Source organism: Stegodyphus dumicola, chromosome 2 (genome assembly GCF_044657685.1).
Source record: "Stegodyphus dumicola isolate Sdum_Otavi_A_Nest chromosome 2, ASM4465768v1".
In the NCBI taxonomy this organism is placed as follows: Eukaryota; Metazoa; Arthropoda; class Arachnida; order Araneae; family Eresidae; genus Stegodyphus; species Stegodyphus dumicola.
This window is the reverse complement of record NC_140769.1, coordinates 255924800-256068978: the sequence shown is the minus strand read 5'-3', so window position 1 is coordinate 256068978 and position 144179 is coordinate 255924800. Positions and strand designations below refer to the sequence as shown.

Genomic DNA, 144179 nt, shown 5'->3' with positions numbered 1-144179 from the left:
AAAAATCGCTGACGAACAGAATATTCCAAGTAAAATGGGAATTAGAATATTTTTGCTGTGAAATAAAAGATAAAATAATCTGCTTGATATGTAATAATACTATTAATTTACCAAAGTTATATAATATTAAATGTCATTACGAAAAACACAAATCGAAATATAACAATTACGAAGGATTAATGAGAGAAGAAAAGTTGAAAGAGCTCAAGTTAGGAGTGAAAAAGCAAGAGTCCATGTTTAGTAAAGTATTGCAAGAAAGTGAAGCGGCGGTACATGCAAGCTACGTCTTGTCCAAGTTGATAGCTAAACATTCGAAGCCTTTTACTGACGGTGATTTCATCAAGGAATGCCTAATGAAAGCTGGAGAAATTGTTTGTCCTGGAAATGTGAAGGCTTTTCAATCAATTTCATTGTCTCGAAATACAGTTGCGGAAAGAGTTACTGATTGAGCCGCGAATTTAAGTGATCAGATCAAAGCAAAATCATCTAGTTTCGAAAGTTTCTCTATTGCCTGTGACGAGAGCACGGACATTAGTGCCAAGCTCAATTAGCAGTGTTTCTTCGTTCTTGTGACAAGAATTTTAACATTTTTGAGAAATTACTGGAAATACTGATCTCTGGTACTACCACAGGAGAAGATATATTTACTTGTGTTTTTGGACTTCTGCAGAAATACAATCTACCTTTGGCAAAATTAAATTCTGTAGCTACAGATGGCGCTCCATCAATGACCGGGAAAAACAAGGGCTTCGTAGCATTACTAAGAAGAAAACTTAGTGAAATTCACGGTTCAAACATTCATCATATGCATTATATTATACATCAAGAAGTTCTATGCACGAAAGTAATAAATATGGAGAATATTTTGTCATATATAAAAAAAGTTATAAATTTTATAAGATCTCGAGGTTTAAACCAGCGTCAATTCACTGCTTTCTTAAGTGAGTTAGATAGTAAATATTCTGGTTTGTCCTTCTATACCGAGGTACGTTGGTTATCTTGCTCCAAGATTCTCAAACAATTCTGGGATTTGAAAGAAGAAATATGGCAGTTTTTAAAAACGAAAAATCAAGACGTAAGTTTGTTTTACGATCCAATATGGATACAAGATTTATCTTTCTTGGTTGATATAACCAAACACTTAACCGATTTAAATTTATCGTTACAAGGAAAAGATCATATCATTAAGAACATGTTTGACATAATTAAAGCATTCAAATGTCAACTAGTTCTTTGGGAAAAACAACTTAAAAATGAAGATTTGACGTACTTCCCGACGTGCAGCATGAACAAATCAAGTTTAGATGATACTTGTTCGTATCAAAAATACGCAGAAAAAATTGCAAATTTAACAACTGAATTTGAAACGAGGTTTAATGATTTTTGTTCTGTCGAAGACAATTTTTTTTTTTGTTTTCTTCGATTTTCTCAATAAGTATTGATTCAGTACCCAGCCATATGCAAATGGAGGTGATCGAGATTCAATGCAACTCAAATTTGAAAGCAAAATTCATTGAAGTGGGCGGGCCTGAATTTTACAAATACTATTTACCAGCCAGGTTTGAAAATACTCGAAAATTCGCATATGAAATTATTTCCATGTTTGGTAGCACTTATCGGTGCGAGCAGTTATTTTCAGTCACGAAAGGTAATAAGTCTCCTATTAGAAACCGTATTAATGATGCTCACCTTGGGTCAGCGTTGAAAGTTATCACTGCAAACAAAATTTCTCCCGAAATAGGAAAGATAATAGCAGAGAAGAGATGTCAAGTATCAGGACGTACACATTAAATTTTTCTTGTTCTTTTCTATATAAATATATATATATATGTTTATTATTGTATTATTCGAAATAAATCTACGTTTCTATGAATATTGATTTTTTTTTTTTTTTTTTTTTTTTTTTTTTTTTTTTTTTTGCGGCCCGCCTAAAGTTAAACCTTGTTTGTTTGGCCCAAGTGTACCTATGAGTTTGACATCCCTGGTCTATGCTTTTAGAGGATTTTTGAAGCTCTGTGCATTTGCTCTGGCATCTTAAAATAGTGATGTTCAATATCAACGTATGTTTATGTTCTCAATACAGGTTTCTTTCAGAAAGCGACCTCTTAGAAGTCGTCAATAAATGAATCAGTACAGTTATTTTCTAATAGACCATAGAATAAATTTATTTTAACGTCAATTTAAAAATGGCTGCTTGTACTAAGAGCTAAGAGCAATAAGACTCTATAATTTTTCTTTCGCAACAATTAGCTGTCATGCCAGCTGAATTGTTTTCTGCATAATCTTTATTGTGTATAATTGAAATATTTAGCTATGCATTCAACAAATATACAACAAATGTAAGACAAATCATTAAAAAAATTAAAATTTGGAACATTAATAATAATTTTTCTGTTATACATAAAATATTATTAATGAATGATGAATTTATATCATATTATATATAAATCAAAATTTAAACTCCTATTCCTTTATAATAAATTGAAGAAAAGCTATAAAGTGAATTAATTTTTAAAAACAAAACTAAAATTAAAAAAAAAATTGTCATATACCTAGAATCTAAAAATAACGATTACTGAATTTTACGACTCATGTGTGTATTTAATTATGGCAAAGGACACTAAGGCTATCTGCCTAAGGAGGGGTGCCTTCGTTGAGGACTTTCTAAGGGAAACTGACTCGTATACACGTTACACATGGGGAAAACCACGAAAACACCCATGTAGCCAGCCCGTTCGCGGGATTCGAACCTCGGACCGAACTGTCATTGTTCCGCGGCTTTATCGCTGGGCCGCTGGTGGACCCTTTTACGACTCATGTAATAATAAATGCATATTTATATTGTAACAGAAATTTTGCTAGAAGTCTAGCATATGTATAGTTATTTGTGATCTTTTAAAACTGTCGTAACATGATGCATATTTATCATTATCGTGAACCGAAACTGTATGCTTTATATCCTTACAAATATACGAGATAGATTTTAATATTTATTTCTGCATATACTTACGTTTCCCAAAGACACGAAAGCAAGTCAAGCAGATTTTTGTTGTATTAAGCAGACTTAAGTTCTCTGTTAGCTAGTGTAACGTAATTTCGGATTCTATGAGCCTTTCAGAATTATTAGCAAAATAGTGGAAATGTCTTTACAAAGTGTTTTTATAAGCAAACAGCAGATGTACACTGAGCAGTGATCAACTGATATATTTCTTAAATGATTTGGTTTAGTTGATTATGACAAAACACACTGGGGCTATGTGCCTAAGAGGAAAAACGCCTTCGTAGAGCACTTTCTTAGGAATGCTGGCTCGTATGGTACGTGGTAAGCTAGCTTGTAAGCTGGTACGGGAAAAAAACCACGAAACGCCTATGAAGCCAGCCCGTTCGCCTGAGATCGAACTCAGGTCGGAACTACCAGTGTTCAGCGATTTTACCGCTCGACCGCTGGTGAGCCATTTCTTAAATGATATAAGTTATACTCATAGCATTATGAAATAACACTGATTGAAATATTTAGTACTTCACTATTATCTCTAATAAAGTAACATAAAAATTTCCTTACCTTTTATAGATTTCTAAATTTCTTTTAAGTTCTTTCTTAATTCGTACTTAACCTGTACATGTGCGAATGTTTTTATCGATCATATTGTTAAGTGTAAAAAGCAAGTTAACTTTTATAATATAGCATTCCTTGTCTCAACAAATAACAGTCTCAACAAGGAGTTTTTGGAAAGGGGAGGAATCGGGGAAAATTCATCCTTTCGTTATTAGCGGTTCTGATGAAGGGAATGGGGGAAGCGGCAAACGAAATAACGAATAACGGACAAATAACGAAAGCTAACCTTTAATGCGGTCTCCCAGTTTCTGTATTTGTATTTGGGAAAGTTTTATGGTCATTATGAAAAAGTGAAAATTTGATATGGATTCCGCATGACTTCCTTCTATGACTATTTAAATTATGCTTATTTTTGCTGCACCTCATTTAAACTTATTTCCTCGAATTATTCTAAGTCAATTAAGCGATACCCGAAGGCAAGTTACAAATGGCATCAAGCATTGCAAATTTTGAAACTAAATTTCCCGGTCAATCTTTGTCCTACGGGACTCAAACTTCTTGTATTTTTATTTTTTCATAACGAGTATAAAACTTTGCCAAATATAAATATAGAAACCAGAAGACGACGTTAAAAGTTCGATTTCATAAATTGTCCAAAATTAATTCTTTTTTAAATTTGACATTGACAAAATATGAATATTTTCGTCCTTTAAAATACTTCTGTATTTTTGTTGCACCGTATTTAAACTTGCTTCCTCAAGTTATTGACATTAAATTACATTAATTCCATTATCTATTGGAAAATAATTATAACAAATCATCTATTTACGACATCTTTAAGGGAACATAAACAAACATTGGTAGTGAACATCATCTTTTTAAGACCACCACATGTAAAATCCTCTAAAAGCATGAATGGTTTTTCATTTAAAGAGGACCCATTACTTTTGTAACATTAATCTTAATTATACATGTTTTTGATGTGTGTGCCAAAATTGTGATACCGTACTTCTGTTGCTTTAGAAATGTGTGAAATTAAAAAAATGGATACTACATAACAAAAAGGTTATTATATTCAGATACACACCTTTTGACCACGTCTGAAATTCATTATTCTGCTCAACATAATTTGTCTGCATAAAATATTAAATACTATTAAAAAATCTAAAGCTAAGTCGAAGTAGAAACAGTCATCTCTTCTAAACCATTTTAATTGAAGTAAACAGAATTAATTTACTTGAAGTAAACGTTCGCCTTATCGTAAAGTAAACACTTATTTTTCAAACAGCGGATGAAACGGGAAAGAGGGAATTGGTGGGGGAAGACAGCGAAGGAAATAATACTTTTTCGAGCTGGGGATGAAATGAGAAAGGACGAAACGAATTTTATTTTTATTTGTTTTTACATTTTTATTAAATTTTACTTATAAGTATTTTATATTTCAGTTGCTAATTATTATGTTACTTTAATTATTCATTATTTTAATCACTATTTTTTATTATTTTAATTACTAATTAATGTTATTATTGTAATATTTATTTCCTTTCTTTCTTTATTTTTTATTTTATTTTTTCCTATTTTCCTGACGGCCTTCCGCAGGCGCTTCTGACTTTAGAAACTAAGCCCTGACAGCAATAGAAAATTTAATAATGAATCATATCCAGTGCACCAAAAAATAATAGCCAAAATAAAGTGAATTATTTCTACCCCAAAAATACGACGCAAAACTCCCTATCGCAGCACTACTCAGTTCTCGCGGGGTAGAATAGCTCACGTGATTCAATGCGATGCGACGTTTCAAGGCCCTTTTTAGGGCCTTTTTAGACCGATAAAATAGGCTCAGGATACGGATACCGATCGATTTTACCGAAAGTAACGAGTAACGATACGATAGTAACGAGTACTGGTTCACCGAGTAACGAATACATACGGGTACACAATTTCTCGTTACTTCTACAGCACTAATCGGTGGGCGAAAAATCAAGCATAAACTTCGTATATTTTATACGAGTTCGAAAGGCCAGGAAGAAAAGATGGGACAAAATAAAATAAAAAATAAATGGCCCAAAAGTAATGGAGAAAAAAAAGTATATTAATAATTTAAAAAAAGGGGCTTATAAAAAGAAAAGGAAAGGAAGTAAGAGAGTTTTCTTAAGAAAAAAAAAAAAAAAAAAAAAAAAAAAAACCCACCGTTTGTGTCCATGAGTGTAGTCAAAAAGGGGAGGAAATTGTTATCATTTACAATAAATAGAGTCTTCCAGGTGTGTGTAATGAGTGTGTTTTGTGTAAAGCTGAATAGATGTGAAGGTGGGGCAAATTTAATTATAAAAATATAAATATTGGGTGTCCAGTCACGTAACAGTACAGTTTAAACATAACAGTAGTTTAGAAGCTAACTTTTGCTATGACAGGAAAACTAAAATTTAAATATTTTTAAATTAGTTTTATTTTTAACATGGGAAACAATATGTTAGGCTCTACCTTGAGACACAGTAACAAAAGACACATAAGATCAAAATACATATAATATCAGGCAAAATTATATAATAACTAATTAACTAAGTAATATCATCTATTGATTAACTAAGTAATATCATCTATTGCCGTTTCCGACATATTCATATATTATTCAGAAAACAGCATCAGACAAAATCATAATTCCAAACATTGCGAGAACATATCAGCAAAAATAAATAAGTAAATAATTTACAGAATTTATTTTTATTTTAATATTAATTCATTAAAAAAATAAGCATTTTATTTATTTATTAATTTAACCTTCATATTTTATTATATTTGTACTAGTTTATCAAGTTGAGGCACACTGTATTAATATATACTTTTAATGGTACTTACGTATTATCGCAAATGCGCGTAAGACCTTTACGGTTGCAAATATGCGTGTGCGCATGCCCAAAATACGTTTACGCATGCGCGTTTAATGTATAACGGACGGTATAAGCTAAGCTAAAATTATCTAATTCAGTTAATGTTGCAGATTGCGTTGTTCCTTAATCTTCGAATTGGATCCGGCTTATTATTTTTTGAAGACTGTTAGAACAATTTTATAAAAGTTAGCTTGAACTTTCGATTATGTCAAATAGAATTTCCGATATATATTTACTAATATGTAAAGGATCTACAAAGCGAAAGTATGTTTCGAAGTCCATTAAACAAAAAGTGAAATTGCTGCAAAAAATGGATAAAGGCATATCCTTTGTTTATCTAACCATTCCGAAATCTGTTTATCAATTTCACGCTGCTCTGCAGCGGGGGGACGCCGCGGCGAGCAATGAATTGGAAGTTGATCTGTCAGCACTATCCTTATCTTCAGGGCAGATGTTTTTATTTTATTTGGCTTATAATTCCTTACTAAATGTAGTATTTCATCTCAATGTACTCCATCTTTGATAATATTTTAAATCAAATTCCTCGTCATTATAATTCGCTTCCGAGAGCGAAGAAAGTAAAGTAAGCAAATAAATATTGAGCTTTTTTTTTTGTAAATTTTGATACCCTTTAGATCATAATTGTTCTTTATTTCATAAATTACGGTTTCATATTTTTAATTTTATAATTTCTGCATGCCATCTCACCAGATTTAAACTGATGATCTATAATCCGGAAAAATCGATAATCCGGAATCGCCGAAGTCCCGACGAGTCCGGATTAATGACTTTTGACTGTATCGGTAACATTTCCTAAAAATGGCGAAAAAAAAAAGAAAAATGATTGCCGAAGAGGAAACTGGGAACCTGGTCCAGGTGCTCAACTTTGCCTAGTAAGTATGATATTATTTAATTCCTCATTTAGAGTTTATATCTTCTCAAATGTTTATAGTGTTACGGATTTCGCATTTATTTAGCTACTTTTAGTAGAATTTGTAATTAAAATTGTTTCATATTCCCGTGGAATGCAGCACGAGACTTATTTGAAGAAAACGCTACGCCGGAAAAATTAAAATACAGGAGCACGGTCATTTAACATTTAATAAATAGATGTCTCATAACTGTACTCTTTTGCTATCCAGAAAAATCGGGAAAATACCAGAATGTTCTCTGCAGGATTAAAAAGCTTATAAAAGCCGGATTAAAACATCTCAATTCAGTTGTTTACTAAGCTTTTTTGTTGCTGATTGTAGCGAATTCCGGATGAGATCGGATTAGCTTTCTCTGTGTTTTTTTTCATTGGGTTCTGTTTACCGTTTTAGCAGTTTAAAATATAACCACTGTGAGATATTGCGATATTGTACGAATATCTCTGAGAAAATCTCACCATTTTGTTTTATTTCTTTGGATAAGAATAGATTTTTATTAATTTTTTATCGACTTGTGCATTTAATCCATTATGAACCCGTACGCACGCAACAATGTGCAAGTAAAGTGAAATTCTTGTGTACAATAACCTAGGTTATTCGCTGATTTCTTTCATAATAGCTATAATTAAATTGGTCTAAGGCAGCGGTTCTCAACCTTTTGACTAACGCGTATCATCTAAACAAAAATTGGAAACCTTTAGTACCACCACTACAAAGTACTATTACCACCACCACCATTCCTGAACAAAGCTCAGATCGCATAAATTTGCGAGTTTTAGAGAAAAATCTCAAGCAGGATGCTGGGGTTTTGATTTTTGAATTTAATAGTTGAAAATATCTTGCTCCTTTGCGTACCACCTATTTTTCTCTTGCGTACCATCGGTTGAGAACCCCTGGTCTAGGGTTAATGTACCCGTCGCGCAAACATCGCCAATGCGGATGTTTTGAGCGTGGAAAAGGAATTTCGCTTCTGAATTAATACGTAGATTTTGTTTTCCTGTGCTAATTGCGGAAATTTTAGTAATGTAATATGAAAATCATTAGTATATTGAAAGTTATTAAAAATAAATAATAATTAAGAAACGCAAGTTAAAATCTAAATGTTTGCCAATGATATATATAACATAATGATTTTGAATATCGTTGACATTACTTCTAAATTTTTTTTTGCTTATTTTATAATCACTATTGAAAAGTTAGACGAGTTGTTTATGCATGGTTACCACTACCGTTTCTTGGTTAAAATAATTTCCAGAATATTGATATTGAGGTTCGAAGTCAATAGAATAAACTGAATATTGTGGCACAAAATACTGTTGCGTGCATACGGGTTCGTAATAGATCGAATGCACAAGTCCGATAAAAGATTAATAAAATTAATTTTTATCACAACAAATGTAACAAAACGCTGGAATTATCGTCAGAGATATTTTTACAATATCACAATATCACGCAATATAATCAGTACTATATTCTAAACTACTAAGACGTTAAATAGAACACAATCCAGAGAAAGCTAATCTGATCTCATAGCGAATTCGCTACAGTCAACAACAACAGTTATTTAAACAACAACTAAACTGAGATGTTCTCTCTCTGGCTTTTATAGTTTTTTAAATCGGCCGCACAAGAGAGTTCTAGCAATTTCTGGAAAGCAAAAAGCGTAGAATTACGGTTACAGTTAACATTGTACTCAATGACATTTATTCAAATTAAATGTCAAGTACGGAGATAAACTGTTATTGAATGTTAAATGCACGTGCTCTTGTATTTTTACTTTTCCAGCGCAGGTTTCTCTTAAAATGCGTCACTTGCAAATTCGAGTATAAAAGAATCTGTAATGTCTGCCACATATGCTGTGTGATGATAGGCGGCACTTTCAAAGTGAGGTTTACGTTTAACTTTGCATTTATGTCAATTTTATCACCAGACGCAGTCTGGAGGGTAACATATGATGCCATCCAAATGAGTTCACCTTTAAACTTTTCAGATAAATCTTTCGATGATGGTAACCTTCGCTCCCGTATCGATCACCATATTACAAGGAACTCCATTGATATGTCCCATGATGAAGAGTCATTGTTGCCGTCACTTGCTGCATATATCTGAAGCGCTTTGAATTGAAACTTCTCGTTATCTTCCAAATTCCTCTCTGCGATATGGCCATTAATTTGTTTCTCTCGTCGTTGCTGGGAAATTGGTTTCTTTTCCGTGCTCTGGGCTGTTCTGCAGTTCTCCATACATGGCCTTCAACACTGCACTTCCAGAACTTTAGGATTGGTTTCTTTTCACTTCTATTCCGCCTCAAAGCACTGACTTGTCTTGTTAAATTATCTGTTTTATTTTCCGTGCGCTGGGGTGTTCTGGAATGCCGTCGTATGTGGCCTTCAGTACCACATTTTCAACACTTTAGAAGCAGTTTGTGGTCACTCCTACTCCGTATCAAACCACTGACTTGTCTGGATAAATCATCTAAACGAGCTATCACTTAATCCACTGGCTTGTGGACTTGTACAGCTCTGAATGGGTGGCGCTCTCTACGAGTTGCTTGCTGGTTTGCCTGGAATTTCATGGCGTACACTAGAGTACCTTTTAAATCCTTCACAACCGCCATTCTCAGAGCCCTGTATTTTGGGATCCCGGATGCCATCGATAAAATACTGCAGGAACAGGATTTCTCTTGTTTCTCTCGGATACTTCGAAAAGGGCAGATGAGACAGTATTTCAACATCCGTGGCGAGCTCTTGGAGTGTTTCGGTGAGCTTCTTTTGACAGGATTTTAATTGAAACCGGATGTAGTCTTTCAAACATTTCTTCCCGAAGCGCAACTCCAGTGCGCCGGACAGTGCTTCGAAGAGTAGCCTTTGTGTTTCGGGAAGAGTCTAAAGGATATCCGCTGCGTCTGTTCTCAAAGAAGCGGCGAGGTGACAAGCCTTTCCATCCATTCGCATCCGCCACTATAGAAAATTGTGTCATATCTACCTGCCAGAGGTCTTCCCATCATATGTGGATAACTTCAGGAAGGGACGAACAGGCATGGGTAAAAATTTAAAACCATCACTATTCCTCCCTGCTGTCGCTACGAATTTCTTCTTTGGCGACCGCAGAAACTCTGTTATCAGTTTGTTGTTCCATGGCATAAACTCTCTCTTCTATTTGTTCTTTTACAGAATAAACTTTCTTCTATTTGTTCTTTTGCCGAAGAAACTCTTTCTTCAGTGTGTCCAACTTTATTTTCAACCGCGTCAATTCTGCCTTCCATAGCCTCGAATTTGTTTTCTATTACACAGGTAATTTCACTTTCCATTTCCTCTTGACGTGCTTCAATTTTGCTTGAACAGCCTTCATTTCTGCTTTAACAGATACTTGAGCCGCCTTCATCTCTGCTTTAAGAGAACCTTGGCCAGCTTTCATCTTTTGTTTAAATGATTCTTGACCAGCTTTCATCTCTCATTGGTACTCTTGCGTTTCTCCTTTAAATGCAGCAAAGGCTGCCACCAACTGCCTTAACTGTTTAAACATCGCTTTAGCTATTGGCATTCAAATCATGCTTCTGACACCAAACGTGTTGCTTGCGTGCGGGTTCGTAATAGACTGAATGCACAAGTTTGATAAAAGATTAGTAAAATTTATTCTTATCACAACAAATGTAACAAAACGCTGGAATTATCCTCAGAGATATTCTTGCAATATCATAATATCACGTAATATTTTCAGTAGCTCTATTCTAAATTACTAAAACGTTAAATAGCAATCCAAAGCGCAGAGAATCCAAAGCGCAGAGAAAGCTAATCCGATCTCACCGTGAGCTGGCTACAGTCAACAACAACAGTTATCTAAACAACAACTGAGTTGAGATGTTCTCTCTCTGGCTTTTGTAGCTTTTTAAACCGGCCGCACGAGAGAGTTCGAGTAATTTCTGGAAAGCCAAAAGCATAGAAATACGGTTATAGTTAACATTGTATTCAATGACATTTATTCAAATTAAATATCAAGTACGGAGATAAACTCTTATTAAATGTTAAATGCTCTTGTATTTTTACTTCTTCGACGCAGCTTTCTCTTAAAATTCTTCACGCGCTGCATTGCACGAGGAAATAAAACAATTTCAATTACAATTCTACTGAAAACTAGCCAACTAAATACAAAATCCGTAACAATGTATATAATAATCTCTCAAAAATTGTAAGGAGTGTGCAAGTACTATATATTTTTAATCGCAGTATTATTAAATTTCTCAATAAAAATTTACAAATGAATACAGAACGTTCAGATAAGCACATTAAATTTGTGAAAACGCTGCATGTGTATTTTCGTAAAATAATTGGGGTGTTTCTAATGCATGCATAACTGTCAAATGCATCTGCTTGTTATGATGAATTTCAACTGTAGTCTAAGTCAAAATCCTTTCATGAATTCAATACTTCAAAAGAAATTAATCTCTTTAAATTAAATCCTCATTACACTGATAAACAGTTATTACTGATATGTGTTACAAGACCGATTTGTAAATACATGATAAATAACATTTTCTGAAGCGTTATTTTGTGTTGTTATCTCTAAATTAGAAGGCTTCCGAAGTACGTTCTGTTTTTAATGATTTTAATTGGATATGCAGATGTCATTGTAATTTTAAAAAATTGTGGTTTAAACTGGCCTTGATGTTTGATAAAATGAACGTTGGCACAGTGCTCCTAAATTAGGGTTATGCAAATATATCCTAGGGATAAATGAAAGAAACACAATTCAAAATGTTCAAAGACACAATTCAAAATGTCTCCCTTTATGTGCGAGTGTGTGTTGAAAAAATAAATTCTATCTCCTTCAAAGGCAACATCAAGAGAAATCTTCAAATATTATCTGATGAACAAATTATAGTGCAGGAAATATACATTTTGAATGATTTGAAAATTAAAAATTAAATATTTCAATTAGAGCAATAAACATTAATATAATTATAACAGAAATCATTTTAAATTTATTTATTGGCCCAGTATCTTCAAAAAGTTGGGTGAAGTCACCTCAGATTTTCTTATTTGTTGTAAGAGTATTAGGAATATTAAGTTTGATTGCAGTTTTTTGAATGTTCTAGCAGAAGCCTGCTAAATTTAATTTTTAGAGGATGTTCCAAAAGATGTTTTAAATTTTAGGAAAAAATAAATATTGGACAATTAAATTGGTCCCAAGCGAACGAGACGATGTTGCTGATAATGATGAACATGGTTTGTTTATTGTTTCAGTTTTTTATAATACTGGGCCCAATTTAATTACCCGCATATTTATTTATTGCGTATACTTACTTCCTGCCTTTGGCACAATTTTACTATGTGGTTTGTTTTATGCATTTTTATTAGTCCAAAGGGGCTTTGTTCCCTAAGGACTATAGTTTTCGTTTTGCGATTTTGCGTTGAATCACTATAAATGTCCGTTTCACTTTTCAAACTGTTGCCACCAAATGTTAGAGTCCTGCATTACATTTGAAGAAATTAAATAATGAAAAATCTGTATCAGTAGATGTATATTTCTCGCATTGTGATAAAACAACGGTACATAGAGCTATCGAATTTTGAATGACGTAATCCTCCTACGAATATGGGCATGTGGAAGACAAATTTGAAATTTGGAATTTGTTTTATTATCGATTTCGCGTTTTGTGAAACTTGAACGAATTTTTGAGTAACAAACTCAACGATTTAAAAGCGAGCAATGGTAACACTCTACGGAGAAAAACACCTTTTTGTCTCCAGCGCGCGGAACTGTGTATCGGAAATTCTAAAGATAGGCTCATTTTAAAATTATTTTGCGACATTGCTATTGAACTGAATTTTATGGTTTCGGCGCAAAGAACATGATATTTAATAAATAAATGTTAAAAAAAAAAAAAAAAAAAAAAAAAAAAAAAAAAAAAAAAAAACACCCCTTTGGACGTAATTTAAAATCTGAAACCTTTCAGTTTTTTTTTTTTTTTTTTAACTTTGTATACTTTTTTTTATTACTTTATGTCTTTACAGGATCATTTTGAGGAATTTCAGTGTCAGTCACTATACAAAGGCAGGACAAGCTGAACAAAGGATGCAAAGATAGAAAAAAGCTGATAGCTGAACGAGAATTCCAAAAATGTAAAGATGTACTCTTTCATTTACAATCAGCCATCACAAAGGAATTAATTGAAAGAGTAACTGATAGATGTACGAATGTGACCATGCCAGAATGCTGTAATATCAAGAAAGTGATTATTGATAATTTTTGATTACCAGCTGCAAAGGCATCTTAGTACTGACGAGTAACACTTAATTATTGGCTTGCCTAATTAAGCGCGCTAGGAAAGTGAAAGAAATACCTTATATGCTACCCTCTTAAAGGGCGATTGGGGTTTTTAGGGGACCCATTCACCAAAACCTGGGTGTGGAGATTTCTCATCCAACACCCTTTTTGTTCAGGCGCCACTGTAGAGACATTAGGTAAATTTTATTTTTGGGAGTAGGTGAGATGAAAAATTAGCAACGCCTTCGCCAGGAATCGAACCACGGACCTCTGGATACCGGCCCAGTGTGCAGACCACCACACCACGAAGGCACACCAAGAAGGTGGGAGAAATACCTTATAACCTTAAGCTTTTTATGAAAAGGGGGGAGAGATTCGAGCACACTGTGCTTCCATCCTCTTCAAATTTATAAAGGAAGTATCAGTTTTCTCATTTTATGATGTATAGAAAATTTTAAACAGTTAAATCGGTGTCTTTTTATCAATGAAACGTTAAAAACTCTTTAATTGGTGTTCCTTCTATTGCTCATTTTCTCGCAAATACATTTTTTATGCTAAACAACTGATGTGCAATATCATCAGGGGATTAAACTAACAAAAATGAAAATGCTATTTCATCATCTGATTAAGCTACTCTACAGCTTTTGTCGAAAGATAGCAAAGATGCAGTCATATTATAAAATGCTATTACATTGTCAGTTCTCGTTTTCGAAACTGTGAAAAATATTAAAATGAAGAGTTTTCCCCCAAGCAATCAATTCAAATATTTCAGTAATTAATGTTTTTGGTTACTAACATAGTTCCACATATTGTCTTCTTTATATAATAAATTTTTTCATTAATTTTTTTGTGTTGTGTGATAAAACTATCACTTGTGAAATAGTGTAAATATAAATATATCTAAAAGATATGTTTCTTCATTATTTTGCTGTCATAAAAACGTAAAAGAAAACCACTTCTGTGGTTGTGTATTTCTTAGTTCTTTCCCCTCCCCCCCACACAAAATGGACATATATACAAAGAAATGTTTTTCAAATGAGATTACAATTACAATTCTCTTTTCAGACTATTTTTCAAATTGTTATGTATAATAAGTAACAATTAGAAGAACTTGACGAGATGAAACTGCTGTTGCTGGGTAAAATCAAAAATAAGCTTTCTTTTATGCTTTGAAATGAATTGCATGTGGTTAAGTCTGAACACACATTCTTAAATTGTAAGAGGAATAGGGACAGGTTTTATCTAAATTATTTGTATAAAATATGCAAACTATAAATTATTTTGTAACATTACCCAGATTACACAAATTCATTCTCATACATTCAAGTTTATTAGTTTTTATGTAATAATTGTTTTTTAATTTAGGCAAAATTTTTTTTAATCAAGTATTACAAATACAATGCTAGACGAGGGTGACCTGATCAGAGAGGAAGGACTTTTTATTACGAGTTTCTATTTCGTATTTATATTACGTTTGGAGAAAAGCATCCAAAACTCAGAATGCTGTACTTTTTTCTTCCATATGTGTTATGAAATATTTCATACATTTAAAAGAAAGTGTTTCTTAAGAGTCTTGTATAATTATTTCCCTAAACGAAAGTGATTGTAAGCTTATTTTACCTCATACTTAGTTGACAACATGTTCTAAAATTATTTTTGAGTATGAATTTAGTGCTTTTATTGAAAGTTTTGTTAAAATATCATTAAGACAAACCTATTTGCACACTGTACACTCTATTTCCCCGTTTGACACTATCGAACGTTTTTATTCACATCTTACTTATTTTACTTTGCTAACTAAACGGAAACATCTAAAGCATATGTTATTTTGAATATGTTTTACAAAATATACGTGAAATTTTTATTTAAGTGGAAACGGCTATATGCCGTTTGAGAATTAATAAATTATCCCAAAAGTTTATATGCGTGGGATGTCACGCGTTTATAAAATCAATCTTTAAAACATTCAGCCAGCGTCTGCGAAAAACGCGCCAAAATTGGCGGCGCTTTCCCTTCCTCGCCAAGAGGGAAAAGTTGGTGATTCAGCCTAGTATATAGGAGTCTTAACTGAAAAGAATTTGAAATTAATGATAAAGAATCTAATTACCGTCTGCAGTTTTTCCTGCAGAGCTTGTGAGAATTTAATAAATCGCATTATATACAATAATAAATACAATATAAAAAATGATACACGCTTAACTCTGTTGACATTTAATACATATGAAGGTAAGCTATTAGGAAATAGTATTTAAAAATTCCTGTGGTAAACATTTTTAATTTTGAATGGTTCAAAAATGAGTACAAAATACCATTTTTACAAATTTGTTCTCGAAGCTGAAGATTAAGATACGTCTATTTTTATGAATTTTATTGATTAAAGAATAATTTCCTGAGCATTTTGCTTTTCAGTTAGCTTTTTAACCCACCATTATTCCTCAATAAAAGCATTTTAGTGTAATATTTCTGTTCCCCATTTCAACTATTTGAAATACGAAGTGAGTGTTTTGTAAATAATTATAATCAGACAAAGTGAGTCATAATCATATAGCGACATAATCTAGATAAATAAAATTATACATGTAATTCAGCGCCTCATTAAAAAAAATTTAGACTATCTTTTTATCAGACAAATGGTTCTTTTATTGTCTATATGTATTGTTACGAATTTGGTATTTAAAAAGCTAATGTTAGTTCAATTATAAATTAAATGGTTTTATTTCTCGCGCAGTGCAGCGCGTGACGAATATTAAAAGAAAGCTAAGCCGGAAAAATTAAAAATACTAGAGCGCGTGCGTTAAATAAATAAATATCTCTTTTTGATTTCGAGAAAGTACTGGAAAATTCTAGCGCGTGATTTTAAAAGCTTATAAAAGGAGGAAAACATCTCAGTTTGTAGTAGTTGCTTAGTTTGTTGTTGTTTAGAAAACTACTGTTGTTGATTGTAGCGAATTCGTGGATTAGCGTTCTTTAGCTGTTTTGAATTACGTTCTATTGGATATTTGAGTAGTTAAAAGATAACTACTGTGAGATATTGTAATACTGCATGATAATTTGAGAAAATTTAAGCATTTTTGTTGTGATAATAATAAATTTTTGTTCATTTTTCATCGGACTTGTGCATTCATTTCGTAACGAACCCGTACGCACGCAACAATTTTTGGTGTCAGAAGTGGGATTTGAATGCCAATAACAAGAGCGATGGAAGAACAATTCAGGCAAATGAAGACTGCATTTGCTGCTTTCCAAGAAAAGATGGAAGGAGCCGTCAACTCCGTTAAAGAAGAAATTAAAGGCGAGATGAAATTGGGCCAAGAATCCGTTAAGGAAGAAATGAAGGCCATTCAAACTGGTCAATTAACTTTTAAAGACGAAATAAAAGTTGTTAAGGAATCTGTTAAAGAAGAAATAAAAGCTGTTCAAGTCAAGATTGAAGAAAGTCAATGCGAAATGAAAAGAGAAATTGCCTGCATAATAGAAACCAAATTCGATGCTATGGAAGGCAGAATAGATGTGGTTGAGAATAAAGTGGGACAAATTGAGGAAAATGTTTCTTCTGTTAAAGAAGAAATAGAAGAAAGAGTTTGTTCCGTTCAGAAACAAATCGAACAACAAATTGATGACCGGGTTTGTGCGGTTGCCAAAGAACTGGAAACTTTAAAGAAATTCGTAGCGACGGCTGGGAGTAAGAGTGATGATTTTAAATTCTTACCGATGCCTCCTCGTCCATCTCTGAAGCTATCCACATATGATGGGAAGACATCCTGGCAAGTGTATAAGACCCAGTTTTCTATCGTGGCGGATGCGAATGGATGGGATTCCCAAGCTAAGGCCTGTCATCTCGCCGCTTCTCTGAGAGCAGACGCAGCGGATATCCTGCAGACGCTTCCCGAAAACAAAAGGTTAGATTTCGAAGCTCTGTCCGGCGCCTTGGAGTTGCGCTTTGGGGAGAAGTGTTTAAAAGACTACAGCAGGCTCCAATTAAAATCTCGTCAACAGAAGCTCACCGAAACGCTTCAGGAGCTCGCCACGGATGTTGAAAGGCTGTCACATCACGCCTTTTCGGAGTGCCCGACAGAAACAAGGGAAATCCTGTCCCTGCAATATTTCATCGATGGCATCCGGGACCCTGAAATACAGAAAGCACTGCGAATGGCGGATGTAAAAGATTTGAAAAGCGCTCTGTTGTACGCCATGAAGTTCGAGGCAGCCCAGGAAGCAACTAATAGAGATCGCTACCCAGTTAGAGCTGTGCGAGTCCATGAGCCAGTGGATCAACTGATGGCTCGTTTAGATGATTTAGCCAGACAAGTCGAAGCTTTGATACGAAGTAGGAGCGAGAAGAAAGTGGCTCCAAGGTGTTGGAGATGTGGTAGTGAAGGTCACCTAAGACGGAATTGCAGAACGCCCCAGGGTACGGAATATAAAGCAGATGATTTTACCAGACAAGTGAGTGGTTTGAGACGGAACAGAAGTGAAAAGAAACTAGTTCTAAAGTGCTGGAACTGCGGAGTTGAAGGCCACATACGAAGAAACTGCAAAACACCCCGAGGTACGGAAAATAAGACCATTTCCCAGCAACGACGCAGTAAACAAATCAGTGACCATATCGAGGAACGGAGGTTGCCAGATAATGAAAAACCTTGTTTTAAAGCGCTTAAAATTTATACAGTGAGTGGCAACAGTAACGGAATGTCCATTAATGGGAATATCGATGGAGTTCCTTGTGATATGATCATTGACACAGGAGCTAATGTTACCATCATTAGGAAAGACTTAGCTGAACAGTTTAAAGATAAACTTATTTGGACGCCATCCTGTGTTACCCTTCAGACTGCGTCTGGTGATAAGATCAACATAGCTGGTAAGTTAAACGTGAAAATCACATTTGGAAGTGCCCCCTACCATCACACGGCTTATGTGGCGGATATCACAGATCCATGCATACTCGGATTGGACTTTTTAAGGAAATACAATTTTTCCTTAGACTTCAAAAACAACAAACTGCTTTCAGCATCTGGTGACATGACTATCCATCCTCAGAAGAGATCCTCACTTGGAAATGCCGACGCCTTGTCCGAAAGACCCAGCTCGGGAAGCCGCCGAAATCATGCTAGGGTCGAAAAGAAACGCAAGACTACCAGCTATTCTCCATCTCAGAAGCTCTTCGGTCGAGACCTTCGTCTGCCTTGTGACCGCCTGTTTGGTCGCCCTACGGATGCGCCTTCATCGCCTGAGGAACACACCCAAGATGTCCAGGCCCGGTTTGAGGGGATGCACCGTTCTGCACGAAAGCGAGTCAACTTGGCGACGGAGCTAAATTACAGTCACCTTCGGATGATCCGTATACAGTGCTGAACAGACTAAATGACGTCATGGTTCGGATTAGTAAGTCTTCGAACTCTAAACCTAAAGTCGTTCATTACGACAGGTTAGCTCATTACTATGGCTATAGTACGTAATGTAAATAATTGTAAATAGTATCAGACCATGGTCCTTTTTGTTTATAAATGTGTATTTAGTATTTGATTTGCATTTAGTATTTGATTTGTATTTAGTATTTGTTTTGTATTTAGTATTTGATAGCATTTGATTTGTTTAAGTTAGTTATTGCATTTATTGTTTATATTGTTTGATATTGTAATGTAATGTTTATGCCTCAGTTGCATTTATGCCACAGTTGTAAGTTTAGCTTCCTGTCCAGGGATTGTACTGCCCGGGACGTGCAGTCCTTGGGAAGGGGGCAGTGTTACGAATTTGGTATTTAAAAAGCTAATGTTAGTTCAATTATAAATTAAATGGTTTTATTTCTCGCGCAGTGCAGCGCGTGACGAATATTAAAAGAAAGCTAAGCCGGAAAAATTAAAAATACTAGAGCGCGTGCGTTAAATAAATAAATATCTCTTTTTGATTTCGAGAAAGTACTGGAAAATTCTAGCGCGTGATTTTAAAAGCTTATAAAAGGAGGAAAACATCTCAGTTTGTAGTAGTTGCTTAGTTTGTTGTTGTTTAGAAAACTGCTCTTGTTAATTGTAGCGAATTCGCGGATTAGCGTTCTTTAGCTGTTTTGAATTACGTTCTATTGGATATTTGAGTAGTTAAAAGATAACTACTGTGAGATATTGTAATACTGCATGATAATTTGAGAAAATTTAAGCATTTTTGTTGTGATAATAATAAATTTTTGTTCATTTTTCATCGGACTTGTGCATTCATTTCGTAACGAACCCGTACGCACGCAACAGTATATATGGTGTGGTGTGGTGGTGTATTTAATTATGGCAAAGCACACTAGGGCTATCTGCCTAAGGGAGGGATGCCTTTCGTGGAGGACTTTCTAAGGGAAACTGGCTTGTATACACGTTACACATGGGGAAAATCACGAAAACGCCCATGCAGTCAGCCCGTTCGCGGGATTCGAACCTCGGAGCGAACTACCAGTGTTCAGCGACTTTACCGCTCAGCCGCTGGTGAGCCCCTATATGTATATATGAATAAGCTATCAAAAATAATATAGACGTAATAAAAATAGTTAAAATGTTTATTAAAAATTGATAGTTTTTTCAGTTTTCTATCGTAAATTTATTATTATAATGTTTTATAAATATATATGAAAAATTGATTATATACATGTAAGGTTACCACATATGAAGATCACATATTAAAGAGCACAAGTTAAGAATAAATAAGTACTGTTGCGTTTTTTTCTTCTGACACCAGTTGTTACGTTATTTTCTTCCTTTATGTTCGTACGGAGTTCGTGTGGATTTGGAGTGAATAATGACGACACTTGGATGAAATATCGAAACACACTTTATTTAGCCAAGACTGATCAGGACAGCTCCAAAGTAACGTTTTACAATCGTCGAAGATCTACTATACACTGGCTGGAACAATCAGTGATACAGCCTTCATACTGTCAAGCGATAACGGTGGTGACAGCTGAACTGCAAAGCTTCCGACTCTGCTCCGTCGTTCTCGGAACTTCACGTACTCTCGAGATTCTCCAGGCTACAACTCGCGATGCACTCGACGACACACAGAGCACGGCTCCCGATTCTTCGGTTCAGTCGTTCCTGGGGCTCAACACGCTCTCTCGACGATGCACTAACCGCGATACACTAAGAGACTCCTTCGGTGAACTCGAGGACCCACTCGGCACTTGCTGCCCGGCTGTCAACTCGATCGACTCCGCAGGGATTGACTCGCTAGACGAGACACCAACGCGATACTGACTATCTCGCACTCTATGCGAGGCATACACTCTCGACGAGGCACACACACTCTGACTGCGGACCAGCAGGGTTTATATAGCTTTCGGTTTGTGTTCGAGAACATTCTGGGCTAAACCGGTAAGAATTCGTTCCAGAAAGTTCTCCATCCGTCCATTACATATCGCCAATTTTGTCGCCAAATATCGCCAAACGGGCGATTTCTCGACAAATGTGGCAACCCTGCCTTTCCTTGCCATTTTATGGTAACCCTAAAACTGCTTTGTGAGGAAGCTATCTCACTACGGCTGTACATTTCGTAACAGTACTTTTATTAAGAAGTTAATGAGATGAATGAAATTATGATTAAATGCTGATATGAACATATATCTGATGATGGATGGAATTGACAGAAGATAAAGGTGACCCCACTGGATTAAGTCCACACATAGTTCCAGTTATACTGAAGTTCATAGTTGTTGCTTTTATCAGCAATCTCGGGGACAAACAAATGCTGGTGGATTTCCTATACCAGGACTGGAAAATTACAGTTACTCAAACATTAGTCGAAGATCCAGTCCTTCTAGGGTTTTCTTGGAGGATCTGCAAGTCGTCTGTTACTCGCCTCAAGTAACTCTTCCATTTCCTTCCACGTCTGGAACCTATCTAGGCGTTGTCTCGACTTTCGGCATGGACCTTGTAAGTCCTTATAAGGTCTATGACTTGCGGCAGATGACGTCACAACTTGTTGGGTCTTTGCAGAGTCAGCAGCCTTCAATGAGTATGCTCTCCACATACATTTTGCACGTCAAATTAAACTTAAAATTTGTTATATGTTATTTATAATAATGAATAAAATAAATTGAACCAATCTCTTAAAATTTTATTGAGCTCCATCCGTTGTGTTAAATGTCCTACAAAACTTTTATTACATACATTAATCATGCACGAGATGACACTCATCCTATTATGGAGAGTGCCTTTAATTTTTCTCTATGAATAAATTTCTTGCATTATTATATAACTGGAGAAATAATAGCTGAAACATCAGCTGCAACATTAGCATTACGTAGTTATGTTTATTTAGCTGGAACACTTACAATAGTAATTGTCAAATAAGAAGGAAATATGACCAGTATAACTTATATCTAGACAAAAACTGCAACCTTGTTTTAGCTTAGATTTTAAATAAAACTCTGCCACTTTTGAGGGTAATCAGACACATGTCGCTTTCTTCAGGAGGAAAAAAATCTGCAACTTTTTTTTCCTGTGATGGAATGGGAAAAGTGTCTGACTGCCCTTGAAAATGATAGAGAATTTTTTTTAATCGATGCCAAAATAAGCTTGTTGTTGGGCCTAATTTCAAATTAGTATCTGTGTTTAATGATTTATATTATATGTAGGTTAATGTTTGGTTTTCAGATTTAGATTTCTTATAACAGAAAAGTAAGGAAGAACAAAAAAAAAAAAAAAATTCTTACTTTTTAAAAGTTCTACAACTCCTAAAGAAGATGGAAAAAAGAGTTTGTAATCACTCTGGCTATTATAATTATAAAAGTAAACTTGTAAGAGGTCGTAAAATCACAAGGCACCTGCAAAATAGATGGGCACTGTCCATCAACTATTGAAGGAACAAAATATTATTAAGATTTTATATTTTCAAACACACGTGGGAACACAGAAAAGATTTACGAAAAGCAATTGCAGATAAATATCCTTATAAACGTTCTTGTGAAATTCAATATAAAATAAATAGGTTGGTGTTGGTGTGTGTGATTATGGCAAAGCCTCGAGGGCTATCTGCCTAAGAGGAGGGATGCCTTCGTGGAGGACTTTCTAAGGGAAACTGACTCGTATGCACGTTACACATGGGGAAAACCACGAAAACGCCCATGCAGCCAGCCCATTCACGGGATTCGAACTTCAGACCAAACTACTAGTGTTCAGCGACTTTATCGCTCGCTCGGCCGCTGGTGGGCCCTAAAATAAATAGGTATTTTATTTTTATGCAAATGCAATATTTTCAGGGAAGTTAAATGAAGGCATTCCACTACAACAAATATTAGAGGTAAAGGAATAGTACTTAAGACCTATAATGACCTCCCCCCCAAAAAAAAGATACGTCATGTTTTTAATTTTTACTCGATTGGTTATGATGTATAACTGTATTGATTTTTTACAGTATACGGCTATAATCAACAATATGATCTAACTCATGTTGTAAGTTTAAGGATATTACGTACCTTGTACATATATAAAGAATTTTAAAGAAATTTTTTGTGAAATTGTAGTAATTTTCGTATAATATGGGTATAACAGGAAATGCTTGAAAGAACAGATGCTCTGCTGGAAAAATAAAATTACAGGGAGTAAGTCTGTTTAACGCTGAGTAAATAGCTATTTCAGTAAATAGGCGATGCTTTTGGCAACTATTTTTTGTTGCCAAACTTGTTGAGAAATCACCAAAAGTCGCCAAACATGGCGAAATGTTGGACAAATGCCTGTATAAATAGCATTTTGGTACTGAAAATGAATAAGTCTAATTTATCATTATGTGTAACTGTAAACGTATCCGCCCTCCATTTGCCATCCAGTAATTTTGAGAAGTGGAAGATACTAGATATTTCTTGGCGGCCTGGGGAAAACTATATAAGACCGGAGTTTCATAATTATATAAACTGTATAAGACCATCAGTTTCTCAGTTGTTTAGTTCAATGTGAGTTCGGAGTGTTGAGATATCTCTACGTGGGTTTCGCTCTTCAGATGCGCTTTGCATTACGTTGTGTTTAACCCTCTTAATAGTTTAAAGTGTAACTACTGATTGTACTCTTTGATACTGTGAACAGCTGTCCGAGTATTTCTGTGAAAAATTCGAGGACTCTGAAATATTTATTGGAGAAAATAAACTTTATCCAGCTCTTATAAGCTGGATAAAGTTTATGGATTACTAGATAAAGTTTATGGACTTATAAAAGCTGGATAAAAGCTTTTATCCAGCTTTATCCAAACTTTTATTTTTTTTTTATCTATCATCGGTTCCGCGCATTCAATCCATTACGAACCCGTACGAACGCAACAATTTTTAGCGTCAGAAGTGAATTTGAATGCCGGTGACAAGAGCGATAGAGGAGGAACTAAGATAGATCTTGGCAGCTTTTGCTGCATTCAAAGACCAGACAGAAGCGGGCTAAGAATAGATGGAAGGCACCGTCAAAAATCCGTTCTAGAAAAGATTGAAGCGGATCAAAAAAGAAAACGAAAAGAGAAATTACCTGCATAATTGAAAACAAATTCGAGACTATGGAAAGCAAAATAAAAAAGGTTGAAAATAAAGTGGAAGAAACGACAACTTTACATACCCAGTCAGACGGCACTGTAGACAGGTTTAATCTAACCATCCCTTAATAATCTCTCGCTGGCGATTTCCCCAAATGAACAGGACTGGGACCAGAAGCAACCTTTCTTCTTACTAACCCTATCTCAGTGCTGTTCACGAGACTACGATTTTCTGTCACGATCATCATCTGCTTTCTGCTTTAACGTCTTCATTCAAAATTTTACATTTTAGCTGTGTTTGCGACTTTTGGCGATTTCTCACCAAGTTTGGCAACAAAAATAGTTGCCAAAACCATCGCCTATTTACTGAAATAGCCATTTACTCAGCGTTAAATAGACTTACCCCCCCGTAATCTTATTTTTCCAGCACAGCATCTTTTCTTTCCAGCATTTCATGTTATACCCATATTGCATGAATTGATTATGTTAGCGACATTCCAAATGTTCAAAATTGCATTTTGAAAATTTTGAAATTCCTTAAATAGAGAACTGTAAACTGTGTTACCAAATATCATTAATTTAATTGCCCATCTTTAAATATTAGCAGTTAATGTTTTACTACTTACATTTTTCGCTTTCTCTGTTAACATCCTTAATTATAAAAGACTTAATTAAAATAAAAGGCAAAATTTATTTTATGTTTTCCCTCTCTTATTTTTCATAAGCAGTTTTGTTCCTTATTTAATGTAAATATTATGTTTTATTATGCAATAAGCTAGCTATACAGAAGATACAATCTCAACTTCAGTATTCAAAACAGAGCATATGAATGAGCATATGAACACATGTATGCAGAACGAAACAAGCACAATACTTATTTGTATCTAAATAAGGTTATATGTATTTTCAAAAGCATTTTTCAGCAGCATTTATTAAGTGTCCCCTGCAAGATATAATTAGTCACACAGATACAAATGATCCATTTATAATTATATATTCCATTATTTTTATTAGTACTTAACAGATTCAGAAACCAATTTTAAAAATTATCTGTAGACTAAAATGGAGATACATACGCATATTTATGTTAATATTTATTTTCTTAGTTTAATTAGCGAGATGAAATTAATTACAAATTTATAGGTAATTGATATATTGATTATGCGATTGTTATGATTCATGCATTATTATGTGATTGCTCCTTGTTAGTATACAGAAAAGATGATGATTGTATAAATTAAGGACATGTACTGAAACACAATGAACAAAAAACTACCATATAAATGTTGTTACAAATTTTTGTATATATGCAAATAAATTTAAGGAAATCGTTTGCGAAACTGTAGAATGTTTTGTATGATGTAACATGAAAAGTCTGAAAAGAAATAAAGCTCAGCCACAAAAATAAGATTCCAGGCCAAGTCTATTTAACATTGAGGATGTCTTTGTCGCTAAACTGGCGAGATATCGCCAAGCGGCCGATGGTTTTGGCAACTACAATTTTGTCGCCATCATAAAAACGATATTAATCAAATTAATCATAAAAAGTCGCCAAAACTTGGCGATTATTGGGAGACATTTTGATTCAGTACCTGTATAACTGTAACTGATACTGCAAGGAAATAAATGTAATTAATTACCATGTAGAGTTTCTCACTTTGTAATTCTAAGTTAAGGTTGGAAGTGAAGAATCTTAAGAACTGATAAGCGAATAATCGCTCAAGTTCGGGTGACAAAAAACAACAAGATAGAAGGGTAACTAACCCTTTATTATTCCAATAAGATTTAACAAATCTCCGCCTGGGAGTGTACAAACAAAGCCGACACTCCGGCTTGAACTTAAGAGACTAAGAATTAAACTAAAACTAAGATTAACTAAAGAAATATAGCAGAAGCTGTCAAGATTCAAATCGAGTCGGCCCCTTAACTTATTTGAATACGAAGCTTAGCAAGGGCCTGAGTACGGCCGAGCGTAATAACAGCTTTGAGAGAGAGAGTGGCCAAAAAGGCAGACTCGCGTAAATCAGAAACTCTGATTCCCTCTCCCTCTGTAAGTAACTTCGTGGTTTAAATACCGCTCCTTCTCATTAAAGATTCAGCAAGATTCCAAAACTACGTTCTGGCCGGAAGTAGTAAGTTGAAGTTAAGAATTTGACAGGAAAGGAAAACTTAAAATTTAACTGTTAATAAAATTAACATAATCCTTACAACTATATGTAACTGTAATCGTGTCTGACCCTTATATCTAACTTATGTAACTGTATATGCATTCCAGCTACAAACTTTATGAAATTTCTTTGAATGTTTTCTTTAATGCATTGTGGCATTTCGGTCTCATGAAAATAAAAAGTAGCAAAATGAGCATTATTCCAATCTCTTCCATATGTGATCCTTCCATCTTCAGATATTTGGACTGCAGTATGGGTAAAATCAGCCACGTAATTAATGCTTTGTTGCGTATACAATAAATTTACGTAACGTGTTCATTAATACGATATTCAGATGTCATAATTTTTTATATGGACATGATTTGCTCCCATTTTAGAGTCGAAACTTATCAACGTTGCATCTGTCTGTCTTTGTAACAATTGAAATTTCTGTTAAATGTCTATTGTTCATTGATCAGGACATCAAGACTAAGTGACGTTTCTTTTTATTCTCAATCATCAACGTAGAGCTGATATAGGTAAAAAATAAACAGCTGTTAGTTTTTCGTAACGTGTACGTGGCGTGTGCGTATAGGAAGTAGGGAAAAATAGGCCTGTAGTTGAATATGTGGACTGATTTTTAATTTAAAGGTATTGCTCCCATAGATAGAATTTTATTGCTCTCATGTAGTCGAAATCTATCTAAAGTTACTGGGACATTCTACTGAAAATTCTGAAGCTTGCGGTAAAGCAAAGAATCCCCTTTAGAACCATTTCGAGAAGAAAATTTTCAGGTAGTTTAAAATGCGCGGTGTGAAGATTATCAGTATTGTAATAACATTTACTTTCGTGGTTTCTGTATCAAAGGCAAATTCAGGTAAGTACTCTGTTTATGCAATTCATAAAGATTTCTTCGTACAGAAAGTGTTTTTTATATAGATTTCGATATCAATAGTCCTTGCAAAGATATTTAATGACCGATTCCAAATCCCTCTTAACACGAACTTGCTTAAATAGCACTTAACAAGAACTTATTTTTTAAGGCGAATACTCGATTCACATGAACAAAATTTTTGCCCCGGCAACGATGTAAATCATCTTGAAAGTTTTATATAATAACGCGAACACCGGTTAGCAAGAATTACGAACGGTTTTTTAGTCCGTTGCTTGGTCGGAATGTTTCATTTAACACAAATTTTAAAGATATTTGCATTTTTTCCCTGTTGTTTCTCTGCTGGGGCTGCGTTTAGAAATGTTCTATCACATTTGATTGAAAACTTCAGAGAATACACTGTATGCTTTAAAAGCAATCTATGCTTTTAAGTGAGAATTTGTAACACTGTTCAACAATCGCTATCATCGTGTCCACAGACAGACAGACGCACCAGACAAACATAGATCCCCGACCCAGGTCCGACTTGCGAACCCATGCAGAGTTAGGATAATATTCTATGGTCCAGGGGACCTCGTCCTCGAGGGCGTAACCCCCGCAGTCCCCGCCCGGCTTTATACAAAGCATTGGGCAAAACAAATCGTAGATATGAAAAGAACTTAGTCATTTTGCGCCCGGGCACCATTCCATCGGCTAAACGTAAGTGCGCTCTGACCAATCTGTCAGTCCTCGTCACGAGAACTGAATGGGGTCAAACCCCCGGGGACTTGGTCGACGATCTCCAATCTAGCTCCACCACAACCGAAGGAACACACAGTACGGTCCCTGCCAAGCCTGAACCAACCTGAGTACAATACACGGGTTCTAGTCCTGTGAAGTTAAAATTATATACCGCTGTAGTTGAGACTTCATAGGTATCCTAACCAGTACTTCCCAGGAATTTTCCTGAGTCAACCCCCGGGGAGGGGAATCATCGTGTCAACAGTGAACTTCAGTTAGCGAATACAATTCTGTGTTCAGATGTGCTTTTTTATTCTTTAAAAGTCTAAAATAATACGACTAGTCGTCGCACTTAGAAGCGGTGTAACACCAGGGTGCCTGGGTCAAGGACCCTACCCCTTGTCGAACATGTAGGTTGTTTCGAATGCTGTCATGAGTAACTAATGTAAGATATAATATATATATATATATATATATATTGATAAATTATGATAATTTTTGAGTAATGAGATAATAAGATATTCTAGCGGAAATACAGTGTGCGACGAGTTCCAATAAAGACCTGAAAATGCCATCTGGGAGAGCTGAGAAAGGGGAAAAGAGCTGGCTTTAACCTGAGCCCTAAAGAGACATATAATACATACAATACAGATAGTGTGAGTCAACTGGTGCACTTAAATCATAGCATAAGTCATGAAGTACAGTACAGGTAAAGTAATTCAAATTAAACAATATGAGTACTAAGTATGGCCATAGGCCGTTTACAATTATTTGGGTCATTTACATCATAATCGTAGACCCTTATAACAGGGTTGTTGATACTTGCGAGGTTAGCATAAAAATTCCGAGCAAGCCGGCAATAAAATATTTCACTTCTTCAATGCCTAATTCATCATGAAGTTTTTTATTTCGAACGTACCAGGGCGAGTTGCTGATCTGTCTTAGGACACAATTTTGTGTTTGCTGTAAGTTTTTCCCATATGACTTGCATGAATATGTCCAAACCGGGCAGGTATAACATAGTATGGGACGCAATACAGTTTTATAAATAAGCAACTTGTTATGTATTGAAAGTACACTGTTTCGAGAAATTAAGGCGTGAAGTGTAGCTTCACTAACTCGAAACGTTTTAAGGATAGATGTTATGTGTGGATACCATGAGAGAGTCTTACTGAGGATCACCCCAAGATAAAGGACTTGCTTGGCCCATGGGATATCTTCTCTGTAAAGTTGCAGGTTTTTATTGAATTTGTTCTTCTTGGTAAAAAGGATTGCTTGAGTCTTATCAACATTAACATCTTCCATTTTGTCATTAAAACATCTTCCATTTTGTCAGCCAAGTCTCGAGTATGTTTATGTAGTCTTGTAGTCGTTGTATTGCTGGGCTAATGAATGCACTTTTTAAGAGGATCGCAGTGTCGTCTGCATACATTGCAAGTATTATGTTCTGTGTGGTGGTTCACGTAAATATTGAATAAAGTGGGTCCAAGCAGACTCCCCTGGGGACCCTGGGGAAATATTGCTCTCCAATACGACTAATATTAAATCGAGTAATTCTTAATTAAGATGATGCGAACCCTGGTGTTAGTTTTGAGGAGTTTGTTCGTGCAGGTGGCGATCTAATCGTGTATGCTCTGTAAAGATCTTTTGTTCTAACCAATTATTTTTATTTCAAAAACTCTCCTTTCCCTTCTGATTTCAGTTTCTTTCCAGAATGCAAATTTTAATGATGTATATGGAAATCTAAGTGAGTTTGGTAAGTGGCAGATTTTAAGTGTTCGCAGTGGGAGAGTTAGTTCTGCATTTATGCCGTGTGCTTGTAGTTCTGTAATTGAATAGTTGGTGTTAACCACTTACTTTAGATATTCTAGACTCAACTTTGCTGTATGCAGCCGATGAAGCGGTTTGGATTTAGTAGAAGCCAATCGTGTAGCTAAAATTTAATTCATTGCACTGTACGTACTATTTTGTGTCCAAATTACTTAGCCACAAGTGGTGTTTAAATTGTGAGCACCGAGTGTGTGCATTTTCTGTTCAGTTTAGCTAAAATCAAAAGGTTGTTATAGCCTTCGTCTGAAGTAATCTGTTCTTCTAAGACCTAGCAAGAATTAGCTACTTCCTTTTTCAATAGCGCTTACAGTTTACGCTTCCAAAGAACACACAAGAAGACTTTACATATCCAGTAAAATCAGTTGTCTCTCAGATGCAGGAAACGTCGGCACTGTTCTGTTATCGGGACCGGATTCAGAAATGTATGTATGGATGTGTGTGTTCATGTATGCATGTATATATGGACGTGCTATGTATATGTGTGTATGACACTCATATATACCCACATACATATATAAAGAAATTTAGAGCTAATTTTTCACAAAGATCAAAAATCGAAATTCATAATTAATAAGTTTCAAATGATCCTGTAAATACAATAAAGAATTTAAAAAATTCTAAAATGAAAACTTTTCAAACAAGCAATACCCCACATATACACACGTGCGTACATTCATACATTTTTGATTCCGATCCTGATAACAGAAGAGTACCGATATGCCATTAGAATAAAGTGAGAACAGTATCATACCGCCTACCCGCCAGGAAATGTTACGCGCCTTGAACGCTTCAGAACGTTTTCCTGTAACATCCGAACCTCCCGGGGGGTCGACGTAGAGAACTCTGCGAAGCTACTGGCTAGGATCTGTGCCTAGTAAGTCTCGGTCACGGGGGTATACAATTTATGTTGGTTCTGAAGGCCCTGGGAAAGGTCACTCATTTGCCGCCTCCGGGTCTGGCATGTCCTGAGCGGTACGGCTCTGGTGTAGCCGGGGGGTGACCCCCCGGTTTGCTGGGTAATGACCTTATGCGACGGGCTCACCCATGCGACTGGCAGGTAGCTGTTGATGACCAGTGCTGCCTGGTGAATTCCAGGTGGTACGCCGCTCCTCTGGAGGGGTAATAGTAGAGGTTGAACCTCTACGACGTGCTTCAAAGGGGAAGCGGACCTGTAGTGATATTGAGTTCACGGAACAGGGAATGCCCAAATCTTGTTGATGTAACATCCGAAATGACCACTAGTTTTAAGGAAGACATGAGTACAGTTAGCAGTGAAGTTACCAGGCATTTTCGTTCTCGTCTATGACAGCGAAATGTGCAGGAATTTTTCACCTGAAAAGAATCAGTGAGTACAATTTCTCAAGTAACAGTACAGTAATAAATGATGTAGTAACTGCAGCATTTGCTATGACTACTTACGAGGGCAATCACCCAAAAAAGATCTCCTAGATTCTTAGATATACAAAGAACCGTTTATTTTCTATAATTGCTACATCACTTTAAAGATTGCAGAATGCTTTATTTTTCAACATAATCGCCATTTCGGTCGATGCATTTTTGTAGACGTTGTGACAGTTTTACAATACCCATGTCATACCAGCTTGCCGCCATGCCCTTCAGGAAGCGTTGAGGAGCTTCAGGAGCATCCAGATGATCCTCCGATTTTTACGCATTTTATGAACTCAACAATCGCGAAACTCAACGAATACGAACTCAACAATCGCGAAAGTTGAGGGACTCGTCGGCAATTGACGGCCTCCCGCTCCTTTCTTCGTCATAAATTTCAGTACGACCGGCTGTAAACTCTCTACACCGCTTGCGAACGTTTTTGACATCCATGCACGACTGTCCATACACTTCTGTCAATAGGCGGTGAATTTCAACCGGTTTAACGCCTTTTGCGTTCAAAAATTGAATAACTGGGCGCACTTCGCACTTGGCGGTAACGTTTATCGGGAGCTCCATTTCGAATGGCCGCCAAGCCAAGACTGAGCATCCGAGCGAAGCGCCTGCGTGTTTATGTGGTAGCGGAGAAGGCACCACTCACAACAGTGTTGCCAACAACCGTATTAAAACTTTCTCTACGTCCCCAAAAAATAGGAGACCTTTTTTTGGGGGATTGCCCTCGTAGATAATATACTGTTGTAGTTACATATGTATAGTTCGACTGTCTCAAGCGCAACCCTGGTTGGCATTCTGCCAAAACACATAGAATCATCCAAAAGGGGCGGTATTATTTGCTGCCACAAGGTCTTCTCTTCTCCGTAAAGAGCTATGCTAGAGGAAAAGAAAGTTCCCATCCTTCCACCCTATTTTGAGAATAATTTGGTCCGTATGGCGCATGCGGGTTTGCGCTCATGGTCGCGGATGAGGCGGTCGAACTATACCTATATACTATAAATGATTAATGTATAGAAAAAAGTGTGTTCCAACAATAAAATTTTAGCCTCCAGTTAACATGAATTTTTTTTATAACACGCACTCTTGATTTTTCGGTGCCTTGGAATTCATGTTAACGAGGGTTAACACAATGTGATGAGTTCTAAAATCTTATGAAACTCAACCAGCGATGAGTTGTAGAATTTCTAGTGAAATCGTGTAATATTCAATGGATACTGAGTTATAAAATTTTAATGATATAAATATATGTGTTAGTAACAGTGACGGTACAGAGTACTGACAGAATTTCATTCAAAATATGTAAGTTGTCTCGTGATTAGTTGAATTTAATAGTTGAGAATATTTTACGATACATTTTCGTATAATAAACATTTCTACGTCAGATAATATTTAAAAAACGAAAGCTACCAGAGTCAGTGGCTTCATACAGCAAGAAATGTTTGATTCAAAATAATTGAAAAAAATATTTACGATTGAATAACCCAGAATATTTAACAAACTAGATTTTAATACCTTTAAAGTAAGTATTATATATAATTTATACCAGGGATTCCCAACGTTTTTCTTGGAGCAACCACTTTTAAGGAGACAGTTTTCTTAATTATGTAGAGTCATTAGGATTTTTGAAGTAGGAAACACGAAAAAAGATCAATGCTCTCGTCAAGACTCGAACCTAGACCTCTCGAATATGCGGCGATTGTGCTAACATTACACCACAAAGATATGCAGAAAGGAGGGAGAAAACATCTTGTATACTCTCCCTTTTAAAGGGCGATTGGGAATTAGGGGACCCAATCACTAAATCCTAGTGGTGAAAAATTATCATCTACCACCTTTCAGTTCGAGCACCACTGTAGTGTCATTAGGTTATTTTGAAGCATTAGGTGAGAAAAATGTGCAATACCGTCGCTGAGACTCGGACACTGGACGTCTCGAATACGCGTCGAGTGTGCCGCCATTACAACACGAAAGCATGCAGAAAGGAACGAGAAAATACCTTATAATTCCTTAAATGTTTCTGTATAATATTCACTGTACAAAATAATCATAATACAAATACCTGCACATAACAAATAAGAGTATGAACAAAAGTTTTGTAAAATAGTTTATTAGAGATATGTTAAATTATTTTCTGTTATTATACTATTATTCTTAATTTTCCAAATTTCGACAAGTTTTGAGAAAAAAAAAATCACAATCACACAATTGATTGTAATTCCACAAATGTTCAATTTTAATTTATGAGACGTCTGCGCATGATATATTGATGCAATTTTTTTTAATATAGGGCATAAACATAATAAATATAGGGCTTACTTTAATTTTTAAATCCCTTCATTAAAAAATATCGAACCTGTTTCTTTTTTCCCATTTCAGTTTTGCCCTCTTCCTATTTTTTGGTAGTGTTTTCTTGTGTTTTATTTTATTATATTGCAATTATTGCACAAAAATTTCATACATTAAAATATTATTGATTATTTTTGTTGTTGACCAATCCCCACTTGTGTGATCTATAGTCAGTCCAACACCATGAAATTCCATGTGGCAAGGAGCTCAATTTTATGCCTGCTGTTGGCCTTGGGCACTTTAAGGTGAGAGTACGATTTAGCTCACTTCCACCCCCAATTTTGATGGAGCACCCCGGGTTGACGGATTCAAGGATGTTCCACATTTCTTATCCTATCACCAACCTCTCGAGAGGACTTCCGGCTCACCGCATGTTTAGAGTGCCCCCAAGCCGTACGGATACTATACGTTTACAAACATCCATGTCTTCTCCGGGATTCCAACCCAGGCCCTTCGGTACGGCAGTCAGTGATGCTAATCACTATACCCGTTGGGTGGCATTATTAATTATTAAAAATATATATTTTATTAAATTTCTTCTTCACTTCTTGATGTAGTTTTATGTAAATAAACAATTAATTAGCAATTTTATTAATTAACCTTTTTGTAATTAATGGTATCTTGATTATGTCAACCATTTGTCAGTGCATATTAGGCAATCCAACCAATGATCATCAATAACCCCCTCCCCTTTTAAAATTTCATCGATCCTTAGGGAGTCATTACTGACCCTATGAGAACCCCTGGCTTAGGGTCTAGGTCAATTAATTAACATTTCATGGTATAGAATTTGACTTTCTGTAGTAGCATACACTTGTATGAAATTCCTAACAGACTTGGAGCCAATTATTGCTATGTCTGAAGTTAATGACAAAGACTTAATAATGTTAAAATAACCTTTTCATTAAATCAGAACTTGAACATAAAAACGTATTTCTCGTGGTTGAGAAGATCACCCACCACTTGTTGTGATATAACTTAAAGCAACAGCCAAATTCAAATTAAAACTTAACCTAGTAGTCAATGACTACACAATTTTATTTGAAGCTAAGTTGGCTCAGAACTCACTTGCGTCACAATTAAATGTCGGCAACAATAACGCAAAGCCAAAGAATTACAATCTTATCAGAGTTCGCGAATCCTAGCAACGTGGCCTCGAGAGGCAGAAACACGCTATGTCTTACAAGCCGAAAACTTCGACTTAAATAACTCTGTAGCTGATTTACATTTGTGGTGATGAAACGGGAAAGGAGAAGTTATAGTAAAGGTTTAAATCATAATATCTGGTTAATTAAAATAATAATAACCGTACAGTGATTTAGTTTTACATCTACAGTTAAATCTACAGTTCTTATATTTATTATTAAGCACATACGCCACATATAATGCAACAGCAAAATTGCAAAAATTTTGAAAGCATCATGTGTTTGGAATTCTTTATGCAGCGTTAAGTATTGACATTCATTTTTCTATTTTCTTCAGCTTTTTCTCAGTTTATCTATCATATTAATGTTTAGTTTTCTAAGTAAGATGGCTAGGAAAACATTTTTCTTTTGTACTTTTTATTATTAATGCTTTGTGTGTTAAATTTATTAATTAAATATCACGTTCTTTGCACTTAGGCCATATTATTATTTTATATTCTTTATCTTACTTCTAACTAATTAATCAAGGTAAAACAAAACTGCTTACCTTGTTCCAATGGGTTCGGACAGGGCCAATGGGCTGAAGTTCCTCTGTGCTGTGCATCTGCAAAATCTTGAGAGGGATAATCCATAAATGATAAACTTTCTTAACACAAATATATTTAATGAAGACGTTAACGGTTACATAAATTTTACATAATGAAAGGTTTAAATGTTAGCACGACGCAGCGTGCCACTTCTCAGTCCCGAGTTCTCGTGATCTCTAGGCGAGAGTTCATAGTTCTAGATGACGTCACTCAGCCATCGAATCTCAGCAAGAGTTGAGTTGCAACATCCTCCCGCCCGGAAGGACAATTGCCGTAATTGTCCTTATTACATTCCAGCTCCACCGGATATAGTAATTGCACTGGTCTTTTAATCGTATGTCCATTGGGCAAGCGGACAGCACAGGCTCCCACCTTGCCATCTCTCCCAGGAAAGACTTCCATTATGATACCCATCTTCCACATCAGCCGTGGAATTTTATATTCATGCACTAATACAATAGTTCCTTTCTTCAAACAGGTTCCTGTTTTCGCCAGTTTGGAATGATGAGCAGATTTTAAATTCATCAAATAATCCTGCCTCCATTTTCACCAGATTCTTTCTACCAGTATCTGTTGATGTCTAAATCGACGTGTAAGACTCTCCTTTGTTGAAGTTAATTTAGAGCTTCCTTGTGGCAATGATAGTAATCGTCTTCCTATTAAGAAGTGACCAGGGGTCAAAGATTCTGGCTTTCCTAGATCTGAGTATGTAAATGTTAAAGGTCTGGAGTTCAATATAGCTTCCACTTCTGTTATGACTGTCTCTAAATCCCTGAATGTCAAGGATGACTTTCCTAAGATTCTCTTCAGAAGAGCTTTAAGAGACTTAACCATACGCTCCCAAAAGCCTCCCCACCATACCGCCCTCTCAACTATAAATTTCCATTTGATTCCTTGCTTAGAGAACTCGTCTTGAACTTTATTGCTTTTCATCACCTCGTTCAATAGCTGTAATTCTTTTTTCGCTCTTTTAAAGGTTTTGGTGTTATCGGTGTACACTATTCGGCACAAACCTCTTCTCGCTATGAACCGTCTAAATGCAAGCAAAAAGTTTTCTGTGGAAAGGTCAGCCGTAAGTTCTAAATGCACGGCTCTGGTTACAGCACAGGTAAACAGTAAAACGTATGTCTTAGATAATTCTTTTCCACTTTTCACGTACAGTGGACCCGCGTAATCCATCCCGGAGTTTTCAAATAGAAAGGCTTCTCGGCATCTGTCTGGTGGGAGAGGTGCCATATCTTGCATGACAGGCTTAGTTCGAAATATGTGTGTGTATGTGTGTATTTAATTACGGCAAAGCACACTAGGGCTATCTGCCTAAGGGGAGGGATGCCTTCGTGGAGGACTTTCTGAGGGAAACTGGCTCGTATACACGTTACACATGGGGAAAACCACGAAAACACCCATGCAGCCAGCCCGTTCGCGGGATTCAAACCTCAGACCGAACTACCAGTGTTCAGCGACTTTACCGCTCGGCCGCTGGTGGGCTTAGTTCGAAATATCTTGCAGACATTGCAATTGTACAGAACACTTTTAATTTTTCGACGAGCCTTCAGCAACCAAAATTTGTCTCTTATCTGATTTAAAGTATCTGCTATTTCTCCGTGCCCTACCACCTGATGACTGTGAAGAATAATTAGATCAGTCAAGTGATCTTTGTCGGGCAACACGATTGGATGTGCTTGTTTGTAATCCAAATTTGAGTTTTCTAATCGTCCACCAACACGAATTACACCACTTTCGTCTACAAATGGATTGAGTGACCTTAGTTTTGATTCTGAACATAATTCATCGTTGTTCTTCAATGCCGGTATTTCATTTGTAAAATTTCGCTCCTGAACACGTTTGATCCAATAAGTTTCTGCCATTTCCAATTCGGTAACCTGCAAACATCCTGAAAATTTCGAGGTATTTTTAATATTGTTGATGAACCTTAAGCACCACGCAGTAATTCGGTAAATTCTGTGTAAATTGCTGTAATTTTGGGTTTTAAATAAATCTTCGGAAGGTTCGGTAACGCATGCATTTACGAAAACTTCCTTTGATGTTTTTCTTAGTTCCTTGTTGGAATCTTCAATGTTCTTTGTGGAACATAAATTCGGTTTTGGCCAGTGTTCCATTTCTTCTTTCAACCACGTGGGCCCTTCCCACCATATGCTATTCTGCTTCAGATGTTTGACATTTTCACCTCTAGTTAGCAAATCAGCTGGATTATGTTCACCAGGCGTATATCTCCAGTTCAAGACATCTGAATTCTTCTGTATTTCCTTCACTCTGTTTTGAACGAATGGCTTCCACCTTTTCACATCACTTCTAATCCAATGTAACGTTATACTAGAATCGGTCCACATATATACAATTAAATCAATGTCCCGAAGTTTCTTTTGCATGTAATTTGACAAGCGCGAGCCTATCAAAGCATCCATCAATTCCAATCTGGGAAGTGATAATTTTTTCAAAGGTGCTACTCGTGATTTTGATGTAATGAAACTTGTATGAATGACTCCATTTTTCGAATAACGAAAATACAGAACAGCCCCATAGGCCTTCTGACTCGCATCTGTGAAACAGTGTAACTGTAAACCATCTTTTATATCCCTTTTCCCAGCACCTGCAAACTGATGTCTTGGTATTTCCAAACTAGAAATATGAGCTAATTCATCACACCAGCTTTGCCAATTCTTTCTGAGATTTTCTGGTATTTCAGTGTCCCATGCTACCTTTTGTTCCCATAAATCTTGTAATAAAATCCTAGCTCGAATGGTGTATGGATTTAAAAACCCCAGTGGGTCAAAGAAACGTCCTACAAATCTCAAGATTTCTCTTTTAGTTGGTATGTTATCTATCCTTTTGGCATCTTTTACCAACTCTTCAATTTCTATCAAAAATGTATCATTTGACCTATTCCATATGTATCCCAATACTTTAGAACAAGTCGAATCGTGTGAAAAATTCTCTTCATTCCATATCCTTTGTAAATTCGTTTTCCACTTCCGCATGTTAAATCCACCTTCTTTCAGTATGCGTTTAATATGTTCCGATTCCTCGAATGCTTCTGATTCTTCATCTGCTCCAGCGATTAAGTCGTCAACATACATATTTTCAGTTAGCATGGAAAATACGTTCGGATACTGTAACTTGTATTTGTCAACATGTACATTAAGAGTTGCTCTGAGAAGAAACGGACTAGATGTTGCTCCAAAAATTACCCTTGTCATACGAAGAGCCTTTATTTTGGTTCCATTTAATTCACCATCGTTCCATAGAAACTTGACTGCGTTTCTGTCTTCATCAGCAAGAGAAATCTGCAAGAATGCTTGTTCGATGTCAGCTGTAAACGCAATTCGATTTTGACGGAACTTAAGGAGCAATTCCAGTATGTCTGGACACATCTTAGGACCTGAATGTAAACAGTCATTTAATGACAAACAATTCTCCGCATGTGACGAAGCGTCAAAAACCACACGGAGGTTTGTAGTTTCCTTGTTTTCTCTTATAACGGCTTGATGCGGCATAAAATACGTTTTTGGTCCAATTTCAATGTTTGTCTCTTCGGCGATTCCTTCTTTTAAGTACCTATCAATTACTTCGCGGTATCTGTCATAGAACTGTTGATTATTCTGAAATCTACGACTTAAACTCTTAAATCTAATTTTAGCAATCTCCAGATTATCTCCTAGCTCATTTGAATTATGATTCCAAGGAAGGCGCACCATATAACGATTGTTTTCAAATTTCACAGATTTTTTGAAATTATCGAAAATTAAATTATCTTCTAATTCGAGTTCCTTATCCGAATCATAATTTATTCCCATAGAATCGAGCTCCCAGAGATTCTTCAGCAAACTTGACAGTGATTGGTTCTGTGTATCTTTATTATTATCAACCACAACCTTCATCGTATTCACATTAGTTTGTAAGATTCCGTAAGCCTTTTCGGTTCCACTAATGGTCCAACGCAATTTTGTTTCAACCGCTACTAAGGAATTAGACAGTCTGTGAACCTTACCCGTAACTATCTTCCAATAAAAATCCGCTCCTATCAACAAAGAAATTTTCGGCGGTTTATTCCCTGATCCCCATTCATCGGAAAGTTGTATGCCCTGTTTTTTAATAAGATTAACTATTTTATTTCTAGGCGAATGAATATGTGATCCATTAATGACAGGAATAATTAAAGCTTCTATTTTGATTTCATATCGATTCTTCGAATTACGCAAAATGAGCCTGGTTTTTTTAACATTCTGCGCTTTAGACGTCGTGCAGCCGAACGAGAATATTTTTATTTTTTCTTCTCCAATAACGGGAAGTTTTAATTTCTTACAGATGTCCTCTCTAATAAATGTTCGCTGCGATCCTAAATCAAACAACAGGCGAACGCTTTGCTGGCGCCAATTGACTGTGTTTATAATTTCAGCTCGTGCTGTCAGAAGAAATGAGTTATTTGCTGTTGCGCAATCGGAAACAGAAGAGACTACTGCCCTTTGGCAACACCTCCTAACAGAAGATATAAGGACAGACTTCTATAAGGAGGTGTTGCCTTTGGACGGGACTCTTGTCTGACGCATTCATTTCGTCAGAATGTATCAATGTATGATGTCGCCGATCGCAAATACCACAAGTTAGTTTTGATTTGCACATCCTAGCTAAATGGCGTCTTTTGAGGCATCTGAAACAAGAACCCCTTCGCCTTAACGCTTCCCTTTTTTCTGGCAGAGTTTATTGACATGATTCTGAGGTATGATTTTCAGAACAGAATAAACAGCTATTAGATAGTGATGTGTTTAACGCTGCAGCTGAAGGAATTCTACCCTTATTATAATCCCGATTTCTTTCGCTGTCTCGAAAACGTTCTCCAAACTGCCGCTTATTTTCCAAATGGGATTTTTTTTCAATGACTTCAGAATCTGTTGGCTTAATTAAAAATCCTGTACGTTCTCGACTTTCTATTTCTTTTCTTAGAAAATGGAGCAAATTCGTAATTTTTGTCTGATTATCATCTTCATACTTCCTATTAAATTCTAGTGCAAAATCATTCGGAATCACCTTTATTAATATCGGATAGAATAAGGTACTGTACGAATCCGGTAAAATATTACACGATTCTAATCCTCTAATTTGTACTTCACAACGATCATATAATTTTCGAAGTGCTGTCACATCGCCAGACCTTTTAACCGGAGTCAGAGTTAATAAATTGTTCATATGGGTATCTATTATTAGTTCTTTGCGTCCGAAGCGATCTTTTAATATTTTCACAGCCTTCTCGTAATTCTCCGCTGTTAATGTCAACCCTTGTATTGCAGTTTCTGCATCGGAAGTAAGAATTGACTTTAAATAGTTGAATTTATCTACTGCATGCAAACTTTCGTTTTCGTGTACAGCTGTCTCAAATCGTGCCCAAAACCCGGGCCAACTGCACACGTCCTTTCCCGAAAATGTTTCCATGCCAATTTAGGGAGTTTAATTTTGTTTTGCGATTCAGTGACATTTCCACATGAAGTAGAATTAGCGCTATGTGGATTAGTATCTAAATATCTTTTCGCGCGTAATTTCCAAATAATAATTTTACTTTTATACTCTTCTCTAGACATTATTTCATCTTCTAAATTTGCTACATCAATTAAAGTTTCAATACCATTATCCGCTAAGATTAGTTCTTCTTCTTTACTAATTAACTGAGCAACCGTTTCTTCAAATACACTTTTACCCCCTCATTATCAATTTCTGTTTCTATTTTATTTATTAGCCTCGTAACTACTGCTCTTATAGCAGATCGTTTCTTTTTTAATTTTTCTAAATCCATGTTTTTGCTTAAGCAAAATCTATTAAATTTCAGTTCAAATTCAACCCAATGGCCCCACGTTGGGCGCCACAATATTATTATTTTATATTCTTTATCTTACTTCTAACTAATTAATCAAGGTAAAACAAAGCTGCTTACCTTGTTCCAATGGGTTCGGCCAGGGCCAATGGGCTGAAGTTCCTCTGTGCTGTGCACCTGCAAAATCTTGAGAGGGATAATCCATAAATGATAAACTTTCTTAACACAAATATATTTAATGAAGACGTTAACGGTTACATAAATTTTACATAATGAAAGGTTTAACGTGCGACTTTTCAGTCCCGAGTTCTCGTGATCTCTAGGCGAGAGTTCATAGTTCGAGATGACGTCATTCAGCCATCGGATCTCAGCAAGAGTTGAGTTGCAACAGGCCACATACAATTAAGGTGAATAAAAAAAATCACAAAATATTTAAAAACCGGATATCTTTAGTATTTATATACAGGTGCTCGCGCTGGAGATCAAATGTTTTAATCAGTAAACTGTTGCCACTGTTTGCTTTAAAATTTTTGAGTTTGTTAAAAATTCGTTAAATTTTTACAAAATAGGAATATAAAATTCGAAATTCAAAATTTGTTCTTCCATGTATGCATGCTCGGTTCAAAATTTAATGGATCTATGTACCATCGTTTTTTCACAGGGCGAGAAACATACCTATATTTATACATATTATTCTAATTTCTTTAAAAGTAATACAGGGCGATAGTATTTCGTGGCAAAAATTTGAAAAGTGATTCGGGCATTTAAAGTTGATAGGCCGCCAAATCCCTTTTGGACACTAATAGCCCATTCTGGCTAACGCTGTTTTGGGCTAATGAACATCAATATTTTCATAAAAATTGAGACCATGAAGCAAGTTAAAAATAATTTTTAATAATTATAGCTATACAAATGATACCAATTTTATCATGAATGACAGTCATCATGCCAATAAAACTTTCCTATTTTCCATCTCTTTCAAGAATACTAGAAGTTTATTGCCTGCATAAAATTTTTAGCTTCAGTTTTAACATTAATACATTAATACCGTTAGTACGTATTTATTTTTAGCAGCATTTATGTTAATATTCAAGTACGGAGGCTATTCGCACATTTTTCGTACGATTTTCATTGTATTTACAGAAATATTTTATCTAAAATGTTTGTGTTTTAAATGTTCCATTTGGTAACCCTTATTCGTCACTGTCTTTCTACGTCGTAAGTTTGAAAATTATAAAACCTTTTTTAGTTGTGGAAGAGGTATTTTATCCCATTCCTTTTGAGTAACTTTCCAAAGTCCAAGAAGGGCTATAAGTCTATTTCTAGACAATTCGCTTTTTACGAGTCTAAAAGTGCAAAAATCCGTGGATCACAGATTAGTTATGAGTCAGGAGATTTAGTTGAGATATGAGTGAAGGATACAGGACTTGATACACATTTCTGGTTCCATTTTCCGAAGAAATTAACAGTGGAATTTTACTTGTGGCAACTCCAATTGTCTTCATGACGTTTTACTGATTGATGGCATTGGTGGTAAAGAGAAATTATTTCACATTTGAAAATTCGGTATAAAATAAGTTCCTGATAATATGTGGAGCTTTATTTAACAATTTTCAGCACTCTTTTAATTTGGGTTTATCTTTACATGAAAAAACAAAAACAATGATAAAACATTCTTTAGATTTTTTGAACCATATTCTAACATTTTCCCTTGTCTTTTATGAGAACAAATAGACCTCATTTCGTTACGGTCATTTAAGTATATTCAAGATTCATGTATTGTGACAACATTTTTTCCATTTTTGTTCAAATAATTGTTTCTCATAGCGAATTCTGCAGCGCGTTCTGTTTTCAGCGATATGTCGTGGGAAAAGACGATGCATTTTGTCGCCTTTTTAAGATTCAAGTCAGCATTAATCACTTTGCTTATGATTGACACTGAGCACTTTAATGATTTTAAAACTGTCTTTTGAATTGGTGGATTTTCATTTGACATTAAAGACCTTAACATTGCAATTTTCCAAACATTCCGTTTTTCCCTTGGATAATCTGTTTTGAACAATTTTTCTCCTTGAAGCCAAACTTTGACGTTTTTCCCCTTTCTTATTGACAATATTATCTACCGCTGCTTTAGATATCGAAAAATCATGGTCTTTCACAGCATTTTTTAATAACTAAATACAAATAATCTTCTTCGGAAACAGCACAAACATAGTCTTCCGTCCAGTGCTTTTCTAAAAACACCATTTTGCACGAAAACAAAATTGTCAAATAACAGACGATAATTTACACTTTAAAAAAGCGATTAAAAAAATTCCAAGCAGGAGTTTGTTTTTACAGCAAAACAAAATCGTCTAAAAAGTGTGCAAACAGCCTTAGTATTTAAACTGTAATTCAAAGTTACGAATTCTCTTCTAGGTTCGGAAAATGATAGCGATCTTGCTACGGATCCCCCAAATACTTCGCCATCCATTGACTCTAGCTCTGAAGCCTGCCAATCAAAAGAATGCATAAGAGCAGGTAAATATTCAGATTTAGTTTAACAGCTTGTAGCGTTGCGCGCCTCCAACTTGTACGCAACCAAGAGGTGACTGTGGAAACTGGATAAAAGACAGAGTCTTGTTAAGGGTTTAAGTCCCTTTTTATTCAACGTAATATATTACAAGTGCGTGCTCTTGACGCTCACAAACTGCGCCAACTCGGCGGTCAAATAAAAATAATAACCTGAAAAGAAATTAAAGACAAGACTCTAACTACGAGGCTCTCTAAAAAGTAACTAACCTCACCGCGTTTTACAATACCGCTGCTAATTCAGCAAACTTGAAGATCACGTTGAACGATTAACAATACTTCCAGGCAAGCACACAGGCCGAAACGCGCTCGTGAAGTAAGAATATCACACCTCGAACTCGTTTCCTTTCTATTTAAATCAGAATACTTCTGCTGATAATTTGAATCCTTGCGCATTCTACTAAAATTTACATACTCTGGCATTGGCAGTTCCAGGGGAAAGTAAGGCTTGACAGGAAAGGTAGTTTAAACTTACAATAAATGTTAGTTAAAATAAATATAAACCCTACAAGCTATTTCTTTATAATAAGGGATTCTTGAGTTTTCTTCACTTAAAAGCAATCATTCTGCAAAGCAAAATGTATAAATAATGCACACTGTATCACAAATGTTGCACGAATGCACAAATGCACACTGTACAAATGTTGCATCACAAAATGCATTTATGATGCAACTGGTACAGTTTTCTTTTTCAGCTATATCTGCAAGACACGACGATTTTTACGCATAGCATCTTAAATGCATTAATTACTGTGGAAAGCTATAACAATCTCGGATTCTCTCTTTAAATGCAAGTTTTGTCTCCGCTTCAATTTTATGTTTCTAGAGCCAGAATATGAAGCAATCAAAATAAACTTTTTAATTTTGAAAAATAAATTCCAATCAAAAATTGAATTATTTTAAAATTTGTTGAAAATTGTTTAACTTTTATCTTGTGAAAAATTGTAGGGAAGAAAAAACCTTTTGGTCCATAGCGCTTTAACTGAGGCTAGATATTCTCTGTTCCAAACACAGATAGCATGATTTCTATAAAAATGTTTTATGCAATATAAATCGAATAATAATTCAAAATAGTTTTCTGAAATATTTTGAATCTCTTCTATAGTTTTACATTGACGATATTAAACAAAGGGGTTGAAGAAAAAATGAACAGAATAATAATTTTTGAGACATTTCGGAATCTCATTTAGTCAATTAAAGAAGTTTCGAATAACGAAACTTAAGGGGGCTCATGCACCTTAAACCCCTTAACTGTCTTCGAATATGTGACTGTTGCAAGAATTGGGATATTTTATTTATTTTAAAAGCAATTACTTCCAACCTTTTACAGTTGACTACATAATATAGCTGCTTTGGGAACTAGTAACCAGAAAGTTTGTGTTGCCACAAATATTTTTGTAACTTAATTCTCTTTGTGACAAAAGTTTTCGTCATGTTTCACCTTGCGCAAATGATATTTTAAAAATGGTTAATGGTACATACTTAAAATTTAATGGAATTCTTTATATGAGCCCTATTTTTTAACTGAACAAAAATCTGATGGATATTTTAATATTAAAAAATTTTATGGACGAAAACATGACAGATTTTTTTTTTTAATAAAATACATTTTATAAACTCAACTCCAAATAAAATAAAAAATTTAACATGAAATTCTTAGAATTTTTGGTTTACAGTAGTTTACAAATATTATAAAGGCTATATATTAAATATGGAATTAAATTATGCAACAGAATGTTTTAAACTGTGCGCGCAAGGTGGAAACATGACGAAACATTTTGTCACGAAGCGGATTAAATTATAAAAATATTTGAGGCAACACAAACTTTCTGATTACTATTTCAGAAAGCAGCTATATTATGTAGGCAGCTGCAAAAAGTTGGAAGTAATTGCTTTTAAAATAAATAAGTTCTCCCAATTCTTGCAACAATCACATATTCGAAGATCTTATGGTTTTTAAGGTGTACGAGTCCCCTTAAATGCGATTTCAACATATTTGAAGCAAAATCAGAAAACAATTGCGATAAAATTCCAAAACTCTACAAGGATATTTAATCATTGATAAACAGCAGGGATTAGATCAATGATTTTCTATACCTACGCGTGAATATTACAGGCCCAGTGATGAATGTGAAGCAAGTCGTTGATACTTTGGTACATGAATAGATACCTAAGTGAAACGTAATTAAGTCGTTTGACTGACAATGATGTTAACGCAACTGAGGGTTGATTCTTTCTGCGGAGAGCTAGGTAGAATACCAAATTTTATAAAGCGAACGACAATAAGGGCGATGTGGAAAATTCAGGCGCTGAACAATGGCAAAATCTAAACCCCTATGTTTTTAGAGAATTTCTGTACAGATGATATTTACAACATTGCTGAAGCTGGGTTCTATCATCAAGCTACATCTGACCGCTTCCTGTGTTTATAAGCATATTACACTATCACGATGTTAATTGAAAACGCAAGGCACAAATCAAATAGCAAACAGAGTGGGATGAATGTGCCCAAGATCGCAGCACATGCTACTACATCAGACAAGCAGGCGACAAAGGCAACATCCTTTCCCCGCAATTAAAATGATTTATTACAGGACATGGTCCTTTTTCCTAATATTTAAAAGGCACGGCGTCAGTAACATCGAACTCTGTGTCCGTGAAGAAACTGGTACTCTATATCCTTATCTTATCATCAGCCCACTTACCACCATCTTAAAAATCCCCGGTAACAGTACACACGCTTTCTGCAAGCTTATGGTTAAACAGCGTTATCTGGTGACAAGGAATGCGAAGATTATCGGCAAGCTTGCAAATCTCGGAGATGACCTATTCCTCCTTATAAATTTTATGCAACTTTATTTTTTCGGGGGGGGAGGGAAAGGAGTTAGGATTTGAATTAGGAACGGGGGACGTGGGCACCATCCCTTTACCGTTATGGTTAATTGGTTTAGCGCCACGTCCTCCAACATCCAGAGCAAAGCCAGAAGAGGCCACACGTGAGATTCGCACCAGACACCCAGACCCAGCACCCTATTCATCCGGGTAGCAGTCCAGCCGACTAAAGTGCCCCCCGAGGAATACTCTAAGCCAAAATGCCGGGTTCAGCCTTAATTTGTTTACAAGGGCAGAATCTGAGTTAATAGTAAATATGCCTAGAGTAAGAATTTAATATTCACTCAATTTGTTTTTAGAAGTACTCTCTCTGTACGATGTATTTGGATGTCACGATGTATTTGGATGTCGCGCAGTATAAGTGTGTAAATTTCTGTGAAACCTGTAAAGTGTATTTGTAATTATACTATTGTACAGGCGCGTAGCTAAAGGGGGGCAAGAGGAGCATCTGTCCCCGGGCGCAGAATTCAAGGGGCGCCAAACTGATTTTACGACATTTTAAAATTAAATGTTTTCCATCCTTGGCAAGCAGTAGGGGGCGCGAAATCTTCAGTTGTCCCTGGGCCCTGAAAACCCTAGCTACGACTCTGCTAATGTATTAAGCACTTGTCCATACAGCAAGGAAACCTCATTGTGTGAGCTGTTTAATTTGTCATTTTATCAAAGTGTTTAATAAAACTATTCATTTGTTTCTATGAAAGAAAGACTTATGCGTAGAACATAGATCACAAGCCATTTTAAAAGAATATTAGCTTGAGGCAAAATATGCTTATATGTGTAAGTCTTCTTGTGGAAATAGTGGTCATAAAATGGCATACGCATAGGCTGATCGAAAAGAATCAAACGAGTGAGTTTGTGGGTTTTGTATTTCTTTACTTCTGGCAAATTGGGATCCCTAACACTTAATTGCGCTTTTTACAACATTTTGTGAACACTACAAAAATGTGAATATACTGTTTTGAGTACCAACTTCATGATTGTATTAAAGGGACTCTGCAAAGGAAGTGTTATCAATATGCTAATTGCACAAGACTCGACAACAATAATCAGTTTTTCCATTCCTACCTCTTTAATAGATATAAGAAAATCCAACAAAGAATTTGCTTAAAAAATTATGAACTACATGACTTTAGTTTTGAACTCCCTTTTTTCCCAAGAACATGGTTACTACAAAAAATAATTTATCTTTATTAATGGCACATTGGCTAAGTTCACAAGTCGTTATCTTTCAGATATTGTGAAAATGTAACAAATAAGATAACTATTAAATGAAAATATGGTGTGGCCTATGGTACTCATGAATTGTTTTGATTATTCTATTATATTTCTTTAAATGCTTAAAATAATCATCAATCAGAACTTAATGTTATCCAGGAATTCAAAACCTTCCCACAAAAATTTTTCAAAGTTTCAATTTTTGACATATATAATTTTTCATTTATAAATATCATGAAATTATCAGTTATTAGATTTGAGAGGGAATTTTGATATGAATATGCAATGATTTTAATTTTTTAATGTAGTTATTTTATCCCATTTAAGCTAAAGGTAAGTATGGTTTGCAAACACATTTAATCATTTTACAATAAATGTTTAACAGTGGATAAAACTCGGGAAATGTTGAATTCCAAAAATGTGAGAATTCCAACTAGTTAAACGTATAAAAAATAGAATTAACATTAGAAAAGCTATAACAATCGGAAAATTATGCAATTATGTCCTGAGCTATAACAGCTACAATATCGTATAGTGTTATTTGATGTATTTTCGAAGGCTAGATATGCGGGGACGCGAGGCAAAACCACTACTCTTATGGTAGAATGCTTTCGGTCTCCCGTCAACTGTGAAATATCAGGATGTGAAAAGGCATTGGACCGCATTATTGTGTTTTGATGTGCAAGTGTGCCAGGTACTGATGAACGAAAATTATTAATAGCAGAAAAAATTCCTAAGCCTCGATGATTTGAGGTATTAACAATACTGAGTTTATCAGTAGAGTGCCACGCCAATAGTAATGCACGGATGACGTCTGAAGATTTTCGGAGCTGACATAAGAACGTAGAATAACAACATAAACGAAAGAAAAGTCTGTTGCATCTCAATAATCGTGCCGCACACCATCATTTAGAAAAACCTAAAAAATAGGCTAGAATTTCTTCCTCCTAATACAACATACTTAGAACATTTAAAGGACATCGGGTTAATAAAAATTTAAAAAAATAAATAAAAGACGTCGTATCGAGGAGAATTGGTTAATTGCATACTGGAATCAATAGAAGAAAATTTATTTACAAGTTTATTAACAGCCAGAGAGATAAGTGCACAAAGTTCAGTTTTGCAAGCAGTAGAGTTTATCGCTGCCACTTAGCAAGATATAAAAACTGCACACTACAAAACGATTTTTCTTTCTGAGGTCTAAAACCTCTGAATGTGTCTGAAATTCTGGGAATCGGGGAAAATGAAAGCAAGATCCCATTAAAAGGTTCTAGTTAATTTACAAGCCCTTGGCTACTAGAACTTTATCGAAATGTCTAGTAACTATTCGCTGGTCTTCTCCAAATTCCAAAGAAGGAGTAAAATATCCTTTTGTTCACTTAAACGAAATACTACAGATGGCCCCTCTAGGGCTTACAGAAAAGCCTTCACTTGGGCTTTAACGTGAGATAGAACATAATGAACTAAACTAATTCTAACTAGACAAACTTTTATCTGAATCTTTTCAAAAATAACTAACCCAGCTGACCCGGTAAACCAAGGTAATTAAACCTCACCGGGGAAAAGTAAAAGGCACATAAGACTACGGCCGAATGTAGCAAGATAGATGATGTAGATCAACGATGTGGCCTGAAAGTAGAACACGCTCTACTGAGAACATCTAAGCTCTTCTCCGGAAGTGACTGAACTTCCCATTAAATACTGGTTCTACTTCATTTACATAAATGCGATACTGAGATCTCATTCCGGCAGGGAATTGTAGGTTGGAAACAAGAATTTAAGGGAAAGGGTTTCAAAACAAAAAAATAACTAATAGGCAATTAAAATAATCCCCGCACTATTGTGGATAATAAAGAAAGTTTCAACAATTTATGATAATCCTGAGGATGCAATTTTGGAAGTCCTTAATCCAAACATCTAAATTCAACGGAAATAAACTATGATAAAGACGATGATCCGCCTGTGCTTGTTAGTAATCGTGAGGTAAAAATATTTATTAGTTATACAGATTTACCATACAGATTTACCATACAGATTTATTTATACTTGTACAAATTTACTATAGTAGATTTATAGTTACAATGCTATTTTACGTAGGAAGGTAATAAACATATGCGCAGATTTTGTAGAACTGCAAAATTTCAGAAGCAAAAAAGAAACTATGCTTTTTGCATTTCGTTTGCACTTGTTATTTTCCTATTTAAAATGTGAAATTTTGAATTCTATCATGTTGTGTATTTTTTTGTGCAATTTGTATAGTGCACAAACATTTTCTCTCTTTTGGTTTAATAAAAATCAAAATATGCTTGCTTATTATTTTTTATTTATTTACTTTTTTATACATTATTTATTACATATTTTACATTAGAATTTATTAATAGTTTATTTATTTTTATTGCTTTCAGCTGTTTAATGGGACTAAACGAGATTAGTTCTAACATGTCTCAATTAAAGTGCAATAAAGTCTATTATTTGATTTCGTAAGGAAGAACAGATACAGTTAAAATCGCACACTTAAGTTTCTTCTTACCTTAAAGCCCACCAGCGGCCGAGCGGTAAAGTCGCTGAACACTGGTAGTTCGGTCCGAGGTTCGAATCCCGCGAACGGGCTGGCTGCATGGGCGTTTTCGTGGTTTTCCCCATGTGTAACGTGTATACGAGTCAGTTCCCCTTAGAAAGTCCTCCACGGAGGCATCCCTCCCATTAGGCAGATAGCCCTCGCGGCTTTGCCATAATCACACACACACACACTTCTCACCTTAAATGCAATAGATGTATTGAAAAAAAAAAAAATAAAATTTGCAACAAATTCCTCACTACTCAACCCTTAAACTGTAAATCACCGACTATTGAGCGATTAAAACCAAGCTCACGACCACTTCAAATTAACTTCTCTCATATGTATTCTTAAATTAATTTTTATTTAAAGATTGTTGTAAAAAACTTTAAAATGTAAAAGCATGCAGTTATCATACATTTTCCTTCTCCTGTGGAAGTAAGATGAAAAAGAAGAGAATATGGTTCTTGTCAGGGAAGCTTTTAATAACCTCTTCATCCACCTTGACTGTAATCAACTTAGAAAATTTCTACCATTCGATGAGTGGACGAGGAGACTGCATCGTGATACAGAACATCCAATTTTTATTTTCTTGTACAAAGTATTGTATTCGGGAAAAATTTCGAGTATCATAATTCAAACAAAATATATATTTTGATCACTCTCGAATCAATTTGGACAATTTTTTGCTTCACATCTGTACGTACGGACAGAATAAAGGATATATATGTGTAATAATCAAATTCCATAGTCAAGAATACACTTAAAATTCTAACTGTATGTTCTTTTCATTTTTAATGGCGACGGTCTCTTATTTGAAAGTACGTGGAATTAAATCCGCAGCCCCGTAGTCAAGTTGTTTTTCCCGCCTTTTCTACACGTACAGTTATAGAATGATCTGGAATTATTTAAAGCGAACTGGATTGGCTGACGAGGCAGACGTCATTTCTTGGAAGCTCCGCCTTTTCAGAGGCTATAAAAGGACTCGCAAAAGAATATCGGGGCTTTTCTTTAATGTAACGATGCAGTAAACTTCATACAAAAAGTTATTAGTAATTCTTTTTATTTACTCCGGATATCTGATTTTGTAACTGCTATTTTTCCTGAATAATAATAAATGGATCCTGTTTTTTAAACTTATCGTCTGATAATTTAAGCTACGATGACATCTATGATTCTTCACCAATCGATTTATTCCGCACAAAAGCTGGTACATCACACACACACACATATATATATATTAAAAAAACAGATTATGAAATGGATTTAAAATGCATTCAGAAGGGATTTTTCGTGACGTATATAGACGTATATAGACATATATATATAGGTACGTATATAGACATGCATGTATCTCGCATAACTCTAAAACGATTAGCCATAGAACCTCGAAATTTTGTACATAGGGGAGGGCTATAACGTGTAATTGTGTGCCTAGACCTAATAAATGTGATTGAATTATGTTGTTCTTACGCTTCGGTAGAGGATTGGTTTCGTGACGTCTGTACGTATATACACATGTATGTATCTCGCATAACTCTAAAACGATTAGTCGTAGAACGTTAAAATTTTGTACACGGGACGGCTATAACGTACAGTGTGCGCCTAGACTTAGTAAATGTGATTGAGTTATGTTGTTCTTACGTTCCGGTAGATATTTCTTTTGCTTTTAGTACAGATGCTTCTGCTACAGGCATTATCTGTAAAATTATCAATAATTTAAAAGTATAAGTAGTGTTAAGAGGGCGTTAATATGTTTATACTTGAAATTCTTGCTAGTATAGTGAATAAAGTCAGTTGGTGCATCAAATTCTGTGTCACTCTGCCTAGTGGGATCAAAAGTTAACTTTAAATTTTGGTGCACCTAAAAATTTTGTCTTTAGACCGGTTGGCCAAATTAGTTATGTTTGTGCAGAAACTAATTGGGAAAGGAAAAAAAAAAAAAAAAAAAAAAAAAACTGTTTCCTGTAGTTTTTTTTTTTCTTTCACCATTTTTGATGACGTTGTTTTGAGTTTTTATGTATTTCTTCCTCGTCGCGGAGTGAGAACTGAATTGATAGAATGAGAAATATATCTCTAAAAAAAGGGAGGAAAGAATTAAAGGGAAGAAATTCGAAGAAAGAATTTTAAGTGTATCAAAAAATATGTATAATTTAACTGGCCATACAAGAAAATCACGAGGTTTCCACATCAGATTTTTCCATTTCACTGTACAGTGAACGAAAGTGAACAGTGACACTGTACAGTGAATAGTGTCACAGCAAGTGACGGCTATAGTGAAGGAAGGCAAGAAAATTTTGGAGAAGGCATCTTGTGGTACAAACTCCTTTGACTCTTAAATTTTTGTTTGACTGAGCTTCTCTACTCAAGCTTTTGCTCGATCGCGAATGGTCAAAATCTTTCAAAACTCTGGGAAAGCATAGGAAGGCATAAAATAATTTTCAGGAGATGTTTATCCGCATTGTTTTGCTTGGGAAAGAGGTCCTTTTAATAAGCTAAGTCCAAATGCACTAGTATGTCATCAGTACTTTTCTTGCTATAGTACTGCTCCAAAATTTTTAAAAATATAATCTTTAATTCTTCGCAATGCAAATTCAATGCTTTCAAGAATGTCAAGTGTTCTAAAAAGTTATAAAGTAATTATAAACGAATTAATTTTTGTAAATGATGATTTTTCGTTTTTCTTCTAGCTGTGGATATCAAAAGAAATATAGATGAATCTGTAGATCCCTGTAAGGATTTTTATAAATTTGCCTGTGGTGGTTGGATAAAGGAACACAGAAGTCCTCCCGAAGTATCTTACATTTCTGTCTTTTCCAAAGTTGAAGATCAACTCAATTTGAAACTCAAACGTAACAAAGCTTGTTTACATTTTCAGCTATTAATCTCATTTCAGGTTTGATCAATAATAAAGAGAATTAATAAATCACACTTTAATGAAAGACACTTTAAGGTATTTGAATACATTCTAATCGTCAGTTTCGATGAAAGTTTTCAAAGACATTTTATTACTTAATTATTATTATTATTTTATTATTTAAAGCTTATAAATTAAGCTTTCAAAAACTATTTTTATTTTGCCTCTCTGGTCGTTAGAAGCAGAATTATAGCTGTTCCTGTTCGACGCCGCGAATTGGAAGTTTCTGTTTAAGAACCCGAAAGTTGATGTGTAAAGGTATACAGACTAAATAACTTTAAAATGAGAATTTTTCATTTAAATATTTTTAGTGATGTTCAGAAGATTTCGAAAGACGAATTTGAACCCTTTTATTTGTTCTTAAGTGCTCCGGAACAAGTTTATTTTTAATTTGATTTTTAGACTTGGTAACATTTTCATTTCCTTCTGTTTGTGGTTGCATTACATTAAACCAATTTTCCAAAAATCTTTTCTGTTACGAAAAAAACCTAAAACACAGAATATTACTACAGTAACGTTATCAAAATTTTCACAAATATTCTATGACATATTGTGAATTAAATGGACTAAACTTATAGGTTTACGTACCTATCTAAACCATTTTCAAACGATTTTGTAAATGAAAAGAAAGAAATTTCTGTAAAACATAGCTATTGCAAGTACTCAAACTGGTGCATTTAATAGACATAGTGTTTTAACACTTAGAATTTTAGTCCACTTAATTCCTTACACTTTAATAAATATAAATGACAAAAATAAAAGTAAAATATTGATAAATATTTTTGTGGGAACATATCTAGTAATCCTAAAATTTAACACACTTTTAACCCAAAATGTAAAAACAAATCCAAAACTTATACTTTGATGATGTGTTTATAACCTTCTATGATTTCAAATAGTATCGAGTTATAGCACCAACAATGAATTTATTTGTATTATTTTGCAAAATTTGCATGTTGAACGTAGTCGGATACCTTAACAAGCTTCAAAAAGGAGAACATTTCTTATCAGCTAGTTTACTCTTTAGATGAAGTATTTCAGATAGAGAAATAAAAATACACCGATCTAACAAACGTGTATGCTTTTTTTGGTGGTGGTGGTGATTGGGGGGGGAGGTCGGACGATTTTACGTTAAATTATTTATGACAAATGATTATATCTTTGCGTTTCGACTTTATGATTGCTTGTAAGACGCATAGTGACGTAGAAGTTCTGTTCCTAATTATGTTCCTGCCTCTTAATCAGATTAATGAGTGCTCATTATGAATCCTTGCTATGTATGAATGATTAAATCTGAACGAAAGTGGGCGCCAATTCTAAGGTGACCAGATTTTTAACATTGGTAAAGCGGGACACCATCGACCGGGGATGATTAAACATTTGGCCTATACAAAGCAACACAAATTGTCATAGAACGAAAAATAGTATTGTAATATATTTTTAAAATTTGAACACAAGTACAATTTACAAATACATTAAAAGAAATTATGTATAGTATTATTTTATTCTTTGGCATATTTCTCGTTTGAGTGAATTTTGTTTAGTAGATTCCTGTCGTTGTTTGAAAGGTCATAAATTTTTTCACAATAATTTGTTAAATTATATTTCACACATAAAATGGCTTTTAAAGTCTCAACACTTAATTGTGATTTTTCTGCTGTCCGCACTTTATTTACCGTAGAAAACAAGCGATCCGTCACAGCATTAGTTCCTGGGGTATTCCACAGTTTTTAGTGCATTATTGTATGGAACATGGTTTGTTTCAAAATGATGAAATATTCCAAACCATTTGTTTTCTATTGAGATTTTCGCTGATGTCCAAGATTTAACCTTTTCCTTATTAATATATTTTTTAATAATGATGTCTAATTAAAAAGATCATTTTTAGAAATATTACTAATATGGAAAATTTTGATTAATATGATCGAATGATTTTTGCACATTCCAATTAAGTTCTTGTTTTAATACAGGGTGTTTATAAAGTCCCGGACTCATTTTGATGATTCATTAACTCGTAAAATAATAAAGATAGATTAAAATTAATAACATAAATGGTTAGATAGACTCAAAAAGTTTCATGACCCTTGTCAATGAACTTCCACGCGGGCCCCCTTCGTCGCACGGAGAATATCAAGTCGATATTCAATTTCTCGCCAGGTACCGGCAAGCATGTCGGCATCCACAGAGGCTATTGCGGTTGTAATTCTGGCTCTTAGGTCATCCATGTTCGACACTCTCCTCCTGTAAACGTTGTCCTTTACAAATCCCCAAAGGAAAAAGTCCAGCGGCGTTATATCAGGTGATCTGGGTGGCCAAGGAATTGGACCTCCTCGCCCAATCCCTCGTCCTGTAAAATGGTCATTCAAAGAACTACGAACGATGGTACCCCAATGAGGTGGTGCACCATCTTGTTGCAAAGAGACATGTGGCTGAAGCTCTTCTAGTTGTGGAAATATGAAGTTTTCCAACATGTCTAAGTATACGACTGATGAGACCGTCTTTTCTGTAAAAAAGAAAGGCCCAATGACTCGGTCGTGCATTAGTCCACACCACACATTAACCTTTGGGCTATTCCTTTGTGCCTCACGGTATTCATGGGGGTTTTCAGATCTCCATATGCGCACATTATGGCGATTAACAATGCCAGAAAGATGCCAAAAACAGGAGAGAGAAAAATGCAATTAATAAGCAGACGATATTTAGAAAAGCACAGATATTTAGACTGGAAAATGAAATTATCTGAAATTAACCCTACGCGCAGACGATATTTACAAAAGTAAAGATATTCAAACCCGAAAAGGAAAATATATAAGTTATTCCATCAATAAATGCCATAAGGTTTTTTTATATTTCATTATTTTATGAGTTATGAAACATCAAAATGGGTCCGGGACTTTATAAACACCCTGTATATTCCGTAGCTTGTCCTGCATTCTTCCTAAAAATCGGGACTTTTTTTAAAAAGCCGCGGGACGCGAGACAAATTGTTAAAAATCGGCGTCTGGTCACCTTAGCCAATTAATAACACTCTCAGCCATGTTTTAAGTCACCATTAAAAGTAGGTGTGTTTCCAATCAGGTGCCGCAAGGAAGTATAGGCTACCTATTTTCATCATTTTTGAGATGGAATAGAGCCATTCAAAAAATTAATCCTTTCTCAGTGACGGTGCAATTATTTCAAATACGATGATTGTAATTTTATTTTTTATTGATTTGACATTTTGTTTTAGGATCATACCATATGATCCAGGTTTCGATTCAAATGGTGTGTGTTTGAAAACATTTCTGCTCGACTTGTAATTGTTATTAGATTATCGACGCAAACTTTCTTGCAGCACATCATCTAAAGTACTCTCGTATTAAAACTGAGTGACAATGAATTAAAACTATCGGCAAGTTATTGCTTGCCGTAATTGTTTGGACAAATTTATACTACTTTGTTCAGAAATACACACTCTCGTTACGTAATTATCTTTAGAATTACACACTCTAATTGTGTAACAAACATGTCATCGCTAAACTGTTTAGCATGCATTGTCTCCATAGTCCTGAAATGCAAAGTATCCGTAAACTATCTTAGAAGCTCACAGAATTCATTGAGAATGCTATTACACGTTCAGCGCTGCGTCTTCAATTTTCGGAACAGCGAGCCTTTTATGAATTTACTGATGAAGATCACTATTTAAACAACACTAATTAAGTATGTTTTTGTACTTACTTACTGACAAGCAGGAAACAAATGCTTTTCAAAGATGCTTTGAGGTAATTTCTGACACAGTATGCTCCGAGTATACTCAGATTAGGATCAGGACCTTCACTCTGCTGCTGGCAGGCAACGTCTAGAAGTTTTAAACAGAAAACCACTAATCCAAATAAACATTCTGGGGAGTTAGAAGAGGTGAAGTGCTCTCGAACCTTCCGTCAGAAATGACGTAGCTGAGAATCCTTACGCAAGCAGACGTTCGTAATTTACTCGGTGTCTTGAAATGCTTAACATATGATTGGTCAGAGAGCTAGAAGTAAATAGATCTAGATTTAATAAGGACACAATAACACGCCGAATAAATACTAATTCAGAAGACAAACAACAAAAATCAGCGTTATATTTACAAAACTTCCACAGGACTAGTTTCGATGGTTTTACCGAACCACCATCCTCAGCTGCAAAACCGCAAATGAACAAGATAGGAAGAAATGATTAGATAAGATAAGAAAGCCTGGACAAGAATAAGCAAGTGGCGCCATCTGTTGGTGAAACCAGAACTAAAACATAATTTCTTTAAAGGCCGAAGGCAAATTTGGATTGGAATTAGGATCGTTAACTAGAACAGAAAGATTTTTATGAATGTGAAATGCCTCTAGAAAATCCAGTTCTCCAATGGAAGATGTTTTTTGAATAATTTTGGCAGCAGAAAAATTGAAAGTGTGATTTTCGGACCAACAATGTTGCGCAACAGAAGACTTCTGTGTTTCCTTTTTTCTAACATATGCCTCATGTTCCTTGAGAACAAAAACATCTTCCATTGGAGAACTGGATTTTCTAGAGGCATTTCACATTCATAAAAATCTTTCTGTTCTAGTTAACGATCCTAATTCCAATCCAAATTTGCCTTCGGCCTTTAAAGAAATTATGCTTTAGTTCTGGTTTCACCAACAGATGGCGCCACTTGCTTATTCTTGTCCAGGCTTTCTTATCTTATCTAATAATTTTTTCCTATCTTGTTCATTTGCGGTTTTGCAGCTGAGGATGGTGGTTCGGTAAAACCATCGAAACTAGTCCTGTGGAAGTTTTGTAAATATAACGCTGATTTTTGTTGTTTGTCTTCTGAATGAGATCTAGATTTCATTGCAAAGCATATTTTCCTTCCCCTCATCAAAGCGACTGCTAGCAGTCAGCGCTACAGAAGAAGTAATCGCAGGAATGTTCAACTTCAGGAAGTTCTGTTCAAGAACAAAACCGCCTCTCTCTTCGAATATTTGTAATGCTTTACTAGTTATTTGGAATGTAACTAACTATATTTGAAGCGGATCATCCAGTTTTTCATAAGTTTTTACTATGTCTGCTTAGCCCTGCAGAACGAAATTAATTTCGTTGAGCTACCGTTTAATGGTTTAACGGACTTAGAGGGCCATTGATATTGTCTGAAGGACGTTATTGCCAGAGTGTTCTGCAGGCTGCTGGAGAGCATTGGTGTCAGTAGGCAAACTGTAAATCTACAGTTAACAATGATACATGGATGAGTTACTAGAGAGCCACAGAATGAGCTCAGGTTGGAAGAACTGGAACAATTTCAAAAGAGCCAAGAAAACGCGATTGTAGAGGAAATATCCTCGGAAGAAGCGAAAGGAGGAAAAGATTATACCAGTCCTTTGTTCCTTGAAATTTGCATAAAATGGGGTAAGTTACAAAATTTCATGGAGTGATATTCCTTTGTTAAAACAATAGGAAGCCTCAGAAAAGCATTTCAGTGCCACATTTCACTTCAAAATCACTGTAAAAAGTAGACAAGAACATATCATGTCGCAAAGTATTTTCTCTTTCCTTACTCCATGCCTAACAGTGTAATTAGATCCAACTAGCAATTGGGAGGTTCGAGATTTAAACCCTCGACAGGGCATTAAACGTTTTACCCCTTTCTTGCTTTGAGAAATCTCTACAATGTGCCAGCAAATTAAACTGCAGAGAGCGATAATTCGTCATCGCCAAACTGGAAGTTAGGTCATCTCTTTCAGAAACGCCCTTTAAGAGAAGAAGAATGAAATGTATTTTTCTCTTCTTCCAAAGTGCCTTCGGAGTGTAACTGGAAAGCACTTCTGGCTAGCATTTGGAAGATCTGGAGTTCGAATCCTGGTGCGGGCATTTAATGTTACCTTATTCGACAAAGTTAATGATTCTACAACGTTGGATGGCACAATAATTTCAAGTTGCAAATATTTTGTTAGATGAACGGTCCATGAACTGATGCTTCACTGTAACGTGAGATGCTGCTTCGGAATATTTAAATTTCGATTAAAATTATGAAGTTCAATTTGAGAAATTACTTCTATGATCATTAAAAAAGGGATCTTCTTTAATCCATCTTTTATTCATAATCTGTTAAATTTGCTAGTCCAAAGGGGCAATTTGCCCAGAAGGACTATAAATTTCATTTTGGCATTTTGCGTTGATTCACTATAAACGATGAATCACTTTTTAAATTGTTCTCACCAAATATTATATTTTAATTATAAGTATTATATTTTATGAATTTATTATATTATTATTATGTATTATATTTTAAGAAATTAAATAATAAAGAATCTACATAAATGTATGTATGTTTCTCGCATTGCGATAAAACAACGACATCTACAGCCATCCAATTTTGAATAACGTAATCCTCCACCGAATATGGGAATCTGGAAACCCTATTTTTAAATTTGGAATTTGTTTTATTATCGATTTCTTATTTTGCAACACTTTAACGTATTTTTGATTAACAACGATTAAACTCAACGATTTCAAAGCGAGAAACGGCAACACTGTGGGATTAAAAAAAAAAAAAAAAAAAAAAAAAAAAAAAAAAAAAAAAACACTTTTACTTTAAGCGTGCAAGACTGTGTATCGGAAATTCTAAGCATATGCTCATTTTAAAATTATTTTGCGATATTGCTGTTCAATTAAATTTAATGGTTTAAATGCAAGGAACATGATATTTAATAAATAAAGGTAACACACAAAACTTTAAAAACGCCCCTTTGGGCGTAATGTAAAATCTGAAAGCTTTAGATTTATTATTATTACTATTATTATATTATTTAATTTATTATTTTAATTAATTACTTTGTACAATATAGGGAGCTTTTTATAAAAAATGTAATTGTTTATGGTTTTCGCATACATATATAGCGACATCCTACCAATAACATGTGTATTACTTATAAAGACAATACATAAATGCAGATTATAACTTATATCTTCTTTTTGCTTCTAGATATTTTAGAAAAAAGGTCGGATAAAACAACACCTAAATATATTATCAAGTTAAGAGACTTCTACCGAGCTTGCATGCTTGCCGGTAAGTTTTACATCGAATTTTTGTTTTACTAGTTAATTATACATAAAACTGATCAGAATGATTTTATCTTGATGTTTTTGTATGAGTAGAGTTCAATAAGTTCTAAGCTATAGAATGGATTACTTATAAGCTAAACGATACGAAAGGTTAAAAGATCGCATCATTTCTTTGAACTCTTACAACATGTACTATTTGATTGTTTCACAGCCTTTTTAAAGTCTTATCAGACTATGAAATTTAGGGGTCTGGGTCATAATCCCGACAGCCGAAATCCCGACAAGCCAGAATCCCGACAGTCGGAATCCCGACTGTCCAAAACCCCGACAGGGCCGAAATCCCGACAACCCAAAGTCCCGACACGGTCGAAATCCCGACAGGGTCAAAATCCCGACAAGCCAGAATCCCGACAGGGTCAGAATCCCGAGTGTCCAGAATCCCGACAAGCCAGAATCCCGACAGGGTCAGAATCCCGAGTGTCCAGAATCCCGACAGGGTCGAAATCCCGACAAATTAATATCTAAATACAAACACTCAATTTCGCTTAATAAGATACAATTTTTAACTAACTATTACATATTACTAATTAAAAGCTTAAATAAAAAAATCATAAAAATTATGTCATTACTTAAAATAATTTTTAACAAATTGAAATGACCGTCAAAATTTGAAATGAAGATTTATAAAATTTTTTTTATTAAGGAAAAGAAAACATCACTTACACATGCAAACGACATATTTACAGTGACACATTGCGAGCGATAGCACGAAGATATTCCATCACAGGTCGATTATCACGATCGTCCACAACAGTCATAATTCTCCTTTCTCTGTCATCATCTACCTTCCTACGTTTTGGTTGTTGTTCTCCGCGAAGAATGCATTCAACTTGGTATTCCACATGCTCCTGTTCTTTTTGAAATCCTTCTATGATGTTATAAACGCCAACATGGGCCGTCCAATTGAGGTCTCCCATCTTCTGTGCCAATCCTCGACAGCATTTTGAGTGCGCGGAGCATTTATAGCTGCCTTTTCTAGATCACTAATGATTCTAGATGGCCTCAGCTCAATATTATTTTCTTCAGCGAAATCAATTAAATCTTGGAATAATCTTTTGTAATTTTCTTCAGATTTGCTAGTCATCAAAGCATATACTAGTTGCAGCTGTGGAAGTATGTTAAGGGTTCATTAGGCCTTATTGGGATTTCGCCCGTGTCGGTATTTTGACCCTGTCGGGATATTGGACAATCGGGATTTCGACCCTGTCGGGATTTTGGCTTGTCGGGATTTCGACCCTGTCGGGATTTTGGTTTGTTGGGATTTCGACCCTGTCGGGATTTTGGCTTGTCGGGATTCCGTCTGTCGGTATTCTGGCTTGTCGGGATTTCGGCTGTCGGGATTATGTCCGGATACCGAAATTTAGTAACACTTGAAATATCAGCTATCGTTACGTAACTGTGTTACGACACAAGAAGGCGAAACACTAGTAAAATTCCCGAATGCCATCCACAAAACCTGAATTACAGTTTTGACACAGGGAATAGCGACATTTAAGAGTGATTCCAGACCAGATCGCAATGTGCATATGGCCACTGAGTGAAAATCGAGAAATATATGATGGAAAATTGCGGGTGCGGCAGTTTCTCAGAATAATGAAAACGGGCTATTTGTTAAAATCCTACATGGCTTTGCGAAGCCTTGTTCTAAATAAGTATGTAGAGTTTGGTGTTCTTTGGTATCATAAGCTAACTCCAGACTCAGTGCAAACGTAGAGCGAATTATCACTGCGTGTGAAAAGAAACGTGGAGTTTTAAGATGGTTTAACAGACCTTTAAATTAAATCAGAACCTTGAATATAAAATGCACATCTCGTGCTTAACGAAGTCAGCCTGTAAGGATCTTAAGTTTTACTAACGTTTATTTTGTTTTAAATCTTTACTATCACTTCTTATTTTCTACTTCCGGCCAGAATTAAAAGCTTTAACTTATTTATGCAAATTTGTCTTGCGAACGCCAAGTACTTAAATTGTGGCTTTTTGCCAAGCAAGAGAGAGGAAGGAGCTATTAGAAGCAGGCCGCTTGCCATAGTAGTTTTACTCGGTTGCTGGTTGCCTTCAAGGCCAGAGGTTTAATCCTCTTGATAATTTTAAACGTATCGTAGTGTTAGCAGTTCTCTGTACTACATACGGCTTTTTGTTAATATACGGCCAATCTTGGAGTAGGCACTTGTTTGATTAATCCAAAGTTAGTTTAGTTAGATTTTTAGTTAATATTTTTATATTATTACGTTAAGACCACAAGTGGTTGGTCTCTGTATTCCGAAGTCCGGAATTCATTGTAAAGAGAGAAAAATAAAGGGTTTCGTATACCCTTCCTGTGTGTATTGTCTACTTCCCAAATTTATTGAACATAGCTTTAGTAAGCTCCCTGTTCCGAGTCAGGACAGTGAATGTTCCCTAAGCAAGTAAGGAGGAACACAGAACCTGATAAGCTCACCATTTGTGGAGAGATAACTTAAAAGTAACAATCAAATTAAAATTCAAATTAAATCAAGTAATCGAAGACTATACAATGTATTTAACGAGAACCTAGCGCAATCTTTTCACCGTCATCACAATTTAAATGTTGACAACTAAAAGGAAACGTCGAAGATTAGAGTCTTCGGCTAGCGAAACCTAGTAATGTGGCTTTGAGTGCCCGAAATACGCTCTGTCTTGTAATCCGAAAACCTCACCTTAAATACTCCTGATACTAAATAAACCTGATTTGCTCTCTGGTAAGGAAACGAAACGGATAAATGACAGTAAATATCTAGATCATAATAGGTGGTTAGATTAACATAATGGAATGCTGTAAGTACAGAAACATCGCGCCGAATGTTCTAGAGAACGTCTATGCATGATAAAATCTGATAAAATTTTCCTTTGTGGTTAATAATAGCAGAAGAAACATATCTTCACCAAAAACCAAACAAAGAAAGAAAGAAGGTGGGCAAACATAGCGGATTTCCTTTAAGCTATAAAGTCAGAACCCGAATCTCTACTAGAAACCAATCGGCACCATTTTTGTAGATGAAGATGGACAGTTATTTATTGATTTTACCTCACATAATGCCACAGTAATGGGTGTTCATTATTCTAAGCTGTACATTCAAATTCGGACAAGCCATAAACGTAAACTTTGACAAACTCAAGAACAAAATAGGAATTTTGCATGACAGTACTCCAACGTACAACACTCATATTTCCCAGAATGCTATTCAGCAATGCGAATTTTAGCTTCTATTTCCCCATTTACTCTGTCATCAGACCTGTCCACAAGGGACGTATTTCATTTCAAAACCTGAAGCAACATTTGCTTTATTCTTGCTACAACCTCGATGATGACTTGGAGGATTATCTTCATTGCTGTAACATGATGGATTAAAGAACCAGGAATGGATTAAAGGCTGTGACGTTTTTTCCTACTGATCCCAGTTCATAATAGATCTGTACGCTATGTGCACTGAAAATCAAAGATAGCTATAAGGAGAACTGAAAAAAAAATAGTTTTATGCATTCATACAAATATCTTAGGCTTAGAAATTACAGAACATGCCTCATATAGAAAATTATATATTACCTAGAAGGAATTACACCTCAAACACAAATACTGAATTATTTTAAGAAAAGTAAAAAGTTCTGTGTCCTACTAGGGAAGTCGCAGTAATATTCTTTTAATTTAAAGAATTATTCATTCACAGTTGAATCATCTAAATTAGAATATCCCTAACATTTCCTTATTTTAAGATTTTTAGTGACAAATGCAAAGAAGATACTTATAGCAAAAATGCACTGTTCACTGACCTTAACAACCGTTTCTTTCCGAAGACAAAGTAAGTAATGGAATAAAAATTGTGCTACGTCAAATTTTTTTCAGAAATCATTATTGACCTCAAAATCCCGCTATCTGAAAATTAAAATTTTTTATGTACTGCCTCATCGTACTGCGAGAAAACTAGCAGAGATTGTAGCACTCAGAAAAGAAACGAAATGAATGAAGATACAAGATAATGCATTCAATCACTCCATAACGGTGTCCGCCGATAACATCGCGGCAAAAACATCGCGGACGAAAACGTCGCGGAGAAAACAACGCAAGGCGAAAACATCGTGGGAGAAATCATCGCAAAGAGAAAACATCGCAGTCCTAAAACATCGTGGTACAAAACATCGTCGTCGAAAATAAAGCGGTTCAAAAACTTCGCAGTTTAAAAACATCGTCGTCGAAAATATCGTGGTAAAAAATAAAGTATATACAAATCATCGCATGACGATAACATCGCAGACGTGCTTTTTCCATACATGCTTTAATAACTGTAAATGAATATTCCCATAAAGATTTGTGAGCGCAAAATGTAAAGAAGGATAATTTTTACTTTCACATTTTTTATTAACTAATAAATTTTTTCTGAAAAAGTAAGAAGGAAACTTAAGCATAGAAAATTAAATGCAACTTATAGATTATACTTTTCACGAAAAATTACCAGTAAAAACTTTATAATAAATTATTTATTAATTGCCTTTGTTAGTTAACTATGTCGGTTTAAATTCTATTAAGTGCTATAAGTTGCATTAACTTGCTATGCTTAAGTTTCCTTCTTACTTTTTCACAAAAAATTTATTAGTTAATAAAAAAATGTGAAAGTAAAAATTATCCTTCTTTCCATTTTGCGCTCACAAATCATTATGGGAATATCCATTTACAGTTATTAACGCATGTTTGCGAAAAGCATGTATGAAAAAAGCATGTCTGCGATGTTATCGTCAAGCGATGATTTGTAGATACTTTATTTTTTACCACGATATTTTCGACGACGATGTTTTTAAATTGCGAAGTTTTTGAACCGCTTTATTTTCGACGACGATGTTTTGTATCACGATGTTTTCTCCCACGATGTTTTGTAACACGACGTTTTCGCCTTGCGTTGTTTTCTCCGCGACGTTATCGTCCGCGATGTTTTTGCCGCGATGTTTTCGGCTGTAACCCTCCATAAGATATTTAATATTATACACTGAATGTTAAAACCACCTTTTTTTATTCATGAAAAATTCGGCAAGCTGGTTCAGTGTTGATAACACTGACCGTAAGCTATTTAATAAGATATTTAATATTATACACTGAATGTTAAAACCACGTATTTCGAAACTTTGATTCATGAAAATTCGGCAAGCTGGTTCAGTGTTGAACAGAAGGTAAAATTTGCACAGTTGCAGAAAAACAATTAGTGGCAATGCAAAGACGTTTCCGTGAATATTTTTGTACACGGAAGCAGTTGGCTAGGCTTAGACGCGAAGTCTAAGCAAATCAACAAAGAAGTCTAAGCAAATCAACAAAGAGGACGGATGCTAGCGGAGTTGTGCAGTTGTGTCGTGCAATTTTGGAAGACGAGTTTCGGAGGATTGGGACGAATACATGGGTTTGCTTGCAAGAGAGTGTTTAAAACAAAATGGTGGATACATCGAACACATTCTGCAATAAACTGAACTTCCATGCTTAGTCAATTAATTATGAATTAATTTTGTAATCTTTCGATTATTAGTTAAAGTTTAATAAAAAAAGCAAATGGTGTGACATTTCATGTACCAACCTATATGTATATTGACTCAGACGAAGATCAAAACGGCAACTGAAACTAAACAGAATTCAGCAAAGTACAGCTTATATAGTGAATTCCTAGTATGTGACAAATAACACTACACAAACAGTGAGTAATTTAACAATAAATAATCCTTCATATTTAAACTCCAGATATTTACTTTACTTTTCCAGTTTTTGTCTGCAATGCTTTTACAAATAAAGGCCACAAATTCCTTGTATTACACGAAGAAGAAAAAAAGCTGTGGGACGGTTCATGGTAGACCAATCTATTTGCAAATCTCTTGCAGAGACGGTGTCATGTAAACACGTGATGACTGAAGATTCTACTGAGCAAATTAACGACTTGATCCTAGTTTGTAGGTACTGCAGAAATAATTTGTCCGATTATGGCATTCCCTTTTATTCATTCAGTTCAGAGCTAACTTCCCACGTAATAAATAAGACGTAATGCATGCAACTGTCTTTTCAGAGAATATTTGCTTGTAAGATGAATAGAAAATTAATAAATGCTTCTACACACACTGGCCAATAGATTAGAAAGCTTTGAGATTTTCATTTCAATACGTACTAGGGAGGAAGTATGCGAATTTTTTTTATGACGTGGGTTACACGGGGTTTGAATGCTAGCATAAATAAGGTCAAAGAGTGCTTTTTACGATGAATGAAGTAAAATGGGTTAAAACGGCAGATCCTTTAGAATCTGAAAAAGAGCTTATTGTTGGTGCCCGTTTAGCAGAGGCCTCGATTTCGAAGACAGCAAATCTCACTGGATTCTCAACAGCAGCCATATCAAAGGTTTTCAAAAGTTGAATCAGAAGCCACAGTCCTTCTCTAGTACACGTAACTGCTGTTCGAGCACAGTTTTCCAAGACAGTGATCGGCGTCATCTCCGACGAATTGTACGGCAGAACAGGGACTGTACTTTGCTTCAACTGACACAGATCATCAACCAAGCCTCTTCCCAACAGGTTTCAGATCCAACCATGCGCAGGGAATTTCAGAGGATAGGAACGCATAATCCGGTTGCCTGTGAGAAAACCACTCATTTCTTTCCGACAGGCAAGAATTCGTTTGCAGTGGTGTCGAGAAAGAAGACGCTGGACATCTGAGGATTGCAAACGGGTAATGTGGTCAGATGAATCACGCTACACCTTACTTTGCACTGATGGAAGACGTCGAATTTGGCAAAAACCTCATGAAGCTATGAATCCATCTTGCTTTACTCGTACTGTGTAAGGGTCTGGAGGGAGTATCATGATATGGGGCATGTTTCTCTTGGCATGGAAGTGGTGCCCTGGTGTTCCTCGAGGGAAAACAAGATGATAGGCCATGAGATACCTAGATGTGTTGGCGGATCAAGTGCACCCTGCAATGTTGTATTTTTACCCAGATGGTGACTGATACTTCATGGACGATAATGCAACTATACATCGTGACAGAAGTGTTCAAAATTGGTTCGCTAAACATCAGTCTGATTTCAAATACCTTCCCTGGTCACCGCATAGCCCGGATCTTAACCATATAGAAAATATGTGGGATATGGTGGAAAGATGCATCCGACAATACTCTCCTCTTCCATCTAATTTACAAGATCTAATAAGCTGCATAGCCAATGCATGGTATTCTCTGGACGTAAATGCACTCCAGATGCATGTAGACTCGAACAAATGCCCAAATGAATCAGAGCAGTTATCCGTGCAAGAGGTGGTCAAATAAAATATGGATCTCGTGTTTCTAATTCATTGGCCATGTATTTTGAATTTATTCAAAACAGGAAAAGCACAGAAACGTGCACTTTTGTGGATGTCATTGTGATCAAAAGTAAATTAGAAATTAACTGTTGTAACTATAAATGTATGTAAGCTTTTGCATACCTAACCTTTTTTACCAATAGATCACTTCAACTTTTTGGGCAAAGACCCTCTGAAGTGGATTGTGGAAGATCTAGGAGGCTGGCCGTTAGTAATGGGAAGTAAGTGGAATGAGTCTGCCTTCGACTGGATGGATTCTATCTTTAAATTACGTAAGATAGGATATGGTCATAATGCAATTATGAAGTTGACAGTTGAGGAGGATCCGGAGAACAGAACGGCTAATATATTAAAGGTAAGTATATACATCATATCAGATTACGTTTATTGTAAAAGGTAGATATGTACATCAGATTAAATTAGGTTTATTGTATATGTCATACGTTTCATTTTAAATGAGGATATATTAGTAAAGGAATCCTAATCGAGAACGACTACGAAAGTTTTAAAACATTTTCTGTGAAGAAGAATTAATAAAGTGGAATGGCATCTAGAAAGCGAATTTCAGGTGAATTTTAGGATAGTTCATTGTAAGAAAAAAATCAGCGTTTTACAAAAGACCTGTGTATTTACTTATTTAAACGCAAGATACAAATATGTCAAGAGTTTTAGAATCGCCGTAGGCTCAACATTTGTTTCTTCAACAACTTATTGCATCGAATTTCTTTTGTGCTCAAGAAATATTAGAGCATAGATTTCAAAGTACTATAGAATGAATGCTAGTTTGCTTCTTAAATGTTATAAACTGTAGGAGTTAGACAATATGAAATTATCGGGAATTAAAAAAAAATTCAATTGGCATATTTTTGTCTGTAAATTCTGTTAGAACTTTGAAAACCAGGTATTTTCAAGATATAAATTAATTAATGATTATCAGGCACTTGAATTAAAATGTTGTAAAGGATCATTCCTAATCAGCTTAAATTGACATACTGAGTTTCGCTTTATACCCCTCATTAATCCGCATTTTAAATGAGGAAACGAAATGCAAAAAATGTAAGATGGACCTATCATATGATTGCTTTTCAACACAATTTTCAGTACCATCTTTTAGTGACAGAAAAACATTTTTCAGGTTTCCTGTTAAAGAAAAAATCTTTTTTTTTTTTTTTTTTTAAATAACGAGGCCCAAGTAGTTTTTTGTACTAGGGAGCCTAAGATTTATGCAAACCTGCAATGTATATCATGGTACATTCTGCTACATTTTATATCATTTATTTCAAATACTTATGCATCATTGATATACAAGTTAATTAGTAGCCAGTTAAAACAGGAAACAATCTTAAAAATTTGAAGTTTAAACTAAATTTTGAGAAATTACTACTTCAGAAATCTAGAATAGCAAAATCAATAAAATAATCAATGCAACATAAAGAATGCTCCCAACATGAATTCAACATGAAATCAACTTAAAAAAAGGTCCATGGTAAAAAGTGTCCATCCTTATGTCTATAGTAAAATTATTATTATTGAATCGTGTTCTATAGAATATTGCAAGAGACTTACTACTCCATAAAAAACAATATTTCCAAACTAAAATTAATTCTAACTTTCATAATACCAGATATGAGATACGTATACCTAACAATGCGACATATTAAATTTATCTAACAACTTCAAATCGGCAATGGTTTGAAAGACAAAATTGAATTTCTGCTTGTAACCACTGCCATTTATTTGATTTTTGCTTACTTTTATGTTAGATTTTGATGTATTTGTTCTTGAAATCGTACACATACTTTCTGCTTCGTACATTTTTTTCTGAAATGTTTTGAGTATCTTGAATGAAATTTTATAAACAAAAATTTGAGACATTTAACATCGCTTGCACATTTTTCTTAACCGTGTTGAAACTGATTGATTTTGATTTATGCAACTGTAAATACAATACATACCGGAGATCGAAAGTCGGCGACATAGTAACATAATAAACACACATACACACACACATTAAAAAAAAAAAAAAGTTGGGAGGTTTTAGATTTTATACTATGCCCAAAAGCTGCGTTTTTTAACTTTTGTGTTACCTTTATTTATTAAATATCATATTCTTCGCATTTAAACCATAAAATTAAATTCAACAGCAATATCACAAAATATTTAAAAACAGCATATCTTCAGAATTTTTGACAGAGAGTCTCTCACGCTGGACACAATTTTTTTTCCATACAATGTTGCCATTACTCGCTTTGAAATCGTTGAGTTTGTTAATCAGATATTCGTTAAAGGTTTACATAGTTTAAAATAGGTTAATAAAACAAATTCAAAAAATTCAAAATTCGGGCTTTCAAGTGCCCCAAGTTTGGTTTGAGGATTGGGTTATTCAAAATTTTATCTTCTAGGTCTCGTTGCTTTTTCGCAATGCAAGAAACACATACATTCATGCAGATTCTTCATTATTTCATTTCTTTAAATATAATGCAGGTTTCTAATTTTTGGTGGCAACATTATGAAAAATGATTCAGACTTTTATAGTGAACCAACGCAAAATGCCAAAACGAAAGTAATAGCCCTTCTGGGCAAATTATCTCTTTCGGATAATGATGGGGAAAGGAAATAAAAAATAGCGAAATAAAAATTACCACGACTTGGAATCATTTAGAATCGCAACATGCAGAATTTCTTCAATTACACATTCACACACATAAACGTACGGAAAAAGAATTAAATGCGTCATTAAAGATTTTGTGTCTTACCATATTAATACTACTATATATAAGTAAATTAAGTATTAATACTACTATATATAAGTAACGTACTGTATATAAGTAAATTAAGCTAAAACAAAATTCATATTGGGCATTTCAGTCATGAATGAAATTTTGTTGATCCAGAATTCAGATCAAATACAGCGCTACAGTTACTTGCTGCATCATTTGTGTCGTATCTGGCAACTTGTTACATTCTTCTTCGCTGCTGAACATTACTAAATGCATCCGGATAATAGAAAAAAGTATATTTCTTTTCTAATATCACATTGAAGGAAACCGAACCAGATTCCATTTCGGAGAATTATTTAATAGATAATCATACTAATGATATCTATTAAATAATATATCATGCTAATGATATTTGATGTAAATATTTTATGACGGAAATGATAAAAGAATTGCTTTTCTTTTTTCCAAAATTTTTTGACAATTTGGATGAATCGTGAACTAATAAACAGCTATTTTAAATTTTAAAACTTAAAAAATGCCTTTTTAAGTTAAAAAATTATGTTTTGAAAATATATTCCAAGATCGTTTTCACTAAGAACTATTTATTACCTATTTTTCATAAACAAACTGGTACTAAAATTTCAGTTAATCTTTGGATTATGGTAACTTGGCGATTTTTTGGCGAAACTTTGGCGACCAACCCTGCTAGTTTTTGTTTGGACGCCATTTTGTTTTCACGAAGTAAAGGCATGTTTTTTTTTTTTTTTTTTCCCAACAATCTTCTAGCCGAATTAAGCTTATGATAGAACTTTTATGGAACAAAAGTGCTTAATCATGACGAAGATTAGGTGCGAAATTGGGAGAAAGTGCAGAATCGCAAACTGCTTGCCGCGTTTTTAAGAATTGCACATACACGGTATCCATGAACACGTCGACCTATTTTCACTTAAAAAAGAACATCCCAGAATTGCACAAAAATGGCATTGCGCACACTCTTGACTTTATCCATGTACACTGCTAAAGTCCTAGCTAGTAACTTTTATCGCCTTATCAAAATGTCGCCAAACTACCTGTTACCATATGCCAAAGATTAGCCAAAATTTCTAATATGGAAAGTACTAAATTCTGTAATTCTTATTTCTTTCTTTCAATTTCTAAAGTTGGAACCGTCGTTAAGAATAGATGTTAGAAACCCGAAACCCTTCTTGCAGAGAAACATTCAGGGGATGAATAAAGCAGCTTTGGATTTGTATTCCTTACGGGACGCTGATAGAAAAGAAATTATTCAATCGCTTCATACGGAACTTACGCTTTCCCGAGTAAGTACAAAATATTCTTCATTTTATTCTTAATGTATTTATGGTAGAAGCTGGAAGTAGCTTTTCCAGTTTATATGCTCGTTATTACTAGAAAGGGAACAGCGATTTTATTGATCAGTGGTAAATTTCTTTATTCTTAAAGTAAAGATGAAATTACATTAATATTTTAAATGCATACATGTCATTAACAGATATGATTTCGTTCAAGTTTCCGTAAATAATGACTATATAATAACAGAAATAAATTTACAGTTTATTATAATTAGTGATGATGCACAGTAAAATTAATAGTTGTAAAATAGTTCGAGGAGAAAGCGGAGATTAAGCTAATTCTCCAAACAGCACGAAAACTATCGTAAATTCATAAAATCCCCCTCGGAATAAATTAGAAACACACTTCTGCAAACTGTCTTTTACTTTCAAAGTGTCAGAGCTTATTAATTTACTGGATCTGGCTCTAGGAGTCGTTAATATATATGGTGTTCCACGGGCTTCTAGAAACTTCGGGAAAAATCGCTGTTGGAGCCCCGAAAGTTGCGTTTTCCCAAATCTTACAAAACAAGTTGCTGAGTCAGCAAAAAGTTGCCAAGGCCTGCTAGGAGCATTTTTGTTTATATCTTACGTTCTAGTAGCACTATTTTAGATTTTTACATATTTTTATACTTATAATTTAAAGGTCTAAAATTCTGTACAAAATACACTTTTATACAAAACATGTGGCTACGAAGTCAGTTACGAGTACAATAATTCATAAATCTGTTATTTTAAAAGCAACACAGTAAAGAAGTTACTAAATAAAACAATACAGTAAGACCCCGCTTAACGCGGGGGATACGTTCCATCAAAGTAGAGCGTAATGCGAAACAGCGCTAAACGAGGCTATCTTTACATGTAAATATTGGGGTTAGGGGAAGATGGCTAGGAAATTGGTTAGGTATTAAATTTAAAAAGTATGTTTTTTTAATAAAAATAAAACCAAACATTTATTTCTTAAAGCCCAAATTAATACCACATTATTATTTCTTGCAAAAATAAAAACAAAATATAAATAACAAAACGAATATTCTTAAAAAAACAAATAAAATTCTAAGTCAGTCATATTTAGTTAGCCTTCCGCGTTTTCAGTGTTCTGCCTTTTTGTGACAAAAGGATCTAATGTTGTTTGCCTTTTTCTTTTGCGTTGTTCTCTTAAAAGTTCTTCATAAACGGATAGAGCATCTATAACACCACGCCTTACTTTTGAGCTCCTGTCAAAATTCGGATCATTTTCAATGAATTGATCCATTATTTCAGTTATGGTAGACAAACTCCTTTTTACAAACGCCATCGAAAGTTCTTTTTGCTCTTCTTCTGAATCACTGCTGTCAACATTTTTGTTTTCTTCTTGTTCAGTTAATTCCTTGAGCTCATCATTAGAAAGACTAGCCGCTGCTTCTTGAATTATTTCTTCGACATCTTCCACATTTACCACTTCAAAATATGTCTGTACAATACCGCACCAAACAAGAAATACAAGTACAATCTTTCGGATATGTATTTGAAACCTATCGCTGCATAATATTTCGGGGAATCCCCGTATGCTGCGAGCGATTTCGTGGAATCCCCGGGTTGAAATAAAAGAGCGCTAAACCGAAACAGCGCTAAACGAAACAGCGTTAAGCGGGGTCTTACTGTACCCAATTTTTCATTTCTTAAAATTATATACATAATGTCGAAAGGATTGGATTGGATTATTCAATTATGGCAAAGCACACGAGGGCTATCTGCCTAAAGGGAGGGATGCCTTCGTGGAGGACTTTCTAAAGGAAACTGGCTCGTATACACGTTACACATGAGAAAAACCGCATTAATCGTCCCAGTTTAATGTTTTAAATACTAACTCCTTGAAATGTTCTGTTCGAAACATTAAGCAAAGAGGGATTAATATTAAACGTGTATTTTTAATTGTTCATTCTTTAATTTAATTGTTTACACCACTTTCTCACATTTTTTTTCGCTTTCATTACAAATGTTTGGCTTATATCATAGAGTTGATAATTTTTAATTTTAAATTTACACCATTATACCTACAGAATTTTCTTCACATAGGATAAACAATTAAAAATAATTTCCTTTTTAAACTAAAACTCTCTCTCTCTCTCACTATATATACTATGTATATAGTCATTATATTATTAACTATACTATATCATATATATAGTATAGTATATACATGTGCTCCTGTGGATATATATATATATCCACACAAGTATATGTATATAATTTTAGAATAATAATTTAAATTATTTTATTTTTCATAAATATGATATTGGAAATAGTAAAAAGAACATAAAATATTTAAAAAAAAACTATATAATAAAACATAAGATTTTAGAAAATGAAACAGTGAGCTAAAGATCTGAACTTTGGACACACTATGTTCATTTTAATTGTGTTAATTTTCAAGGGGATGGGTGGAATTAAAAGGATAACAATGGTTCCAAAAGAAAATTTTTTTTCTTAAACTTGGTTATTAAACTATTACTATATATATCACATATATGCCGACATAGACACGTATGTTTATGATATATAGTATCTCTCTCTCATCCTTTCCCCCGCACTGTTTCAAACGAAAATGTGATTACTGATTTTATCGTCTTAAGCTAGGCAAAGGTAAAGAACTATTTAAATCTTTTAATTAATTTAAAATGATTTATTATCTCGAGAATTGGCAGCATCATAGTTTTGTTAAAAATATTAGGGTAAACATGTGCAGCTCTTACGTGGTATATCAGATAAGGTATTTCAGAATAATTCTACTTAATATGTAATAATTAAATTCTTTCTAAAGTTAAAACCACTCTCTATGGAAATGAGATGGGTTTTCTGGTCTACTCCTTAAATGACAGTCCTTTTTCTAATGCCAGGCTGGAGACAATCCACAAAGAATTAGCTAAAAGTAAACTAGAATATCTTTATAAGGTTTGAGTTATTATTTTTAATAATACCGTTGCGTGCGTACGGGTTCGTTATAAAATGAATGCACAAGTCCGGTGAAAAATGAACAAAAATTTATTATTATCACAACAAAAATGCTTAAATATTCTCAAATTATCATGCAGTATTACAATATCTCACAGTAGTTATCTTTTAACTACTTAAATGTCCAATAGAACATAATTCAAAACAGCTAAAGAAAGCTAATCCGCGAATTCGCTACAATCAACAAGAGCAGTTTTCTAAACAACAACAAACTAAGCAACTACTACGAACTGAGATGTTTTCCTCCTTTTATAAGATTTTAAAATCACGCGCTAGAATTTTCTGGTACTTTCTCGAAATCAAAAAGAGATATTTATTTATTTAATGTTAAATGCACGTGCTCTTGTATTTTTAATTCTCCGGCTTAGCTTTCTTCTTTTAATATTCGTCACGCGCTGCACTGCGCTGGAAATAAAACCATTTAATTTATAATTGAACTAACATTAGCTTTTTAAATACCAAATTCGTAACACTGCCCCCTTCCCAAGGACTGCACGTCCCGGGCAGTACAATCCCTGGACAGGAAGCTAAACTTACAACTGTGGCATAAATGCAACTGAGGCATAAACATTACATTACAATATCAAACAATATAAACAATAAATGCAATAACTAACTTAAACAAATCAAATGCTATCAAATACTAAATACAAAACAAATACTAAATACAAATCAAATACTAAATGCAAATCAAATACTAAATACACATTTATAAACAAAAAGGACCATGGTCTGATACTATTTACAATTATTTACATTACGTACTATGGCCATAGTAATGAGCTAACCTGTCGTAATGAACGACTTTAGGTTTAGAGTTCGAAGACTTACTAATCCGAACCATGACGTCATTTAGTCTGTTCAGCACTGTATACGGATCATCCGAAGGTGACTGTAATTTAGCTCCGTCGCCAAGTTGACTCGCTTTCGTGCAGAACGGTGCATCCCCTCAAACCGGGCCTGGACATCTTGGGTGTGTTCCTCAGGCGATGAAGGCGCATCCGTAGGGCGACCAAACAGGCGGTCACAAGGCAGACGAAGGTCTCGACCGAAGAGCTTCTGAGATGGAGAATAGCTGGTAGTCTTGCGTTTCTTTTCGACCCTAGCATGATTTCGGCGGCTTCCCGAGCTGGGTCTTTCGGACAAGGCGTCGGCATTTCCAAGTGAGGATCTCTTCTGAGGATGGATAGTCATGTCACCAGATGCTGAAAGCAGTTTGTTGTTTTTGAAGTCTAAGGAAAAATTGTATTTCCTTAAAAAGTCCAATCCGAGTATGCATGGATCTGTGATATCCGCCACATAAGCCGTGTGATGGTAGGGGGCACTTCCAAATGTGATTTTCACGTTTAACTTACCAGCTATGTTGATCTTATCATCAGACGCAGTCTGAAGGGTAACACAGGATGGCGTCCAAATAAGTTTATCTTTAAACTGTTCAGCTAAGTCTTTCCTAATGATGGTAACATTAGCTCCTGTGTCAATGATCATATCACAAGGAACTCCATCGATATTCCCATTAATGGACAGTCCGTTACTGTTGCCACTCACTGTATAAATTTTAAACGCTTTAAAACAAGGTTTTTAATTCTGTGGCAACCTCATTCCCTTGATATGGTCACTAATTTGTTTCCTGTATGGTTGCTGGGAACTGGTCTCAATTTTCGTACCCTGGGGTCTTCTGCAATTCTTTCGTACGTGGCCTTCAGCTCCACAGTTCCAGCACTTTGGTTTCTTGTCAGTCCTTTTCTTTTCCGTGGCATTTAATTGTCTGCTTAAATCGTATGCCTTAGTTTCCGTGTCCTGAGGTGTTCTGCAGTTCCTTCGTAGGTGGCCTTCAACACCGCAATTCCAGCACTTTAGCGTCGGTTTCTTTTCACCACTCTTCCGTCTTAAAGCATTCACTGGGCTTGTCAACTCATTCGTTTTATGATCCGTGCCCTGGGGTGTTCTGCAATGCCGTCGTAGGTGACCTTCATTATCACATCTCCAACACCTTAGAGCCACTTTCTTATCGCTCCTATTCCGTATCAAAGCGTCGACTTGTCTGGCTAAATCATCTAAACGAGCCATCAGTTGATCCACTGGCTCATGGACTCGCACAGCTCTAACTGGGTAGCGATATCTACTAGTTCCTTGCTGAGCTGCCTCGAACTTCGTGGCGCAAAAGAGCGCTTTTTATGTCCTTTACATCTGCCATTCGAAGCGCTTTCTGTATTTCAGGATCCCGGATGCCATCGATGAAATATTGCAGCGACAGGATTTCCCTCGTTTCTCTCAGGCACTCCGTAAAGGCGAGGAGGGATAGCCTTTCAAATCCGTGGCGAGTTCCTGGAGTGATTCGGTGGGCTTCTGTTGACGGGATTTTAATTGAAGCCTGCTGTAGTCTTTTAAACATTTCTCGCCGAAGCGCAGCTCCAAAGTGCCGGATAGAGCTTCGAAATCTAGCCTTTGATTTTCGGGAAGCGTCTGCAGGATATCCGCTGCGTCTGCTCTCAGAGAAGCGGCGAGATGACAGGCCTTAGCTTGGGAATTCCATCCATTCGCATCCGAAACGATAGAAAATTGTGTTTTATACACTTGCCAGGATGTCTTCCCATCATATGTGGATAGCTTCAGAGATGGACGAGCAGGCATCGGTAAGAATGTAAAACCATCAGAATTGCTTCCTTCTGTCACTATGCTCTTCTTTAAAGTGTCAAATTCTTTGGCAACAGCAGCAGAAACCCTTTACTCAATTTGTTGTTTGACGGCAGAAACTCTTTGTTCAATTTGTTGCTCTACCGCAGAAACTCTTTCTTGAATTTCTCCAACTTTGTCTTCAACTGTATCTATTCTTCCTTCCATAGCTTCGAACTTGTTTTCTATTATGCAAGTAATTTCTCTCTTCAATTCCTCTTGTCCCGCTTTCATTTCTTCCTTAACGGATTCCTGGCCCAATTTCATCTGTTCCTGTGTCGCTTTCCTTTTTTCCTTAAGGGATTCCTGGCCTAATTTCATTTCCTCTTTAACGGATTCCTGGCCCAATTTCATTTCTTCCTTAACGGAGTTGACGGCTCCTTCCATCTTTTCTTGGAAAGCAGTAAATGTAGTCATCATTTGCCTGAATTGTTCTTCCATCGCTCTTGTGATTGGCATTCAAAATCCCACTTCTGACACCAAAAATTGTTACGTGCGTACGGGTTCGTTATGAAATGAATGTACAAGTCCGCTGAAAAATGAATAAAAATTTATTATTATCACAACAAAAATGCTTAAATTTTCTCAAATTATCATGCAGCATTACAATATCTCACAGTAGTTATCTTTTAACTACTCAAATGTTCAATAGAACGTAATTCAAAACAGCTAAAGAGAGCTAATCCGCGAATTCGCTACAATCAACAAGAGCAGTTTTCTAAACAACAACAAACTAAGCAACTACTACGAACTGAGATGTTTTCCTCCTTTTATAAGATTTTAAAATCACGCGCTAGAATTTTCTGGTACTTTCTCGAAATCAAAAAGAGATATTTATTTATTTAATGTTAAATGCACGTGCTCTTGTATTTTTAATTCTCCGGCTTAGCTTTCTTCTTTTAATATTCGTCACGCGCTGCACTGCGCTGGAAATAAAACCATTTAATTTATAATTGAACTAACATTAGCTTTTTAAATACCAAATTCGTAACACTACGTTGATCGAGAGTAATTTTATTCTATTTATTTGTTTGAATGCAGACTTCAGTATTTCCTCTCAGCATCTGAGGACGACGTAACAATAAAATTTCTGCAGTATTTAAAGCAGTTTGCTCGAAAACCTGATCCATCGATCCTTTAAGCAATATAAACGAATTCTCAAAACATGATCACCGCCACTTATCTTTTATTTGTAAACAATACTTCGTAATACAAGAGAACATCCTAAAATCAATGTCGATAAATGAAAGGCAGAGTTACGTGGATTTAAAGTTTAAACAAGACACTGGAATGAAATGCGGAACGATGCCTCAAATGAAGTACATTCAAATTTGTACTTAACCAAGATAATCCAATCCAGATACATTTCGTAAAATTTGTCCTTGCTTCTAAGAAATCTTATAAATTTTAGCCCTCTTTTTTATTAATTTATTCTATCATTTTCAAACTCTATAGTCTTCTAATTTTTGCTTTCGAAAATTTGAAACTGTTTCATACTTCTTTTTACAGATGGCTGTCAATAACAAGAGCGAGGAAGATGCTCCATATAAGAGATACACTGTTGCAGAGTTTATAAATGAATCACCAAAGGTAATAAATACTTTTGTGTTCAAAATGAAGATAATTGTTGTTGTAGGTTATTTTATTTTATTCTTTAGCATGTACTTTGCTGTGTTATTTTGTCGAATAATTTAATGCAGGAATCTCAAAGCTGTGACCCGTTTTCCCGGCACCCCGAAGCAATTGCCTGCGAATGCATTTCACTTATGTAATTGTTGTAAATAGTTGCAGAGATGTACAAATATCGACTAATCTTGCGTACGTGACTGTTATAGAAGGAAGATGAGGTAGAATATAAACGACAAGGCTTGTAAAAGGAGCTGTAATAAAATGGTTTTTTGATTCAATAAATAAAATCAAAATTTTCATGACACAAAAAACGTAAAACCATCAACGAGCTATACATTGCCACAGGCACACAAAGAAAACGGGGGGGGGGAAAGAACTTTTATACCTCTCTTTCTACTGGGCCGATTGACGAAATTTAACATGCATTTGTCAAGTACCAAAAGTGCGACTTAGGATATGTATTAGGCCCACCAGCGGCCGAGCCGTAATGTCGCTGAACACTGGTAGTTCGATCCGAGATTCGAATCCCGCGAACGGGCTGGCTGCATGGGCGTTTTCGTGGTTTTCCCCATGTGTAACGTGTATACGAGACAGTTTCCCTTAGAAAGTCCTCCACGAAGGCATCCTTCCCTTTAGGCAGATAGCCCTCGAGGCTTTGCCATAATCACACACACACACATAGGATATGTATTACATTCATATATACCACATTGTTTCAACATAGGTATTTTGAAACAAAATAGAACTTTTTCTGAAATGACGTACTTTTTTTAATCCCCTATTTCGATTATGCGACTCAAATTATGCCAAGTTTTGTGTAGGTAGGTGTATTTAATTATGGCAAAGCACACGAGGGCTATCTGCCTAAGGGGAGGGATGCCTTCGTGGAGGACTTTCTAAGGGAAACTGGCTCGTATACACGTTACACATGGGGAAAACCACGAAAACGCCCATGCAGCCAGCCCGTTCGCAGGATTCGAACCTCGGGCCGAACTACCAGTGTTCAGCGACTTTACTGCTCGGCCGCTGTTGGGCGCCAAGTTTTGTGAAACTCACACTAGTACATCAAAAGCATCACCTCTTAAAATTTTATCTCCTCGGCGTTAATTGAACGTGGTTATGTGTTTATTAATCTTTTTTTTTTTTTTTTTTTATTAAACTTACTGGATTCTTTCTTTCACTATTCGAAATTTAAGTTCAAACCAAATAAAATTCGCAAGTACGTTCTGATTTGTTTTTAAAATTTGTATTTTTCAGTAATTTTTATAAAATTTTCGAAAATATTTTTACGTATAAAAGTTTAATAAATATTTTTACGTATAAAAGTTTAATATCACTTTAAAGTAAACGTATTTCTAATCACACATGCAAAAATTAAAGTTCTTTTTATTCAGAATTTCTAAAGATATATGCAGATTTATATATTGGCGCGTTTTGAAATTTGGCATATTTGCTATAAACGATAATTACGCCAAATGTGGTTTATGCACTTTGTTAAAATTATTTGAAAGTATGAACGATGCATTTTTTTCCACTCGTGCACAAATAAAAACTGGGAAAGGAAAACAGGTTACTGTAAATTAAGAATTTCGCCAAGGGAATTATTCTTGGCCGAAAATGAAAAAAGTGCGCCAAGATAAATTTTTAAATTTCTACATAAGTTTCTCACCAAATTTGGCAAAATTTAATATTTTGCATAAGTTGAGTCATAGAATCGAAATATAGGAAAACAAAGGAGTATGCCATTTCAGAAAAAGTCTGAGTTTGTGTGAAAATATCTATATTAGAACGTTATATATAAATATAGTATATAGTCTAAGGAGCGCTTTTGAGATATGGAAAATGCAAAAATGCAAATTAGATTTCTTCAATCGGCACAATAGAACGGGAGATCTACATTTGTATCTCCATTTTTATGTGCAGACTGTACATAATAATGCATGGATAATAAATATATCATTTCTTGTCGACTTAATGATCACTTAAGAGCTCTGAATAAAGAGATGAGAGGAGAGTATAAATTACCACTGAGGTTTATGCTTGTATCAGATGTTTCAACATTAAATTAAGGTTTCGGAAAAGGGTCGTAATAACGAGAATAAAAATTCTCATACATTTCCTGTATATTAAATCCTTCCTCATTATTTCAAATGAAATGAAGAATTCATGCAAAAACTAGCATTATTACGAGAAGAGTTTGAAGAAATGTTTAGATTTTAATGAAGTGGAGTCTAAAATTTTCCTCTCCATTAGAAACGAACATGAATAACAAACGCTACAGTATATCTTTAAATGGAGCTAATTAACTTATAGTGTAATATAAATCAGTACTTTTCCGTTTTGCCAGCGCAGGCGATAAAGTCGCCAATAATGGTACAACTGATGCCAAAGGGAATATCCTCGCTGGTAACCTTTTACTCCTCATTTTCAAAACAAGTCGCAACCATTTCTTATCAAATTGATTGTTTCTTTCAATACTGACATACAATTACATAGAATTTTTACAAGATAGTTCAATTTTATGCTTTAAGGTCAATCTAATAACAATGCACTAGCGAAAAAAAGCACTGCGATTTTACATAATTTCTGAGTAAGCTATTCGTATGCATTGAAATAATTCTTGCATTTAAACTTGTTTGAATTAAAATTTAACTTGAAATTAATGTAGATAATTACTGAGAGAATTGGGTTTTTGTAGCGTAGTTTACGTGAGATGTGATCACTTGGAGTCACGTGAATCAGGATGTTGTACCGTGAAAGCATAGTAAATTCTTAAATTAATGACGTTTTACAAATTTTATTGTCTTTATTTATTGGCTTTTTATAAAATTTGAACGATATTAAAATGTTTATGCCCTCAAAATAAAAAAAAATCTTAGAACCAACATCTGTTAACATTTTATATGTGTATGCTCTGTGTTGTCGCCAATAAAGTTTGTTTGGCGAGATTTGCGCCGGCGAAACGGAAAAGTACCTACAAATCTTAGTAAAAATTATACAGATACAGATTTCATTAATTTTTATTCACCCTTTTCAAAAGGTAAAACATTCTCACACGAAGTTTTGCAATGAGAACCATCACTTTGTTCAGGAGTATATTTGCGCATGGAAATGTTTTCCTTTCCGTGCTTGAAAATTAATTAGAAAAGAACCATATCGACAGATGAGAATCTGCAATCCATCATAAAGACAGTTTCTAATAATTTTTCTCTAAGTTTACAAAACTTTATTAGAATCGAACCACTGTCAAGTATCAAGTTTTAGTTAAAAATAAAGAAGTACAATGTTCCTCGATACTTGTTTAGATCTAACGCCGAGGAGTTTAGTGAACTAATTATCGCTGAGTTCCAATTGTTACTACAGAAACGTGGGAAGGATTAAAATACCCTTTTATTCACTCAAAGAAATATTAACAATTTATTCACTCAAAGAAATATTAACAAATGGCCCCCTTCTCGGGCTTACAGGAAAGCTTCCACTTCGGCTTTTAAATCAGGATAACGAAATAAGAAACTAATGCTAAACTAAATAGACTTAGCCGAAGCTGGACGCAAATACCTAACGTAGTTGGCTCTTAAATTAAAGTAGCCGGCTATTCTCAACAGGAACATACAATACCGTGGAGTGTAATCGATTCAAAGACGAAGTAGCCAGAGGGCAAATTCGCGCAACTAAGCTCACGTGACTCCTAAGCTCGCGACTCCTAAGCTCTCTCTTACTTACTCTCTGCCGTAAGTAAGCTCTCTCTTACGTACTTACGGCAAACTCGCGACTCCTAAGCTCTCTCTTACTTACTCTCTGCCGTAAGTAAGCTCTCTCTTACGTACTTACGGCAAACTCGCGACTCCTAAGCTCTCTCTTACTTACTCTCTGCCGTAAGTAAGCTCTCTCTTACGTACTTACGGCAAACTCGCGACTCCTAAGCTCTCTCTTCTGAAGTAAATTGAGCTTCCTTTAAATACTTCTTCTAACTCATTTGCATTCACCGAGATTCTAAAAAGTCATTCTGGTAAGGAGTTGTAAGTGGGAAACAAGAATTGAAAGGAAAGGGTTTCAAAATTAAAAAATAACTGTTATAAAATTAAAATACTCATAACAAAGTTTCTAATGATTTACGTATAGATATATGTATTTTTTTTCCATGTGTCGAAAAAAATTTTGATAAATAACGGAAATAGCATCGGTCATCATTGTTTATTCTTAGATTATGTCTCATTTGGAAAGTTTTCTCTGAAAACTTCGTAAGTTTCCATTATTTTTTTATTTTAAGTAAAATAATTTATTTAAGAATTTTATTTAATTTTAAGAAATGCCTTGCTTGTACCGATCCTTAGATTTCATATAGAAAATAGATATAAATTTCAATTTTTCTTTCCATTATTATTATTGTGATTTGATTTGATAAATATGTGATCTCATAACCAATTATTAAGGTAAATTTAAAATTTCGTTTAACCTATTATAAGATCTGTTCTTCTTAGGGAACCTACTATTAGACCGGAACTCTAAAAGACAAATGATGACTATTCACGGTATCTGCATAAGTATCACGAACACAGGGAAAGGGTGTAACGGATTTTTTAATTAATCCAAATAAAGTTTAACAGACGGCACCATTTGGTACTTGCAAAAGCCAACACTTTTGGCTTTAGGTTAAAGATAATGAATAAACTAAAGGTAATAAAATTAGAGTAGTCTAAGACTTCACAGTTTAATTAGCGCTCCAAGCAGGTTGAACGCGCTCTGATTTCATCCTCCCAAACCTTCATTTAAATACTTCCTTTTTTCTACTTAATTTGAATATCGCGCGCGCTGGGAACTTACATTTTGGTAGGGAAATGAAACGAGGCTTATTTTACAAAGAAACGAGGAGGAAATTTATTTAAACTGGGACATATAGTCAGCATCCAGTTAACAGATGGTGGATTATCCGGGCTTTGTCTGAATACTTTAGGATTGTTTATTACAGAATAATTGGAAAATCACTATGAGAAATCACCAGAATGTAGCAAACGTTTTAGAGGAAGTGGAAGAAGGATACGAAAGAGCGTAAGATGAAAACAGCAATAGCAGATGATATCACAGTATTTAAGAATTGTTTTTATCGACGACAGCACGCAGTTTAATTGCTCATAATTCTGGAATACATAAATGTTGTTAAATGATCCATTTAAAAGAAATTGCTAACTTAGAAGGTCCTAATTTTGTAGTATTAGCTAAAATATCGTTCTAGTAGATTGCAAAGACAGTTATCGCTTTGTCTAATGTGGATTATAACATATTCTATGAAGATTTAAAAAAATCTTTTTATTGAATTCGAATTTAATGAGAAAGTACCACTTTTGTATACTAAAAAAAAAAAGCAACTTACAAGCGATTAAATAACAAAGTTGAAATGATTAAACAAAAATACTGTAGCCAGAGAATACGCCAGCCTCTGGAATACGCGCCCAGCGTGCAGACCACTACACTACGAAGGCGTGCTAAGAAGGCGGGAGAAATATCTAATGTTCTACACTTATAAGTGTTGTTTTTGAATATTTTAAGTGTACAAGAACTGCATTTTTATTTACGCTGTCCGTATTTTCTCATATGTGTGACAAAAGTTCAAATGATCCCGAACATATCAGTTCGAGTTTATCTGATGAATACCATCTAAGGACAATAACGGCAACGAACAGTCAAGGAAGAAAAGAAAGAGCCGACCTATGGAAAAAAAAAAAAAAAAAAAAAAAAAAAAACAAATGATAAATGAGCCGCAGTGAAGGAGAGAGTTATATTTGAACATGAGGAAATGTTATTCCTCTTCGAAATATTGGTTCATAGAAAATACAATATCACAAGTAGTGATGCTGAAAAAACTGAAAGTGAATTAATTCTACGATGAATAATGATACATATCTTATGATATGATACATACAAAATAATACAATACATATAATACACATAATGATACATATAATGATACTAATGATACATACATATAATACACATAATGATACATATAATGATACATATATATAATGATACATACAAAATAACCTTCATTGGTTTATGATGACACGTAATATTGACAAGAATACCGAAAGGAACCTTTCCTAACAATAGAATTTCTTCGAACTAGAAATTTTACGCACGATAGACTTCATTTAAAACCCTATTTCAAATCTATATCTGATGTTCTACACTTAAATTTCTTTAAAACTTTAAATGTATTGCCTGGAGAGCCTAACTTCTCAATAATTTCGTTTACAATATGCTGGTTTCGTACAATAAACTAGTTTACAATATACTAGAAATTTAGTTTTCTGTTTGTGATTAATGATTGGAAAATGCTATTTGTGTGAATAAAAGTGAAAATTTTCAAATGTTTTTAACAGATTGACTGGCTTCGATATTTTAGAGGAATCGTTGGGTATGATATCGGAGAAAATGAAACCATTCTTGTTACCCAACTCAATTTCTTCCGTCTCTTGGGTTATTACCTAGAAGGACCGAATAAAAGGTAAGAGAAGACTTATGAGAAACTTATGATGCCGACAACTTGTGTGAACATTTGCCCTGAATTGTTAGTATTTTTTAATAGTTTTAACTTGTTGTGTGGAATATTTTATTTATCGGTTGCTTTTTGTACAGTAATTTTTCTGTACGTAAAATGCGTGCATGTTTTGGATTCGTGGGTTTCTTTTAGAACTTTTAATTCTCAATCGATTAATATCGTAATTGTGAAAGCAGCTAAAGTAGAACTCTAGAAATGGGATGAAGATCTCTAAATGGGAGTTGTCGAATATTTTGTTCCCAATTTGGCTGCAGATAGCAATTTATCACCTATGTGGCAACATTTTGGAGTTTTTGTAAAAAATATCTTTTGAATACCATAAGAGCAATTTTTCTATTTGATTCCTTATTATGATGTACTTTATACCGAGGTTGAAATATATTACAGAAAAATTATTTACAATACATACAAATGCATGATGTTTGTGATATAAATATAACAATCATAAATAATATGTCAAAACTATTTGACGTAAATTTATCAATTTGACGTTAATTAATCAAGTATTTGACGTTTATTAATCAAGTAAGGCAGTTCCGGTAGTGCCTGTCTTCTCAACAGCTGTGTAAATTGATAGCTGCACTGGAACCGAAATTTAGCTTGCTGAAATTATATTTTTAATCCTTTATATTCACCTCACAATGTTGTTTATGAATAACAGCCTAAAGAATGTTACAGACTTTTGAGTTTCTCAAACTTTTTAGCCCTATGTACCCTTTTCATTTTTGCTAGAAGGTCATTCAATCCTCCTTTCCCAAACTCGAAATATAAATATTAAATTATTTAAATTAAATCACTTTTAAACTTATTTTATGAATCAAATAACAAAAAAAAAAAAAAAAAAAAAAAAAAAAAAAAAGAACATATAAAATTTTCATAAATACGAAAACTTGAATAAATGTTGTATTTTATGTTCATAAACATTAGCTAAATACTTAATAGATCCGAAGAATTCTGATCGCATTTCCGTGAAAGCTATGAAATTCCCTTTAAGAGGATTTCCTGCTATGAAATTCCCTTTAAGAGGATTTTCCTGCTTGTTCAGAATCCCTTTATAGACGATGTCTTTAAGACTTAATGCAGTCTTACAGTCGTTGTTGTACACGTAAATTGTGCTGCTTTTTAAAAATGATAGATGAGTATTATAGCGCACAATTTCTATAAAGAAATTTTATTTCATAATACATCATAGTGATAAACACTTTTGACTCCTTAAAAATTTTTATGCCTTTAATATTAAAATTGTATTAAACCGTAATAATTAATTTTGCTTGAATTTTATAGTAATTATTTTTTTAAAATTTATTTTTAGTTCTACATAAGATTTTTTTTTATTTACTGTTAATTTAATTTATTAGCCCAAAGGGATGCATGAATACATGCATGCTTCTTGCACTGTGACAAAAACGACAGTATCTAGAGCCATCAAATTTTGAATAATGTAATCCTTCACCCGGACATGGGCATCTGGACGGCTGAATTTCGAATTTGTTTTAATCTATTTCATATTTTGTAAACCTTTAACGAATTTTCGATTAACAAACTCAACGAGTTCAGAGAGAGGCACTGTACAGAAAACAGTTTTATCTCCCAGTGCGGAAATTCTAAAGATATACTGTTTTCAAATATATGTGGTTTACGGGCGAAGACCATGATATTCAATAAATATAAGTAACACACAAAACGTTAAAAAAAGGTTCCTTTTGGGGGTAATATAAAATGAGTGTTTCTAGATTTTATTTTACTTTTTTTTCCCCTTCATTACACTCAGAAAATTTTATGATCCGAATTTTATAAATTACTAAAATAAATATTTCACTTTAATGTTATTAAGTTAGTGATGATATAATCAAATAAATGATTATTTTGTAATGTTATTATAGTTTTGAAAATCACTGCCTGAAAATGGTCATTAAATTAAAAAAAGAAAAGTTATCAGATCTTGTTTAATTTTATTTTATTTATTTCAAAGCATCACGTACTATCAATCTTATTAAATTTTACGTTATTTGTACGCAAAATTAAGTTCATAAATTTTGTGCCTAGCGGTTTTACCGTTTTACCAAAGTAAAGATGTTTGTACAAGAATTACGCGTGAAAAAAATGCGCGAAATGCGTAAAAAGTGCTTTAATGAGATATATTAAATCCTATTTCTAAAAAACTGTGGCTTTCATAATCTCATCACTATACAACGTATCACATTTAATAATTAAAAAGAGATATGTGATACAAACTCCATAGATTTCAGTGTTAAAGTAAACCAGATCGTTCCTACTCTTTCTTGCCGACATGTCGGGGACGCGCGCCCCGCCCACTGGGTTAGTCTATCTCTTATAAGGTCCATCGTCCGCATCTCGTACCATCACACCAGCTATGGGAACGGTGTACTAGTGTAAAATGAAGGCAGGATTGAGGCGTTTACTGCGGGGCGTTCATAAACATACACGACTGTCATAGCTGTCCAACTTGAGGCTCGATTCCTGAAAACGATCTTGTTCCATTCGATTGTTATTCAATCATGTCAAGCGCCATTACAACTTTCAACGGTGGTGACGATGGGTAGGTGTCATTGGTAGTAAAGGTTTATTGTAGAAGAGATGACTTTCAGTCACGCGTTTCACGATGGTACAGTTTATACAGAAAATGCTGCATGAATCCGGAGGCGACAATGATGCATTTCATGCTGTATGTGGTTGTCGGGTGATGTGACCATCCTCTTCGCTACTGGTCTGCCCAGGGCATTCTGAGGCTGGTTGTTATGTATGCGACATCTATCTCATGCACTGGCCCCAATCTCCTTACAATAAAGTCAGAACGACATATGTGGTGTCTTTCCGCATGGCTTTGCAGTGTAACTGGAAGCATGCTCGACGCGGATTCGGGAGGTCCGGAGTTCAAATGCCTGTGAAAGAGCACTGCACATTTTTCACATAATATAAGCTAATAACTGGATACTTACATTCAGTTAGCAAAATGATTTTACGTGTTATATTATTGAGGAAAATTACGCAAACCATCAATAAGAACAGAAGAAAAATTATATTGAATAATTTTTCTTCTGTTCATAAGCCCTATACATCATAAGCCCTTTTTTATTGTACAATTGAGAGAGATATTAGGTATTTTTGAAGCAGGAGAGATGAAAAATGAGCAATGCCGTCGCCGGGACTCCAACCATGGACCTCTCGAATTCGCGTCGAGCGTACTGACTACTGCACCACGAAGGCATGCTAAGAAGGCGTGAGAAATACCTTATACAATGTTTTCACCATTATTTGTTTAATGCTTCTTTCTACGTTGGAAAGATTTAATGCAATTCGCTTTTTCACAAGTATATCAAGAGGCTCATGAGATCATGCTCTGGGGCTTCATGGTGTCCAGCACACAAAATTGCATGAGTTACATTATACTAACTTTAAGCTGCATTATACCAGGTTTTATTATAAAACATAATTTTCCAAACAACCATATATGAAGTAAGGGCTTCCTATTTAGCATTATTTTATAATTTACAAAGGCCACGTCAGATCCGGCTTTTGATAGTTGGTGTGGTTTTCACGTTCATTGCAAAGCCGGTGTTTGACATCATGGATACTTTTCATGCGTAATGTTTTCACCACGCTCTCGGTAACGTTTTTGCTGAAATAGATCCCAAACGGACTTCAGACATTCGCAAATAGATTTCAAACATTTTATGTTTTTTTCTTTCTTTAACATTCTTAAAAACATTTGAAGTCTTCCAAAGGTAACATTTTCTATTAACCTACAATTTTCAAGAGGCATTTCTTTAGCATAAAAACTTCATGAATTTTGCATTTAGAATTCTTTTCCTAAATGATACAAGGCTTTATAATCATTCATTCAAAACTTCGTACAAACCGCATATCTCAAACGTGACACTTGCAGCGCTTGAATTTAGCTACTAGAAAGCGTTAGTGGACTTTAAGAGGAAGAAATATTTGACATAAAATTCACTCGAGATAGTAATTCAGTTGAGACAGCCTTTCATACATCCAAAATGTGAGGTTTTTAACAAGAGTTCCTCATTTCACATATTCCATAGGGCCGCAACTGAATAATACATTCATGTACATAAATTAAGGATAATGCAAAATTAGGCAAAGGAAGAGTTAGAAGCAAAACAAATTTGACTTATTTGTAAAGCTTATTTATTAAACAAAAGGTAAAGAGCAAAAAAAAGATGCTATATGTTTGATATTATTAAAAAAATTAGCGACTTCTTCTCCCTGGAGCAAGTTCCAAAAAAACCTATTTACAAAAAACCAATATTACATGGTTGGTATGATTGTTAATACATTGTATGTCTCCCAGAAGATGCAATACAGTCCGTACAACGCCTAGGCATGCTGAGTATCAAATTATCGATCTGATCTTGGGGGATATTACACCACTCAAAAAGCAATGCTCTCCGAAGTTCCGGTAGACATGTAGGAGGAAGTTGACGGGCTGCAACTCGTCGGCCAAGCATGTCCCACACGTGCTCTACTGGATTCAAGTCCGGTGAGAATGCTGGCCAGTCCATACGGGTGATATCCTCCGATTGAAGGCATTCGCTTACGATGTTTGCACGGTGAGGACGGGTATTGTCATCCATAAATACAAATTGTGCGCCTATGGCGCCCCGGAACGTAACGGTGTCGTTCAATGATGTTTTCTTGGTGGTAACGGGTACCTGGAGCTCTCTATATGAAAGTACGGCGAGAATCAGACTGCAAGTTAAACCTGGACTCGTCGAAAAACATCACACAAGCCCACTGTTGCGGTGTAGACAAAGCATGTTCTCTACTCCAGGCTAACCGCAGGCGACAGTGAGTTGCAGTAAGTGGAACGCATCTGACAGGTCTATCTGTATAGACCAATCTGCCCTAAGCGTCTGTACACGGTCTGCCTTGAAATTGTCGTACCAGTGGCTGAAGAGAGCTGACGAGACAGGTCTGAGGCTGTGTTCCGCCTGTTTCTTTTGGCAGTAACTGCCAAATACCGGTTCTCATTCGGCGTTGTAACTCTGGGGCGACCTGTGCTGTAACGTCTACTCACATTACCATCATCTTGGAATCGTTGCCAAATCCTGGAGATGACACTCTGGGCAATTCCAAGTTCGTCTGATACTTCCAGTTGGGTACGCCCACATTCCAGACGGCCGCTAATTCTACCACGTAAAACATCATCCAAATGCGTCCTTTGTGTCATAACTGAAATGCTTATAAAGCGCCTGCGAACAATTTTACTTCTTTGCCTGTATTCCTTATATATCACTCTCTTACACTCTCGTCATTGTGACGTACCATCGGTGTCATCTGGTTACTTTCTGAAATTTGCATATGATTCTTGAAGATGTGTGTAGTGATTTTACAGGTGATATATTTATTTTAGAGTTCGATTTCCGCGTGACTCCGAATTATCCTTAATTTATGGACATGAGTGTATTTATAATTATCAGAAAATGCTTTAGATTTGATTATTCCACATGAACAGTCTAATTTATTATTTTCTTCTTTCAGGGAATTGGCTAATTATATAATTTGGCAATTTATTCAAGAATCTTTAGGCATGTTATATGATGGAAGACGCTTGGAGAGATGCCTGCCTTCAGTCAGGAATTATATGGGGGTGGCCTTAAGTGCTTACTATTTGCAAGAATACTTCGAAGAAGAAAAGAATCAAACGCAAGATTATTTACACGTATGTTTGAACAAAATATGTTTATTACATTGAAATGGTGGTTCGTATTCAAAAATATGAATACAACGAACTCCATTATGCAAATCTTTATTTTTTAAACAGCCACTTCGAAAACCCGTCAACATTTCTAAGAACGTAAATAAATATCATATTGAATATCACCAAGCACATTTACATAACCATCTATTACAGAACATGAAAAATTAAACTTAAATTATTCAATTTTAAATATAGTAAATAAAAACTGGCGCTTTTAAAACCCCCGTAAGAATACACATAAATTTGCATGCATAAAATGTTACTTCGTCGCTTATCTAATTACGTTTTTACGCTTTTGCTTGCCATGAGAAATGATCAGGAGAAAGTTATGAAATCTGAATTTAGGCACAATCAGCTTTATTAATTACTTAAATTTTGACAGATTTCCTATACTTACATACAACTGAAAAAGAAGGCGTTATACACAAGTCATTCGTTTCATATGAGAACTATTTATCATTTATCTCAGAATAAGTGGCAACACTGGAGCACTGGAAATGCACTTACAGAATTTGGTACTTTTCCTTTATCTGTCGGCAAATCTGGCAATCGTATCTCGTTATGTTTTAGCAGCCATTTTGATTCTTGAAATTCTCTTTTTGAGTTTCGCATTGTCTGATCTCGTCGCGGCTCTTTAAGTTAGCATCTACTGAAAAAGATTCAATAGAATATTTCCAGCAACGTGAAGCTCGGTTTAATCCTAGTATCCGGTGCACACGGGATTTGGCTACTTTTGGCGACTTTATGATGAGCAGTAAAAACGGGACATATACGATGAGTAGTAAACGGGTCATTCAAAGAATATATATAGTTATGCATAGTATATACTATGTATATAGTGATAGTATATAGTGTATAGTATATATATAGACGTTCTTTGTGTCATTTTTGGTGTTGGCGATAATTTTCAAAATCGCGCCAAGGCTGCACCGTATACTAGGATTTTACCTGGAGCTCTCCCAAATAATCGAAAATGTTCAAATCTTTTAATATAAATCCATATATCACCGATAAAAGGATTAGGTGGCGATGTAATGGTTGCCGAGAAGATGTCAGCGTTAGAAAAGGTAACTGGTTTTAAACATTTCGTATCTCCTTTACATACGCACTCAGATTTATTTATTTGTGGTCTGAGCAGTTGACCTTAATTTAATTTTGCCATGACGAGCTTGACGTGTCATATAATACTGTAGTCGACTGAAACAACTATTTACGCGAGATTTGTACAAAAGATGTTTTGGAACAGGAGCGGAAAAAAATAGGAGGCCCTGATCTAATTGTCGAAATAGACGAAAGTCTGTTTACCAAAAGAAAGAACAACGCCGGTCACGTTTTCCCCCAACAATGAGTTTTGGGAGTAATTTGCAGAGAGACGAAAGACTATTAATTTAAATGGAACCGCTATTTATTTAGACCGTTGAAAAGGGTACAAAACTCAGGAACTTGAAGAAGCTGCCTATTCCCATTTGAAAGTTAACGACAAATATAATGTCGTAGATCCGGAAAGAGGCGCTCATACGCAACTGTCTTCTCTGTCAGAATTTATTTGGAGAAAGAAGCAGGAGGAATTATTTTGATTCCATTATAGAGGTAATAGGCGAACACTTTCCACCTGAAATAAACTCTAATTGACCTGAACACCCCCCTTTCTACGCTTTTTATAATTATGTTAATTTTTCCCATTATCTTATTATTAATTTTTATGAGTTATTACATCATATTATTTGTTCTTACCATTTTACGATATTGCGGGCAGATAAAGCAAATTGCGGTAGAATTTCCATCTCCATTGCTCTTAAGAGAAGGTGCGAAAGGGAAAATGGGATATTAGATTGTGTGAATAGCCTGCTAAAAGCAACATGCCAAGATTTGGTTTTCCTAAGACAACGTATCTGACTGGTATTCGATTAACTTCTGGCATTAGATACCCCAGAACTAGTAGAAATGACGCAACAAATGTCAGCACGTAATTGCACATAAATCTATAGAGCTGAATCATCAATGTTAACTATCTTTTGGCTTTTCTGAAGATACGTTGAAACCCATATAGCCATTGCCTTAAAAGTTTTGATTCTTCTCCATTTTTACGAGACTGTATTAAAAGATTACTTCACCTTTGTGTCTTTTACCAAAATCAAGAGTAATAGCCAGAATCTCCTCTAAATACAATTGTTAATGCTTTATTAACTAAGATTAGTAGACAATTAAACCAAAGATCACGAAAAATGCAGTTGTACGAGTGAGAGTTCTATATTGAAAATCAGAAGCAAAAGCTAAATTAGATGCTGGTTGTATTTTGACTTCATTTATGTAACAGCTGCAAAAGAATATATGTTTTCATGTTTTACGTGCTGTTTTTATCCGTTAAATCATAATTTTAATGCCATTTGTTAATGAGTTTCAACCTTACTTTCTTTGTTGAACTCAACATGACTAGGATTAGAGAGTGAAGATTCAAAATTGAAATGCTAAATGTTTGTTTCAAAGACAACTTAGGTTACTTTTGTTGTTATATTTGTTTTTATTTGTTGTTATTTCCTAACTATAATTTTTAATGGTTGTTCTAAAGGTTAAGTTATTTCAACGGAAAAATACCTATAACTGATTTTACATATATCTTATCAGAATACGTGCAGAAATTTCTATTCTTCAAGCTTTTAGTTATTTCTGGTCTTCAAGAGTTAATATTTCATGTTTAAGTATTTAGTCAAAAATTGCTTCGAGTATTTTATTAAATTGTAACATCAAGCTGCATATTAAAATTATTATTCAGACTGGTCAATGTGCAAAAGTACAAAACTGTAAATCGCTTATTAATTTCATTAGATTGCTTGTTCTTCGAAAATTACGGGATTGCATGTACATGAAATCAGACTATAAGCACAGGCTACATTATACATAAGAAATTATACTTTTAATCATTAAAAGCAGGACCTAATTTCTAAAATCAGGAGTACCACAGCCCTATGAATGACTGTGAGAAACGAAAGGAAAAATAAATTAATAAAATAACTAAAAATCAAAATAATTAACATTAATTCGAAAGAAATGTTAAGAGATAAGCAGAGATATAATAAATTATTAAATTAATTTTAAGTAGTTAAATAAAAAATAATTAAATTGAACCTTAGCTGGAATTAAAATTCCTCTTCAAAGCTAAGCAGCAGCTCAGGTGATCTCCGTCTGAACTTAAGACATGATTATATGAATAATATACTAATTCAAGGGAGGAAGATACAAAAAACATTCTTTCCTTGCAGCATACCAATGAAAAAAGATCAAAAAATTAAATCGTCACTAAGGAGAATAGTGAGAATTTTGGAAACAGTATGAGGATACGAAAGGAAATTTTAACAGAAAAGTGTAGCTTTGACAATAAAGAGGGAAGACTCCAAAACTTTCTGATCGCGATTCGCTCTCTTTATAGTTCTAGCCATCAAGCAGAAATTTTTCCCAAATCCGATTCGATAACAACGCAAGAATAAACGTAAGACTGCTCTGTACAAGTGACAGTAGTGGTCCTTGCATTTGGTTACATCGGTTCAAGGAGCTCTGCATTCCCAAATCCGATTCAATAACAACGCAAGAATAAACGTAAGACTGCTCTGTACAAGTGACAGTAGTGGTCCTTGCATTTGGTTACATCGGTTCAAGGAGCTCTGCATTCCCAAATCCGATTCGATAACAACGCAAGAATAAACGTAAGACTGCTCTGTACAAGTGACAGTAGTGGTCCTTGCATTTGGTTACATCGGTTCAAGGAGCTCTGCATTCCCAAATCCGATTCGATAACAACGCAAGAATAAACGCAAGACTGCTCTGTACAAGTGACAGTAGTGGTCCTTGCATTTGGTTACATCGGTTCAAGGAGCTCTGCATTAGGAGTTACTAGAGTGGCACGTGTATAACCAGGGTGATCACTTTTAGTACTTTCAAGAGCGATAGATTTACCCGCTGTCATAAATTCGTTACGTATGCTGGGGAATAAGCTTTTGAATGTGGGAAAAAACTTTTGTTTCTTTAAAAGTCTCATCTCATGTCCAAGATTTGAGCTCGAAGAAAAGACAGGCCAGCATTCAGAAGTTAGAATCTATTTTAAGGTATATATTTATTATTAAAATTGACTGCTGAAATTGTGGTTTACTTACATTATAAGGTATTTCTCCCGCCTTCTTAGCGAGACTTCGTGGTGTGGTGGTCTGCACGCTCAGCGCGTAATTGAGAGGTCCGCGGTTCGATTCCCGACAAAGGCATTGCTAAATTTCCATCTTGCCTGCTTCCAAAAAATACCTAATGTCTCTACAAGATAAATTAAATGTGTGAGCTTTTTTATTTTGAGCTTCGATACGCTCCAGATAAAATTATGATTTATCTTATAAAGTGAGAAGCGCCGGATCCGGGCTCCGGCGCAATTTATGCTCTTACTAAAAGAGATAAAGCATGTCTAATATCTGCAGAAAATACCATTTCATTCAACAGAGTTAGCAAAAATGATGGGAAATCACTAGAAATATTCAAAACATTCCAGCGGTTCTTACCTCTTTAACTTTGCCACTTCCACACCTACATGAAGAAGAATATTAAATAAAGGTGAAAAGATTTCAGCAAAGAACATAAATTATGAGCCTGTCAAAGCGGTTAATTTATCAACCGAGCGATTAATTTATAGACCACTGGTAATTCCACTCAAGTTCAGTTTCCAGCAAACGGGCTGGCTGCATGAAGGTTTCGTGGTTTTATCAAAAGTTACTATAGTACACAGTCTGTTCTTATATCACGTCACTGACTCCTAGTCTTCTCAGAAGCAACTTATTCCCTACTCCACTGCTGCCTTCATTTCTCCTACTTCTGTAAACAAGTGACGTCAGCTCTAAAAAGAGCCTAACCTTATTTATCTACTGAGCTTGGTTTTCCCCACGTTTAACTTAGATCAGTTAGTTAAAAAAGATCTCAAAGGAAGCATCCCTTTCCTTAGGCAGATAGCTCTAGTGTGCTTTGCTCTCATCCAAATAATTCAGTCAAAAATAAATTTAAAAATCGTTTGTTCTGCTAAAATATTAAGAATTAATTTATACCTTTCTGTTATTAATACTTCACTCGGTATTAAAATTTGTCAAGATATATATTGCTTTTGAGCTGTTTCTTACGGAAACAAAGCACAGAAATAAAACCATATTTCACTAGGGTCATAATGTATCTGCATTTGTCTCCAGCTAAATAGCTTTCATACTGCTTTCGTTTATTATTTTATTTATTGTCGCTACAAATGTGTGTAAAGATTTTGCAATTGATTTCTGCGTCCGCAGATTATCCCTTTTTACCAATGATTTAAATTTAAAAACATTAGAAATGGTACGTACCTCATTCGCGTATTTATTTAGAATCGTCATTTCATGTAGAAGCAATGACTGACGATTTTTCCTCTCATTAATTAATATTGCTTATTTTGCACTTCGAAATTTTTACACCATGCATTTCACCGCTTTTTGAACTATGGAATAGGAATATTTCTCTTCGGAAAGCACAGAAACATATCCTTCAATCCACAGCTTATTTACATGCGCCATTTTGAAAGAAGAATAAATTTAAAAGTAGTGGACCGTATTTCTCAATTCAAATAACAAGTTAACACCAGATGTTTTTATTCCAAAATATTTGCTTTTTTGAAAATATTTATTGAAATAGTTCTAAAATTGTGTAAACACACTCTGTAGTCTAATTATACTAAAGAAATTAGATTGTATTTAGTAGTGCTATTTAAAACAAAAAAAGTAATCAGCATTTGACACTAGGGGAACATGTCTAGTTCTTTAGCAGTGCTGCTCTATGAACAAATCATAATCAGCTATGTGTTAGTTGATGAGATGAGAGACATGGCGTTTGCAGTTCTAACGAAACGTTGACACATTAGTCAAAATATAATGATGCTAAAGTCAATGTTTCAATCCATCGAATTTCGTAAGAAAGAAGGAGCATTTATAAGTACGCAAAGTGTCTGGTTATGTAACATTTGCGGGGGTGTTCTGTTTACCAAAACTTCGTGCATTCTGTTTTCAAGAGACTCAGATATGTAATTAACAGTATTATATTCACGACAAAATTTTTAATTCAGTGAATTTTCTACTTTATTCTGAAGAGTACTCATACATTTTTCTATTTTTTTAACCCTTTCCGGCACGCTACCTTTTAAAGTTGGAGTTTTGATTTAAGAAAAAAAAAAAAAAAAAAAAAAAGGTAGACAGTCTGATTAGGCGTAGAGGAGTACACAAGTAAAATTTTGTGAAGCTAGCACTTATCGTTTTAATTCTGTGGGTGTGCCCAAAGTAGCGCACTGATTCAATAGAGCTTCGGAAGGAGTGCTGAAACGAGCATTATTGTCAATGAACTGACCGATGAGATGCGGAGAAGCAAAGAATACAGACTCTCAGTTGTCCTAGATTATCGGTGAGCCCGGTCTGGGCACACCTAGAGTTCGCCGTTTGATTTTAGGCAAGATTTCAAGGTCAAAATTTAAAATTAATATAGAATAAGGAGATTAGCATACAGCCAAAAAATAACATAGAAATTTATTTTCAAACAATTCCTTTTATACCTCAAAAAAATCTGGAAGATTTCTTTGAAAAATGAGGGTCTTAAAAAACTAAACATGGCTAAAATATATGGACTGGTTTGTGTTAAGCTGCCATCTACTATAAATAAAGAAGGTTCAGAGTAACCTATAAATCCTTTTTCATTCAATTTTTATGTGCGTACAGAAGAAACTTTTTAGGTGTGTCCGGACCAGTCACACTGTGCCGCAAAGGGTTAATGAGTATGAAACATATTTATATTTTCAAAAAATTAAACTTACAACGTGCTTTAACTTGTATAATAATTGTACTCTTTAATTATCCTAATCATCGCTGAATATCACAAAACATTATTTTCATTGTATTTATTTATAAATTGAAATAATAATTTTGTCAACTTGTGTGTGTTTAATATTCTTGTCTCTTATTTATTAAATTTTTTTCAGGTAAAAAATATTACAACATATATTCTTCAGGCGTTCGAAGATTTCTTACGGAAAGCCGGTTGGATGGACAAAACCACTAAAGTAAAAGCCATGAATAAGGTTTGAGATACCGTTTTTCACCTTCATGTATTTACAAAACAATTATCAAAAACTAAGAGAAATTTCAGTTGTGTTTTCTCATTTGAAATTTATCAAAGTCTCTTTGAGAATATTCTTGATAGCTATAGCTTCTTTTCAGCTGCTTTTTGCCTTAATTCGAGTTACGTAATTTAAAAAGTTTGACTGTTTCAAATGATCACGACAAATATCTTAAAATAAAAATTTCGTGGAAACATTCTTCACATATCGAAACTGACGTTTCATTTCGAAATTTTTCAAACACGCACGTGGTCTTAATTAGTAATGATTTAGTTACATAAACGTTTGAAAAGAATAACGTTTCATTGAGATAAAGCTATCAGGCTCACACATATGAGTTCCACCCAACATTATTAATCAAGCAGTTAAAAAATTCTCATCTCAACACACTAAAAGGCATGCTCTTGCTTTAGGAGATTATAAAAATTCTATTGTCATTCCCTTCTTTCCATCAATTAGCTATAAAGTTGCACATATTTTGCAGAAATTTAACTTTCGGGTTGTTTATTCTCCCATCAATAAAATTCCGAGTTCCATACTCAAGGACCCCATTCCGGATATGAATTCCTGGGGTATTTATAGGATTCCTTGCCAGTGTGGTGTAATTTACCTTGGCCAAACTAAGAGAGCCTTAAAATTTCGCGTCAAGGAACATGAGGCATATGTTAGAAAAAAGGAAACACAGAAGTCTTCTGTTGCGCAACATTGTTGGTCCGAAAATCACACTTTCAATTTTTCTGCTGCCAAAATTATTCAAAAAACATCTTCCATTGGAGAACTGGATTTTCTAGAGGCATTTCACATTCATAAAAATCTTTCTGTTCTAGTTAACGATCCTAATTCCAATCCAAATTTGCCTTCGTCCTTTAAAGAAATTATGTTTTAGTTCTGGTTTCACCAACAGATGGCGCCACTTGCTTATTCTTGTCCAGGCTTTCTTATCTTATCTAATCATTATTTACAAGCGTCTAGCCCTTCAGATGCTAGTTTCCTCTTGATTCCTCCCTAATCATTTGCGCAGATTCACGCGCAGCGTGTTTATGTCAGGGAGCTCGGCATGCAGAAAGGAATCAGCTGGCACCGACGCCGTGCCGTCAAGTTACGAAAGTGCTGCGGATTACTCAGTGCAAATTAATTTCTTTTATTAGCTTTTCTACAGTATTTTTCTTTTTAAGTCGAATACATATTTACATGTTGATATTGATTTTTGATTGTTTCTCATTTTCTATCAAATAATATATTATTTTGATTTGTGTATAAAAGAATTCCTGATATTTATTCATTCATTCATCTATACATCATCGTCCAAAGCTATTACAGATGCAGATATCAAAAGCTAGGAGCTCATTTCTTGTCTACTGAAGGCGTCATTTAAGAAGAGATTTTTAAAAATTCGGCACCCAATGGGGGGAGGGGAGGGCAAAAAATGTTTTTACGTTTTTTCATATAAGGAAGAAACAGATGTACACAAGAGTCTTGCTTTAAAATGTATGGAACACGAATACTTAAAAACCAGTTTCAGAAGTTCGACCCCCCAAGGATCCCTACCCTTGAGAATTCGGCCCCCGAGGGGGTAGGGGGCTGTGGTAATAAAATTTTTATTAAGGTAGTACAGTAATTGAGACAGATCGTAATAATCATAACAATAGAATAGAATAAATATTATTTTGTCTTTCATTGTTATAGGTTACCAGACTGGCAGCATTGTAATAGGCAAGTCGCCACAGGGGCAAAACATGTTTTCACATATTTCTTCACACTTTAGATATCCGTAAGATTCAGTGGTGGATAAGGCTGGTGCGGTTATGGGCTGATCAAGAAATTCGAACAATCGAATTGAGACAGATGACTCGGCGAGACGGCCCTGCGAGGGAGGGTATGTGCGTAGAATTAATACTTTCTCTGAAAAGTTTATCTTCCAATGGTATACAAAATGCACAGATACGACAAATGGCAAAATCTATTCTGGATAAAATATCAACTTTTAGAATAATTTTGTCTGCTCGTGTATATTTGAAAATATTTCAATATACTGAGCCAGTAATGAAATATTTGAAGACTAAAGGATTAGATTACATGCTATAGTATAGTTAGGGAGGCTGCAAGCTCTTTAAAAGCCATCTCTAGAAACTTCAATTTAACATTTAATGCATCAAAATTGTTTGCAACGGATTACAATAATAAACTAGAAAGGCTGGGTTGTGATATAAAAGAAGAGCTACCTGTTAGAAGATACCAAAAGTGAAACAATTAGACGATGAAGAATCGGCCGACTATAATTTAAATTGCTCTATCAAACAAGTTATTGTCTTTACTTTTATATTGGATAACGCCATTTAATCGATGAATAGTAGGTTTAAAGGGCATAGGAAGTTGTATGAAGACATATCACTTCTCGATCCCCAAAACGTTTCGAAGCCATTTATCTTTTTCAAATGGCGCGTCACAATTTCCAGTGTTTCACAGTAATGGTCAGCGTTTACTGTTTCACCACGTTGAAGGAACTCAATGAGCAGAATGCCCTTCTTGTTCCAGAACACTGTGCACATCACTTTGTGTACCGATAGCGTCTGTTTGAATTTCGTCCCGACTGGAGATCCACTATGCTGCCAATGCATTGACTGCTGCTTGGTTTCCGCGGCGAAGTGCAGAATCCAAGTCTGATTGCCTGTGACGATCCCATTGAGGAACTTGTCGCTGTCATCGTGATACCGTTACAGAAATGTCAGTGCTGCTCCTGAGCGTTCAATTTTGTGTTCAGATGTCGGGTTTTTCGGCACCCACCTGGCACACAATTTTTTGAACAGCAGGTGCTTAGTGACAATCTCTTGCAACAAGGATTGTGATATCTGCAGAAAATGGCTGCTCAGCTTCGTAATCGTGAAGCGACGGTTCTCCATCACGAGCTGCCGCACAAGCTGAACAAGATCATCATTGATGAGGGACTGTCTGCCACTGCACTCTTCATTATGAGCACTTTGATGACCTTCTGAAAACTGCCTACACCAACGATGCATCATCTGCTTTACTCATGATGTTTGTCCCATAGACCTGACAATTAATTTCAATTGGCGCAGTACTTGCATTCAAGAACTTTATCACTGACCCAACCTCGCAGGCGGCAGGAGAAGGAATAAGAGCTTCCATCTCGGACCACTGCAACCACGCTACTGGCACGAGGCACAAGCGTCTAGCCCCTCAGATGCTAGTTTCCTCCTGATCATTTGTGCAGATTTACGCGCAGCGTGTTTACTCGAAAAAGCTTGGAGTGGTCAAAGCCGTTTTTTTTAAAACGATACTCGTTTAAAACGTTGCAAACTTGGTGCGCATTACTGAGTGTAAATTAATCTCTTTTATTAGTTTATCTGAAATAGTTTTCTTTTTAATTGGTATACATATTATTTGTTCAGATGCTTTATTATAAATCTATACATAAAGGAAGAATTCCTGATTTATTCACCTACAGATCATCGCCCAAAGCTATTAGAGATATCAAAACTTAGGAGCTTATTCCTTCTTTACCGAAGATGTTATTTAAGAAGCGATTTTTAAGATTCGACGGGCAAAACGTGTTTTTATGTTTTTTCATATAAGGAAGAAACAGATGTACATAAAATTCTTGCTTTAAGTCTTTCGCATCGCGAGAGGGCAAAATCTCAATTCCCCAAACATCGAAAACACCCGTATCTAAGAATTTCTCCTGGAATGCTTTTCCTTCCCCCATGACAAGTTGAATACTACAGTGCTAACAATAGCCTTACTTAAGTAAAGCGAGAACTTCTTTCTTCGATACTTTGACACTGCGTGAAGTTCCCCCTTGGGACGGGATTGCTACTTCAGGCATCAAAAGCTAAACACTGATAGCAAACAAAGGAAAGGAAGGAACAAAGGAAACAAGGAAGCTACTTTTAGTAGCTTCAAAAGAATGATTGACATGTGATTTAACAACACCTGAAAGCAATGAGTAATGCAGTAACGTGATGGGGGAAAGCACTGGGTAGGAAATTATTCGGGCGTCCAGCTGATGTCTGAATGTTCGGGCGCTTGGGGCGACTTCGATGCGAAAGAGTTAAAATGTATGGAATATGAATACCTAAAAACCAATTTCAAACGTTTTCAAAATTCGGCCCCGAAGGGGGGAAACGTGTTCTTTACATATTCCTTCATATCTCAGATAAGACAAACTTATGAATTATTGCTGTAAAATGTAAGGAATGTGAATAAATGCTGACATCAACATGTGTGGGGATAAAATACAAGTTTACATAATGTACAAGTAAGCCTTATTCAAGGTACAGGAATACCAGGTACCTTTACCAGGTATGTAAAGCTAGTTAGCATTAAAAAAAATTAAGGTTTCTACCATTTAATGTTGTTAATAATTAAAACCCCAAAATAAAAATGTAGCAGCATGTGGCAATTCACAAAACTGTGATGAGACTGTTACAATGTTTAGTTAGTTTTAAACAATTCTACACATAATAAAATGGCCAGTGCACAACATGTGAATGTACATGGGGTTGAATAATTAGAAAATAAAAAACTTGACAAATATTAAATAGTAGAAAATATTGCTTACTGTTCAAATTTGGAATTGACTCAGTTTCACCAAAATATATTTATCAACATTAAAATGTTTGGTAATAATCTGTTGACTGAACAGTATAAAAATCAATGAATGATTGATTGTATGGACAATATTTGGTACTGTTGGACTTGGAGGGGGGGAGGAAGGAAGACAGTAATGCAAGGAGGATGAAGAAAAATAGACTTACTCATTAATCACAGAATACATCAGCCTACCACGAGGACCTGAGATAAAGGTTTAAAACCCTGTTCTGAACTTCTACATCTGTTCCTGATCATTTTAAGGATCAAAGTGGGAATTACCTTATTATTAAAGAGAAGTTCTGAAGAATGAGAGAGATATTATATAAATAAGAAAAAAAAAATATCTGACACATATAAAACACTTCAGGCAGTTGAAAGAAGATGTTTTAGATGATAAAAATGGACAAAAGGAATTGTGAATAGGTACTAATGACTATTGTTAAAATATATATTTTTCACTAGATATGTTAAGTTTCTTCTGTGCTATTATGTGTAAAATTTTTGTGATCCAAAATAATTTTTAGAATTGTATTATTATCTTCATTCTGTGTTACTATTTTGTCATTTATTAATAATAAATAAAAAATTAAAATGGACAAAATAATTTTCATTATATTTCTGTGTTACTATAAGTTACTATTTTGTCAGTTCACTTTTCGTTTTGTATTTGAGAATCTTTTGGGTATTATATTTTTATTAGGTGGAATATCTTTATTAGCACTCGGGAAATGTATTTCTTGTGCATTTAACATATCAACCGCTTCTAGTTGTAGTGGTGCTAACTTAAGAATCTTGTTTAACGCATCACATTGTTTGTCAGATTTTAATGAATCTACTAATTCTAAACATGTTTGTTTTAGTTCATTCTTTCTGTATTCTCAGGGGCATAGCTAGAGGGGGCATCTGTTCCCGGGCGCAGAATCCAAGGGGTGCCAAACTGATGCTACGACATTTTAGAATTAAATCTTTTCCATTCTTGGCGAGCAGTAGCGGGCACGAAATCTTCAGTTGTCTCTGGGCGCTGAAAACCCTAGCTACGACTCTGTGTGTTCCAGTGAGAGGGTCTGCGATTTTTTTTTCGGCTACTTAATTCAAAATTCATTTTCATCATCTATAATAAGTGGATAATTCATTATGTATTGTAGTTGTAGTATAAGTAGCAGTATTTCTAGTGTGCTGATGTAAGTAATGTATTTAATAAGTAACAGTATTTCTAGTGTGCTGATGTAATTAATCTAATAAGTAGCAGTATTTCTAGTGTGCTGATGTAAGCAATGTATTTAATAAGTAGCAGTATTTCTAGTGTGTTTGCACATACTCCACCTAACTTATAAGGTATTTCTCCAGCCTTCTTGGTGTGGTGGTCTGCACACTGGGCGCATATTCCGGAGGTCCGTGGTTCGATTCCCGGCGAAGGCATTGCTAATTTTTCAATCCCTCTTGCTTCCAATGTAAAATTCTAATGTCTGTACAGTGGTGCCCGAACTAAAAGGGTGTTAGATGATTGTTCTCCACACCCAGGATTTGGCGATTAGGTAAAGTATTTCTCCCACCTTCTTGGCATGCCTTCATGGTGTGATATGTATCCAGAGGTCCGCGGTTTGATTCCCGGTGAAGGCGTTGCATATTTTTCATCTTGCCTGCTTTCAAAAAAATACCTAATGTCTCTACAAACTGATGAATCGATACAGCTGCATATATGTCATTGAATGCATAGATTACACACAGTGCACTGTATGTGACATGTACAAGTTTTGTTACTTTTATGTATAGTGTATATTTCTGTATGTGTTGATGAAACAGACCACCCTTTCTCATTCTCTATTACTTATAAACATAGTGTTTCAATTGTTTTATGTCTGATTCTTAAAACCCAAATCTTACTTGTTAATTTAACTTTATTTGCTGTAATTAAGCAGTTAATCATTTTATCTCTTACAAATCTCATAATACCATGTATAGTGTTATCCAATCTCTTAACATTTTTTCCATGAAGATAAATATATTTTAATGTTCGGTGAATTCATTCGATGTGCATGTTTGTGTTAACACCACTGTGAAGTCTATAACAGTATGCCCAGCTAGATGTATTTTATAAATAATACGTTTCAAAGTAATTTACAAATTCAATAGTGTCAGGATCTTCTTTAAGTAATTTTATTGCTGCTTTTGTCAGTGTATGAAAAGTATGAATGTCTTGTTCTTCTAAGAGAGATCTAATAATTTTATATGTTTTTGCCTGTTTTTCAACACCATTGATTTTCTTTTTTTTTTAAAATTGTTTGTCCAGGCTCTATCAATATGCCATGCACAAAAAAGACGTTTCTGTAGTGAACCCATTTCAGACATAAATATTTGTGGTTGTATTTGCCCAACATTTTCTTTAATACATGAAAAAAAAAAAATGATAGCACTGGCTGATCATATGGATTAGAAATTAAAAATGCACACGGGAATCCTTTGCACAAATCATCTATTGTAAGTAAAGTTACGAGTTTAAATCTGTATGCATTCACCCCATGTGTACCATCAATACATATACAAGTCAGAACTAAATTTTTTCAGTATCTCTCTTTGTGCTTCTGTCATCATTATCAAAACAAAATCATTTCCTTTTAGAAATGAATATTGTGTACAATATTCACTCATGCTATGTTGATCCCTGGGTTTTATAAAATGAAATGCATGGATGTTCAGAATTTTGCATTTCAGGTACCCACGTATCTGCACAAACCTAATCATTTTCATGTTTAACAGAATTAGAAGACAAATTGAAAGATTTTTTGATGTTATGTAAATCTTGTTTTGTAAGTAAATGAACCTTCTCAAGCCCAGCATCTCATAGAGAATTTCTAATTTCATCTAAAATATTATCCAGAGAAATTTTTGCTGCTATCTTTGATGCAATATTTTTTATTTCATCTGTTGTTAAAAATAAGTGACCTAAATCATTCCGACGCCCAATATGTATTTTCTGATATGTGTGTGTGTGCGTGAGATTATGGCAAAGCCTTGAGGGCTATCTGCCTAAGGGGAGGGATGCCTTCGTGGAGCACTTTCGGTTTAATCCTAGTATCCGGTGCACACGGAATTTGGCTACTTTTGGTGACTTTATGATGAGCAGTAAGAACGGGACATATACGATGAGTAGTTAACGGGTCATTCAAAGAAAATATACAGTTAACCATAGTATATACTATGTATATAGTATATATAGTATGTGTGTATAGTATATATATAGACGTTCTTTGGATCATTTTTGGTGTTGGCGATAATTTTCAAAGTTGCGCCAAGGCTGCACTGTATACTAGGACTTTACCGCACTTTCTAAGGGAAACTTTTTAGGACTTTTAAAGGAGGACTTTTTAAGGGAAACTGGTTCGTATACACGTTACGCATGGGGAAAACCATGTAAACGCCCATGCAGCCAGTCCGTTCGCGGGATTCGAACCTCAGACCGAACTACCAGTGTTCAGCGACTTTACCGCTCGGCCGCTGGTGGGCCATATTTTTCTGATATGACACTACACATTTGCCATCTGTATGTTCTGTTACTTTTAATTCAGCTGGGCAATATGCATTTATTTTATTGCTATCAAGGATTTTTAAGTGACGCAAACTTTCTGATATAAAATTTCCTGAACAGTGGCATTACACCATGTATATTAAATATGCTTACTCCATAAGAAATTTTGACTTCGTATTATTTTCAATTTCTGCCTTCTATGCCAAAAAATCATTAAATGAATTAAATCCCAGCTCAGTATGATTCAAATCAACATCATGAACATTATTGAAATGAAATATTATTTCTCGCTTTTCAAAATTAGCATAACATACAGGACACACATAATTACCTGTTAGAAGTATGAATTTTATTTTGATGATATTTCCAATTTTTTAGGTCACTAAATTTCAGCTAGCAGTCCTCACATTTGTAGCTTGGTGATCGACCACTTTTTAAAGAATAAATAATGTAGTATTATTAGAGTGTAACGTGTTGGTATGGCGTTTCAAACTGCATTTATTTTGGTACGTTTTTAAGCAATCAGAGCATACAAAATTATTCTCAGCCACACTAAAATTATTTGCACAATCAACCATACTATTAGAACTTAGTTTTCAGAGACTCAATTAATGAAGTATTATTGTAATGAAATTTATATGCATGGCGTTTCAAATTGTATCTATAGTTGAAAGTTTTAAGCAATCACAGCAAACAAAATTACTCTCAGCTATACTAAAATCATTTGCACAATGAACCATATCACTCGCAACACAATCAGAATTATCAGACATACCACAATTGGAATTATCGCACACGGTTATTCCTTCCTGATTTTGATTCGATTTAGAATCAAAAACACCTTCTGAGGAAACAGAAGTGGGCAGTTTTTCTTGATTTTGTGCAGAAGATATAATAATCGAAGCAAAATAAAAAAAGAGAACTGTATCAGCGATCACACGCTACCACAGCAGTCAAAGAGCAGAGTAAATAACAGTAAATACCAGGCGCCTTCAGGAAAATGACGACATGCGCAGTAACCTGCGCAGATGTTCAGGGAGGAACCAGGAGGAAACTAGCGTCTGAGGGGCTAGACGCTTGTATCATTATTTCCTATCTTGTTCATTTGCGGCTTTGCAGCTGAAGATGGTGGTTCGGTAAAACCATCGAAACTAGTCCTGTGAAAATTTTGTAAATATAACGCTGATTTTTGTTGTTTGATTTCTGAATTACATATGAGTTTATTTTAAAAATTTAATGATAAATATAATATTAACTATTCTGTGACAAATATTTTAAATATTTTTTTAAAGCTCGCCACTTACGAATAGTACTGATTTTGAATCGGAAATGTTTCAGCATGTAAGAAAACATTTAGTGACATATATGCTTTTTACTGAGAACAATTCTAAGCAATGCTGTCACCCGGAAGTTTAAGATTTGAGTACAGTATATATAGAATGAGTATAGAAGCATTTAGAATAAACAAATGAAGTTCAAAGCAAGTCACATTCCGGAAAATATTTTAAAAAAACTGCTTTGCATGTTACTAATTAAATACATTTTCGAAAATCACCAATTCCTTATAAAATTATGTTTAAAGCAATATACAACGCACATTAATGAGATTAGCGCAAAAATACACAAGTTAGGTTTTGTGTTTCAAAGTATTTTATTATTAGTCCAAAGGGGCTTTGTCCTTGAGGGACTATTGTTTTCGTTTTGCGATTTTGCGTCGAATTAATCTGAATACCCGTTTCACTTTTCAAACTGTTGCTGCCATATATCGCCTGAAATATTATCGTATGGATCATGCAATAAGAAAACAAAATATTTTAATAATTATGAAAAAAATTGAATATATTTTGAATGGAAAAAGGTTTTTATTTCAAAATCTCAGAATTTACGCGCGAGAGAAAAGGAAACTAAAAGATTGAACTGTCAAAATATTTCCGAATTGAACATTAAATTCGCTATTGCCCACTTGAGGTGTACAAAGTATTTCTTCCGCCTTATCATGCCTTCGTGGTGTAATGGTCAGCAAGCTCGACGCGTATTCAAGAGCTCCGTGGTTCGAGGCACGGCGAGGGTATTGCTCATTTTTTCACATATTCTGCTTCTAAATAACCTAATGTCTGTACAGGTGGACTACTGAAACAAACCTTATCACGTACGTTATGAATATTTTCAGATCTTCTGTATCTAAGTCGAGCTTACGACGACATGATTGTTACAGTAAATCCTAAGAGCGTCGCAGATATCACCAGGGTTTAGGACTTTTCGCGTATTCGTTTAGCTGCCGCCATTCCGCCGACAGGAAAGTCCGACGGCAGTTCATTCGCAATGGGCCATTTTGCCGTCAAGTAGGAATGAAATATGTAATAAAGATTGCTTATAATATATATAATTGTTTACAAATATGGGATGTAAAGAAATTACACATCTCTTAGATCATAGAAAATTATATTTCATAGTTATGGGCAAAAGCTTTCCAAATAAACTCTTTACTAAGGAAAAAAACGTTAAGTTCTAGGTAATATTTTAGGAATTCTGGAAGATGTGTCTTATTTGAAAAGCTTTTTCCTTTTAAAATTTGAGACTGTCAGACGTACACAATAGGTAAACAAAATTATTTAACTAAATAAGCTTAATTAATAGGGCAAGATATAATATAGGCATGTAAAGAAAAATATGTCTCAACTATAAAATACGTAAACAAAATTATTAAACCAAATAAATTTAATATGATATTGCAAAATATATTATAAGCATTTAAAGAAAAATCCCGCGAACGGTCTGGCTGCACGGGCGTTTTCGTGCGTAATGTGTATACCAGCCAGTTTCCCTTAAAAATTCTCCACGAAGGCATACATCCCCTTAGGCAGATAGCCCTCAAGGCTTTGCCGTAATCACATAAACCAAATCATTTAAAAAATATGGCATGAGGGCGAATCGGCGACGTCGACAAACGGCGGCGAATAGTCCTATTCCGCAACAGGAATAAGAAGGTGTGTGTATTTAATTATGGCAAAGCACACTAGCGCTATCTGCCTAAGGGGAGGGATGCCTTCGTGGAGGACTTTCTAGGGGAAACTGGCTCGTATACACGTTACACGTGGGGAAAACCACGAAAACACCCATGCAGCCAGCCCGTTCTCGGGATTTGAACCTCGGACCGAACTACCAGTGTTCAGCGACTTTACCGCTCAGCCGCTGGAGGGCCTGGAATATGAAAGGGCTCCATCTTACTGAAACCATGTGTTCTGGATCTCTTGCTTCCAATGTAAGCGTTAGGAATGTATCTCGTTCTCGACAAATCAGTATAGAGGACTAAATTTGGCATTAAAGGCACTAGATCAAATCCTGAGTGTTTCTGATTTCAAAGATAAACGTATTAACTAAAAAAACGCAATCTTAGATTGAACTTCGTTCACTTTAAAAGCAAATAAATTTCGAGCAAAAACAACCGCACTTCCTTTAGGTTCCTGTGCCAAGTGCACAAAAATTGACGATACTAATTCCGCCTATTCATGAGTTATTCAAATAAGAGATATGAGAGACCCTTTGAAGCACCCTGTACATTTTAAAACTGTTGTATTATTTTCCTTGTCTTATGAATTTCGTTTAGCATTTAAGTAAAGTTCTTACACATCTTTTTTACTTTTTAATTCAAATACATAGACTAGGCCTTGCTTATTATCATAGAAGTTTTAAACACTAGTGTAATTTGAGTTTATGAGTCTTAGTCTTGAGAAAGTATTTAATGGAATGATGCTTCGCCATCGTTTCCAGCTCATTTATTCACTAGCTAATATTCCATAAACACCCGCAGTTTGCTGTAAATACTTTTAAGTATTGAAAATCGATATCTGCTAGAATATTTAAATAATAACTAGAGAATTAAAATACTAAACGTTCATTTTTTTTTCTTTGCAGGCTCGCGATATAGAAATACGAACTGAATATCCGATACAGCTTTTGAATCATTCTTATCTCTCTGATCTGTACTCAAATGTAAGTTCTTTGGTATTATCAACTTGTTGTTTAGATCTACCAGAGCATTTAACCTTAAAAATATAAAGCTGTTTCTAAGAACTCTCCTGACAATGATCAAATTCTTTTTACAGTTAAGTATTGACAGTGTTATGTATTTCTTCGATGTGAAGTCAGCCCGCCTGTGGAAAACTGATCGTCACTTTCTGCAGCTTCTTAAACCAAACATAAAAGGGAAGTATGTATTATTTTGACTACTACACCGTTTACGAATATTTTATTATTAAGCTCTAGCTGAAAACGCAGAATATAATTATGGCAGGATAGACACATAGAATCAACAGACGTGAGTGAGGAACATGGAGCATTCATCTTAGCATATATACAGTGGATGGACAAAAATATGGAAACACCTTGTGAAATGCATGTTTGAAAAGAAAGATTGATTTTAATGACATATGTAGGTGGCGCTGACGTTTTTAACTACTGACGCCACCTATACAACTTCGTAAATGTGCTAAACAGTTCAGTTGTTGTCGGAGTACTGTTATGTGAGGTTGTCATTGCATTATGTCAGAGTTAACAGACTTCGAACGTGGGCAAATTGTTGGAGCACGTATGGTAGGTGCTTCCGTAAGCAAGGTAGCCGAGGTGTTTAGTGTTTCAAGAGGTACTGTATCGAAGATTTATTCCGCATATTTGAAAAGCGGAAAAACATCATCTGCTAAATGACAGCGCGCACGAAAGTGTGTCTTGAGTGATCGTGACAGACGATCATTAAGGGCAGTTGTGACGAAAAATAAGAAAACCACAGCTGCAAAAGTTCCTGCTGAAATGAATGTTGTGTTACCGAACCCTGTGAGTACCAAAACAATTAGAAGGGAGCTTCATAAACAGGGAATTGCTGGCCGTGCTGCAATTGAGAAGCCACTCATCAGTGATGCTAATGCCCGTAACAGGAAAAGGTGGTGTTTAAGTCATAAAGCCTGGACTATAGAGCAGTGGAAGCGAGTAATATGGTCTGACGAGTCTTCTTTCACATTGTTTCCCACTTCTGACCGAGTTTACGTTTGGAGAATGCCATCTCAAGCATTAATACGGACTGCTTGTTGCCAAGAATGAAACATGGCGGGGGTTCTGTTATGGTTTGGGCAGCCATATCATGGTTCTCTGCTAGCCCCATGATAACTGTGTCAGGGCACATGACTGCCAAGACTTATGTGAACATTTTGGTCGATCAAGTCCATCCCATGGTACAAACTTTGTTCCCCGATGATGATGGTGTCTTCCAAGACGACAAAGCCCCTGTTCACACACCTCACATTGTTCAGGACTAGTTTTCTGAGCACGAGGATGAGTTGTCCCATCTCCCCTGGCCACCACAGTCACCAGACCTGAATATTATCGAACCTTTGTGGTCTGCATTGGAACGGAAAGTGCGTTCTCGTTATCCACCGCCAACATCGTTATCTGAACTTGCCACCGTTTTGCAGGAAGAATGGTATAATATTCCCTTGGCAAACATACAGGAACTGTATTTATCCATTCCGAGAAGACTGCAAGCTGTTTTGGATGCCAACGGGTTTGCTACACCATATTAAGCAAAGAAACATGTTTTTTTAAAGGTGTTTCCATATTTTTGTCCAACCCCTGTATATAAGAAAAAGGGATTTTCCTTCAGGTAAAGATGAACGATGAATACCTCATGGGTAAATACTATATGCTATAGAAAGCGATCAGATACACAGTTCTTAGACTTAGGGGAAATATGTGATAACACTGACCACAATGATATTGCTACACGCTGCACACATACACACACACAAAAAAGGGGGGCAGTTCTATATTTCACGTTCTACTGAGCCAGTTGACGAAATTTGACTTGGCGTTTTTCATGTCTCGAAAGCGCGACTTAGGATATATATTAGATCCATATATAACATTATTCTAGTATAGGTGTTCTGACCAAAATCGTTTTTTTTCTGAAGTGACATACCTACTGTTTTCCATATTGTAATTCTACTACTCCAATTAGGCCAAAGTGCCAAGTTTTGTAAAAATTTCGCGAGTAGTTTTTAAAAAATTAGCCCTCAAAATTGTAGCTCCTCGGTGTTAATTGAATTTGATATATATTTATTAATATCTCTTTTTTTATTAAACTTACTTGGTTCCTTCTTTTGAATTTCGAAATTTAGGTTCAGTCCGAATAAAATTCGCAGATATTTTCTGATTTATTTTTTAAAATTTGTATTTTTTAGCAATTTTTATAAATTTTTCAAAAACATGTAAAAAAATTACCATCACCTTAAAGTGGATGTATTCCTAAGCACACCTGCAAAAAATTAGGATTTTTTATTAAAAATTATCCAAGATAAACTTGAATTTATATAGCAATGAGTTTTCATATTTGACATATTTGTTATAAGGAACAAGAACATCAAATGTGGCCTATAACTTTGTTAAAATTATTTGAAAGAATGAACGATGCACCTTTTTTTTTTTCCCCTGGTGTGCGATGAAGAAAAGAAAAAGGATAATAGGTTACCATAAATTAAAAAATTTTCAGTTTTCTCCAAATTATTTATGGCGCAAACTTAAAAAAGTGCGCCAAGATAAATTTCTTAACTTACCGGTACATTTCTCACCAAGTTTCACAAAATTTAATATTTAGGCATAATTTGTGTCGCAGAATCGGAAAACGCGAACAAATCGGTATGCCATTTCAGAAAATGTATCTAACGTATATTAAGTCGCGCTTTTGAGAAATTAAAATTGCAAGATAAATTTCGTCAATCGGCCCAGTAGAACGGAAGATACAGAACTGTCCTATTTGTTTTGTGCAGAGTGTATGTCACGCGGAACAGATCCACCAAGAATAGCTTGGTAAATGAATGTATTAATAGCTTAGATTAGCATTCACTTCGGATCTATAAAGCTGAGATTCGAAATGTTGTTACAGAGTAGACACTGACTGCCTACTGGACCCTATCCAGCTTTTACCATCGCATTCACGACTTCCATAAGCAACCGAGTTTCTATTGATGTTTGAGTGCACTTTCATTGCCGCTTCATCTTGTGAGTGTAGACAGTAATAACAAAGTTTTAAAACTTAAGCGAATTTATTGAAATTTGACAGCTAAAAATGTAACATTCATTAATATTAATTTTAATATTATTGAAAAGAAACTCTGGATTCATGCGGGATAATAATCTGAACCTTCTACAATCCGCACGAAGAGACATCAGTTTGGCTGGTCTATAATTTCGTATTACTGAACCATATTCCTGTTGCCTTAATGGCTAACGAGTAGTTAACTTGATATTTCTCGGTGATATACCTATTTTCTTCAAGTAATTTTGCAAGTAGTAATTTTGCAAGAACTTGATTCTTGCAAAATCCTTTTAGAGTTAAAAAGTAATTTTGCAAGAAATTCTAACTTTTATATTTTTACAGATTGCATGTATCGCTTAAATTCGTTTTATAATGCAGAAAATAATAAAGGTCTGATTATCGATATTAAAGATCTTTACCAAAAACTATCCTTATCCTTTAATATTAAGTTTGGGTGGGTTAAAGCCCATATCTGAATATTCGGTAATGAGAGAGCGGATGTGCTCGCAGAAGAGGCTTCCTTGGGGAGTGTTTCGGGGACGCTCTTTGTTCAAGGTTAAAAAAATAGCAACCAAATTATTTATTCTTATTATTTTAAGCAATGGCAGTGTTATATAAACAACATAAATTCATACTTAATAATTACAAATGAATACCATATTTGTGAAACAACTAGAGAAAAAGTTCATTCTGTGTTATGCGGTAGGTAACTGTGTGTATAAGTCACTTAACTGATCATATCAATCAATAGTTTAACAATAACATACTAAGTACTGTGGGCAGTCATAGTGAAACATAAAAACAAAATATGTAAACAAATCAATAATTGCGTTGTGAAAATATTGTTAACCCGTTCTATGTTTAAGGTCCAGTGTAAAAGATAATTACAATAAATACAAACAGGAGAATAAAATCAACTTACGTTTATTTAAGGTAGGAATATATTATGATTACAAAACATAAAATGAGAGTCATAACATTCACTATTGTGTTACAATTAAAACGTGGTGGTTGGTTATTGGACATAGCTGAAGAACACTAAATAAAACATACCTTTAAACAAACAGGGTTAGTGGGGGCCCCAACACCATAAAGGGAATTTCACACAAAAATCTTGAGACTTAGAAGGTAATATGACTCGGGATATCTTTACAGGCATTTCGGCATAACTATGGGAAGGAAAAGATAGAAGTTAGCGTAACTGAAAGTAAACAAGATATGATATCAACATCGTCGCGGTTTGGCTCCGTTCTGCCGCTCAAACAGCAAATTCCGTCTAGAAGGTTCGTTGAGGTTATCATCTGTAGTCACTTCAGTTTCCCTTCACGGCTTAGCATATCGAGTATGATGTATATTTCCCGAACTTTCGGGGTCTGCCAGGCAGAAGATGGAAGAAGGTCTCTTGTAGTCGCTGCAGCTGCCTCAAGCCTCAGGAAAAAATGTCAGCGTCGATCCATTCCTCCTCTCCGTCTCTCTTCTGTCGTCTCCGTCTCTCCCTGTCTCCTGAAGTCTCTGGAAAATTGAATTGAATTGAATTGAATTGAGGTATCTATGAGTATATAGTCCTGGGGACTTTTACTCAGAAATTATTTACCCTGCGGGGTACGTCTTAGTGAGAAGTAAATCCACTTTATTTAAAGTGGAAAGTTTCTGGTGAAAACATCGTAGCATGGGTGTCGCCATCTATTGGAACATCAGGAAGTAACAAGAAGTAAAATTTTGAACTTAGTTTTCCTCTTCTGCGAAATCAAGAGCAATCTTCACTGCTAAGAAAGCGATAGAAAGTTTTTCTGTACTGGATTTAGCGGATTTAATATGAACTGCAACATCGTTCATACCTTGAATGAATTTGAAAACTTTAGGATTTGAAAAAACTTGGGATATTGGATTATCATTATCTGCTGGGATCTTCTGCTGTTTAAAGACGGCGCTGAATGGGATGTTTCTTTGAATTTCTTTAATTTCAGTTTCAGATTTAGATGCGAGTGCTGGGAAATCTTTAAGATTTGGAATCTCTTGGGTTTTCTCTGCTGGTTTAGAAGTTTGAAAACGCTTTTTATAAATCGGGCAACCACGGTAGGACGATACATGCTCCCCACGGCAAAAATAGCAGATGGGTTTTTCTTCACGTTTTAAAGAGCAGGTATTAGATCTGTGATTCTGGGAACATTTACAACATATTTCTTTTTTATAGCAATTCGCCTGTGAATGTCCATAGCTCTGACACTTGAAGTATTGAATTGGTCTTTAAGTTTTAGGTGCATATTTCTCAATAGTGATATTAAAGTTAAACATATTATTTAAGTTGTAAATCGCTTCTCCAAATTTATTCCTTTCAAGTTCAATGAAGTATATGGGTAAATTTATGATATCGCTTTCTATTCTCTTTGTGAACTGTTTAACTTTTAGTACTGGGAATTTTCGAAGTTTTAGGTCTTCAAATATTGCAGTTTCTGAGATGCTTCTGGGCATATTTTTTAGAATGACTTTAATGTTAGTTTTGGAATAAAGTTGATACGTATGGAATTCTATGCTTGATTTCTTTAGAAATTCGATGGCGGTGTTGTAATCCTCTTCGGTGGAAGTATTTAAATAAACATTTTTGGCTTTCATCTGGGTTTCATGTTCATTTTTTAGGATTTTAGTACTTAAAATTTTCTGTAGATCAATCCAATCTAATTCAACTTGCGTGATGACTATTGGTGGGATTTTTTATTTCAGATTTATGATTAGTTTTAACTTCAGTAGTTTCATTATTTTTTTCATCATTTAAAGGTTCGAATCTGTTGTTTTGTTCTATTTCTTCTTTTTCGCTAGGTTTTAGATTAGGTTTGCATGTTTTTGAGGGAATTGACCAATTTTGTACTGAATTATTATCTGCTTCTGGAACTGTTAAATTGTTATAAGCTTCTTTGATGGAGTTCACTAATTCTTCGTGTTCTTTCACATTTTCTGCGTAATCTTTCTCGTCCATCGATCCGGTGTCCATTAAGTTCGATTGTTCAATCATACGCTCTTGGGATTTATTTAAGATTTCAGATAGGGCTCCGTTTCTGAGTATTTGATATCTGGGATCTTTATCTAATTCAGTTCCGAGTCCTTGAAATAAGTTAGGGAAAATATGTTTATACTTTTCCATGGTGTCGCAGTGCTGGGGGAGCTACTTTTCTTTATTCTTTTAGGCTGCTGCAATTTAGTTTCTAAACTGGAGGGCTTTAGAAAATCTTTAAATTTTAATTTTCCGCTATTCTTAGATGAGTTGGAATAATCTGAGTCGTGATCCATGTCGCTGTCGCTTTCATGCCTATTCCAAAAACGATCTGGTGGTTTTTTGGCCGCCATGAGGAGAGAAAGCAAAAATACTTACAGAGCAAATCAGGATGCGTGAGTCGCGCAGCGACGCTAACCTCTGAATGTGTCTCTGGAAAAACACTGCGCACCTTAGAGATTCTTTGGCGCAGCCGTTTTAGTAGCTGCCGCGTTTTTTGAAAACTTGGCGTAGATGGTGACTAGCAGGAAGCCAAAAAAAAAAAAAAAAAAAAAAAAAAAAAAAAAAAAAAAAAAAGGCAACCCACACTCTGGATCTTCACGGGAAGGGGTTTCCCGACTACCAAAAGGAGCCGTTTCTCGCCATTCCATCCATTCCATCGTTCAACTTCCAAGGCCACACCAATGTGTCATCACAACCGTCTCTCGCCTTTGTTACAATTCCTACTCAAGAATATTGAGTTAAATAAAACCTTAAGAGCTTAAGAATACTTTTTTCCCATATTAAAATGCACACGAATACGAATAAGAATATTATAATAATAATAACTTAAAACACATATTAATAATTAAAATTCGCGACATAACAGCAGTTATAGTAGAATGCTTCTGAAAGAAGAAGTTGTTATTTGAAGCACTTAGACTTGACTAAGAAAAAGAATATTATCTTCAATTATTTTGACATTAACCTGTTTCTGATCGGACATGGGCGTTTCCCGGTACACTTCGGTAGGTCTAAGACACAGGGAAACGATAAATGTAAACTATGTGGTTTGTTTGGTGATACTAAACACTTCCTCGAGTCTGTCCCTACTTTAATAGCTTAAGAAACAGAAAAAATTGATTTTGAAAATCCCTTTTTATGCTATAAAGATTTCGCACAATTATGTAAATCTGTTATGAAAATTATTAACGGTGAGCTCCGGGCAGTGGGAATCAGTGGGTGATTTTTGCTTTTTATTGCCATCACTATTTGGTCTAGTTTACGAACTTTTTGTAATCATTGTTTGAGTTTGTTCTTCACTTTTTTTTTTTTTTTTTTAAATCTTTGGTGTCTGCTTTTGTCTAAATGTTTGTATTTGTCCTTTCTCTTCACTTTTATGTTTTTACTTATTATTATCACTTGATTGTTTCCATTTAGTTATTTTATGTTTCAGTTATTTTCCTTTGTTAAGCCCACCAGCGGCCGAGCGGTAAAGACGCTGAACACTGGTAATTCGGTCTGAGGTTCGAATCCCGCGAACAGGCTGGCTGCATGGGCATTTTCGTGGTTTTCCTCATGTGTAACGTGTATACGAGCCAGTTTCCCTTAGAAAGTCCTCCACGAAGGCATCCCTACCTTTAGGCAGATAGCCCTCGTGTGCTTTGCCATAATTAAATAATCCAATCCAATCCTTTTTTAAATTGGGCGTGGCATGTTATGACCATGAGACCAACCTGTTTGGTTAGGTGGCTCGGTTACAGCCGAAAACATCGCGGCAAAAACATCGCAGACGAAAACGTCGCGGAGAAAACAACGCAAGGCAAAAACGTCGTGCTACAAAACATCGTGGGAGAAAACATCGCAGCTCTAAAACATCGTGGTACAAAACAACGTCGTCGAAAATAAAGCGGTTCAAAAACTTCGCAGTTTAAAAACATCGTCGTCGAAAATATCGTGGTAAAAAATAAAGTATCTACAAATCATCGCATGACGACAACATCGCAGACATGCTTTTTTCAGACATGCTTTAATAACTGTAAATGGATATTCCCATAATGATTTGTGAGCGCAAGATGGAAAGAAGAATAATTTTTACTTTCATATTGTTTATTAATTAATAAATTTTTGCTGAGAAAATAAAAAGGAAACTTAAGCATAGAAAATTAATGCAACTTATAGCACTGAATAGAATTTTAAACCGACATAGTTAACGAACAAAGGCCATTAATAAATAATTTTTTTATAAAGTTTTACTGGAAATTTTTCTTGAAAAGTATAATCTATAAGTTGCATTTAATTTTCTATGCTTAAGTTTCCTTTTTACTTTTTCAGCAAAAATTTATTAGTTAATAAAAAAATCTGAAAGTAAAAATTATCCTTCTTTACACCTTGCGCTCACAAATCATTACGTGAATATTCATTTACAATTATTAAAAACCTGGAAAAAAAAGCATGTCTGCGATGTTATCGTCATGCGATAATTTGTAGATACTTTATTTTTTACCACGATATTTTCGACGACGATGTTTTAAAACTGCGAAGTTTTTGAACCGCTTTATTTTCGACGACGATGTTTTGTACCACGATGTTTTAAAACTGCGATGTTTTCTCTTTGCGGTGTTTTCTCCCACGATGTTTTGTAACACGACGTTTTCGCCTTGCGTTGTTTTCTCCGCGACGTTTTCGTCCGCGATGTTTTTGCGGTGATGTTATCGGCGGACACCAGGTGGCTCGGGCTGCGCCTACTGTTGATACTGATATTGATACCTATTTCCTTCATGTAGTACCCTTATTATACTATTTCCTTTATATCATATCTTCAAGTTTATGTCACTTAAGGGTCAGCATGGCGGAATATATAAACATTTCGGCTCTCCTGTCCATGACTGTTTGGGTATGAAGCACCCAGACTGCAAGCCACGGTCTTCCTGTGACGCAGTCTAGTTTATTCAACGCATTTGCTAAAGGAAGACACTTCTATTTATCCGTTTCCTTGATATGATTACTTTGCGGCTGTCATTTTCAGCCTTCACTACGAGCTTAGACCTCATTTGCTATGCGCGATGGTCATTTCCACCATTTTCTTGTGCAAATGTAAACTCATATTCCATGTACCAATTTTCATGTTTCGACAAAATGCTTCTTACCCGCAAACCGGGTGAGATGTCATATTTCTTCTTTCACATATTTTTGGAAAATTATGAATCTTAAGATATGTATAGTATACTCAGATGTACAGTTTCTGAGTCACATTTTATGTATTTTGATTCAGGAATCTGAAGGTTTTATACAGTCATGAAAGGCTATCTTCACAAATCATATTGCAATAAGAAATTACAATAAAAGCCTGGACTAGTTGAAGATTTTGAGAAATATCAAATAGCAGATATGCGAACAAAATTTGCAGTTCACGGCTAAAAGATCGATATAAATGAAAGAGAAATTTTTGATTATCAAAACCCTAGATTAAAAATTATGTTACATTAAGGGAAAAGTACATTTCAGACATAAAAGCCAATGTATTATCGTAGGCCTTAATCTTTTAAATGTTTGAACAAATTTATAAATATATGTCAAATTTCAGTTGCGGTTTAAACTAACAAGAATACACAGCAAACTGAAATTTCAAGGGATCTATTAATTGTAATAATATAGAGGTTTCATCCATTAAAATAAATTGTCATTAATATTGGTTGAGGAATTTTCAGAGGTTTTGAAAATTTAATTTGTCCAACGGTTGGATCACCCTGTACGAATTAATCCACGTAACATAGGCAGCACTCTGCATTCAATATTTTACAAAACCTTAGCTAGTGCAATAACTAATAACACTGTCGTTAAAAATAGAAACATTTTGATTCATATGAATACGTATTTATTTGCAGCTGGGAAAAATATGACAAAGCACCAAGTGTAAAGCCATATTACAACTATCTGGAGAATAGTATTGGTAAATTCATTTTACTCCCTTTTATTTATTTTTCATTTGATTATTATACATCAATCACTAATCCTCGTAAGTTTTGATTTTGAAACGTCACCAGGTTTTAGTTTCAGTACCTGCTATTTTAATCGCTGCAAGGTTAATCCAGCTTCTATTAAGTACTAGAACGGATATTTAGAACACGCACAAAATTAATCCTTTCACATCAGTAAAGATTCTATGGTGCTTTTATTCTTTAAAACTGAGGATTTTAATTCCTCAACATTCCATTATCTAAAATATTTTATTAGAAAATGTCAATTTAATCTGTTGATACCATTTTCTGCAAAATAGATGCAACTAATTCCTGCGATATAATCACTTAAGGGTGGTGGATGATTAACTCTCCACACCAAGGATTTGGCGAATGGGTCCCTTAAAAACCCCAGTCGCCCTTTAAAAAGGGGAGTATATAAGGTATTTCTCCCACCATCTTCGCGTGCCTTCGTGGTGTGGTGGTCTGCACGCTGGGCGCGTATTCCAGAAATAGATCTGTCAATAATTTTTTAAAGTGGTATAAGTTTTGTAACGATCTAAGCACAAAGTAAATGATAAGTAAACGATGTAAGCAAACGATCTGCATGATAAAATGACAAAAATTTTATTTTAAACATCTCTTTTTCATAGAAAATACATAAAAATAATAAACATCTATACTTAAGAACAGTTATAAAAGTTTATATAGGTTATAAGGTATTTCTCCCGCCTTCCTAGCGTGCCTTCGTGGTGTAGTGGTTCTGCACGCTAGGCCGGTGTTCCAGAAGTCCATGGTTCGATTCCCGGCGAAGGCGATTGCTCATTTTTCTTCGTTCCTGCTTCCAAAATACCTAATGTCTCTACAAGTAGCACCCGAACTAAAAGGGTGGTGGATGATTAACTCTCCACACCAAGGATTTGGCGAATGGGTCCCTTAAAAACCCCAGTCGCCCTTTAAAAAGGGGAGTATATAAGGTATTTCTCCCACCATCTTCGCGTGCCTTCGTGGTGTGGTGGTCTGCACGCTGGGCGCGTATTCCAGAAATAGATCTGTCAATAATTTTTTAAAGTGGTATAAGTTTTGTAACGATCTAAGCACAAAGTAAATGATAAGTAAACGATGTAAGCAAACGATCTGCATGATAAAATGACAAAAATTTTATTTTAAACATCTCTTTTTCATAGAAAATACATAAAAATAATAAACATCTATACTTAAGAACAGTTATAAAAGTTTATATAGGTTATAAGGTATTTCTCCCGCCTTCCTAGCGTGCCTTCGTGGTGTAGTGGTTCTGCACGCTAGGCCGGTGTTCCAGAAGTCCATGGTTCGATTCCCGGCGAAGGCGATTGCTCATTTTTCTTCGTTCCTGCTTCCAAAATACCTAATGTCTCTACAAGTAGCACCCGAACTAAAAGGGTGGTGGATGATTAACTCTCCACACCAAGGATTTGGCGAATGGGTCCCTTAAAAACCCCAGTCGCCCTTTAAAAAGGGGAGTATATAAGGTATTTCTCCCACCATCTTCGCGTGCCTTCGTGGTGTGGTGGTCTGCACGCTGGGCGCGTATTCCAGAAATAGATCTGTCAATACTGGAACACCTTCCATATAGCCTAGGCTCGATGACATGTAATTTTGAACCGTTTAAAATATTGACAAGACGCAGAAAAGCTTCTCGTAGGATAAAGAATTGAAAACACCTTACGTGAAGCGCAAAAGAGGGTGTTAAGCTTCATTCAGACGGGAGCGTAAAGGGCATAAGCGGTTAAAGCCGAGCTCCGTTGCCAAGGCAACCAGTCTGTGCTATGTCACAAAATCTGGTTTAGGGCTCGTGGCATAGGGTTCAAAGTTTTCAACTTTACGCCGAGTTTGGGATAAGCGTCGACCAATCAGAGCGAAGCTAAAACGAAGCGGCGTTCTACAGAAGATTTCGCTGTCACAAAAGAAGCAGAGCGAACGCGGAAAATCAGTCGAGCAGGAGAACAGTGCGGGAAAGCTGTAAACACATCCACGAATGCGCAAATTTAGCTTCTCTCATTGGCCACGGCTTACACCCCGTTCTTGCAAGTGTGAACGGAATTCCCGCATTTTATGCCCTTATGACTACACCTCTATGCCCTTTACGCCGCCGTATGAACGCAGCCTTACGGAACAACCTAATCAATGTTGTTGAAACACTTAATAAAACGAAGTGGGGAAGTGGAAGGGGTAAACCAAAGTAACGAAACTTAGATTTGCTTATGGACAAAATACAGGGCTCGAAGGATCACCTGATATTGAATGAGAAAATCAGTCTGAAAACTTTTCAATTAACATACGTGCATCAATATTTTACCATATTAAGATGAATTTGAGGTAATTCGGGATTTAGTTTTATTTAGTTCTTAACTGATTTTGAATTAATTCGGGAATCAGTATATTCCGCATTAACAGTATTCTTTTTAACAGAATTTCCTGTAGGAGTTTTCTTAAACGGCTTCTTCAAAAAAGATCAACCGTCGTAAGTTTATAATATATCTTATACACTTCTTTAAACCTGATTTCAACTAAAATGCTTTATTTGAATTTCTATTATTACGTTTGTAATATTTGTAAAATGTTGTAAGAATTTGAACATTTATTTCAGCTATCTCAACTTTGGAGCACTTGGTTATCTTATAGGCCGCGAAATTGTACGTTCATTTGATAGAAAAGGTAAAGTAATTACTTATATTCAAATTTCTACAAACAGTAAAACATATTATGTGGCCTCAAGCGTCAGAAAAGAAAATGCAGAAAATATACTGTATTACATTTTTAATATATAGTAAAAAGTATACCGTAAAGCAATAGGAACTAATTCCTGTTTTGTGTAGGAATGCTCCTATGGCAATACTATGTGTTCCTTCAAACATCCTGGCGGAAGTTTGAAGGAACAAATAGTTCTTTATTTAGTTAGATAATCACAACCTGCTCCACGTTTAAACAGAAAATATTGTTACGAAATGTCCAGGCGCGGTGAGATGGCTTCCCCGCAAAGCAGGTTTAGGGTTACTGTAAAATTGCAAGGGAAGGCAAGGGTTGCCCCATTTGTCGAAAAAACGCCCATTTGGCGACAAAATTGACGATATGCCATGAACCTTCTGGAACGAATTCTTACCGGTTTAGCCCAGAATGTTCTGAAACAGAAGCCGAAAGTTATATAAATCCTCTTAGTCTGCAGTCAGTTAGAGAATGCCTCTTCTAGAGTGCGAGGTAGTATGTCTCGAGTTAGTCCGTGCGGAGTCGATCGAGTTGACAGCCGGGCAGCGAGTGCCGAGTGAGTCGTCGAGTGCACTGAAGGAGTCTCTTAGAGTATCGCGGTTAGTGCATCGTCGAGAGAGCGTGTTGAGCTCCGGAAACGACTGAACCGAAGAGTTGGGAGCTGTGCTCTGTGTGTTGTCGAGTGCATCGCGAGTTGTAGCGTAGAGAGTCTCGACAGTACGCGGAGTTCCGAGAACGACCGAGCAGAGTCGGGAGCTGTACTCTGGTGCTTTGCAGTGAAGCTGTCTCCACCGTTATTGCCTGACAGTGGGAAGGCTGTGCCGCTGATTGTGTCAGCGTGTGTATAGTAGATCTTCGATAACTGTAAAAAGTGACTTTGGAGCTCTCCTGATTAATACCGGCCAATGAAGTGTGTTTCGATATTCCGTCAAGCGTCGTCGTTATTCGCTCCAAATCTACGAACCCCGTACGAACGTGAAAGAAGAAAATAACGTAAGAACTAGTGTCAAAAAAAAAGTAACAGTATATAACTACAAGTTACTGATGTAGCATATTGTTTCGAAATGCCCAGCTGCGGTAACATAGCTCTCCCGCAAAGAGAGTTTAGGGTTGCCAGAAAGTGGCAAGGAAAAACAGGTTTCCAGATTCGGTGCGAAGTCATAACCGATGCAAATAGATGGAACACATATTAACAGGACTGTTACATACTTGAAAATGGACTTAATAATGGCATATAGTTAGCTGAATATTGTTTTCCAGGTTGTTCCTAGGTGTACCGTAAACAAAAGCCAATTTTCATAAGAATGCCCTCCAAGAAGGCAAACACATGATAGACAAATAGGATTTATTTGCATCATCAAAACTAATTAATCTAACCTTGTAAGGATCTTAAGTTTTACTAACGTTTATTTTATTTTAAATCTTTACTATCACTTCTTATTTTCTACTTCCGGCCAGAATTAAAAGCGTTAACTTATTTATGCAAAATTTGTCTAGCGAACGCCAAGTACTTAAGTTGTGGCTTTTTGCCAAGCGAGAGAGAGGAAGGAGTTAAGTCGAAGCAGGCCGCTTACCTTAGAAGTTTTACTCAGTTGCTGGTTGCCTTCCAGGCCAGAGGTTTAATCCTCTTGATAATTTTAAACGTATTGTAGTGTTAACAGTTCTCTGTACTACATACGGCTTCCTGTTAATATAAGGCAAATCTTCCACGTTTATTATTTCAAAGTTAAGTTAGAGTTTAGTTATATTTTTATATTCTTACGTTTAGACCACAAGTAGTGGGTCTTTGTATTCCGAAGTACGGAAAATATTGTAAAGAGAAAAAAATAAAGGGTTTTGTATACCCTTCTTGTGTATCCTGTCTACTTCCCACAGTTATTGAACATAGCTTTAGTAAGCTCTCTGTTCCGAGTCAGGTCCTTGAATGTTCCCAAAGAAAGTAAGACGGAACATTGAACCTGATAACCTAAGCATATTAATCGATTTGTTTAACCATTAATCTGGATTTTTGGTAATTAAAAGTAGCTAGGTTAACTAGCACTTTCAATGAATGTTATTCTTTTGAACACTTTAAGGACTAATTAGAAATCTGTATTATACCTTTTTTTCAAAATTGCTATGTCACCATTCAAAGATAGGGAGACGCATATGTTGTGTTATGTTTTGCCATAGAGCATTACATTCTTTTTGAAACTCGTTAATCTAAGTTCAAATTATTTTATAGGTAAAGGCATTTGATACGGACCTTTTGCAACATTTATTGAAGCTATTTTATGTGTTCAAATAGTCTAAGAGCAACTTTTGAATATCCCTGGTCTGAAACACTAATGTGACAATTCTCAAATCAATTAAGAAATAATCTGAATATTGAATAGATTTTGTTAAATTTAACTTTTAATAGCGTTTCAGAAATGACTTTTTTGTTTTACAACTTTCGAAGTTGGGAAGCACATATAATGAAATTGTAATTGCGATTTTATACAAGAACGCTGTATTTAAGATTGTTTGCGAAGTAATATGAAGATATATGCAGTCAAAAGTCTTTAATCCGGACTCGTCGGGATTCCGGCGATTCTGGATTATCGGTTTTTTCGGATTATAGATCATCAATTTAAATCTGGTAAGATGGCATGCAGAAATTATAAAATTAAAAATATGAAACCGTAATTTATGAAATAAAGAGCTATTATGATCTAAAGGGTATCAAAATTTACAAAAAAAAAAAAAAAAAAAAAAAAAAAAAAGCTTAATATTTATTTGTTTACTTTATTAAACAAGTCATTCAACGCGCGCATGCGTAAAGCATACATTACGCATAGTCGAAATTAGAAAATTGCAACCAGAAAACTATTTGATGTGTATTCGTGATGTTTATAATGACGAGGAATTTGATTTAAATCATATCAAAGACGGATTACATCGAGATGAAATACTACATTTAGTAAGGAATTATAAGCCGAACAAAATAAAAACATCTGCCCTGAAAATAAGGATAGTGCTGACAGATCAATTTCCACTTCATTGCGGGCCGGGACGTTTCCCCCCCCCCGCAGAGCAGCGTGAAACTGATAAACAGATTTCGAAATGGTCAGAGAAACAAAGGATATGCTTTTATCCATTTTTTGCACCAATTCCACTTTTTGTTTGATGGACATCGAAACGTGCTTTCGCTTTGTAGATCCTTTGGTAGCTCCTGAATCGGAAATTCTTTTTGACATAATCGAAAGTTCAAGCATACTTTTATGAAATTTCTCTAACAGTCTGCAAAAAATAATAAGCCGGATCCAATTAGGAGATTGAGGAACAACGCAATCTGGAACATTAACTGAAATAGATAATTAGATAATTTTAGCTTAGCTTATACCGTCCGTTATACATTAAACGCGCATGCGTAAACGTATTAGGCGCATGCGTAAACGTATTAGGCGCATGCGTAAACGTATTAGGCGCATGCGTAAACGTATTAGGCGCATGCGTAAAGGTATTACGCGCATATGCGTTTATGCATGCGCAGAACGTTTGTATCTTTGAAGTCCGGATTATAGATCATTCCGGATTACGGACGTCCGGATTAAAGACTTTTGACTGTATATATGTGTTCCTAAATCATTTTGAATATATATGATATCATAACAGGTCAGCAGATTGACGAAAATGGCAATAAAGTCAGATGGTGGCCGTTCAACCAAATCACAGATATCAATTTAGAGGATGAAATCTTCTGTGCTACGGAGGAATATTTTAATTACACCACAGGTCTGGATTCTTGGATTAATGCCGAGGTAAGACAGATTTAAATCTTTATCTCTGCCATATATATTTAAAACATTTTCCAGATATACTCATTCAGAGTCTTTATGTATTAAAAAAAATCATCCGTGTTACTCAATCAATCCGTGAAAAATCAATAATAATTTTAATAAAAGTTATTGGAAAAGGTATTAGTGTTTAGACGGGTTCTTGGATTGCAAAGCGTAGGAATATTAATAATTAACTCAAAGGGGCGGTAGTTCAAAAGGGTTATTAGTCTCAAAATGTCATTTTGGTGCGTTACACTATAAAAGGAGAATCACTTTTTAAATTGTTGCCACCAAATATTATCACCTTACGTTATACTTAAACAAATTAAATAATAAATAATCTGTATGAATGTATGTACCATCGTGGAAAAATGACGGTACCTAGAGCCATCAAATTTTGAATAACGTAATCCTCCACTCGAACATGGGCATCTGGACGCCCGAATCTTGAATTTCGCATTTATTTTATTACCTATTTCATATTTTGTAAACTTTTAATGAATTTTTGGTTAACAAATTCGAAGATTTCAGAGCGAGCAGTGGCAACACTGTACGGAAAAAAAATCATTCTTATCTCCAGCGTGCGAGATTGTCTATCGGAAATTCTAAAGAGAGGCTGTTTCTAAATATTTTTAGCCCAGAACATTAGCCCAAATGCTTTGACACGTGTATGTTATATAAATGAAAAAATCTGTATACCAAATGTGTATACCAAATGACTTCTTTTACGGAATATTAAATTATGCGCTTTTTTCCTGCATTTCATTTAAATTTATTTCATCGAACTTCATTAGAGATATATTTCTCATTCAATTCATTCAGTTCTCACTTCTTAACGCTTCGCGGCACAGTGTGTCCGTCTGGACACACCTAAAAATTTCCATCTGTACGCACAGAAAAATTGAATGAAAATGGATTTATAGGTTACTATAGGTTACTCTGAACCTTCTTTATTTATAGTAGATGGCAGTTCAACACAAACCAGTCCATATATTTTAGCCATGTTTAGTTTTTTTAAGACCCTCATTTTTGAAAGAAATCTTCCAGATTATTTTTAGGGTATAAAAGGAATTATTTGAAAAGAAATTTCTATGTTATTTTTTTGGTTGTATGCTAATCTGTTTATTCTATATTAGTTTTCAAATTTTGCCTTGAAATCTTGCCTAAAATCAAATGACGACCCTAGATGTGCCCAGACCGGGCTCACCGATAACCTAGGACAACTGAGAGTCTGTATTCTTTGTTTCTCCGCATCTCATCGGTCAGTTCATTGACAACAATACTCGTTTCAGCACTCTTTTCGGAGCTCTATTCAATCAGCGTGCCACTTTGGGCACACCCGCAGAATTAAAACGATAAGCGCTATCTTCACAAAATTTTACTTGTGTACTCTTCTAGGCCTAATTAGACTGCCTACCTTTTTTTTTTTTAAATCAAAACTCCGACTTTAAAAGGTAGCTTGCCGGAAAGGGTTAAAGCCGCTACTGGGTCGTGCCTAAACAATATCATTCTAATCACTAAATGAGATAGATTAAGGTGCATGTACCTATGATGCTGCTCTTTGATGGGAAGAAGTACTCTAAATCCGATAACACATCTAATACCTAAGCCCCTACCTTCTCAAAAATACGTCGAAAGAAATATTTCAACGAACTTTCGCTCTCGGGGTATCTGATTGGTAGATTTAACCCCTTAACCTACGATTTAGATTCGAAGATGTTGGGCCGAAACTATATACAAGCTCTCGCAGCGTTCGGGACATTTGCACGACTTGTGTAACACGCTAATCCGGGCAATCGTAAACATGACGAATTATGTAATTTTCGAAGAAAGTATAGGCGAATAATTATTAATGATACATCTGATGACGATCAACTACCAGGGCTTTGGAAAGAAATAAGAAATAGTCCAAAAATCTGGGACTAGACGATGACTCCTGGCATAAGAGAGGAAGCCTTGTGTCAATTAGGAGGAAGTAGAGGAGAATTTTATATATTTAATCTAATATTTGATGACATATTTTGGATCAATATTGTAACCGAAACGAATCAGTATGCAGATTAAGTACGAGAAAATCCACATAGAATACGATTGTAAAAAGTGTAAAGTTCCGTTACATGTACCAGAATGCTTTGAAAATATATCATACCGTTACAGATTACTAATTTTGTATTTTGGAGTTTTGTATAAATAAACATTTTGAAATACTTGCGTCTATCACAATTATTGCATCAGACTGTAATTGCGTATTAAATATTCCACGTAATATTCACTTCTGGCCCGACCATCGTACGCGAGCTATGCCCGTCATTGTAGATTAAGGGGTTAAATTAAAACCACTTATTTGTGGGAAAAATTAAAAAGGACATAGCTTTAAGCGAAATGTTTTCATCTTAGTTGCAAATTTCTTCACGTAACAAGCAGGAACATCGGTTACAGCGAAACATGATTCAGCCAAGAACCCTCCCACAGGTAAAAAAAGAAAAATGTTTGTAGGAATTTTCTCCAAAGAAAGAAGTTCCTTCAGAGAAAGGGCAGCTTAATTAAGGGCAGTTCTTATTTGCGAAGAGAAGAAGCTTGTTTCTCGAGGAAGTTTCCCTTTGAACCATGCTTCATTAGATGTGATATCCCCATTATACTCATCCGTATTGTTGCGTATTTGCATGCAAAACTGTTAAACTTTTACTAAAACAATGTCTTTCACAGGATACGCTATTTGCGACACCAGACGACTATATGGCTTACAGCTCAGGTCTAAAAGTAGCTTACGAGGTAAGTTGTAAATTTGAACTTAAGAAATCAAAAGCAGTAATTTAAGTTGCAAGCACAAAGCAAAAGCTCTCAAAACTAATTTCTGTATCATACACATATAAAGATTATTTATATAATTGAAGATTGTTTGTAGAAATACTCTGAAGAAAGGAATAATAAAAAATAGCTGTATTGAATGACGAGTTTTGAAGTTACGTCATTTAACCTCTCCTTGGTCGGTGTCGTATCTCAGACCTTCGGTGTTTTTGTGCCCGTATGGTCGGCGTCGAATGCCATGCGAAGAAAGTGAAAAATTCCATCATTGAAACTGTATTCGTCGCTCCTCGTACTTCCCTTTAAATTTCTCGATTATATTTATATTTCTGAATATTGTTAAGAGATGGCGCCACTATTACAATTTTCGCAGTGAGATTCCCCACCTTGAATATCGGCGTGATATCTGTTAGAATTTCAACTAAATAAACATTCAAGATATTTTTTATATTTATAGCCAATTTTTTTGATAAAGTAAGCAAAAATATTTTAAAAATTTAAATAAATGATTTTGGCTTTGTGATAAATGTGGTTTTATGCTCTGATATCCAAGCAGGTTGTAAAGCTGTTTTAACGGTAAGATTGGAAACCCATTTTCTACAGCAGTTTTTACGTAATTTTAATAATTATTTTTGTGTACATATGCAGAGTCGTAGCTAGGGTTTTCAGCGCCAAGGGACAACTGAAGATTTTGCGCCCCCTACTGCTTGCCAAGGATGGAAAACGTTTAATTCTAAAATTTCGTAACATCAGTTTGGCACCCCTTGGATTCTGCGCCCGGGGACAGATGCCCTAGCTACGCCCCTGTATATATCTAATATATTAAACCCATCAAATAATTAATTATCACATTGTTTAATTAATATAATACACCATTAATATAATATCACATTGTTTTTTTTTTTTTTTTTTTTTTTTTTTTTTTTTTTTTTTTTTAAATTTAAAACTTGGGTGCACTGCAGGGAAAACTGGTGATCAGTTGACGGGATATCACATATTTGACCACCCGTAGGTCCATTAAAGACTCCTTACTGTCAAAAATATTTTGCCTTTATCGAATTTAGGATAGAACGTATATTAATTTTCAGCAATAAAAAGTGCTTTTTTATGGTCAGAAATTACAAATCCGACCAAGCGGGGTTAAAAGGTGTTTTCTCCATTCTGAATTTGCTACGAATATTGTCGCCATTTTAGATGGTAATAATGAGATTACCTTAGAACATTTAGTGTCTTATTCTGGATTTTCAAATTACCAGTAAACCAGAAGAACTAACGAAATCTACAGATGTGAAATAGAAAAAGTACATAGGAAGAGGAATGCAATTGAATCTGTTTCAACATTATGAAGAGGGGGTAGATCAGATTCAGTTGAACTCCTCCCTCTAAGGAAAACCGCTGCGTTTGAATAGAAACGAAAATACAAACTTATAAGTTACTTTTACTATGGCCCAAATACAAAAAATAAAGGTAATTTAAAGTTTAAATATGTAATCAATGATGATTGATTTTTCCGATGGGACATATATGTAATAGTGTACAAAAAGGTAAAAAAAATAAGACCGATAATAAGAAACAGTGCAATAAAATATATGTAAAAACTTCTGCTCAAAGGAATTAGACATTTAACTAAGTGATACGATTAAATACAAGTTTATGCTTAAAAATGTTATTTAAACTTACTGTTTAACATCCAAGAGAGGTATTAGTTAAATACTTATAATACGGCAGAACCGATAAAAGTGACACCTAAATTTTGTGGAAGAGAGCATAGAATTGTACAGTGTCGAGTCTGTTTCTATATATTATCAATGAGGCTTTATAATGCATCAGTCAGCTTCACGCCACCATGTGTATAGGCACTGTGGACCATCTTTTAACATTTTTCATTTCAATGTTAAAGTTTGGATTACAGCCACTTGTTATTCTTAAATTCAATATACATATTGAAGGTAACTAATACATTTCTTTTCTGTATTTTTTCCCTAGGGCTATAAAAAATGGAGCAGTAAAATGGGAGAAGAGCTCAAACTTCCGGGATTGGATTATACACCGAAGCAGTTATTTTGGATCAGTGCAGCAAATGTAATACTCATGCGTTTCTTAAAGAGGCTAATTATTAGTTATTTTAATTTATTCTTTTACTGAAACGTGTATGAAATAAATCACGGAACACGCATAACCATTTAGAAAAATTATGACTTTTGCTGTACTTGTGCAATACAAGAGAGTGAATGAAAATTCGGCAAATATGATTTATCAGCTCATAATTTGGACAGATCAAAAATCGTCTGTTGTCAATTGTCTGAACTAACATTGCATACGGGTGGAATGAGCGTTCTTCTGATTTGCCGAATTTGTTATGAAATTTTATTTTTTTCTTTTTGTTAAAAAATGAAACGTATTTTAACTATATTTTAAATTTCCCTTACTAAAAATTGTTCAAAACATACTTAATAATAATAATAAATTTGAAATCTTTCTGGATTAATCTTGACCTGGGTCAAAAAGTAACGAAATGTAATACGGATCCCACTATTTTGAGAGCCCTCGCTTTCGAAGTATTAAATATTTTTTATCCTGAGCCAGAGTGGCTTCGGATCTTTACTGATGGATCCATCCTGTTTGATGGCCCTAATGCAGGTGCCGGAGTTTTCTCCAAAAATTTCTCTTTCTACATCCCTATGGGCCGAGGGTTCTGCGTTTGACAGAGAAATTGCTGCGATTGGCACAGCTCTGTATCAGCTACCATGCCACTTGGAAAAATTCACAAAAGCTGTTATACTCAGTGATTCCCAAGTTGCTCTGTTGGCTATCGTTTCAGGTAAAAGTCCCATATCAAATTATATATTGGATTGTCGATATTATCTACAAAAGCTGGCTTCATTTGAAAAAACTATAGTCCTCCAGTGGGTTCCTGCCCTCTGTGGGATTCCAGGTAACGAGAAAGCCGACTTCTTAGCAAAAACGGGTTCCTTAATCATGCAAAATATTTCTCGTCCTTTGCCTTTCTATACTGTTAGGGATCTTATTAAAAGATCTTTCAAAGTACGTGCTCAGGAGGATCTCTATCATCGTGTTTCTCATAAGTCTTGGAAGAATGCTGTAAGGATCTTAAGTTTTACTAACGTTTATTTTATTTTAAATCTTTACTATAACTTCTTATTTTCTACTTCCGGCCAGAATTATAAGCGTTAACGTATTTATGCAAAGTTTGTCTGGCGAACGCCAAGTATTTAAGTTGTGGCTTTTTGCCAAGCGAGAGAGAGGCCGCTTACCTTAGAAGTTTTACTCAGTTGCTGGTTGCCTTCCAGGCCAGAGGTTTAATCCTCTTGATAACTTTAAACGTATTGTAGTGTTCGCAGTTCTCTGTACTACATACGGCTTCCTGTTAATATAAGGCCAATCTTCCACGTTTATTATTTTAAAGTTAAATTAGAGTTTAGTTATATTTTTATATTCTTACGTTAGACCACAAGTAGTGGGTCTTTGTATTCCGAAGTACGGAAATTATTGTAAATAGAGAAAAATAAAGGATTTTGTATACCCTTCTTGTGTATCCTGTCTACTTCCCACAGTTATTGAACATAGCTTTAGTAAGCTCTCTGTTCCGAGTCAGGTCCTTGCATGTTCCCGAAGAAAGTAAGACGGAACATTGAACCTGATAATGCTATCCCGAATTTGTGTAATGGCCCAAAGCGTAGAGCGGTCGCTGAATTCCGCTTTGCCACCGGACATGACTGCCTACAATATCCTCTTCATAGATTCAAAATTGTTCCTTCTCCGATATGCACTCTGTGCAGCTCTGGAGCGCACATCTACCCCATTGTCCTGCTCTGCGCAAGACTGCTCTTCCCGAGCGTTACTGGGAGGCAAAAGATGTATTAGATTAATGAACTCTGTTACAGCTTTTTTATTGTATTGCTGTATTCTACAAGTATGTTCATTGTTCTTGTTTTTTTGCTGTAACTGTTCATAATCTGCCACTGGAAATAATAATAATAATAATAAATATATCGCATTAACCAGACAGGAAAGTGGTTAATGACTCTGATTGCGGTACCAAAAGACCCGGATTCGAATCCCGGAGATGGCATGGATGTAAATTATCTGTCCCTTCAAAGGAGGCAACGGTGGCTCATCTATTAGATGCCTCCATAATGAAGTGACCATCGCTTCCGGCCTAAATAGTGGCCAACGCCTATAATGGGTTGTGCTCATCACTGGGGGGGGGGGAGGTAATTGTTACATCGTAAAATGAAGAATTTGTATTTATGGTTATTTTCTATCTGAAATATAATGTTTCGCACCTGCAAGACATTTCTCCTCTTTTTCATCAGTTGGTCAATTACGTGTAATGGCAGCTAAAAATTTAATGTACACCCAAACAAACTGTTTATTATTATTGTAAAAATTCATAATTGAGAATATTCATCTTTTGGAAAATAATAATAAATGTTAATCAAATCTGTATCGTCAGATCTTTGGATTAGATTTATGTCACGCTGTAAATTGACAAGTTCCATTTATAGCTTTTTTTTAGTTATTCAAACTTATTTTCAATGTTAAGGAATTTTCTGAAAAATCGGACTCCAGTCTTTATGTCTTTATATGTTGTTTCAAGTACATTTTGGTATAATGTTATATTCCTTGCAAGTTTTTGAAATTTTTCATTTGAAATAATGAGGCAGGATTTAACATGCAACCATTTCACCTCTCTATAATTAATTATTTCTCTGTAATCACTTTTCGCTCCTTACTCTGAAAGTTTTGTCCTTTCACTGTATTTAATACTTTTGCATGGCAATTGCACTATAACTTGCATATCAAAACATTTTATCTCAACTTACTAATTTATATTTATCTGATATAAATTTTATTTCACAACATCCTGTGCACCAGGTTTTTGCCATTGATTTGAATTATTTCCAGTAATTCCTTAAATTTTTTAAATTCATCAATAACAACTCGAATGAAAATTACTAATTATGCTACATTTGTGATCATACTGCTGTTGATTGTTTCAGCAACTGCTATTGCGAATGTTGTAAAATCTATGTATTCTTTTAATTTGCATCGAAAATCAGTAGTGATCTCGTACACACTCCGATACTGTCTTGACTGCGGAACAAATATTTTTGAATATATTTTGTTTTCCAGAACAAAGAAGTTCTTCTGGGGTGTACACACTGACTTTGTATCTTACTATGGAAATAGCATTTTGTGGGAACAAAAACACGAACCTCGAGGGAAGATCGTTCATTATGATTAGACCAAGGGGGTTGGGGTTCAAGTTCCCAAACTAAGGTATCAGTAGCTTCACGGCTTACCGTTAGGTCTGTATTCCGTGTAAATCTTCTAGCGCGGTTCTGCAGTGGGGACACTTTGACGGCCAGTCACATCTTCAGGCTTATACATACCATGATGGTCTCTGGTGCCGGGAATGATGACCCCGGTCAAACAGACCATTTATGGATTTTGAGATATGTCTTATGTCATGAGATGATTGAGTCTTATTTGAAAGATGATTAAGTCTGTCGCTAGTAATTGTGGGACGGATGGCAGCAAAGTGAAATTCATATGTTGGTGCATCATCTCAAAAGCCTTCGTTGGTGGCGAGATTTGCCTGACAGGCAGATCTCCTGCCTGATATAGTCCTAAGTTGGAGTCGGGCCTGCCTGTGCGTCTGTCTGAGTTCGCAGTACCAGCAGTTAACAAAACAAAACTAGAGAAAAGAAATTCAGCAGACTTAAACCAAAAAAGTTTATGGATTTTGTAATCAGTAAAGGGTTTTTGAAATGATATGAGCTAGAGCAACACTCAACTCGAATGTTATCCAGAATATCTGAGTATGCAGGTAAATAAGTATTTTACTATATACAGAGTTATTTGATAATATACTTTTACAGCGTTTTATACTTTTATTAAGTTATTTACGTTATTTATTACAGCTTTTTTTATGAAATGTTTTGAGCGTGGGTTGAAAATGCTTGGACGTCATTAAATAATCCCTCTTGGAAAGAGATAAAAGTGTGATCTTGAAAAATTTTTTAATTTACACTATCTTATAAATGATTTTGAAAAATACACTGATATCCAAATGTACTGAGTTCAGTTCTAATTCTTTTTTAATAAATATTTAATGTTACTGAACTGTCATGAACAAGTGTAGTACTTCCTACATTTCGAATAATAATAGTGTTAATAACAGAAATAATATGAGACTTAAATATAGGAATTTAATGCACATTTATATCTTACCCCAATTCCCTGTCTATCGTATCGAGTATAATACAAGAATGACAATCTTTTTCTCTTCCCATTTTCTCATTAAACTTCTCCGCCTTCTAATTCCATTATCATTTAATTCAATTGAAATACATTTTGTACTATTTAAACAATTCTCTCATTTGTAATTGCAATAATGAAAACCTGAAAAAACAAGAGTTTTATTATTAATAGCCACCTTTTATTAAGACACGTCGTAATTTGAAAATTATTATGTAGTTGTTTTGTGGCACAGTCAGAATCTGCAATATATTGCTAATAATCAGCTGCTTAAAATACTTCGACATAATGAAATACACTCTAATTTCGATGCATGCACTGCGATATACATGCCGTTGCTTAGAAATAGGTATGTGCACTTTTTGATTGTAAGAATAAATATACCATGGTTTTGCCAAACAGTATTTTATTTACTTGGTATAACGCCACTTACTGCAGATTTTCTAGTGCTGCTAAAGAAGGTAGCTGTGAAAGCTTGATTGATAATAGTATGTTCTGCAAATTGTTAAAGACAAAAGAACAAAACGTGCTCTTAAAATAAAAGTGTTGGGAACAAAATTGTTAGATATAAGGAGATATAGCATTGCCTGTGGAATGCTCTTGTAATGTCAGCAACAGTAGATCAAACTAGCAAGAGGAACATCTGTGGAGCTTTCTTGCAATCCTTGCTCTAAAAATTCCAAAAAACTTCACAGTAGCACCCAAACTAAATTGTTATGGACAATTATTCTCTACCACTTTAATATGATCCATAATTTTCCATGTCTCTTACCAGTTGCTGACTAGAAAAGGAGACTGTGTTGTCTTCCCTCTGGTTGTGGGGAGGTTACTTCTGGTGAAATATCGAAGGCTGTCCTTGTGGGTTCGGCTCCCTTTGGTCAACACTGGGGATATATATCTGTGTTCTTTTTGTTGGTGACTGTATGCCGGTCGCCATTGACTTGTGTTGCTTTTTCCAAGATTGCGTGCAATTTTGTCCCCCTGGATTGACCTTGGGGATATGCCTCCTTTGATCACTTCCAGAGCTTGAGGCACTTTAACAGTCTAAAGGCATCCTAAGGCTAGGTATGAGAGCCCTTCCTCCCTAGTGCACTGTCATACGAAACTGAATCATGGAAAACATTTTCTTTACACATGACAGCGTATTCTTAGAAATCAGAAAGAAATTTCAATAGTTTCATTTGCTTGCTATTCTTTCTTTCGTTGAAAAGCATCGATAGTGTACATCAAAACATTTGAGTAAAAGCTGTAAATTATGATCATATTGACATAAGGCTGAATTCCTCATTAAGGGAGTTCTGTTACTGCTCGGGAAGACGAAGAGGATATACGATCGCTTTGAACTTTTGCACTTCATCCTTAAATAAATTCTCTAGAAGGCAGTTCCAAATACTTTAAGACTATTACCTGCTGTGAGTAGTACGTGTTATGTGAATCTGCTAAGAAGCGCCTACGACTTGCAATTGAATACCTTATATTTAATGAATCGTAATATACTGTCTACAGAAGTGTAACTGGACTAACTTCTAGAATGCACTGGCGATTTTCTAAGAAACAACAAATAAAATGTCCTTTTTGGAGTTTTTTAAAGCACTTTCGGGATAATTTTATTTCAGAAATAGATATAGAGCTTCCATTTATCTTCTTTTCTGAAGTTTCTATATTTTATATTTTTTATTGTGTATATTTAGGAAAGTGGAAAAAGTTTTGGCTGTGCCACATTTACGCCACTTTGTATACAATATTGCTTCATTAAATGTAATAGGAAGTGATATTGACTGTACTGGGAGAACCCTTTCTTCTATTGGTTAATCAGTTTTTAACTTGCGATTTGAATAATGCAGACCCTAACCAACAACATCACAACATTTCTTTCATCATTATGCCCTTTTAAAACATTCGATTTGAATGCTGTTAAAAATATTCAGTTTTCATTTCATATAATAATCTAACTGAAAAATAATATACTTCAATAATCAATGGACAGCGAAGCTAACAGGTTTTCTGATATTTCCTCATTTTCTAGCACCCATATTCTCATTTTTAAAGCATTATAATAATTAACATTTCAGATGTGGTGCGAGAGAGCAGAACGGTTCTATACCATACAGAACGCTCCCGTTACGACGTATCCGAATTGCTATAAGTAAGTGAAATAGTGATGTTTTTATTTTAAATAACACGGTGTATTTCTAAGAAAAAGTGTGTGTTAATATCTAGCATTTCGCATAAATACAGGGTGATAATAAATGAAAAGTGTGTTTTTAAAAATTAAGAATAAATCGCTGTATTAATCTTACCGCTGTAAAACCTACACCCTAAGCATTAACAACTATCCAAGTTTCTCATGTACTATCTGCTGTTTACTACCTTCACCGGGAATCGAATCGCGGACCTCTGGAGTACGCGCCCAGCGTGCAGACTACCACACCACGAAGGCATGCTAGGAAGGCTATAGAAATACCTTATATGCTTACTTACGCAACCGCATAGTCAGTTTCCAAAATGGAGACACAACATGAAAAGGCTCTCTTTGTGTTCCGTTTTGAGGTGTCCAGATCAGTGCATTTTTCGTGCACATTTTCTGTGCAGTGTTCCGCGAGAAAGTGCACGGCCCATTTTATTTCGAACAAGAAACTGTGATTGGTGACTCATTTCTACACATGTTGGAAACCTGGTTGTTACCCAAGCTGAATGCAATTATGATGATTACATTTTGCAACTGGATGATGCTCCGCCTCATTTTCACAGGAATGTACCACAGCTTTTTAATTGTGTTCTTCACCAACCCTGGAATGGACGTGCTGCAACAACACACAACTACCTTCTCCGCTGGCCACCCTGTTCGCAGGTTTAACTCCATGCGATTTCCTTTTTGGGGGTTTAGTAAAGACCGAGTTTATGTACCACCGATGCCCGTGTCACTTGCGGAAGTTTGTAGTCGGTTAAAGCATGTACTGCAGACTGACATGCTAAACCGAGTATGGGAAGAATTTAATTATCGTGTAGATTTTTGTCGTATGACCAAGGGTGCACATATTGAAGGATTGTGATTTAATACATCAAAAACTTGGACAATTGCTGCTGCTTATGGTATAAAGTTAGTCCATGTAAAGTAATACATCGATTTATTATTAATTTTTAAAACCGCACCATTCATTTATAATCACCCTGTACGTAATGAGAAATTTAAATATCCCGAGAATGAATCTTGTGACTTTCCTTATTTCCTTGATAATAATATTAAAATAAGTCTCCGAATTTTATTGTGACTAGGAACATAGAATTGCGTTTGTATAGGTGATAGTACAACTTTTGGTTAATCTTTGGATTATGGTAACTTGGCGATTTTTTGGCGAAAATTTGGCGACCAACCCTGCTACAGCAAATTGCTAGTTTTTGTTTGGACGCCATTTTTTTTTCATGAAATAAAGGCATTTTTTTTTTTTTTTTTTTTTTTACTCAACATTTCCAACATTTTTTTCCCAACAATCTGCTAGCCGAATTATGCTTATGCTAGAACTTTTATGGAACAAAAGTGCTCAATCATGACGAAGATTAGGTGCGAAATTGGGACAAAGTGCAGTTTGTCGCCCACTGCTTGCCGCGTTTTTACGAATTGCACACACACGGTATCATCCATGTACACGTCGACCTATTTTCACTTAAAAAAAATCCCAGAATTGCACAAAAATGGCATTGCGCACACTCTTGACTATATCCATGTACACTGCTGAAGTCCTAGCTAGTAACCTTTATCGCCTTACCAAAACGTCGCCAAACTACCTGTTACCATATTCCAAAGATAAGCCCAACTTTTTTCAGTTCCTCCCCATCCAACGGACGGGTCCAAGGGTGCCCCATACCTCTTTCCCTTACCATCAAACTACTCGAATTGACTTTTGGCTCATCGTGTATTTTAAGTACCCTATACTGTAAAGATACTGTACATTTACCGTAACGGTAAAGATACTGTACACCGCACGAATGTGGGTGTACAGTCATTCAGTGAAAGATGCACAACTCTGCCATTTGGAATGTAAACACGCGGGAGCAAATTTGAAAAAGTCCATTATTTGTCGAAGGGCTCGCAGAAATTTAAAAGCCTGTATGTCGATTTGTGGTGTTTCAAGGATTTCTAATGGTAATCTCAAAGGAGCATCGCTCACTAGATTTGCAATAGTGCACATCAGGTCTTCTTTAAGGGTATATCTGACCCTTAATAGAATAAAAGGCAGGTTGTTGTTGTTGTCTTGTCCAAGGCGTTAGTGCAGAGGTGTTAAATAGGGCCAAAAAAATCCAGAACAGTTGCAGCAACATCAAGAATTTTCGAAAAATAGAGGAGTTGGTGCGAGGGAGTTGTATCAATACCGAATAGCTTGGCCAAAATAGCAGGACAGTCGAAGAGATGGTTTGGAGAAAGTTCAGTATTAATACAGTGATGAGAACTTTTATAATTTCGTTGACCATCAGTGGATATCTTCATTCCTTTCAAGTGTTTTGCCCTCAGTCTGGCTATGGTAGTGGAAATCACACGGTTACAATTTAGTGTAGGAACGGAATTCTTCTTGATTGATTGAGAGGTCTTCGGCTCTCAATCAATCAAAAAGAAGTCTTCGGCTGACTATTCCGTCAGCATCGGTAAGGATTAAGCTGTTGGGAAGTTGAGAACTATTTTGGGCGTCTTTGACGAGGCCATCAGCCTGCTCATTTCCGTAAATATCAACATGCGCTGGTATCCAATGTAGTGTGCAGATCCTTTTGGGTTGCAGTAGTTTTGGTATTCTGTCCATTTGTTTCTGTGTCACTGAAGTCCTTATTTTAATTATGTATGGAATCACTCGACCAAATCATTACTTGATGGATGATGTGACGTTTTATAATTACTCGTTTTCTAAGGATTTGATGGGGAAATGGAAATTAAATAATTAGATTTGGCTGATTTCAACTCAAGGATTGCATTTCAAATTAGTTTTAGATTTTATATAAATACATTTTTTATTTACACGAGAATCATCTTTGCTAATTCATAAAGTACACACTGCATAATGACTTCTTACGGGCTGGCTGCATGGGTGTTTTCGTGGTTTTCCCCATGTGTAACGTGTATACGAGCCAGTTTCTCTTAAAAAGTCCTCCACGAAGGCATCTCTCCTCTTAGGCAGATAGCCCTAGTGTGCTTTGCCATAATTAAATACACCACACCACACCATAATGATTTCTCCTTTCCAATAGAAAATCTTTATTTTAATTTTATAACACTCTAATAACACTTTAAAATTTTACTTTCTTATACCTAAGATTGCAAAAAAGCATGCAATGTAAATACGAAAAAAATTTTAAGATTTATTAAAGGAATATTTTTAAGTATTAAAACTGTGCATTTCCTGTTTTCAGATTATTATTAAATAAAAAGGCGATTTTACAATGTAATTAATATTCTGCATTAAGCAATTAAAATACCTTTATGTTACACCAATTTAGTGAGTTTTTTATTAAATAATAAGATATATAAGGTTTTTCTCCCACCTTCTTTGCGTGTCTTCGTGGTGTGGTAATCTGCACGTTGGGCGCTTATTCCAGATATCCGCAGTTTGATTCCCGGCAAAGGCGGCTGCTAATTTTTCATCTTTCCGGCTTTTACAATTAACCTAATGTCTCTACAGATATAAAGTATCATTTAATTTTCAAACCAGTTATTTTAAGTTAAAATACCTGTCCTACCAAAGCTCATTTCATTTCTATGTCAGAGAGCAGTATTCCAGCACGCGAGGTATTCAGATTAGGTGGAAGGAAGGATGCATTTAATGGGAGGTTTTTGGAGGGTGAAATCGGAGCGTGTTCTACCTGATTGAAGGTCACGTTGCTACCTTTGATTCTCTAGGGATTAGAATTCTGCAGCGTTGAGTTATTCTTGCTATTATGCTTGTTTACGCCGACTTGGAGTCAGAGCCAGCTTGCGCGATAGTTAAACGGTGAAGCAGTTAGGCTATACTTCATAAATTTTTAGGTTATGCATTACCTTTTGATTTAAGCCAAAAGGGTTGGCTTCTGTAAGCATTAGTTGTTGCCGACTGTTAACGTTTTTGTTAGTAAAAGGTTCTAAACATCCTTCTCTTGACTTTGTAATACTTTAAAGGACTTAGTGTTAATTCACTAAACAATCTTCAATGTCGCGTACATTTCGTGATAGCGACGTTACAAAGGAAAATGTATTTTATCCCTAAAATAATATGTATGATTTTTTTTTTCAGAGCGACAGCAGGCGTGGTTAGCATTCCAGAATTTGCCGAAGATTTTGGGTGCGCACGTCCGCAAACTCAGTGTCGGATTTGGTAGGGATGTTCTGCCAATATTTTTATTCTAAGATTCAAGTTGCAATTATATATTTTACAGAAAACACTTTAAAATAATTCATTGTAATTGATTTTTCGTTGTAACTAAAGCCAGCTTCTTTGCATTGTTATAATATATAGCGACTGAATCTATAAATAATTTGAGTTTAAATAAAATGTTGAAAATATTGATTCCCTGGTTTTTTTTATGTTTTAATATTGATTTAATTATGACAATAGTTACTTATTATTCAACTATATTGACATTTATTTAAGGTTAAATAATTAAAAGACAAGGAATTCGTATTGAAATTAATTTTTTTTCTTGCCAAATTATACTACGGAAACTTAAAGGTAAGAAACCATACATTTTAAGAATATTATAGTAATAAACTTCATTGCATATGGGAGTTTCTGGTAAAATGTTCATGACAACTTTGCACAGAAAGTGGTTTGCAAATTTATTTACCGCCTACATTGTTTCGTTGAAACATCCATGGTTATACTAGAGAATAGCCAATAGCGCTTGATACTAGATATAACTCGTAAGAGACTATTTATTTTGCGAATATTATAATAAACTTTATGGCATGTCGGAGGTTCTGGAGAAATGCCTCTCGTGACACTTCTGGACACAACGTAGTTTACAAATTTACTTGCAACATACACTGATTCGTTAAAACATCCATGGTTATACTAGAGAATAACAGCCAGTAGCGCTTGATACTAGATATAACTCGTAAGAGACTATTTATTTTGCGAATATTATAATAAACTTTATGGCATGTCGGAGGTTCTGGAGAAATGCCTCTCGTGACACTTCTGGACACAACGTAGTTTACAAATTTACTTGCAACATACACTGATTCGTTAAAACATCCATGGTTATACTAGAGAATAATAGCCAGTAGCGCTTGATACTAGATATAACTCGTAAGAGACTATTTATTTTGCGAATATTATAATAAACTTTATGGCATGTCGGAGGTTCTGGAGAAATGCCTCTCGTGACACTTCTGGACACAACGTAGTTTACAAATTTACTTGCAACATACACTGATTCGTTAAAACATCCATGGTTATACTAGAGAATAGCCAGTAGCGCTTGATACTAGATATAACTCGTAAGAGACTATTTATTTTGAGAATATTATAATAAACTTTATGGCATGTCGGAGGTTCTGGAGAAATGCCTCTCGTGACACTTCTGGACACAACGTAGTTTACAAATTTACTTGCAACATACACTGATTCGTTAAAACATCCATGGTTATACTAGAGAATAGCCAGTAGCGCTTGATACTAGATATAACTCGTAAGAGACTATTTATTTTGCGAATATTATAATAAACTTTATGGCATGTCGGAGGTTCTGGAGAAATGCCTCTCGTGACACTTCTGGACACAACGTAGTTTACAAATTTACTTGCAACATACACTGATTCGTTAAAACATCCATGGTTATACTAGAGAATAGCCAGTAGCGCTTGATACTAGATATAACTCGTAAGAGACTATTTATTTTGCGAATATTATAATAAACTTTATGGCATGTCGGAGGTTCTGGAGAAATGCCTCTCGTGACACTTCTGGACACAACGTAGTTTACAAATTTACTTGCAACATA

General features: G+C 35.2%; 1 protein-coding gene across 2 annotated transcripts; it reads left to right on the top strand.

Moving 5' to 3' along the window:
* Positions 1-26923: 26923 nt before the first annotated feature.
* Positions 26924-142744, top strand: LOC118199395 (neprilysin-2-like). Of its 2 annotated transcripts, XM_035371243.2 has the most exons (20): positions 26925-27146; positions 43433-43534; positions 52940-53101; positions 60140-60223; positions 67755-67966; positions 71492-71650; positions 78860-78940; positions 85360-85484; positions 91062-91242; positions 98297-98395; positions 110487-110564; positions 110678-110781; positions 120511-120575; positions 123034-123085; positions 123212-123279; positions 126964-127109; positions 129834-129899; positions 131919-132014; positions 138290-138363; positions 142472-142744. In XM_035371243.2, exons 1-20 carry the CDS (start codon positions 27074-27076, stop codon positions 142554-142556), a joined length of 2112 nt encoding a protein of 703 aa, XP_035227134.1. In that variant the 5' UTR covers positions 26925-27073; the 3' UTR covers positions 142557-142744. The 2 variants fall into 2 exon arrangements, with proteins under 2 accessions (XP_035227135.1, XP_035227134.1); XM_035371244.2 differs by lacking the exon at positions 52940-53101 and having other exon boundaries at positions 26924-27146.
* Positions 142745-144179: the final 1435 nt, after the last annotated feature.

Bases quoted from the DNA above. Each gene is read 5' to 3' on its own strand.
- LOC118199395 (XM_035371243.2), top strand. From the start codon at position 27,074: ATGCGCGGTGTGAAGATTATCAGTATTGTAATAACATTTACTTTCGTG. The intron at 53,102-60,139 runs GTAACAAAGCTT...TTTTGCTTCTAG, and splicing joins ACTCAATTTGAAACTCAAAC to ATATTTTAGAAAAAAGGTCG. The intron at 60,224-67,754 runs GTAAGTTTTACA...TTTTACCAATAG, and splicing joins CCGAGCTTGCATGCTTGCCG to ATCACTTCAACTTTTTGGGC.